The sequence below is a fragment of the Lipophrys pholis genome, assembly GCF_963383615.2.
Source record: "Lipophrys pholis genome assembly, chromosome: 1".
NCBI lineage: Eukaryota > Metazoa > Chordata > Actinopteri > Blenniiformes > Blenniidae > Lipophrys > Lipophrys pholis.
The window spans coordinates 47586777-47729224 of record NC_137635.1 but is presented as its reverse complement, the minus strand read 5'-3'; the positions used below and the strand labels follow the sequence as shown (position 1 = coordinate 47729224).

General features: G+C 41.3%; 9 protein-coding genes across 15 annotated transcripts; 6 read left to right on the top strand and 3 right to left on the bottom strand.

Annotated features, from left to right (window-relative positions):
• Positions 1-35308: 35308 nt before the first annotated feature.
• On the top strand, positions 35309-39193 carry cdcp2 (CUB domain containing protein 2; the record flags this gene model as incomplete). The annotated part of the gene is made up of 6 exons (XM_080480126.1): positions 35309-35375; positions 35617-35964; positions 36867-37208; positions 38087-38440; positions 38567-38745; positions 38846-39193. 6 exons carry the CDS (start codon positions 35309-35311, stop codon positions 39149-39151), a joined length of 1596 nt encoding a protein of 531 aa, XP_080336252.1. The 3' UTR covers positions 39152-39193.
• Positions 39194-39304: 111 nt separating this feature from the next.
• Positions 39305-42213, bottom strand: tceanc2 (transcription elongation factor A (SII) N-terminal and central domain containing 2). Its single transcript, XM_080480135.1, has 4 exons — positions 41813-42213; positions 41577-41718; positions 39749-39942; positions 39305-39627 (listed from the first exon to the last, which is right to left on the bottom strand). Exons 1-4 carry the CDS (start codon positions 41909-41911, stop codon positions 39439-39441), a joined length of 624 nt encoding a protein of 207 aa, XP_080336261.1. The 5' UTR covers positions 41912-42213; the 3' UTR covers positions 39305-39438.
• Positions 42214-43555: 1342 nt separating this feature from the next.
• Positions 43556-48729, top strand: tmem59 (transmembrane protein 59). The gene is made up of 8 exons (XM_080469618.1): positions 43556-43891; positions 44092-44197; positions 44383-44477; positions 44552-44704; positions 44783-44855; positions 46191-46314; positions 46444-46561; positions 46822-48729. The coding sequence occupies exons 1-8, from the start codon at positions 43736-43738 to the stop codon at positions 46972-46974; spliced, it is 978 nt and encodes a 325-aa protein (XP_080325744.1). The 5' UTR covers positions 43556-43735; the 3' UTR covers positions 46975-48729.
• Positions 48704-51300, bottom strand: lrrc42 (leucine rich repeat containing 42). The gene is made up of 7 exons (XM_080469603.1): positions 50598-51300; positions 50368-50499; positions 50162-50280; positions 49986-50071; positions 49794-49907; positions 49626-49710; positions 48704-49548 (listed from the first exon to the last, which is right to left on the bottom strand). Exons 1-7 carry the CDS (start codon positions 50984-50986, stop codon positions 49277-49279), a joined length of 1197 nt encoding a protein of 398 aa, XP_080325729.1. The 5' UTR covers positions 50987-51300; the 3' UTR covers positions 48704-49276.
• yipf1 (Yip1 domain family, member 1) lies at positions 50667-55440 on the top strand. Of its 2 annotated transcripts, none has more exons than XM_080469631.1 (10): positions 50667-50846; positions 51836-51921; positions 52057-52208; positions 52295-52375; positions 52462-52549; positions 52638-52754; positions 52839-53005; positions 53524-53706; positions 54356-54447; positions 54706-55440. In XM_080469631.1, exons 2-9 carry the CDS (start codon positions 51888-51890, stop codon positions 54425-54427), a joined length of 894 nt encoding a protein of 297 aa, XP_080325757.1. In that variant the 5' UTR covers positions 50667-50846; positions 51836-51887; the 3' UTR covers positions 54428-54447; positions 54706-55440. The 2 variants fall into 2 exon arrangements, with proteins under 2 accessions (XP_080325757.1, XP_080325756.1); XM_080469630.1 differs by lacking the exon at positions 50667-50846 and adding an exon at positions 51513-51584.
• Positions 55441-57044: 1604 nt separating this feature from the next.
• On the top strand, positions 57045-57803 carry LOC308113920 (uncharacterized protein; the record flags this gene model as incomplete). Its single annotated transcript, XM_080470487.1, has 1 exon — positions 57045-57803. The coding sequence occupies one exon, from the start codon at positions 57045-57047 to the stop codon at positions 57801-57803; it is 759 nt and encodes a 252-aa protein (XP_080326613.1).
• A 324-nt stretch (positions 57804-58127) lies between these two features.
• Positions 58128-65410, top strand: ndc1 (NDC1 transmembrane nucleoporin). The gene is made up of 18 exons (XM_080477262.1): positions 58128-58236; positions 59391-59511; positions 59589-59690; positions 60098-60272; positions 60367-60493; positions 60705-60813; positions 60920-60971; positions 61057-61189; positions 61398-61490; positions 61576-61657; positions 61764-61925; positions 62047-62307; positions 62844-62956; positions 63080-63130; positions 63512-63575; positions 63661-63761; positions 64589-64749; positions 64828-65410. The coding sequence occupies exons 1-18, from the start codon at positions 58138-58140 to the stop codon at positions 64889-64891; spliced, it is 2070 nt and encodes a 689-aa protein (XP_080333388.1). The 5' UTR covers positions 58128-58137; the 3' UTR covers positions 64892-65410.
• A 3316-nt stretch (positions 65411-68726) lies between these two features.
• dcaf8 (DDB1 and CUL4 associated factor 8) lies at positions 68727-76319 on the bottom strand. Of its 3 annotated transcripts, XM_080481202.1 has the most exons (13): positions 76093-76319; positions 75534-75609; positions 75347-75442; positions 74157-74812; positions 73606-73746; positions 73426-73520; positions 73095-73205; positions 72880-73010; positions 71177-71284; positions 70934-71064; positions 70627-70746; positions 69733-69849; positions 68727-69651 (listed from the first exon to the last, which is right to left on the bottom strand). In XM_080481202.1, the coding sequence occupies exons 2-13, from the start codon at positions 75568-75570 to the stop codon at positions 69547-69549; spliced, it is 1848 nt and encodes a 615-aa protein (XP_080337328.1). In that variant the 5' UTR covers positions 75571-75609; positions 76093-76319; the 3' UTR covers positions 68727-69546. The 3 variants fall into 3 exon arrangements, with proteins under 3 accessions (XP_080337328.1, XP_080337326.1, XP_080337327.1); XM_080481200.1 differs by having other exon boundaries at positions 69408-69849; XM_080481201.1 differs by lacking the exon at positions 76093-76319 and adding an exon at positions 75715-75774 and having other exon boundaries at positions 69408-69849.
• A 2593-nt stretch (positions 76320-78912) lies between these two features.
• LOC308116497 (guanine nucleotide exchange factor VAV3-like) lies at positions 78913-133430 on the top strand. Of its 4 annotated transcripts, none has more exons than XM_080474746.1 (27): positions 78913-79312; positions 82965-83081; positions 89617-89675; positions 91065-91130; positions 91711-91828; positions 93073-93162; positions 93695-93763; positions 94210-94313; positions 94802-94901; positions 95565-95660; positions 98166-98234; positions 99287-99373; positions 100978-101063; positions 102230-102362; positions 105279-105388; positions 107116-107217; positions 107708-107799; positions 108349-108371; positions 110518-110542; positions 114213-114343; positions 117730-117795; positions 118554-118588; positions 118727-118843; positions 122679-122766; positions 123147-123276; positions 130640-130788; positions 131978-133430. In XM_080474746.1, the coding sequence occupies exons 1-27, from the start codon at positions 79109-79111 to the stop codon at positions 132017-132019; spliced, it is 2508 nt and encodes an 835-aa protein (XP_080330872.1). In that variant the 5' UTR covers positions 78913-79108; the 3' UTR covers positions 132020-133430. The 4 variants fall into 4 exon arrangements, 2 of the variants coding, with proteins under 2 accessions (XP_080330872.1, XP_080330871.1); XM_080474745.1 differs by having other exon boundaries at positions 78949-79312; positions 93070-93162; XR_013935774.1 differs by having other exon boundaries at positions 78989-79312; positions 118735-118843; positions 131978-133216.
• The last annotated feature ends 9018 nt before the right edge of the window (positions 133431-142448 follow it).

Below are 142448 nucleotides of genomic sequence, written 5' to 3'. Positions count from 1 at the left end.
TTAGTTTTGGTACGAGTCTTTCTAAGCGTTTTGCCAGGATTTTACATAATATTTTCATGTCACATCCCATAAGACTGATCCCCCGATATGATGAGCACTCGGTTTGAGGTTTATTAGGTTTTAATATTAGAGTGATTGTAGCTAATCTTAAGGATTCTGGGAGACTTCTGGTTTCATATGATTCTTTAAACATGTTAAGCAGTGGTTGGGCTAACTTGTTTTTAAACACCTTGTAAAATTCAATAGGTAGCCCATTAGGGCCTGGGGTACAAGTCTCTTGTACTTTCTATGACGTCCTCTATCATTCATAGTTGTTCTGAGTTGCAGGCCCATGCATGAGAAAAGGCAGACATGTGAAAGCGTGCACACTCAGTGTGAGAACACAGCACATGCTGCCAAGCATAACTAAACTATGCATGCTGTCTCACTTAAGTGTCTCTGTGCTCATTCAGCCGAGCTGATCCCAGCTGATTCTGGCCACGTTTACATAACAACGTTTCAAGGCATCGTTTTTGCATTTTTGTTCCAGAAAAGTTTTGCGTTTACATGGCAAAGTTTTGCAAATGATGTTGGTTTACACGGTAGACATGCCGAAAACAATGTCATGTTGGGCCACTCGTGGGTGCAGTCAGCTTTTGTAATGAAACCACACGCACGCAACAATATGCTATAAACATTGCAAGATGGGCCAAACTGGTATACTTGGTAATCAATCCAGAGTCAAAGATTAAAGATTTAGGTTACTCATGCACCTTACAGCCCTTCTGCTGTGTGAAGGCCACAAAAACTGTATCTTTATTACCAGATTGTAAATTTGTGACCGAGCGCAACAAACATCCTGAAAATTAGGACGGCTCCTTCAACAAAAACAACCACCTGTAAGTCTTTTAAATAAATAATATATCAATTGATATCTGCTCCACAGGTGCTTAAAATGACCATCATCCTACTACAAAATGCGATAACATTGAGAATCGGCTTAAGAAGGACAAGGATGACGGACTGCATGTGCCTCGTCTGCAGCCAGTTGGTCATGTCCAGGATAATTTAATGCCACCATACTGCAGCCATGGCAGTGGCTGTATGAACATGTCATTAGTTTGGTGGTTGTAGAGAAAAATCCTATAAAGTGTAATGTTAAAAATGAGTTAGAGATCGAGACAATCCATCCTGAGGGGAACAGGACTGGAGTTTTATTACAGTCCATCCATTATTTGTTGAATCATGTCACCAGAAATATCCACCACAGAAAGGTACAGATTCAGATGCATCCTTTGAGCCGCACAAATAAATATCACGGCTTTTTCTCCACGGACCGCTGAAAGCCCACGGGGGAGTGGACTGTCCATGAATGACAGTTTCAAGTGAAAAGACATTGGTTTTTTTTTTGGCCTTTTCAAGTCAGACAAGCGTCAGTTTTTCACCAGCAACATTTGCGAAAAACGACATCCATTTTCATCCGCTGAAAACGATGTAGTGGATGCTATTTGTTTTTCTAATTAAACCACACATGCATGCAGCAGAGAGCAATACGCTATAAACATTAACAATCGTGGGTAAACGAACATTCACATTCTTCGACCAACCTGGATTGGTATTATGTTGACTGTAAACTATAAAACTACCAAGTCCCAGGAGAAAATGGACATTGTTATTGGTCATCTACTCGCACGTGAGCAGAAGAACTATTCACTACAGCTGTGGTGCATTTGCACTGTGGTGCATTTTCCCCAGTTTACATGGAGACAGCGTTTTAAGAAAGTTCAGTTTTCAGTTTCTCCGAGCGCCACTGACACCCAAAATGCAACAAAAGGTGTTAAAATGTCACGTAAACGTGGTCTTAAAACATGATTGGTTTTCTCTCAGTTGTGGATGACACAAAGTAGCTTGTTTCAGGTGGAGGGGGATTGTCCCAAGTAAACCAGAATAATTTATTTATTCATTGTTAATGTGTCTTATAGATGAGTATCTGTGGTTCAAACAGACATTTATTGATGCAAATTCCTACATTATTACTTTTGTACAATGTTGCATGAACTATTTTGCTCCCGTCTTTGACAAGTGCTACATAAATAAAGCCAAACACGAGTCAGTCATCCTTAAATATCTCATTTTCTTTTCGGTAATAGTTAGAGGTGCCATCAGTTCTACTAGTGATCTCAATTCAATATGTCTACAATACACCTATTCATCATACTGCAGATGTGTAATAATGCTATTCTTCGCAACAGTCTGTGCGCCGTCAGCAGAGTTGTTCCTTCAGTGAACTATGAAAGAAAACCCACCAGGGTTTAAACCAAGTCTGCAACAACCAATCAAAATGAAAAAATCATCAATAAAAGTGCTGCCAATGGTGTTTATATTAATTGTGTTTTGCAATTAGTTTGCAGCTTAAATCGTGAAGCATGTCAGCAAAGCAGCTGAGTCTGTATTTTTAAACGAAGAATACAAGAGAGACATGAAATAAATAAAAAAAAATTGAAAACTTCTGAAGCAGATTTCATTAAGAAAATGTAGGAAGAGCATTATTAGCAAGTTTTGCTAAAACACCAAGAATGTCAGAATAGAAAGTCTCATGTGAGAAGAAGAGAAGCTCTCACAGCTCAGAAAGTTACTGTAATATTCCACCGACTCTCATTTTCAGATGACAAAACGCAACATTAGCTTCTCTGGTGGCTCGTCCCATCCTGATGTTTTCTCATGATCCGGCTCGGCGAGCACGACGCATTTGTTAAACCAACGCTAGCTGGTAAACCTCGATGAAGACTGTGTGCACATTCACGCCAAACATCATTACAAATGATCGACTGGTTCTGCAAAAAGAACAAAATTAAAAAAGTGTTTTCTTTATCCGAGTTTGAAAAACATTCATCATTGGGCAAAATTATGGAAAAGCGCCACCAGCAAAGGGCTTTATGAGATATATGGAATTTAATGAAAATAAGTAATTGTAAGTCTCCAATTTTAATAAAAATGCTTGCATTTGATATTTTTGCTTTGAAATAAATGGAAACTTGCATGCGGGCTGCAACGTGTGAGAACAGAAGCAGCATGATGTCTGATCTATGTGAACAATAGGAGCAACTTGATTTGATTGATTGTTACCTTCACCAATGAAAGTTGGGTGACCAACGAAGTAGGCCTTCATGTTTTCATCTGCGTGTATTATTTATTGGGTTGCATGTATTTTACCAAATTTTCGCAAAAACTACTGAACTGAATTGGATGAAATTTCTAGGGAGGATTTGTCATCGTCCATTAGATTTTGGGACGTTACCGGCTAACCATTTCCAAATAAATCGCCAAAAACAGTGAAAAAATGCCCCATACAAAGCAGATGAGAGAAGCACCTCAAGGAGGAGATCAAATGATATCAGCGTTTGTTGCCATGGAGACGCTCACCGCTCAATGTTACACACAGTGATGTTGCTACCTGACCTACCTAGTGAGCATCGACATGAGCCGTTAGCTCATGTCGATGCTAGCGGGGCTAACTCGGTGCTGCAAACAAATGTGGCGCTGGGGAAGGTCTGCGCTCTACCGAGTGTAGTTCTAGTTGAAATATTTGTCAGTTGCAGATTGAGTTTAAAAATAACTATTTGTGAGCAGAAACGACCACAATTGGTGCAACATCAGATCGTGTTTGTGACTGTTTCTTACTGCGATGAGACGCAGCTAAATACTCAGTCATGTTTTGCTCATGTCACGGTCTGTAGGAATCCACATACGGATGCAAATCATATGACAGCGCTTGCTTTCAGGTAAACAAAAGCTCTTTGTGGAGAATATTGTCGCTGCACCGTGATTAAAGGCAGACAGCGTTGAATTTTTCACGGCGGCTTCAAAATGAACTTGTTTTGTGGGTGGCTTTGATGTAAAGTTGCCGTTTCAACCAGAGGTGGCTCAGTTGACAGGCAGCAGTCACACAAAGACGAAAACAGCCCAAAGTTGAGGCGGGAGGAATATGCCCCCCTCTCTGTCTTTCCCTCTGTCTCTCTACAAGCTGGCAGAGTGGTAATGATTAGCTCTCTCGCAGTATTCTCCTAAGGCAAGTGATTACGACATGCTCTGCAAACTATGACACCTCTTACCTGGAGCCCAAACAAAGACAGCATCCCAAAATATTTCCAATGTGACTTGAGTTGCTGTTTTTATCCTCTCCCCTGCAAGAGTTTGTGTTTATTATTCAGGCTGAGGACTTGGGGTGGAAATTGGTTTTGCTAATGAAAATTACTTCCCGCAAAAACAAATGACCTGTAAATGCCAGTGACAAACAGTCCTGTACCCGTGTTTTTGTGTGTGTGTGTGTATTTTTCTTGCATTTGCATTGGATTTTGTCGAGCTGGCTTTTTGAGTTGTTTGAAAGCTGTCGAGTATGAATCATTTTCCCTGAGTTTCATTCTCTTTTGCCCCTTGCCCATGTTGTGAGTGGCGCTAAGCCGGCATGAGAGGAATAACCTGAAATGGAGGAACACTTCAATGTCGCCCTTTCCTCCTCTCCTCCACGAGTGATTATACAATTGATTTTTATTTTTTTTTTCCCAACCAGTAGTTCCTGCTATAGGAGCAGTAATAACAATTTATCTTGCCTCCTTGTTCCATTACAGCAGAGCTGCAGTGAAACCAGAGGAAAAGTGCTGTGTTTTATGATTTATGGAGGCTATTTGACCTGTGCTTATTAGAGGGATCCACACAACATGATGCAGACTTAGGAAATAGACTATGGGCTTTGCTCTGTGATGGCAATGTGAACAAGATGGAATGAGTGTCCCTGATGATTGAAAAACACACGAGATACAATGTAAATAGTTGTCATATACACGCATACATACCCACCAGCCACTTCATTAGGTGCACCCTGGTTGGATCTGTTTTTCCTTCAGAACAGTTTGAATTCATGGTGGAACCGAATCAAACGTTCCTTTGATATGTTGGGTTCATCTAGACCTGATAGCATCACGCAGTTGGCTGGATATAAATGATGTAAAGTCCCGTTCTACCAGGTCTCAAAAGGTGCTTTAGTAGATTGGGATCTGCCGACTGTGGAGGCCATTGGAATGTCATGATCAAAAAAACAGTTTGAGATTGTTTGAGGTTTTGTGACATGGCGCACTTTCCTGCTGGAGTATCTATCAAAGGATGGTCAAGAAAGGATGGACGTGGTCAGCAGCAGTACTCAGGAAGGCTGTGGATTTAAGTTGATATGAAGGAGTCTAAAGTGTGCAAAGAAAATCTCCTTGACACCTGAACTGTTGAGAGAAGGCGGGATGGATTCCCGGCCATCTAAATGTAGCGACGGAAACTGATAAGACCAGGCAATGATCCTTTTGTTCTCAGGCCCCATAGACACGACGTTTCAAGTGAAAGCTTTCGTTTCAGAAAGGTTTCATGAATAACATCAGTTTGCATGAAAACCGTAGAAATGCCAGAAGTTATGTCGTTAGTATGACCGCTCACGAGTTTGTGATTTTTTTTGTAATGAAACTACACACACACACGTGCAGAGAGCAATACGCTATAAACATTAACAATGGGAGTATTCATACGGACAGCTGACCAAATTAGATTATTATACAACCAAGTCCCAGAAGAATATATAAACTGCGAGTTAGGACACTCTGGAGGCTGACGTTGTTGTTATTTTATATCTACATTGCACAACTGCAAAGGAACTATTTACTACTGCGCTGTGTTGCAGTCCAAGATGGTTTCCTCTATATTTTGGTTGTAACAGGTGGTTATTTAAGTTATTGCTGCCTTTTGATCTTCTACTATTCCGCTCTTCTAATTTTAACCCAAAGAACTGCCACTCACTGGATATTTTCTGTTTTGGGGGGCCATTCTGTAAATCTTAGAGCCGTTTGTGTAAAAATCCAAGTAGATCAGCAGATTCTGAAAGAGTCACACCAACCCTGTCCAGGACCAACAACAGAGATTACTTAAAATCATCCTTCTTCACCGTTCTCATGCCGAGTTTGAACTTCTGCAGCTCATATTTGCCATGTCCACATAATTAAATACATAAGGTTTCTACAATGGGATTGTCTCACTAGCTATGTGTCTGTCTCATAAAGTTGATGGTGAGTGTACTGCACATCCATACGTGTAACTTACAAATAAATAAATGTCATTCTATACAGTTTTTACATGTTCACCTGCAAGCTGCAGGTCCCATAGCACAATCCCACCTGATTGGCAATCACCTGGCATGAATAAGCGGACAAGTGTGTGAGTAATAAGCCAGATCATCCTGTATCCTTACCCTGATCCGACTTTTTTGTTGAAGCGACACTCAAAGGAAACGGCCGTGGCTCTTGTCAGCCCGCGGTCATTCCTCATTGACTGGCATTTATGGAGCCGTTTAAGCATAGCAGCCTACCGCCTCCCTCCACCAAACCTAAACCTCTCTCCTGTGGCTAGTGATAATATTTAACTGCTGACCTTATCTCCGCTCCCCCACATCTCCTCTCCACCAGTAAACGCGGAGCATGTTAATGTCTGACATAGCTCTACATGTAGCATGCTAATCCGACTGTGGCCCAGCTGATTAAAGATGAATATCGGCGTGGAGGTAAACACGGGCCTGCCCCAGGCGGCGAGGACAACATCTGCAGTGCCATGGAAACGGCTACATCTCATCCAGCATACAATAATATAGATCTTGGGAGCCAGATGAAACAATTCAAGAACCGAACTTAACCAGGAAACATTTTAGACATATTTTACAGTATATAAAACACTAAACTCTCCTTGCCACCAGAGTGAAATCGATATAATAACAAATGCTAGTAATGAAGTTACTGCAGTGAAAGAGCTCACATGGATTACGCAAGAAGAATAGAAAAGTAGCAATCGAGAAGCCTCCTTTAGACAACGTTTCAAGTGAAAACGCATCGTTTTTGTGTTTTCGTTTCAGAAACGTTTCACGTTTGAATGACAACATTTTGAAAATGATATGCATTTACAAGAAAACCAAAACACTGGAAACAATAGTGATCATGCAAACAACAATACATTATGTAAACACTAACAAAGGGAGTACACAACTTTCTAGTAGACAGAAAACTAAGCTGGATTGTTATCACGCTGACTGTCAACTATAAAACTACCAAGTCCCAGGAGAACATGGACTGGGAGTCATGAGACTCTGGAGGAAACGTTGATGTTATTGTCCCATCTACTGAGCATGTGCAGAAACTATTTACTACGACAGTACAATGGCAGCAATTATGTAGAGTCACAGCGTTTTCAAAAAGTTGCTTTTTCAGGGACTCCGACCACCGTTGTCATATAAACGGACACCCGAAACGCAAACGAAGGTTTTGTGTTTTCACTAAGAAATGTTATGGTCATGTAGTTGTAAATGTGACAGTCACCACAAATTATTCCCCCTTTCACTTGAATCCCACTGGGACACGTCTGAGAATGCGAAAACAGCCAATAAAACACAACGCAGCTAAAAACACTCAAAATATGATGGCTGTATGTGTAAATAAAATAAATGATTTGTATATGCTATACATAATTAATACAGAAGGTTTTATGGCCGAATTAAAAGTGTGAAGGTTTTTATTGAAGTAACAGCACCCCGAGGCAGAATAAAATCTTTTACTACAGTACATTATCATTTTATGTTGCCATGGATTCAAATATTTTCTGTCCAAGTGAAATATCTCAGATAATTGCACTTACATATTCTGTGGAGAAGCGTGTGTGCCAAGAGATGTGGGTGCGCATCTTGTTTGGTGGATAAACAATAATTTATTAATTTGCCCTCATGGATATTAAAAGGCCCTTTAATTGTTCCAGTTGAAAACTCCTTTGATACAGTATTTCACATTTAAGAGATAAATGTTTATGAGCTTTATACAATTGCAAACAGCTTAATCGACTGGAAGCTTTTTGTTTTTAATGATAATGTTATGCACGTTTAAGCAGCGGCATGTTCGTTTTCAGTCTTTTCCACATCGCGTCCCTGGGTTTCTTTACATGCCGTTACAAACGTGTGCTTCGGCCGACAGAGACAGACCGTGTGCTGCCTCCAGCTGATCGATAGAGGATCACATGAGAGCTGTGCCCTTTCTCTGTCGGCAGCATTGTCACCATTAGCCGGACGAGAAACACAATGTTGTGGGAAGAGGAGGGGGAAAAAAATCACTAATAGTGAAAGACAAACTGCAGAAATTGCCTTTAAAAACAAAGACTTGGAAGTAGAAAAATTAACAATCCTGCTAAAGTGATGGTTTACTTTATAAATATCATCAGAAGTCGTCATTATCTCTGTAGTGCCAGAAGGGAAAGCACAGTGCTGTGCATCGTATCGGGTTTAGTTCTCTCCTCAGACAAGCCACGGGCTGGCGAGACAGGAAAAACCACAGTCTTACTCATGTTGACTACTAATGGGACCCAGAGAGCTGCTTTCTATCACCAGTATGTACATCTTATTCATACTGTCCTCCTCCAGCATAAAACACAAACAGAAAGTCAAAATGAAGGGAAAAAGGTTCATACACTGCATGCAATAACGCCGACCTTGTCTCAGTGCATCTTATATTTGCATGCATACGTAACAGAGGGCGTCAAGCTTAGGCTAGAATAAAAAATGCATGCTTGCACAGACGGCAAGATATCTTCACTCAAAATCATTTTCCCCCCCCAAATACCATCATGACTAGTTTACTCATCTTCCATTCAAGGGCAAAACATTTTGACTGACATCTCAAAGCGAGCACACATGCGGCAGTTTGGGATTGCTTCCAAGAGAACGTGTGAAACAAATGAAAAAAGGTTCTTCACCACCATTTACCATTGCTGATTTGGATAAAGCCAACTGGAAAACATCAAATGACCCTATAGTGATAAAATCCACACTTGATAATGAGAGCTTTCATTTGAATGAAAATTTGAATTAATTTGAATATAGGAAATAGTCTGAAACAAAACAGTGTTTTGCATTTTCTCATGAGCTGGAGGGACTCAGGTGCATAATACACAGCTAATTTGAATCCTCTGCAACTTTTTTAATAAACCTGATAAAATGTCTGACCCATGCTCATCACAACAGATACAGCAGCAGGTGGAATGTTTAATTTAGATGCTAGAGGTTTGACTGTGTGGAACACAGACTGTTCGGTAGATTATTTCTTTGATGCAAGAATCCCTCTGATGCCGTTGCGAAGCCTGTTTATTTATTTATTTCATTTTTATTTTATTTATTTATTTTTTTAAATGGTGCCACATCTGTAAGCAGCACACATGACGTACATACATCCCAAATCATCTACACCAGGGGTGTCAAACATGAGGCTTGTGGGGCAAAACCAGCCCACGAAACACTCTAATCCGGCCAAACCACCTAGCAAATGATTTAAATTTCAAAGGAGACCTTTATATTTTTACACATTTCTTAAGAGGAGCGGCACAACACAACACCGAGACCCAAACTGAGGTATCAGTGACGCTGTCATGAAAGCCACCAACCTAGCATTAGCCTCAAAGCCATGCTGTCAGGGTGAGTTACACTTCACTGTATTTTGTCTGCTTTTGATTGAAGTCTGAAGAATGAAAACATACAGGTTATTTAACAATTTATTCATTTAACAAACAATGGCTTCGGTAGTGTGTAAGAACCACAGCATTACTCTCTTCAACCATGTTTAAACAACAAAGTTTCAAGTGAAAATGAAAATGAATCATTTTTGTATTTTCTTTTCAGAACTGTTTTGCATTTAGACGGCAACTTTTTCAAAACGATATTCGTTTACACGGCAATGGCAGAAACGCTGAAAGAGAGAGCTACTGGTGAGTGCGGTTTGTTTTTGTCATAAAACCGCACAAACGTGCAGCAAAGAACAACACACTATAAACATTAACAACGGCCAGTAAACGGACATTCCAGTGGACAGACGACCAAGTTAGATTTCACGGTGACTGTCAACTATAAAACCACCAAGTCCCTGGAGAGTATGGACTGGAAGTCATGACACTCAAGGCAAACATTGTTCTTATTGTTCATTTACATACACATAAGCAGAAGAACTATTTACTCTGGTCGTGGTGCACGTAGATGGAGCCTGAGCATTTTTAGAAAGTTTGGGTTCCCCCCCCCCCCCCCCTCCCCCCCTGTTTTCATGGAGATGGAGCGTTTTCAAAAAGTCACCTTTTCAGCGGCTTCAACCACCGTTATCGTGTAAACGGACACCCCAAACACCGCAAAAGAAAACAGCTCTGTGGACACCAGTGTTGGTATCTTGGAAAATTAAGTCCCAAGGTGTGGCGATACAGGATTGCCACTGTTTGGGATGCATGCAAATTTCAACGTGAAGACATGAGATTCACAGATGCACGTTCCCGACAAATGTGAAATCATTTAATATAGACATAGTCTGGCCTTACAGGTTTAAGATTTATCACCGAGAAGTTTTCTACAATGAATAATCTACCAAACAGTTTCCTTACTTTTGCAAGAAAAGAACCCAAATCTTATCCAGTATAAATTGGGCCCAATGAGCCTGAACTTTTAATGAGTGAAATTAATCAAACTTCAAACCGACACATAAACAAAAGGTAGATTATTAACGTCCACTCTATTATACAATTACTTGTTCGCAACGTTTTATTATCACTCCATCAGCCACATGACAGTCGAACAACTTTTGTAATTTTTCACACTAAGGAACAGTGAGGTGTGCAGTGTATTTAATCTTACTGCAGTGTCATGGTCACTGCACAGTAATCAACGTCTGGATGTAAATACCACAGAGTCGACTAACATCAGCGCCCTTTCCTTTTCGGCCTGTTTAACTGGAGCTACCTGCAGAGATGAGGAGTCTTATGTTGCATATTAATGCAATACGGGGTGCATATTAATTACAGCGAACTGGATTGCCTGTTGCCAAGATATGAATGCAGCACTCAAAGGCATACCAAGTGAGTGACATTAGGAAGAGGCCCTTTGTAATTAAACTCCAAGTTTACTTGATGAAGTTTTTTTTTTCTTTTCTTCCTCCTCTGGGTTTTTGTGTCTTTGCATTTGTCTCATCTTAATTCAGGTCCAAATACTTCTTGAGGCGACAGCTGCTACTGTAGTTTGAATTGCAGTTCTGTTGCAAAGCCCACACTGAAGGTTTTTGATACACTAATGTTATCACCTCGCTAGAAACATCGGAGCACAGATTTAAAGGCAAATGTCATTGAAAGTGACAGATTTTTCTTTAACTCATTGTTCAGGACTTAATGGTGGACACATTAATGTCCTGTTAATCTAATCCGTCTAAAGAAACAGGACCCCTCTTTGCCTGCATTCCTACTTCTCTCACGTCTGACTGGGTTTTGTTACAGAGGAGAAATATTCCTCCCACATCCATAACATCATGCTGACGTTAAACTGTTTCTTCTACCACCTTGATGAGTCATGCATGATTTAGGCCACGTTTACGCAACGTTTCAAGTGAAAAAGCATTGTTTCAGAAAAGTTTCATGTGTACAGCATTTTGAAAACATTGTCTAAAGTTTAAACGGAAATGGCAGAAACGAGGTAGTTGGCATGCCAGGCCACTAGTGGGTGCCGTTGGTTGTTTTGTAATGTAACCTCACACATGCGCACAGAGAACAATAGGCTATAAACATTAACAATGGAAGTGCACGGACATTCATATGGAGAGATGACCAAGTTGGATTGTTATTACAGTGACTGTCAAGAATAAAACTACCAAGTCCGAGGAGAATATAGGACTGGGAGTCATGACACGACGGAGGAAACATTGTCGTCTACTGAGCATGTGCAGGAGACGTTTATCTGCAGTTGCAGCATTTCAGAAAGGTTTTGTTTTTCCCCGTTTCCACAGAAACAGTTGCTAAAAGCACAAAGGGAGTTGTCCGTTTCCACTTGAAAACATTGTCGTTTAAATCGGGGCTTTAGTTTTGTCAGATCATACCAGGTTATGTTTTCTGTCCATTAAATGCAGTTTGGCAACTTCAAAGTTGCCCGTCATGTGTCTTTTCACCAGAAGTACATCTGCTGTACAGCCACAACCGCTTGTAAGAGATAGACGTAGGTATGTGGTCTTTGTAAATCGTCTTCAATTGGATTAGATCTGCGTAGTCACCAAGTCCAACACACTTATGGAGGATAATCAAAACATGCAGGATGCAGCTCACCACAATTCAAAGTGTGGTGCTAATGGTCTGAATCCAACCTTTTTCATACACTTTTTTTTTTTTTTTTTTTTAACCCCCAAATGATCCATTTTACATGATTGAAATGATCCAAAGTGTTGGGTAAACACTCATTTTTTTCTGGATGCAGTATAATTGAATCTGTTTAAAATAAATAGCATTTTATGGGGGTGACTTTGGTGCTGTCACCGAGCCTATAAAACTGTACTTTTAGCGTCCCCTCCAATATGAGTTCTCCATTAATCTAAAAACAGCCACCCTCCAGATACCAGCTGGCATCTGGAACAGGCCCTTCTGTTGGTGCTGGCAACCAAACAGTGGGCTTTTGCTGTTAATTAGCCTCTCCACCACGAGGGCATCCACAGCATAGCATTTTCACACACAGAGCAACAGATCGCACTCGTCCGTTTTTTATTTTCTACTTTTAAATCTTCGCTTGCCACACACGTACTGGAACACGTCAAATACCGATATCTCCAGCCTCAGTCTGAGGGAATGGAAATAGGAGCAACATATTAGCATAAATCAGGATTTCTATGCATAACTGTCACTTCAAAGATAATCAAACAAATTAGAAAAACTCCCCAAGTGTTTACAAATGTTGTTATGAGTCACACGTAATCCACTCGGCTCTTATTTGTTTTTCCACCAGTCAAGAGCATTTTATATGTTTATGTCTCCTGGAAAAAAGGTGTTGATGCGCGACAGCAGCTGCAAAAGCACCGAGAGCAACAAGGGGACAGAGAAAAAAGGCAAAAACAGACAAAAGTCTAGACAAGGTAATGGATATGGGCAGAAGCCAATAATCAATAATGTACTCCAACTGCCAAGTGATCATTATTAGCTCCTACAAATACACCTCAGACACAGTGAGGCTTTATCCAGAGTGTATGAGGATATAGTTGGAGAATGGGTTAAGAAGAAAAAAAAAAGACATTTTTATCACAGTGTTTAATTGTTTAAATATTTGAATTTGAAGCTTCAATTTTAATACCGTAACAGTATCAATGTAATATAGTATTTCAGCTAGTGCAGACTTGAATGTCAAGTATAATGGAAAATCTTAGCAAAGTATAATGGAATATATTAGCAACATCAAATGTTATTAGAACCATTGCACAAGTGTGTCCCGAGAAAATAAAATGGAAAAGTTAATTTTTCCCTTAATTCAATCCAGTGAACTGGCATGATTTAGACTTTAAACTAATTCAAAGCTTCTTGTCGAAATCATTCTCAGCTTATAATTCAAAGAGTGTCAAACATATGGCCTATGGGCCAAATCAGCCCACAAGAGACTCTAATATGGCCCACCAAACTGAGCAAAATGTAAAAAGTAAAAAAAGAGAAACAGATTTTTGTACTCTGGATTGTGTTTTTGGGACATTTCACTGTGTTTTGCATCAAAAGTACCAATACATTTGGCCTGACATTGAGACTGTATATCTTTGACAAATAAAAACCCAATTACTATGAAAAATTACTAGACATTTTTATCATGGATACTCTGCGCCACAACAAAGAAAAACTTTAAATTTAAAGGTTATTATGGCATTATTTTACCAATCTGGCCCACTCAAGGTGAAACTTGGCTGTATGTGGTCCTGGAAATAAAAATCTGTGATAAGTCATCAAAATGAATGAATAGATACAATTTCTAAAAATAATTGTATATTTAACAAAATTTTTCCTATTTCAATGTGCAGCAACCAAAATGATCACAATCAAAATGTTTTAAATCCTTCAAACGTGTCTGTTTAAATGTTATGAACATATGTGAAATACATTTATGTATTTTCACATATGTAATATAAGAATTCTAGGCTGTCGTAGCTTGGAAAAAAGAAAAGAAAACTAGAAAACTTCCACTGAGCTTTCTAGCTGGAAATAACTGGTGATCTCCAACACTTCAATCAATCACGGTTACCTCTGTGCCCAGTTGGTCTGATAGAGCTGCTCACTCCACTCAACTGCTGGCATCTTGGTGTGACATGTGTGATTTTAACTGCAGATCTCTCTGTGACGTCCCTCCAGGCCGACGCTGTCGTCAACTCGCCCAATTAAACGTTTACTGTATATGAATATGAAGAACTAAAACACCCCCCCTCAACACTGTAAACTAATCACATCATATCAAAGAGCCCTGGGCCTCATCAGGCAGCTATAAAGTTTAATAAAGCACAATGAAATGCGATTTTACCGTGATGCCATTCATTTCCATAAGCCCTGCCTTTTACTAGCCTCCCGCGTTGCCTCTGTGTCTCGGAGGGATTGTAGGAACTGGGACTCACGCAGGAGCTGAACACTTTTAACAGCTCCGTTCTTCATTTAGCGTCATTAGAAATTCAATTCCCAGCAAATGACTTTTCTTGAATTTCACAGCAGCCTCTTAAGATGTTCCTGCGTGACCCACTTTTGTCTCAGGCAGCCTTTTAACTCACTGGCTTCAAAACATATGTGCATATTCCTCCACCGCTCAATCCGAGTCCTTGGATTCTTGAGCAAGTGTTGGTTTTTTCGGGGATGATTCGCGAGGACTGTCGGGGTCACCACTGGGGAAACCAATCGAGTTGCTTGAAAACTCCCTCAATGATTCAGGAATTGTGAAGCAGCTGGATATAGTCAGCCCGCAATGTCATCTGGAACCTGTGAGACTGCGCCATGCTCTAGGAAAAGAACATTTTCACCCTGAAGCCAAACCTCTCTACCTCTTCCACTGTTATGGTCTATTTTTTCTTTTTTAAATAAAGACATTAACATAATAGTGTAAGTTTCAGCTGTCACCAGCTTTTTCTACATAAATCCCTCTCGGTTTCTCCCGATTGCTCACTTTATTTACACGCATCATACATCAACAGCTACACATGTTGAGATTATGTTTGGTAATATGCCCCATCTGTTACCCCCCCCAAAAAAAAAAAAAGGCTGTTGATGAAAACAGCTGATGTGTCTCTGTTCCCTTTTGGAGATACCTGCAACGCGAGCGCAGCTGACACTTGGAAGTTACAGCGTGAAATGAACATGCTGACTTTTCTGTCTGTGCAAACAAGGCTTAATAAAGATGATGGGCTATAAATCTGGTGCTCCACCTTTTTCAATTTGCTGCATCACTGAGCATCCCGGGGAAATCCCCCCCCCCCCCCATAAAGTGACATCACGTGTGTGTTAATACGACACATATGAAATATGTATCAGGAGTGATTTCACATGGGGGAATTGGTGATACTCACCAAAAACCAATTAAAGCACATCTGAAAAGAGGATTATAGACTATCAGCCAAGACGGAGGTTGACCAGTAGGACCCCGGGGAAAGATCAGACACTGGGACATTAAGTGAGTGATGTTTCCAATAGAAATCGCACTATTCAGGTCAATTACACTCTTACCCTTTGAAAGTTGAGGTCTAATGGAGCTAATGAATGCGCCACAATTGAGTTTATGAAGCGTATATGCTTGAAGTGAAGTCCACTACCCCCGAGTTGATCTTAAACATCAGTTGTGATGGTCCCGCCTCTGACAGGTGGTCCCATGTTGCGGTTTCCCACCACGACATCCACCCCCCCCCTTCCATCCATCCCCGTCCTCTAGTGACCCTCAATGCCGTCAGTCACTGTGACAAAGGTGACACAAGGTGCAGATCCTGCCATGACAGAAAGGGCAGCGTGGATGTCTTTTAATAGCTGCTACCAAGTTCAGACAGGCAGAAAGAGATGCACCAATTTACCTCCTCTGGAGTCGAGTGCACGCAGTTGGATACTGGATTACAGTCTGATCGGCACGCACACACAGGTCAGTTATGAGAACAAGGTGCCCTCCTGAGGAAATAGGACAAATAGTTTGGATTTAATGAGCAAGGGTATTTTAAACAAAAAAACAAAAAGAAAAAAAAATAAGTTCTACAAAAACTGGGATAAAAGTGCAACAAAAAAGGCAAAAGATATTCACTCTTTTCATTAGGCTCTCTCACGCTTTGTATTGACTAATATAATTATTAGAACATTTTTCAGGGTTTAATCATCATTTGTAAAGACAATCACAATGATAAATCTGTTGCCTTGATAAAGTATTCAACAAAATCTCTTTACTGTAACATCTCTATTCTGAAATCCTCAAAATACAACAGTTCAACTCAAGAAGTAAAACACACACGATGCAATTCAAAGTGATAAATGATTCAGTTATAATGGGTTTGATATCAAACAAAAGTACCTGAGAATAAAAGAAAAATTATAATAATTACTTAACACTATCCAAAGTGAATGAACAGAAAAATCCCTATTCGAGGCAAAACAGCATAAATTCATAATGATTATCACTCATCAAGGTTTGAGGGCCGAGTTTGCACGTTCTCCATGTGCGTGCATCATTATTTTTCCCTCCGGTTTCTTCCCACAGTCTAAAACAAAAGGCATTTGAGGTTATTTTGTGGCTGTAAATGTACTGCGGGTCTGAATGCGTCTGTGTGTGCGCTGTGATGGATTGTCGACCCGTCCAGGCCGGACCCTGCCTTGGCCCACAGTCAGCTGGATCGGCTCCAGCGCCCTGCGACCCCAAATTGGATTAAGCTGTACGGAAGATGGATGAGTTTCTTCATATAATCCCAAACAGACTGCAAGTTGGTGAGATCATGAATCTGTGGGAGCTGCTGAATTACTTATTTGTCTTTAAACCCAAGATAGATGATTAAGATGATTATACTGTGCTGCATTGTGAATCTGGAACTAATCACATGTTTTATAGTTGCATGAAGGAATATTAGCATTTTGTTCAGACATGCCTTAAACTCTTGCACAGTACTGGATGTTTTATATAAACTTTACTAATGTTAATTCATTATCTGTAGCTCACAAGCTAAAAAATACTACATTTACTGCTCAATCTGTCAGTTATCTGTGATTGATCATGTCATTTCTTATTTATGGACAAATGGGAGCCACACTGATAAATTTAAACTGGTCAACAAGTGCAAGTGGGGACAAATCAGGGAAATTCAAATTTCATCCCTCAGGTGTGACAGCTCCGAGGCCTCAGGACCTGCTTTCATTTAGATGTTCTTGTTTTTTTCAAACTTCCCTTTCCTGCTCCATTTTCAATAGAAGCAGTTTTATCTGTTGTTCAAATGTTAAACCAGCCACAGTACTTACTCAACTTATACCTCTACCACCTTCTTGCAGGTTAGCCATTATGGTTTTCCTTTGTGCAACTGAGTTCAATTTCAACAACAGAGTAATGCTGAGTAACCTTCATCATCTGTTTCTAGGCACATCGATCCAGCATCCCAGGAGACTGAATGAGCTCATCAACAATGGCAGTCATCCACACCAGCCAAAGCTAACGGAATGCAAGTGGTCAAATGCAACCGGCATCTCCGCGTACTGACAACCAAGCTGAACGACTTCCCTAACTCATCCCTAGTCTTCGTACAGGTACTTGCTCATTTGAGCTCAATGGCATTGAAGAGCAACTGCATAATACGGCGACACCCTAAAAAAAACCATGATGGTGGCTCCAACCACTTTCCCCGTCACACTGAGAACCCCTTGCAACAGATCCTCTACTGGGACCTGCTGCTACACCTGACAGAGGAGAACACCAGTCAAACTAATATCACCCGCAAAACAATTCAAAGCTACATGCTCATCTCGAAAATCCAAATGGAATGGTCAGTTAATCAGTAATGTGTGTAGTGAATGGATGTGTGAGAAAACAAAGTAGCTCGACCCAAAACCAAACCACACAGAACCCCAAAACGCCCACTAAAGCACCGGTACGTATAGGTGAGCCGTCAACCCAGGTGGCAGCCATCATGGCCAATGAGCCACTCGAGCGATCAACTAAACACGTGCAGGTCCTGAGGCCTCGGCGCTGTCACAAAGAGATGACATGCGACAACATGGACAATGACAATGTTTTCCTCCGTAATGTGTCATGACTCCCAATCTATATTCTCCTGGGACTTGGTAGTTTTATAGTTGACAGTCGCCGTAATAACAATCCAACTTGGTCGTCTGTCCATACGAATGTCTGTATACTCCCATTGATAATGTTTATATCGTATTGTTCTCTGCAAACATTTCATTACAAAAACAACCAACAGAACCCACAAGTGGTCCAACATGAAAACTATATAATTTTCAGCGCTTCTTTTATTTCTGTTTAAACATTTTCAAAATGTCGCCATGCAAACGTGAACGTTTTCTGAATCAAAAATACAATCAGTTGGAACATTGTGGTGAAAACGGGGCTTTAATCACATCATAATGGAGGAAACTTGAATGAATCTGCCTCTTATGAAGAAATGCTATCAAGGCTCTTAGAAGATATTGCATTAACAAGAAACAGATGGGCAGATGAACACCCTCAAAACTTTCCTAATCTAAAAGCACCTAAAGCTCTCACAGAGAAAAAGCCAGAAAAATACAAGCCTATGATGTAACAAACATAAAAACCATTTCAATTTCTCTGTAATTGTGTTTTGTTGCTACTTAGAGACCCGGCAGCCTGAAGTACCAAGTAAAAACAGAAAGAGTTCAATCCAGTGAAGGAGGACTGTGAACATGCTGAATCTTTCACAATCTTCCCCAGAAGAAATACCGCCCTGCTTTGAGGAAATGTGAAAATGGCTGATGTGACGGAAAGCTCCTGAATAGAGACGGTGCAAGTCTGCACCACAAAACAAAATGGTCTCCCCAGAGTCACACCAGAGACAACAGCAATCACTGCCTGCTCTTGTTCCTCCTATCGTCACACTCCACTGCCACTGTAGAAAATGTGCTGTGGGCTGTAATGGATGTCTTTCAGCACTGTGTCGGCGCTAATTGAAACAGAATCTGTTGGTAAATAGGTCCATTTGGTCCGGCCGGGCTTTTAACTTCATTTAATGCACAGAGCTCAACATACAGTCTGTGACTCAATTTAGAAGTTCAGTTGCTCCAATTATTTCCAGTGAAGACTTGAGATGTGTCCTCACTTTTCCTCCTTGTACATTGTCGGAGGAGATGGAGACAATGGCAAAAAGTTGTGATGCATTTTCACCAAATGTACAGATAAGACAGTTTAAGAAGAAATTCACAGAACTCAAATGTGCTTTTAAATCAAAGATGTCTGCCCAATCTCATCGAGAAGTGCCAGAAGAAACTTTACATTTTAACTTTAGATTTTTCCTTTGTATATGTGATTAAAATGTCTATTTTCATAAGAACAATTACAATAGAAAATTACTTCAATCTCAACATAAAACCAATTTTAATGAAATCTTCTAGTGCAAAACAAATTGAAATGTCCCCCCAATTTTTTTCCCCACAGCTGTTGCATTCTCCATGTTTTTACAAGGAGACCTCAATTAAACATACTGGATGGATGGATGGATGGATGGATGGATGGATGGATGGATGGAGCAGGGCTGTCAAACATTTTACTACTTTAACTTTAACTTGCACCGGACCAGAAAAACAGAGTCGTAATAACCTTTAAAATGAAACTTTTCCTTGTTGTGGCATAGAGTATGTGTCATAAAAATTTATATTTTTACAAAAACAAATTACAACAATCTTAACATAAAGCCAACGCTAATGATACTTACTGTAAAATACACTGAAATATAAAACAATAAAAAAATAAAAAGCTGTTGCATTACGAGTGTTTTTACAAACCGACACCGACAGCATCACTTTGAGGCTGATGCTAGTTTGCAAGCTTATATGGCAGCATCACCAATATCTCGGTGTCGGTGTTACAGCTATATAAATCTATAATAAAAACTTAAAAATCCGTTTCTTTTTCTTTGCGGGCTGATTTTGGCCCATGGCCCTTATTATGTTTGACACTCCAGCTTTAGCGGATTTATGGGCAAAACAAGAACGATGTAGCAATATGTAATAAGTAAAATGTAAATAGAACAATACTGTATGTAATCTGCAAACGATGCAAAGGCTCAATGGCCCTCAGTCAGTTGCACCGATCAACTTACCAAGTTGTACCTTTTAAAGTTTTCACAAATTGTGAAGTAAACACGTTTCTAGATGAAGACAAGTCATACCGTAGTGCAGCAGCTCATTACTAAAATGTGATAATGCTAAGCAATAAGTGTTGCCCTCGAGAGCTATACTCTATTACGTATTTAAAAAAAAACAAAAAAAAAAGCACTGCAATGAATAAATATAAATGGTGTCATGTATAAAAGATCATTTGTGCATTATTTACCATTAATGATAGTTCATTTCAGAGTTCCAATGTTAGTTGTGCACAAATAACAAATCCAACGGATTTTTATGAATATTTTATAGCAGCTGAGCTGCGTTTATTATTCATGTTTATTGTAATGACATCTTGACACAAAAGTGCGGCCGAAGCATGTGAAGTTTTCAAGGTTTCGTGAGGTCAAACTAAAAGCTTTGTTTCTGTGTAGGAAAATCAACTACTGCCGACCGTGAGCAGAAAGATCGGCCATAAACTGAAGAGAATAACGGGATACCTCATTAGGTACACTTGTGAAAGTCTAATGTGACCCAGTACAACAGCGCTGCCATAAATTCAGCGTCTACAAAAGGTAATAGTATTCAGTTTTGCTTGAGATCGTTTGGAATTCAATTCAACTAGATGCTTGTGATAGAGAATTTAGTGGATTACAAAAGGTTTCCAACACCTTAATAAAATGGTCCGGCTTGTGCCACCAGGTGTAATCTTTGTCAAAATAGTCATTTCAATTTTACTAATTGGAGATTTACTCTGCTTTAATACAATTTTGTCTTACAGTGTTACAAGTACAGCAAATTTACACTTTGTCTTTAAGCTGCTCGTCAGACATTCAGATTTTGCTCCTCAGATGAATCAAAAGATAAAACCCTGAAAACACAACTACGTTCAAGCTCAGGGTTTTGGACCCAGAAAGCTCAAACCTCTGAGCTCCACCACCCCTTCGCTTAGTTACAAAACCTCTTTATTTTGTTTGTGTTATAACTGCAGCGAGCCGAGGACGTCAACCTCTAACCTCCAGTGACAGACCCTTCTGGGATGATATGGGAAACTATACATGAGAAAAATGGCAGGTGTCAATGCAAACAGCCGTGAGATTCTTATTTTCACTATTGTCATATTTGGTCCGATTCCCCTTCCCTTCTTGCACATTTTAGCCACAAAGGACCAGCTGAGAAATCACGAGCAACACCAAGAACCTCCACAAAAGCAGCCCTGGTGCAAAGTTGATGAAATGGTTATACAATATAGTGAAACACCTTCCACACATAGGCTGAAGCACATTTCCATATTCCATTTCTTTAGACAAAACACATTTGAATGAGGATGGGACATGTGGGGGCACAAGATGTAGAGCAGCGAATGGAATAATCTGAGCTGGGTGACCATACAACCTTTCGAAAATAATAAGGTGACTGGAGACGTAGGTAGACAGGGAGCGAGATTGGCAAGATTTTATCACGGGAGAGTAAAGGCATATTAATCATAGTGTGGGCACACATGAGCACAACGGTAAGGGAAGAACTCGCCAAAGGTTAATGTGTGGAAACGGGTGTAATAATGTGCGGCATTGGAATACTAAAACGGAGCGTTGAATATGCAGCATAGCAATCGCCACACTTTGTCACATGTCACTGTACATAAGGCGGGAGAGCAAATAAGGGGGAAAAAAAAATAAAAATGTACCACCATCTGCCAAACGGCATGGATTTAACAATAAAACAGAACTGTTTGTGTGTGGGAAGCTCAGCTGGTTAAAGCTGTCACTTCGGATCTGACTCAGCCTTCCCTGTGTGTCATACCCTTTCACTCATTTTTCCCAGTCAAAAATATAATCTTGTACCCACTGCTCAGGCCGATAATCCCAAACCTGCCAGGACGCGGAGGGAAGGCAAAGTAATAACTATTTTCAGTTCCACATCTGACTCATTTATGACCTTGATAATGACAACCGAGGGAAGGAAACGGAGGAAAGAAACAAAGGCTGGCACGGATAAATCCAAACTTGACTGATTCTGCTCGGCTTCTTTTTGACAGTCCAGTGGGCAACGAGCTTTACATCTCTGTTTCAAATGCAAAATCAAAGCGACTGTGTACTCATCAGCAGGCTACAGAGGCAGCGATCTCCCTCATTGTCTCGCGGCGCGCATGTCTTGGCAGCTGGCCCCGGCACTCATGGTGCCATTACTTCCCACTAATGAATGCAGACAAGAATTCAAAGGCCATATTGAAAAGTAGCGACATAACTCAAGCATTCACTTTTCAAGACACGCAACTCTGCTGACAGGACCAAAGAGACTGAAAGCCCCGAGACGAGTCAGAGAAATAGAAAAGATCACATGGAAAAAGTATGTTTTCATCGTTGGGGGAAACCATATCGGTGTCTGATCTCATAAACTATCCAATTTATGCCTTTCAGAGAATTTCATTTTAACCGCGCCTGCTCCGCGATCTTCATTTGATCAAGGATGTTTAACAGGCGTTTGATTCCGTCAGATCAGTGAGTTTTCAGGTTACTGGTTCTCATTTCATTTGGGAAAATAAAAGGGAAATTCTTACACTTTTATGACGCCTCAGATCGCTCATAAGTGGAATCATAAGATGACTGGACGGTCGCAGCACCGAAATCCTGCCAGTCAGGCCGGTCTGCAGCATTTGAACAGACAGTAGAGCTAAAAATGATCACTTAGCAGCTCTGAATCATCTGAATCGGGGGCCAGCCTGGGGCCAGAAATGCTCAGCATGAAAGGATTCGCTTTTATAAAAAATTCATTAATTAAAAAGGAGGAATACATTTTTTTTTTTAAATCACACTATTTTAACAGTTATGTTTCCAAATCCATTCTTACACTCCGATGTGGCACGTTTTGCAAACAAAATTTCAGAAATCATTTTAAGGCTTTTTGCTGAGCTCACTATCGCCGTAAATCTGAGCCGCACACGACATCAGCAAAGCAATTTCCCTTTTCTGTGATGAAAAGGTGTTGCAATGAGCATGGCGCCGCTTCACAACACTCCCACCCTTCCAACGCAGTGCTGGGCAACATCAATCAGGACTGTGGGTACTAATGGAGCTTCAGTGGTCATCAGAGAAGGGCAGCCCACTGATAGATGAGGGAACAAGGCACAAACAACACTATGTGCACGCACGCACACACACACACACACACAGTCATCGGTCTGCAAAAGCAAGTAACGATAATGTCTTATGAGAGGCACTGGCAATCCACCCACAACACTTAGATTTACAAATATGGACAACAAAGGAGTAATAAAATGTGAGAAAGAGCAAGTAATGTCTACTTACAGTTTTACAATGCTGAAACATTACTGGCAATGTTTGGAGGAGACTATTTAATTAGACCCGCATTCATCACAGTAATTGGTCATCCTGCATCCCAGGAGTGGAACTGACCAGTAGCTGTTAACCTCACGTCTCTATCACTGCTTTTGTATCCCCCCCCCCCCCCAGCTATTAATATACTGGTGGGCATCGTTTTCAAATTACTCCGGGGAAGAATTTTCTTTGCTCCTCAATAAGGCATTGATTATCTCCACCTGTTTACTCATGCAGGAGGGATTATTTCTCAGGAGTACTTTGAATTTGTATCTCAGACAAACACACAAATTTTCTTTTACTGTGAGCACAAAGTGTCTCGTGAATCACACTTTGCCCGCCGAACACGGCTGCATCTATTAACAAGGAGGGGAAATGTCAGTGAATTGTGCTTTGTTTTTTTTCTTACTACCTTGTTTTGTTAAGCAATACGTAAACTGTGCTAATGGAGCACCTCCTCTATGCTCCTCACATGAAGAACCGGTGCTACAAAGATACTTTAACATATAATTCTGTGTTGAATGTAGAATGAGGGAAACACTGTGGGCATTGTGTCCGGAATGTACGTACATACAGCCGGTGCCCTGCTCAGACCGGAAGGTGACTGCTGGTACATCTGTCAAGAAGGACAGAGCAAATTCAGATCCAAAAAGCCCCCCCCCCCCCCCCCCCCCCAAAAAAAAAGGTCAGCCGGGACAAAGAGGGCCACAGACAGGCCCTTATAATTCAGAAAGTTATCACCATGTGATATTTTTATCATGTGCAGTAGAATAACACACGTTCAACACGTCACCTGTTAGAATATGTTTCACACAGCCTTTTGATTAAAAGCCAAAACATGTTGTTTGTAAAATGACACTTGGATTGGCAGGTATGAGTGTTTTCTAACACACATTTCTATTGCCAGCACCGCTAACTTGCCTGTGTCTTCCAAAAACTGCAAGAGGGGAACATTATGACAACCGGTGAGGGAAATAACCGTTAATGGATGTCGGTGGTCACAGATTAAATAAAACGCACTCGGAACAGACAGTAATGACCCATCCGACCTCCAGTCAAATGTTTTTTTGTGGCTCAGCACCTTTAAGTGCGTCCTTGAGAAAAGACTTAAAGTGCAACTCAGTCCACAAGTGGATGTTGTCATTTCTAGCCATCTTTTAAAAACTCGCACCTTATGAAAGACAGAAATTTCCGGAGATCACTCGCCCACATAAACAGAGACACTGACAAAAAATTCTGATATAAATTATAGTTGCCGTCGCTGCGTCTAAATATGTTTGCACTGCAAATTCCTTTCCCCATACAAATTAATCATTTCTATGCTTTGATTACTCATGTGAATATTCATGCAAGATCTTAGCAAGAGTGATCTTTTGATTTATTTGATGCCTTATGAGTCAGATGTTTAGTACCCAGTGAGTAAAGGGTACTAAAACAGCTTAATCAAGTGCTCTTGCTAAAGGCCATAATTGTACTCAGTTTGTATGCCAGGGTGCTCTTCTCTCCCCCCCCCCCCCCCCCCGAGCTCACGTCATCTGGAGTATTTACACTGCAGCATCACTATGTGAATGATTAATTAAAACGCTGTCACTTTCTGCCCAAACTGAGCCCGCCCTCGTGACAGCTCAGTCGGAATTGATTAGCAGAACTCTGCTTTTGATGTGGCGTGTTTATGTATCTGAAGTATAATAGACAAACATCTCTTATCATACTGATAAGGGTGCATCTTAAACTGGGCATTACTAAACAATTTGTACAATTACCAGAAGTAAATAGATTTCGGTTTGTGCGCATTTGCCGATGCAAATATATATTTCAAAAGCGTACCCATCCACATGTACATTATGGAGGGCTTTAGCCCCCTCTGGTCCTTGTATCCCGCCTTCTGCTTGTGTTTTCTTTCTTAAACCACAGGACACAGGAAGGGATAATGAGCTCCCATGCACAGCGGCTACATGGACAGTAGACCAGAGAGAGCGATCCAAGAATTTATGTAAACATCTCTCATATTGAGAGTGAATATCTTCATCTACCTCCCACTAAGTAGTACTTTCGGTTCAAATCCCTGTTTCTTGTACTTACTTTTTACTATTTTTTTCCAAACACTATACATGAACGCCGAACAAGACCGTATTTACTATGATAAAATAATACTGGTATCGTCAAGAAAAAACAATGCACCGATAACTGAAAGTCTAATTATACATTCTTCTTAAGAGTCTTTGTGGCAATGCCATTTATCCCAGTATTCCTCTACTTTCTCCTTCAGTGTGAATCTCAGAATCTTTGGTTTGTGAATGAAGTTTATAAAGTGTTTAAGAAGCTTCAGGGTGGGTGGGTCCCACTGCAGAAGACTTTTTGTGATTGTTTTTTTTTTTTACTTGCAATCATAATTATCCTCAAAAAGAGCTGAGTCTCTTCTAAACAAACCTTCAGGAGGTTTTCCAAAAGGTACATTGACACAGAAGAAAAATCCAGGGTATACACAAGCATTCTGAAATCAATTTTTCCACCTCCTTCCAGAATATTTTTAAATTCGGACCAAATGTATGAGAAAAAAAAAAAAAAAAAGAGTCTGCAGAAACCGTCCCGCACTCCCTCCAGCAAGACACCTGGGAACCACCTCATCTTGGTTTGTGGTAATTAAGAAAGAATTGGACAAGTTTCTTCCAGCAAAAAAACCCACCACAGTAAAGGACTTGTCCTTCAGGATTTATTTTTCCAAGTTTGAAGCCATGGCTTTTCTCGCAGCGCTTTCTAATGCAGTCTGATGAATTCTTAGTCGTGGACATAAAACTTTTGTAGAAAGGTTTTAAGCTTTGATTCATAAGCATCTTTAAATATTTGAAGTGTACTTGAATCTTCATTAACTCCACGAGTCTTCATCTCTTTTATAAAAACTTTACGGATCTGTAAATATCACTAAAAAAAAAAATCTTTGCCCACAGTCTATGAACAGATAGTCCGTCAACAACGAACGACATTTGTTGACATGTTGCAGCCGAGAAGCTTCAGTCTCCACGACACAATTTGATAGCAATAGTTTTTACTAAAAACATGAACCTATAGTGAAGTTCATCCAGATTTTGTGAAAAGATGTTCAATTCTCATAATATATTCATACTTATTTACACAAAAATATTTGGAATTCTCAAAAAACAAAAGTCAAATGCAATTCTACTCCTATTTTACTGGTGCGGCTCGCTTGATATCAAGTCGAGCTCCTGAAGAAAAGAAATGTTTCTCACGAAGATCCCCATGGGGAAAACATTACGCATTGAAAATGATGTGTATGGGGCGTGTGGTGCAACTTTAATGCTGATATAACCCCGTTTCACAGACATGTTTGGTTATAAAGCCTCAAAGAACGGCACAAACCTTTTTCTGAAGCCATCAATCAATCCCATATGCAGCTGCGGGCTGTCGTCTTTGCATTTCATGCAAAACAATTATTGTCTTGAATTAAAATCAATATGCAAAGAGCTCCTGCATAAAAGACACAAATGACACAGACTCGCTGTGCTGACCACTCACGTCCATGTTTAGAGGATAACTCCATTGTTTACTTCTGCAGTCATTCAGACAAGAAGGATGAAACGATTGTCACAATTTCTCACAGCTGTATAATCTTTCCTCCTATGAAGCCCTCTTGCAGTGTTGTGGCACCTGACAAGTCTTCATATCTAGCTGTGAGAAAAGCCTTCCTGGATGACATTTCATCATCTCTCTTCTACCTACCACAACACGCTGTGTTCAAGTGCCAAACGCATCAGCTATGCAGCAGACCTAACAGTTTAGCATATTAAAATCACATCAAGTCCCACACAGAAAGAAACAAGCTCCTCTGCAGCTTCTGAAGTAGGAACGATAAGCATAAAGTTTTCAGGAGTGTGGCGAGAACATAAACCAGAGAGGAGGATCTCAACGTGTTTGCTTGTAATAACGATGTGAATTATTCTTTTTTTTTTTTTCTTTTTCTGGTAAATGCAGCGTTGCTCCAGTGAAGTCAATAACTATGTGAAGGAGCTTCAGGCAAAACAGCAACCCAAACTGAAAACTCCGTAGGGCAGGGGTCTGCAACCTGCTGCTCTGGAGCCACATGTGGCTCTTCAGCTCCTCTGTAGCAGCTGCATAAAGCTTTCAGAAAATGTCGTGTAAATAAATGTTTGTTTTCATTTTTTATTTTTTTTATTTGCATTTTACACAGAATTTTTTTTTTTTTTTTTAAATGGTCGAAACTTTAGGCTAAACACAGCTAAATAAAGTAAAATCATGAAGTCAGCCTTAGTTTTCAGGAAAAGAAAAAAAAATAAGGGGAAAAATGAGAAAAACAAAAGAGGGAAAAGTAAAAATGGAAGAAAAAGAAAAAGAAAAAAAGGAAAAAAGAAAAAAAATGACAAGGAAAATAAATCAAATGAAAACAGAAAAATTTTAAAAAGACAAAAAGGAAAGAAAAGACAAAACTATCTAGTGTAGCTAAAACTGCTCTCACCATTGGGAAGCGTACAGCAGCTCCAAACAGCTAAAGAGGCTGAAATAACCAAAATGTATAAAACAGCTAAAGTGGGAATGTTCATGGAAGAAAACCTTGAAAAATGGCAAAAATAAATGAATAAATAAAATTGTACCTGTGACACTTCAATAATGCAACCTGATTTTTTGTACGCATAACCACTTTTTTTCGATGTATTTTCTTTATTTCAGATAATTAACATGTTTTGTGTCTCCAGATCATTTTTTGGGGTGGAAAATCGTGAAAATGGCTCTTTGGGCCAGAAAGGTTGCAGACCTCTACCATAGGGGAACAAAGTAAACAATATGAACAAGAGTTCAAGAAGATTTCAGGCACAACCCCGTTTTTCACCTTGTATTACCAGAACTGCTAGATCTGGTTAGTAGACTCCTCACAATGGTACAAAAGAGCAAAAAACATGCAAAATACTCACATATTTTAACGGAACAGTAAAAACCAGAGTGAAGAGCCTGAAGGTGAATGGACTCCAGGTTTATACTCACACAGTATCATCACCCAGCCAGCATGCTATCAACATCACCGAAGACACAGCCACAGCTGTAAAGACACACCAGATGAGCAAGGTGTCCGACAACGCCCCACAGACACCGACATTATTGAGTCGGTCGGGGATTACAGGAGGAGGCAGGAGACACAAAGACAGCTTGAATCCAAGTGCAGCACAAACCTACCTGCCAAGTCCCCTGGAAAACACAGCCCAGGAAAAGTGCTGCGATCCTGAAGGCAGTTTGGGAGGGGGGGGTCACAAGAGGTGAAAATCTGTACTGAAGTACTGTTAAATACACTGAACTGCAACTTCTAGTGCCCAAAAGACACTGAAAGAATTAGTTACATCTCAATCACAGACTATTCAGTATATAAGACATTCTAGTGGAGAGGAATAAGCATATTGGCTACAAATTCCTTTTTGCTTGCTGGACAGTTTTTCTTTTTTGTAATGATGTTCTTGTTTGCTGCTTTGTATAAATGCAACTGAAATAAATGAAATTAGAAATGCAGATCCAATGTCCAAAATTGGGGAATCCACAGTTGAGATTATAATTTTAAACTTGCACATGAGGTAGCTCTCTGTAAAATTACATTTGGGTCATAACATACGTCCAGACCACCGGATCCAAAGTTCAGGATTAAAAGTTCACACGCTTCCGTCATACGTCACCAGCATACAGTAAATTCTTACCTGAGCCAAACACGTGACTGAGATGAAGCCTCCTAATTTCTGCTCCAGCAGCATTATATCTCCACGCAGTCCTCACGAAGTGGCATTTCTTCACCATGAAAGCAGACAGACTCTCTAATGAAACGACGTTTCACAGTTAACAAATGCATTAAAAATAATAAGAAAAAAAAGTACCTGAAAGGTGCTGCAGCCAGAAAAGTGCTGAGAGAAGTCACCTGTTTGGGTGCATTTTCCTCCATTTGTTTCTAATGTTCACCAAACTGTTTTGAACCACTCCAAATAAAACTGTATTTGTATGTGTATTTTAAACATTCCTTATCGATAAACCTGCGACAGGTGATAATCACATCGGTACGGTCCACAAGGTGAAGCGTTCATGGATGGGAATTGGGAAAGTTTGCCGTTTGGGAACTTCACACGAAAACAGAAATCACATCACGTTTATCCTTAAAACAAGATTAAGTTTCATTTCATTTTTGAGTTAAGCAAGAATTTTCTGACATTGTGGTATTATGTTTGCAGGTCACTTCAACTTAAGTTTATTAGCCGCTGATATTATTTCCCAGCTAACTTTGAACGCACCATCACAACAGACACACCTGTGCATTTTAGGTTCGTAAATAATGTTTTTCTCTTTTTGAACCGTTGAAATAAACGCTTACTCTTAGAAATGTATTCAGTTTGACTTTGCTATACCAGATAAGGACAGCTGTTAAGGATTTGTTATGTCTTTAGAACAAATCACAGAAACTTTGAATAAAGTAAACATTAAGTGTGTCATATTTTCAGTAGTTCTCTATGTACATCACATTTATTTACTGCAAAAAAACAACAACAATTTGATAACAGCACTGTTCAAATGTATCAAAAAATTTTTAAAGTCTAGAGTTTGAACTAATTACACTAATCATACTTTATTGATCCCCTTGGGGAAATTTCCTTTTTCCATGTTAACCAATCTTATTTCTAGTCTCCGCTGGACAGCCACATGAGGGCATTAGAAGTATTCTGAAACTGTGTGGAGTTGGCCGGGATCAAGGGTTAAGCTCAGGGAGCCGCTTTGGCGTAACTATTAGATTGATATACTCCAGATATTGGTCGAAACAGTCCTATGTGACTCATTTACTCACCATTTTACAGCCTGTTAGGGAAGATTTTCTGTTCTGAATTCCTGTTTTATTTCACATTTTACTATTATTAATTCATATACACATCTCTTCATTGCATCAAACAAGACATACAGTATAACCGGATTCAATTTTCTATTCAATGTTTTTTCTAAAACGTTCCGATATAAACATAAAAAAAAACTACTATATATCTGAGGATATGTATCTTTTCCAAAGAATCAATTGATATGTTTATGGTAGCACTTGATTCATTCAATGCAACACTATAATTTATTATGGAAAACTGCAAACATGCATATCTCTGAGGTCATTTCTCAGTGAAGCAATTTTTCCCAATAAGCAATTGAATTAGTATAAATGACAGAAACTCGCAACAATAGAAAAAATGTCATTTCACTTGTGTAGCAGCACTTTGCCAGGAGAAGTCAATCCTTCATTTCTTTCTGTTCCTTAACCCAAATAACAAATTTCATTGCCCTCATAATTACAGAGTGAGGCTTAGCTCATTATGGTCCATAATCCAATCTGAGAGCTCTGCAAATTGGCAGTGAAATGACATATCAATATTGTCCTTATGAAGAAAGTGGAATTTTTCGCAGAAGCGCAGCAGTTCAGGTTTAAGAGGAGTCAATTGGGAGAACAAGCTGCAGTTGGGGCAGGTTCAATACAGCAGAGCAATGTTCTTGCCAATTTCGGGAATGCAAATGCTCCAAAGTTAGATCAGAAAAATTGTGTAACTGAGAAGAGTTTGTAATGAACCTGCTCTCACGTCCTTTCAACCAAGTCCAGTGTAAAAACAACAAACAACATAGCACTGCAGCATCAATCCAACTATAACTCAGAGTTATCCTGAGGCTTTATCTACAGAAAAACAGCATGCATTAAGAATTATTATAATTCCAATCATACTGACTCAGTACTGCATGCAGTAAAATGACATGTAAATGTTTTTGCTGAGCTGCAGGCTGTCAGAAACATTAACTTTCTCACATTCTGTGGCACATATAGAGCCCACTGCATTCACCCCATGTCGAGAGGTACTGAGAGGCTTCATTAGAGAGAGCACTTATTCTTATAGCTGCCTTGAACATAATATATCCAAACGTAGGGGGGGGGGAGAAAACATGATTCCAAAGCAGATTATCGCTCTCTTCTTTTTCTTTGTTCTTTGCAAAATCACACAGATATTTATACTCCTGTCATATGCAGTTTTGGTTAAAAGATGCCAGATGCCTGGCTTCTTTCCACTAAAACAACACACACACACACACACACACACACACACACACACACACACACACACACACACACACACACACACACACACACACACACACACACACACACACACACGAAACACTTATTACATTAGTGTCAATATGACATACATTTTGCACCACATTCTCTTTTTATCACTCCAGGTTAAAAAAAACAACAACGACAAAAACAATAACTACACTTTAAATGTTACAAATATCTATTAGCATTGTTTCTTTTTGAACAATTATCCAATTTACTTTATACATTTCCAAACTCGAATTACAAGATTGAGCTCAGGAAAATGAAACAACCGCCTGTTTTTTTTTTTTTTTTTTATTAGTTTGAAGTTCCACTTTTAAATTCACATCGCATGTCTTTCTATATTTTTTTTACTTGCTGATAGATGACTTAATTGCTCAAAACACACGATATCTTCCCGAAACACATTTAACGAGTGCCCAGTATCCACATCCTTGAACAATGACAAGCTTTCAGAGAGGACAGAATTAAAATTCAAAGGCAAGGCGGTTCATTTTTAGTTCCAGGGACCGCTGTGTGAAAAACACTTGACTGATTTTAATCACATTCTTATTTATTTCAGCTTGGAGCTTGGCATGGCGTTTTTTTTTATTCTTCTTCTATTTTTCTTTTTTTTTTTTTTTTTTTTCATGAACGCAGTGCTGATTTGAACCATGTTTCCATGGTGTAACAGCACCATCTAGCAGGGTTGTGCAGGCAGTCGTGATGCTCACCGAGGCCATTAGATACACCCTCTCTAAAAGCCCTGCCATCACAGCACTGCTGGAATAGCAAGCATTTATTTGCAGGATAGGCTTTTACCAAGAGTACTTTATCTCTCTGTCTGTTATGCACTCCATTGAGCCAGGATTATTGTCTACATATGTCTGCACTGTTCAGCTGTAAAACTGCCAAAACAGACGGCTTGAGTCACAGGATGTGATTGACAGTCGGTAATCTCTGTCTGAGAGGCGTTGAATCCTGATTCCCAGAAACAGAAAGTGTAAACAAAATTAGCATTGAAAAAAAAAAGAAAAAAGGAGCTTGTTTGAGAGAAGTGACCTTGGTTATCCCACAATGCAGCTGTCCATCTGTCTTCTCTCCTTAAATGACTTAAGGGTCACGGGAGGCTGCAGCTGAAAGACTGTATGTCAAACATAAAGTCTGTCGGCTAAAACCGGCCAGCAAGAGGCTCCAATCTGGTCAAAGCATCATAAAAAAAAAAAAAACTAAACTATTAATCTAATTTCTTAAGAGTAGCGAACACAACACCAAGACCCGAGCTGAGACATCGGTGATGCTGCCATGAAATATATAGCGAACCTGCAGTAGTCTCAAAGCCATGCTGTTGGGGTGAGTTTGTTAAAACACCCATAATGCAACAGCGAGAGGAGCCGTTTCATGGACAGTTCACTGTATTTTACACCAGCAGGTTTCATTACACGCTAGATTTAAAAAATAAATAAATAAATAAAAAAAAAGTGATGAAAACCAGGTTATTGTTGAAATACAAAGAAATGGCATCGGGGAAAGTGTTTTGGGGTTTGTTGTTTGTTGTTTTGTTTGGTTTTTGAAATAGAATGCTGATATAAGCGAGAGTGGCTATACAGGCCGCTCGGACATTATTGTCATTTTGATTTTTTTGTTATTTGCTGTTTGCTTTTCATTTTCAATGGAAAATGATTATTTAAGATAAAGGGGCAGAGTATACAAGTTTAATCTTCTTTCTGCTCCCTTTCATCCAGGAATTTGAAAACTTTTGTTCTGTAGTGTATTGAGTTGTTTTGTTTGTTTGTTTGTTTGTTTGTTTGTTTTTTACAATAAATGAAATAAACTAAACCAAATTAAAATTGGTTTCATGTTGAGATTGTAGTTTTGGTAGTAATTGTTTGGTTTTTGCCAAAATATCCACTTTTTTCATTACGTATACGCTGCACCACAACAAAGAAAATCTTTAAAGTTTAAATTTAAAAGTTATTATGGCTCTATTTTAACAGTCCAGCCCACTCAAGATGAAATTAGTGTATTTGACTCCCCAGATGGAAACCATGAATGGGGAGCCGGTCATCACAGGGAAAAAAACAGAGGGATTACCAAACCTCCATGCAATTTGGAGTCACCAGTTAACCTACTATAATTAATATTTTTGGATTCTTGGAAAAGGCTGAGGCACTAAGAGCACATCTTCCCACGATGAGGAAATAGTGCTGACCACAACACCTCCATGCATGCCCACACAGGGACAAATGTTCGTCATCAAGTGAAAGTAATGAATTCAAACACAAACAGGCGTCCGATCACCTAAAGCATCGGAAAGGATTGGATTTAATTCAGCCCAGCTGGTTTAAATGTGTTAGTTTGTTTTCCATTCTGAAAATTTGCATCAGGAGATCAATACAACTTACATACAGCTTAATACAACTGACCACTATACCCCTGGAACAAATATTCAGCATAAAGCCAAAGTAAATGCCAGCTTTCAGATAAAACGTAGTTAGTTCGAAGCCAGTTTAAACGTTCAGGTGAACTGAAAGTTGCAGGAGGCGATCAATGCAGCCTCACTGCTTGTGCATCCACTCAACCAGTAACTTGTTATATTGCTGATAGTTTAGCATTAGAGCTGGTAAAAGAGGAGCATCTAGCTCCATCCACAACAAAAAAACCTGGCCTTAAATCAACTTGTTGAATTAATCCAGATGCCGAACATCCAAACTCTAGACAGGTCAATCAAACCTGGATTCAGTCTACCTCTATGCTCCCCCACTACTGGAATATATTTGCAATCAAATGTTTTGCACAAAGTAAAATAAATAAAAAAATAAAATGACTCATACAAGCAGACACCTTCCCACATAAAATATTGAATCTAAATGAGCACAGCTGCAGTATTGTTGCAGAATAATGAGCACAGATCTTTATATCTCAGCTCTGTTTCACAAACTGTGCTTTATGCTACTCCACATTTATTTGACATGAAAAAGTAGGCGGCGTGCAAAGCATATGATTAATTTATCAGGTGTAATGTGAGCGACAGTTAAAACTGCACTCAGGCCGCCCACAGCATCACATACAGCATTATCCTCACGTGCAACTGTCCGGAAACTAACAGAAAGCCAGTATTATCATTCTTTACCTTTTTGTTTTATATAAATATATATATATATATTCAGGATCATTAAAATGCAAATGCATGCTTAAGCTGCTTTTATACACAAGCAATGTCTACTCTGTGCTCCCTGTTACTTTGTGATATCAACAGTTCTGGGATGTTTCCCTTTTTTAAATCCTTCTAATGAACTCATTTATATTGCTGACAAATGGGATCACCCTTCTCTCTCTTTTTGTTTTCCCTCCGTCTTTTTATCTACTTCACCCGCAGTAGCTGCTCAGTGCATACGTATTTGTGTGTGTGTGTTTGACCATCATTAAATATGTATAGCATCCCTCCAAACAGTGTCCTGACAAGCCACTCATGCTCATTGGATATCAGTCATTAAAATTTAGAGAAGAAGGGCAACGCGCGGACCTGGGTAGGCATCGGGTTCCTCATTCGGCCTGTGGATGAATTTTTCAAAGTCCTTCTTTTTTTTTTTTTTTTCACCTCCACAGGCTCTTGCTGTTGATGTCTCAAGGCTGTGCTGCCGTGTGTCTGCTGGTACTGCAGCTGAGGTGTGACAAAAGCAAGATCAACAATAACAACATGAGTCTCAGGGTGACGATACTGATTTATTTACTACTGCTCGTTGACAAGGCTGATTCCAAAAAAGGTGAGTTGCCATTTGTTATCTTGATGGAACAATGCTTAACTTTCATGGGAGTGCTTTATCTTGCAGGCGTTGTGAATATATATATGTATACACACAGAGAGCGTTGGGCCTCGATTTTTCAATGCCAGCCTGTAGCACATTCTCACAAAGCCCGAAAAATAGTCAAATGCATATGTAAGGTATGAACCACATCTTTTCCCAGATCTAAAGGTTTATTTATGTTTTTCTTCTTGATTATAAGGTGTCAAATGTGGAGGGATCCTCTCTGCTCCGTCTGGTAACATCTCCAGTCCAAACTTCCCGGGCCTTTATCCCTACAACATCCAATGCACCTGGCTGATCGTGGTGGCGGAGGGCTCGTCTGTCCTCCTCACCTTCCACCACTTTGAGCTGGAGTACCACGCCAGCTGCGCTTACGACCACATCAAGATCTACAACGGCATATCCGAGGACGAGGGGAACCTGCTCGGGACGTTTTGCGGTGACATCTCCCCGCCTCAGTTCACCTCCTCCTGGAATGTCATGTCCATCATCTTCCATTCAGACCGCCACGTGGCCTTCAGCGGCTTCAGCGTTGGCTACAGAAAAGGTAACTTTGTTATATTTAATGCAATATGAGAGAAATTGGTTGGCCAGCTGCCTTCTTGAGCGGATTTTCTCTCGCCCCGGGGGAGCACTGTAACTCGTTTCTTTAACTGAAGTTTATGACCTGAAAACCCACTCAGACGTTGTATTGAAGCAGGACTGAGAGTCATCCCAGCGTGTGACAATAATACCAGCGACTGCCTAATACTGCTTGGTCGCAATGTTTATTACAAAGGATAAGCAAAAGTTAATGAGACATTTCATCACCAAGCCTCACTCCAGCAGTTCTCACTCTGTCAAACACAAGGCCCGTGGGCCAAAACCACCCAGCAACAGGTTCCAATCCGGCGAAACCACCAAGCAAATTGTCCGTATTTCGAAGAAAACATAGATTTTTACAAATTTCCTAAGAGGAGAGGACACAACACAACACAAAATTGAGACCCGAGCTGAGATATCAGTGATGCTGCCATGAAAGATATCTAACTAGTATTTTCCTCAAAGCTGTCAGGGAGTCTGTAAAAAAAAAAAAAAAAAAAAATGCATAAAGCAACAGCTATCGTAAAAGGGTTTTTTTTACATTTCACTGCATTTTGCACCAGAATGTTTCATTAAAATTGGCTTTATGTTGAAACTGTAGAAATTTTCGTAAGTAATTCTTTGATTTTGTGAAAATATGAACATTTTCATGACATGTATGCGCCACAACAAGGAAAAGGTTCAATTGAAATGTTATTATGGCTCCAATTTACTGGCCTGGCCCACTCAAGATGAAATTAGGCTGAATATGGCCCTGAACTCAAAAGTGCTCGATACCACTGGACTATAGTACGTCTAACTGAGGCCTCCTCCTGTTCTACACACTGCCAACATCATGAAATCTTCGTGTCATTTCCATCTCTCCAGACATGTGTGGTGGGGTCCTGACGGGCCTGTCCGGTGTGATCTCCAGCCCAGGCTATCCTCAGGAGTACAGCAACAACGCCGACTGCTCCTGGGCCATCCACGTGTCGAACATGAGCGTGGTCACCCTGGCCTTCTTGGACTTCCAGCTGGAAAACAACGAGGGGTGCAATTTTGACTACGTGGCCGTGTTCGACGGCCCGACAGTCACCCACCGCCACCTCGGCAAATACTGCGGGGCCGACAAACCCCCCAACACAGTCACCACTTCTAACCAGCTTCTGGTCGTCTTCAAGTCCGACTTTAACATCGGAGGACGGGGGTTTAAGGCTTACTATTACTCAGGTAGGAAGGTTTGCTTTGGCTTTTACTGCTCCTGTCAAACTGAGAGAAAGTTACATTCAAACCAGCTCTATTCACTCACAAATTCAGAACAGAAAAACCTTGAAACTGGAGAATTCATTCAGAGTGAAGAGTTAAAGATTCGCAGAACAATCCAGAAATGCAGAAAAAATAACTACGCTTTTAGAGAATACGATTTAGGACTGGGTCCGTGTATTTAAAAAAGAAAAAAAAAAATCCATCATACCATGCTGTAGGTCTCACAAAAAGATGTAACAAATGCTTGAAAACATTTCAGCATGCCACAGAACATGAATGCGATCATCCTTGAGTGAGTTCTCAAAGCACAATAACATTCAGTTTGTTCACATTTTAAAAGCCTGTGAAAGGTTTGAAACGAAGGGTGTCAAACACACGGCCCCAGCCCACAAAATGAAATTCTGATGTGAGGAAATTATGACATTAATGATGTCAGGATCACTGCATAGATCTCGAAATGTGTCTCCATTAAAGATCAGTGATTCTGATCATAATACGAACTGGAACCTAAGTTGTGAGGCACATGGTGAACTGAGACAGAATACTGTTGAAATTCAAATTACAGGTTTGTCGTGTGTTTTATATATACAGATTATTAACTGGTCTGGCCCATTTGAGATCAAACTAGTGTGTCTGTGGCCCCTGAAGTGAAATGAGTTCAAAACAAATAGTTCACGGTTCTGAGAGTCCGTCGTCGTTTTTATTGAGAGTTGCAGGAGAAGATCAACACAACTGTACATCGACATGTGACTTGGGACACAGATCACTTTGTGGCTGGAGGAATGGCAACGGCTTGCTCGGCTCCGTTCAAGTCTAACAAAGTCTGTTCCGTCTTCATCCAGGTGAATGCCAACAAGTCCTGTCGGCTGTGAGCGGCAACTTCAGCAGCCCACATTTCCCCAACATCTACCCAAACAACATCAACTGCCACTGGAGCGTCACTCTGGCTGCCGGCTACCGCATCAAACTCTTCTTCCCCGTGATGGATCTGGAGGATCGCAACAGTCTGTCCGAGGAGTGCGACTACGACTCCGTAGCGGTCTACGACGGAGACAGCGAGGCGGACGCCATGCTGGGTCGCTTCTGTGGGCGCGAGCATCCTCCGTCTCTCATCTCCAGGGGCAACAGGTTGCTGGTGGTTCTCAGCACGGACAGAGACGAGGCTCACCGGGGATTCACCGCCTCGTATCTTGGAGGTAATGAACTCGGAACGGCAGGTTTAACACGTTCTGCTCTTTCTATCAAGTACAAGGTTTGCCCTTTCTTTAAAAAAAAAAAAAAAGTGTAAACTTGTCTTTTTTTCCTTCCTTCCTGAATTCAAGTGGTGCCTGTAAATGTTAGCTGCACAAGGTCAGAGTTTACTATTCTGATACCCCAGCAGTCTCTACCTCAGCTGGAGCGTGAAAGCATCTACCTGGGAAACCCATCCTGCATAGCACAGCTGACGCCCACGGCATATAAAATACTCGCTCAGTTCGTCAACTGCGGAACTGCCAGCCAGGTGAGTGGTCTTACTTACTCGTGCAGTGTAATAATGATTCAACGATTGCATCCTGCTCCGGGTAAAGATTTTCTTTTTTTGGGGGGGGGGATGTGGGCAGAAACACAGGAACATCACCATGCTTGTAAACAAACTCTACATCGATTTCTCCGACGGGAAGCAGCAGAATCTGCAGGAATATAAGGTGCAGTGCGATGCCCTGCGGAAGATCGCATCAGTGTCCATCATCTCTGCCGAGGAGCGTCGTCTGGAGGAGCAGGCCCAGCAGACTGACAACAGCAATAAAGGCGACGTCGGGGAGCGCCACGCCGAGCCGCATGACTTGAGCGATATTGTATTCATCAGCATTTGTGTGCTGGCTGTCATTCTCATGCTGATAGCTATTGTTTGGCTGGTGCTTCTTTAGTGATATATATATATATATACATACTACATTATACACCTAAAAGCAGAATAAAAAAACTCCAAAGATGTTATGATTTAAATCTAAAAATATTCACTTCACTCAAATTATTAAAAAAAAAAAAAATCTAAATCATACAGTTATATTACAAAAGGAATCGTTAAAAACAGCGGGAAGATACTGATGTGCCACAAAGTGTCAAAGTATTTTTCTACCTTTGTTTTTTTTTCTTCTAGAAAAACATGAAATATTGTGCCTCAAAAGAAATGGAATAAAAAAAACGTTTTCAGTCATTTCTTGTATTTGGAAACCAGCTGGTTTACTGTCATTGAGCCGTCTTTAACCTGCGTCCTGACGTCGGGGTTGTGTTTGAAGGCAAAGACCAGCGCTCTGACGGTCCGTCTGTACGAGCTGCTGACCAACCGGGAGCTCCGATGAAACACTTCCCTCTCAATGTTGTCGATGAGGCCAGAATCCTCCTGGAGATCACACAAAAGAAAAGGGACATTAACATTAAAAAAAAAACAAAAAAAACCCAACAACAGTGAAGGTAGTGAACTGAACACACGACACTGAACTTCACGTCTCTGCTCTTCTCACCTTGACCTCCAGCGCTTCAGACATTAGTTTTCTGGCGTTGATCCTGAGTCCTTCAGATTGTTTGTCTGAGCGCACTTCAATAGCCGGCTTATTGGAATTCTCCTCGATGAATGTCCTCCAGTCAGTGTACACTTTCGCTGCCATTGAGCTCACCTGAGGGTCCAGATGCTTTCGCATTTTGTTGACAGTGTGACCTTAGGAGAGACGAGGGGTTCTCATTACGTTACTTGAAGTCATTTGAATATTGTTAGTTTGATGACTAGTCTGGCATTTATGAGATAAATACAGCTTTGATAGCAGTTTGCGCTTGTGAGTTATAATGCTGCCATAACAATGCAGTGCCAGGCCCTGAATGACTATGTGAGTTTGAATTGATTTGCCTCTGCAATGTGTGCTACTGGAAATAACATCAAAACTTTTTATGACTTCACAATGTGCGGTTATAGTTTCCACATCAATAGTGCATTAGTCTACACAGTGATATACAGAGGCAGGAGGGAAGGATGTGAGCTCGTTTTCTGCAAGAATTGCTCGTAAAACGCATCAAAGTCGCTATAGATCACGTAACGCACTTAAACCGATGCCACACAAACAATTAGAATATCTTCCAATTATCTACATTCATGTCTTTACTGAGCTGTTTAACATTCACAGTGCAAACAGATAAAGTAAGTGAATCCTCGAGAAAAGCTACCGGGGGTCAGCTGTTAACAAATCAATGTACTCATTAGATTTGAGCAAAGTGTGCAGTATTTGACAAAGGCTTGAAGTTTTTGTTTGGGGAAAAATTGCTCACAAATGGATGATTTTGCACCGTGGACACTCCCATTGGAAGAGGGCATCGAGCCAAGTTGACTCCACTGGCGCGATGCCTGATCCTCACTTTAAACAGTGGCGGACATGGCAGACATGGCAGGACACGACCGAAGACGATGATTTATTGCAGTACAGCAACAAATAAAGTAGATGCAACAGTGGAGGAATGACGTCGACGAAAAAAAATTAAACACCTTTGTTATTGCTGGGAAGTATGGCAGCTGGAGCGTCAGTATGAGTCAGTCAAGATATGGATTTATATATTAATGTCATTTCAAAGAGAAATTCTACTTATAGAGAAAAAAAGCCTCCATCCTCTATATTGCTTTAGTCAACTTGGCATGGCAGGGTGCAGGAGTCGTTACTTCTAACAAAGTGTGTGTACAAGACGCAGAACTGTAACTGGAGATACAAATACATGTGTTCCAGTAGTTTTCACGGTAAACATTTGTGGATGACATTACATGTGTAGAAGGGTTAGGAATGGCCGGGTTAAATTACCAGAGGGCCTTTCTGTGTGGGGTTTGCAAGTTATTTACCTTGTTTGCATGACATCAGTTGAGGATTGCACAGCGGGGGAGTGGTTAAAAGTCTGTTTTGAAAGCGAGTCCCTGGTTTAAACTTGGGGCTCTTTCTGTGTGGCGTTTGCATGTGAAGCAGTGGTGACTGAGGTCAGAGAAGTGGATTTGGGCTCAGGACATCACAAGTTCAAATCCGACAGCGGACATGTTACCATTGAGCAAGACTCTTGACCCCCATCAGCTACCCGGAGCGTCCCAATGTGGCTGCTCACCTAGAAATATGACGGGTCAAAGCGGAAATAAAAAAGATTTTCCCCAAAAGGGATGAATAAAGTGTGTTTTCTTTAGCTGTCCAAATTCTACAGTTATGCCAACAGCTTGGATGGAGGAACAGGTGTTTTTGCCATACTGCACTCTGATACATCTGCACAGAAATGAAAGGAAAAAGCTCAAACACAATGTCTTCGCACCCACCGGCTTCTTGTGTTTACCTATTTTAGTGGACTTGAGCACTTCTCTGGATGGGATCTTCTTACTCAGCTCAGTCAGGGCAGTCAGGAGGTTTGCTGGGCTTTGTCCTTCCAGCTCCAGCATGGATTTATACCGCTTTATGTCCTCAATCACGACCACCCTCTTGAATAATGACACACATTCATTAAAAACACTGCCAATGTTTACTCATTACGTTCATTCATTAAAAAATAAAAAAGAACATATGGTAGCTCACCCGTAAGGATTCAATCGTGGCTTGTTTGTAAACCTTTTCGTCACTCTTCGGTTTTTTAAATGTTTCTCCTTTGGGAAGCTTCACTACAAACTTGTCCATACTCGGATAAAAAGATTGATTCTGCTGAATAAAAACTGTTTCCAAAAACTTCACTTCAGCTCGGATGTAAACACTGCTAGCAGCTAGCAGCTAACAGCTAAAAACAAACCCTGACAAACACCTCCCGCATTTCTAACTCGGCTTAGTTGAACATTGAGAGCCTAACGCAAACCATTCTTCCGCCCCTACGATATAAGAGTTGTCTTGTTCATGGCATTTGTGACTAATCGAGTGTTTAGTGAAGCCAATAGCTGCTCGATAGCCCCTCGATGGTACAGAATGATGCTGCCTTCAGGGACAGTGGGAACAAAAATTACCGTACATCGTCTACAATCAATTGAGGGCAAAACATGTGGAAAGAGTGAATGGACAAAAAGAACTAAGATCTAAAAATAATATCATGTAATTCACCCTATTTTGGAGTTTAATTCTTGTGCCTGCCCGAGTGGTGTGGTGCAAGCTATCCAAGGCAGCCATTTATTTTTATTTTTGCAGTTTTTTCTTCAGTAACTAGTCCCTTTTGGGGAGCACGGATATAAAAAGCACCTCAAAACGTAAGGAAGGTTCAGGAATATGTTGCTATGTCTTTTGTTAAGAATTCAGCGAACCGTTTTCGAATAAATAAAAAAAAAAAACTGAAAAAAGTGTCCCAAATAAAGTGGATGGGAGAGGCACCTCATGGTGGAGAGCAAAGGGGATAAAAGAAGATCAGTGCCTGTTGCCAGGGAGACGCAGAGAAAGAATAAGAGGCAGGCACAAAATTTTCTCTGGACCTTTCTAGTTTCACTATAGAATAAATAGAATACACTAAATTAAGTACAGAAAAGATTTGTTGACATTGTGGCTCTTGATGATGGAATATTCTATTGCTTTCTTCTTCTTCTTCTTCTTCTTCTTCTTCTTCTTCTTCTTCTTCTTCTTCTTTTGGGTTTAACAACAATTTGCATCCATAAAGTTGCATTACCGCCATTTGCTAGTTCTATCTATCTACATTATTTCCAACCGCTCTCATCGTCCCTGATGACTGTTTCTCTCTATGGGTACATCCGAATAGTCCCTCCTATCTACTTTCCTATCTATTTTTCTTTAACCCCGGAAGTTTTTAAGTGACGGCCATGATAAGGTTCAATGCTTCCTTTAGAACCTCCTTTAGCCTAGGATACACTGATGCAGCCTTTACTAAAGGAGACCAGAACATGCTGCCCCACAATTCCTTGCAGCAACAATATTTAAAGGGGCCTGCTCATCCGAGAAACTCACGATGACGCAAAGCAGATCACGTTAAGTTACCAATGCAATAATATCCCTTGAACAACTTTAAATAATCAAAAACGACTGACATCACCAACCTGTGCCGCCATCGCATTATTATTACGTCACCTAGTGAAAGTGCAGTCCGATGATCACAACAACTTGATCGCCTTTCCCTAACGCCTTTAGGAAGCCTCTTACCACCTTTCCTTAACCCCGAAGTAGATAGGAAAGTAGAAATGAGGGACTATCCGAATGTACCCTTCTTTTTATCAGCAGCTTTTTCGACCCTGATGACTGTTTCCCTTCTTCTTCTTCACTTGGGTTCAACGGCAGTTGGCATCTGTGAAATTGCACTACTGCCATCTCCTGGTTACAGCTGGTCCATACTATGCCCACGACTCAAAGAAAGAAAGAAAGAAAGAAAGAAAGAAAAGTTCCCTGGAGGAATGTTGTGGACGTACGTGAACGTCACAGGGACAAATCTCGCGCGAACGCAAAATCTTGCGAGAGCGCCTGAGCTTTCAGAGGAGGAAGACGAGCGTGTTGTTTGTTTAGGCTTTAGAAGAGAAAATGGGGACTTTTTCCTCCCTTGCGCTTACTTTTGGCTTCTGCCTCTTGCTGGTTGGGACGTTCGCTTCGTCTGATGTGTTCGACAGCGTCCTGGGAAACACGGGGTCTTGCCACAAGTCCTGTGAGATGACATACAGCCTGCACACATATCCTCGGGTGAGTAGTTTTAATCTCTGCGGACGTTAGCTTGTTTTATTTCAGACGTTGTTTTTCTTTGTATTATTCACCTCTGCCACAAATGATCATATTTAAAGGAATTCTATTTGATGAAGACAGATTGTGTTTTAAAGTGCGTATTTATTAATGTATTTTGTTTCCGTGGAGACGTTCAACTGGTCGTGTGTTTTGCGCTACAGGAGGAGGAACTGTACGCCTGTCAGAGAGGCTGTCGTCTCTTCTCCATTTGTCAGTTTGTTCGTGAGAGCACCGCTCTGAATGAGACCAAATCCGAGTGTGAATCAAGTAAGATACCCCTCTCCTAAGCGTTTTGTAACCGATTTAATCCAGCAGGGCGAGGCTCGTCATCACGTAACAACAACCTGCCATATACCCCTAAACAGCCTCCACTGTGCAGCCTCCACTGAACCCCGTGACTCCTCAGTTTGGCTTTCTCTGACCTGTAATTTACCACTTATAAACTCCCGCAGCCTGCCACGAAGCCTACACCCAGTCTGAGGAGCAGTATGCATGTAACCTTGGCTGCCAGAACCAGCTGCCCTTTGCAGAGAAGAGGCATGAGCAGGTATGCATCGAACCCCTGTGGTATGGTTTAAATGCCCAGGGGACCACATTTTGAAGTGTTTTCTGTGCTTCCAGCTGGAGGCCATGGTGCCCAGGATCCACCTCCTCTACCCTCTCACTCTGGTCCGAGGCTTCTGGGACGACATGATGAGCCAGGCCCACAGCTTCATCACGTCCACGTGGACTTTCTACCTTCAGGTGGATGACGGCAAAGTTGTCGTCTTCCAGGTGCGATTTGTTCAGACGTCTGCTTTTATTCATTACCGTTCAACACATGGAACCAACATTTTGTTTTCTGTTTAACAGTCTGAACCACAACTCAAGTTTTTCTCCCAGTTTGAGCTGGAAAAAGATGTTCAAGGCGATCCACAGGGCAGCTGTAAGTTTGACTGAAAAGTCTCATATTTATTTTTCATGTTTCATCGTCAACAAATTCAAAATCAACTGTATGTTGACTGATGGCATAAAGCAGCGGCGTCAAACACATTCTAGTTCAGAGGCCACATTCGGCCCAATTTCAACCTATATTTATTATATAAATAGTGCCATAATAACCTTTTTAGTTTTAAACTTAGAAATTGTTCTTTAAGGTAACACAGGCTATATGTAATGGAAATGTCTATTTTCACAGCAAAGCAAAACACTTACTAATAACTGAAATTGATGTCAGGAAATGACTATAATCTCAACATAAAGACAGTTTTAATGATACATTCTGATGCAGAATACAGTGAAATGTCCAAAACACTTCTACTTCCAACCGTTTCCTTGGTGGTTTGGTGGGATTGGAGCCTCTTGCAGGTTGGTTTTGGCCGACGGGCCTAATGTTTGACACCCCTGACATAAAAGAGAAGTTTAACCCCCTTTCAGATGTCTCACAGCACCAACACAGTTTATTCTAATGTGCCGTATTATTAGCGTCTGCTCAGGTTTATGATGAGCTATGAAAAAGAGTTGTCAATGCGACGCTAAAACATGTCGGGCAGGGGCACCCAGGACGGCGATCACAGCGTCATGCTAAATATCTGTCCAAAGTAAAGTTGTTTAACTCTTTATCTGGCATTTGGCCATATTTAGTTACTTGTCTGTATGTGTTTTTGTGAAATAACTACTGTAAATGAGGAAAAATATACCTTTTTCTAAACAGGTGTTTCCATAATTTCTCATGAACATCATATATTTTGGCCCCTTTAATTCAACAGGCTGTCTTATTTCCATTTAGCACCTTATACTGAGCAATCTATAGAATGTTCTTCAAAATAGAAATGGTGAAATGTATGATTTCAGTCACCTTTAAGCCACTTTGAAAGTAATTTGATCATATAACTTGATGCATTTTCATACTGTCTTTAAAGTTTTGACAGGGAGAAATGCCCCAAATGTGAGTCACCTTTTTATGTGGTTAAAATGACAACCGCACATTTTTATCAGTCCAACTTGAAAGACATTGAGAGCTTTAGTGGAAGTTTACATTAAAAATATCAAAAAATGTGTGCAGTGATGGAGAAAATCTGAATCGCAAACACTGTTTTTTTTGTTGTTTTTTTTACTGTCTGGCAATAAATGTTTGGGCGTGAATGAGATTTTGAATCTTTTTGTAGCATCTTTTAAGAAGGCAAAGAGTTAAAATACAATCGGGTCACAATTCAGTTATGGAAATGAACCAATGGAACTTCTGTTCACGTTGTAATCCCTGATTTTTGTTTTTATGAAGTCCCAGTTCTGAACAGTCCAGTCTACAAGGAATACCATCGCTCGTTTATCCAGGAGAGGGACAGAGACATGGTCAGAGCCCGCGGCTATGGCGACGAATACACCTTCTTCGGCTGTCTCTCCAGGTTCGTTCGAGGCTGAATAATGTTCGTGTCGTCCTACACGACGTTCAGCTGTGTAGCTCGCTGAGGCTCCCAACGGTCCAGGCCTCAAGGATCTGCCATCGGTTTTGACATTTTCACTTTTCGTTCCAGGAACCCCTGGCTGACCGGGTGGATCCTCACCACCACGCTGGTCCTGTCTGTGCTGGTTCTGATCTGGATCTGCTGCGCCACTGTGGCCACTGCTGTGGACCAGTATGTACCTGCAGAGGTATGTTGGCTGAATTGAATGATCTAGGTTTTGTAGGTCTTGTTTTATTGTTTATAGGCCTCGAGAATTCCTGGAAAAAAAACAGCTGGTGAGCTTGATGTGAATAAAGGTCAAACAGCCTTGTCCCAGTTTAATGTGTTTAGTGCTTCTTGCACAAGATCACAAACAAATCTCCACAACTCCAGGCTGGCAAACTACAATATCTTCATGATCGAAATATTTTTAGCAAGAACATTCACATTTTCCTTTTTTTCTTTTAGAAATTGAGCATCTATGGCGACAGCGACTACGTGAAAGAAGAGAAACCGAGTCTGAACACACCGTCCTCGCTGCTCATCCTCGGCTCCAAAGCGCCAGACGAAGAGGCCGGACCGCTCCCTGCCAAAGTCAACCTGGGCCTGTCTGACATGTAGAATCTAAAGCTGTAGCACAGAAAGGGGGTTTTCCACCTTTTGGGTAATCTCGGTTGTTTTCTTTTTTTTTCTTCTTCTTCACCCTATGAAGACCGGTGCAGCTTTGTGGTCTTAACAGGAGTAACTACTTGCAATACTGGCTGATGTTTCAAAGTTGGAGTGATGGGAGCTTTTTAATCTGTATATTGGTATAATTCAGGCATTAGATAACAGTAAGGACTTTGGATTCCGTGTGTGTGTGCGCGTGTATGTATGTGTGTGTGTGTGTGTGCGTGTGTGCATTAGCGTCCAGTTGGTGTGTTTCTCATGTTGAATGTTTTAAATGAAGTGATCCGGGTCTCACCTCCACACTCGAGTTTCCGGCGCATCGTGCTGGTTGTTGCAGACTCACCCCGTTTTGTTCTCATGTTTCTACTCGCAGCGATATCTTGATACTGAATTTTAAAAGTACTGCTTTCAGACCGAATCGACAGCAACGGTACACTTAGGGAGTTGATCTTGCTTCTGTTATCTGCTGTTTTACTGACTTAATTAAATAAAAATGGAAGAAAAAAAAACAACAACCTTGATTCATGATTATTTTAGTGAATGTTAAACCACTAAGTAAACACTTAAATTATTTCGATATATTTCAAGACCGACTATAAATCTTGAAACTGCTAGGAGCTTGTCAGTCACATCGTGGCACTGACGCAAAAACAACCTCACGTGTTCCAGACGCGAACGAAAAGGAGAACCAAAACAAACAGGCGTCCTCAAGCTCTACTGAAGGGAGCAGACAAAACAGACGCTATTTTTTTTAAGCGGAAGGACTAATCGGAGCCTGCGGCAGTTGTTGCCATCCAGAAACATGTGAAACGAACCCGGCAAATTGTGATTCCTAGTTCAAATGTTGTTTTAATCACCTGCAAGACGAATGATTCTGGAAGCTGTTTCACAGGCCGCGTATGTGGAGAAGAGCCCCGCGTTTCCCCATGTTGCAGCGAGCACAGCGTTTCCTTTCAGTTCGCTTGATTTCACCTTTTTCTCCACTCCATTGTGCTTCAACGGTTCCTGGATGACTGCGGCGAGTGGTGATAGCTTCCCGTGTTCTTTTATCACGGCTGTAATGAGGTTGAGTCGCTCAACCGTACAATAAACTGGTCTCATGCTGGAATGTGAAAACAAACAAAGCGTTTTGACCGTGAAAGTCCTTCAGAGTTACCACGTGAAAGAGACACGTGAACCCTATTTAAACAATTCAACATTTACCTAAATAGCTGTCTTAGATGTAAGTTTACTGTGTCGAAATGTTATGTGCATTTGATGGAGGTCCGCGCACTCCCACAATTCGCCCTTGGTGATGTAACCTGGAAGTCCCTGGTTGTAGAGTGGAGAGGAGGAGCAGACCTCTGCGGCCTGCTCATCCTCCCCGTGTTCGCTTCCACTGACTTAACGAAACCAGGATCAGCCGGCAGCTGAGCTGTGGATAATCGCTGTCTGTGGCTTTTTCATGAAGAAACATAAGCGGATGCTTAAGCAACTCGTGCAAATCCCCAACAGGCAGTGAGCAATGAAGCAAAAAATTTTTTTTAAATTACATTTGTATAGAATCTCACGCGCCGTCCTCTGCGTGGAGTTTGCAAGTTCTCCTTGTGCGTGGGTTAACTCTAGCTGGTTTTAATGCAAGTGTGTGTGTGTGTGTGTGTGTAGCTGCGTTCCTGTAAATGCGAAATGAAAACATAAGTTTAATAAAAACATTCAAGATGTTTAATTAAAATAACAAAAACTTTGGAACATTAATAGTCAACCATCTTCTATACCGCTTCATCTTGTTTGGAATAACAGGACAGACAATCTTCAAGTCACCAATCAAACTTGTGTACATGTTACTGGAGGAAACACGCACATGAAGAACTCCACCAGCCGAGCCTCAGCCGCATGGGTTTTCTCTGGGGTACACCGATTTCCTCCCGCAGTGAACAAAAACCATGTATTTAATTCTCACTGATGACTCTAAAAAGCCTGCAGACATGAATGTGTCCCCGTGTGACCTAGTTTTCCCCCCCGATGGAGCGAAGACTCTTGAGTTAAAATACAGCTCTCGAAGATGGTAGGATGGATTTTCAAAGTTCAAAATGACGAGCAAGAAATACGAAACTTTATTAATAAAAACTTAATCACACAACTCAAAAGCATAGGGACTCGGAAACTCTTGCAGTCCACAGGGTGACTGACCATTAAATGATCCACTGGGTGTTGAGGGAATCGCCTCGCTAATTCTGCTCTTTCGCTGTTGAAGAATGCTGCACCGGCGCATTCTTCAATAGCTGTTCAACAAGTCAATGTCCTCGGCAGTGAGGGGAGGCGACGGCGAGTGTTTCTGAGGTCTCTGATGTGTGCTCTCCTGTGATTGACGCTTCCTCTTGTTGAGGTTTGGGGCGGGACTCGGCGCATGGCAATCTGTCGTGGAGGGCGTCGCTCTGGCATCGTCGGGTTTGTAGAAATGCAGCTTCTCCGTGTTCGTCTCATCCGCATTCTCGCAAACGAGAGGCGCTGCATTTAGAGCTTCTCTGACAAATTTCTGCCTTCCAACTGGAAAGAGACACATTAAAATGTTGAATTATGTTTTGCAAAGATGCAACGATCAAGGGAGACTCAAGGAAGCTCACAGAAGCGAAGCGCTGACGCTCTCGACTCCTCAATTTTCTTCTGTTTTGCCATTTGAGAGCCGTTGGTTTCCCACTGACTCACGACCTGAACAAGGGTGACACGTTGGCTTATGACACCTCCTTTTTCAAAGTAAATAACGACCGCGATCAGCCCTGGAAAATATTTACCTGCTCAGCCCAGCCCTCTGTTTTGCATACTGAATGATTGAAAGAGTCGAGTGGTGTCTCGGAGTGAATCAGGCCCAGCTCGTTCCATATTGTTGTTTTCAAACCTGTGCCAATCTGGAAGGGTAGAAAACATCATAATGTCGGGATCACAATGAGATACAGACAAACGCTATACTCACTTTACTGTCTTACCTTCAGATTAGTACCAGATACATCGAGCTTGATGAGTTTTGGGATACATTTGAGATATCTGAGCGCTTTTTCTGAGATAGGGTTGTCTGTATAATGAGAAGGATTATTATTTAAAAAAAATTAAAAATACAAACACTTTAAATATGATGGATCACATTTATATTGTGGTAACTAACAAGAAATATCTAGGAGTTGAAGACAGTCCAGTCCCTTGTGCATCATCCGGATGGGCGTGGTCAATCGTTGCAGGCCAGCGTCTGACAGACTGTTTCCACCAATGAAGAGCTGAATCAGGCTATAAAAGAAGACAAACCCTGGAGTTACTACTGACATCTTTTCTTAAATCTCCTCTAATCACCATTGAGGTTGCGATGCACGTTACTTTGCCAGTGAACTGGATGTGAGATGCTGGAAGAGCTCGTGATTGTCACCAAGTCTGCAGCCAAACAAATCAAGAGTTCTTAAACTCTGGAAAGTTTTTATTTCATCTATCCTCTCATGCAAAAGTGGGAACCTGCGGAAATGAAAAAGAAACAAAAAAAACAAAAGGCTGTCAAGGGCAAACAATTCAGAGATCTTGGCAGACACAGGAGCAGAGTGTTACCAACCGACCTATTCCGTAGACAGAGTGATCCAAGCACCATTTCCCCATATGCCTCAGTGAACAGCTGCAGGGCCTTTGCAGAGATGTCTGGCTTTAAAAACACACGTTTCTCCTCCACTGCTGCAAAAAGCCTGTCTCCTATTTGTTCAGGGAAACCAATCAAAGAGTCCACGTGATGGATGTTGTCAGCTACGAACAGCAGAGTGATGTCGAAGAGAGACTTGGTGGTGTATCTGAGACTTCCCTCCTCGTTGTAGGTAAATATGAAATGTTCTTTCTTCAACACAAACGGATTGGTCCTCCTGCAGGATGACACTTGCTTTGGCTGAGCTAAGACTATGCCATTGACGCGGCGAAGGTTGCCCTTTTCCCGGACATAGATTGTGCTGCTGTCCATAGTTCACGCTGTGAAGTGGTCCAAACACCAGAAACAACAAACTGAAATGCAGCTGAACATTTAAGACATGAACACTGAAGGAGCTCACAGGCTAACAAACGAATGACACTGTCGACTCAGTCAAAATCTCCCAAACAAACACATTTTCCTGACCACAAGTCAATCTAATGTATCATTCCCCATCTTTCTTCAACGTATTCCACACTTTAGGCATATTATTTTGCCAATCTTGTGTTTTTTAAGTATTTTAATTCTACCGAAGCTACTTTGCAGCAACAGGAAGTTACCGGTTTACTTTGTAACTTCAAAATAAGGGAGTACTAAAACAGATGCCGTTATTCACGATGACAACACACGCAATATACATCCTTAATTGCGCTTTATTTTTTTGACTTTTATTTCAATAGTTTTATTCCAAAAATGTATAAGTACAACCCGCCCTCTTTTTGAATGTAATTGACGATTGTGAATCGGAAGGGGAATTTCTTTCTATTATTTTGAAAGCGGACGTCGACCGGAAAACGTCTTGTTTATTCTGTTATTTCCGGTTTGACGTCATTCAGAGTCGAAAGTTTGGATGTTTTTAAAGAGAAAACTGGTAAAAATGTAGCATTAGATGCAACAGTTCCAGCCTTTTTCTACTTTATTCAAGACGTTAAATGATATCGTTGCCATTTTCTGACTCTTGTAATGGCAAATAGTTGAATTTGAGGGGTTTTATGATGAGCTGTAAAATTGGTAGCTAACCTAGCAAAATTCAATCCGTGTGTTTTCACTTATTCACCACAATGTAGGACATGTTTAAATAAGCTATCATATTTTAAAAAGGGTGTTTTATGTCCTTCACAGCTTCATGAGACAAACATAAACGGATTCGTCTTTATTGAGTGAATCCACATCGATGGCGTCAACGCAGGATCCTTTTGAATTTCGAGGTCAGTCTCCTCTGCAGGCTGTCACTAACCAGTCCCAACCCTGACCTCTGACCCCTAACCTATCAGGAAACTCAATTGGAAGCGCAAGGTGATAATCAAACACATTTAATATGTTCTTCCTCTCCAATAAATTAGAATTTGACGAAGCTGGAAGCTTGTTGGAAAGCGACCGAGATGCAGTCACCATCAGCATTGATGACGAAGTTCTGAAGCCTCAGATGCAAAAAGCTGCCGGAGGTTTCGGAGAAGACGATGAAGATCCCCCGAGTGCAGACGACAAGGAAGAGGTCAGGCCAGTTATCAGAACCTCCTGCTGTTGTTTTCATCAGCATCAAATATGTACTGATTGATTGATTTTTATTCTTCTTTAAAGCTTCTCTCCGGGCAAACAAAAAATGCTCCTTTCTGGACGTTCGAGTACTACCAAAAGTTCTTCGACATCGAGACCCACAATGTAATACATTGTCAATCCAATTTGATACAGAAACATACTGCATTGTATGAATAACTGATGCCACGTTTACCTACATCTCTTTTTAGGTGAAGGAACGGATTATCGGGTCGGTGCTGCCATGGCCTGGAAAGAACTTCATTCACGTCTACCTTCGTAGAAATCCGGACCTTTATGGTTTGAACTTGTTGTTTATTTATTTATTGAAAAGAAACTAAATGGGCAAACAAAGTAAAATTGTTATTCACAATTTTTGTGCACACAGGGCCGTTCTGGATTTGCACTACTCTTGTGTTTGCTGTCGCAATAAGTGGAAACATCTCCAAGTTTTTATCGAATTTAGGCAAACCGGACTACAAGTACACTCCAGAGTTTCAAAAAGGTAAGAGCCATGACACTTGGATAATTCTTTGAACCGAAGATGAAATGGAAAGTCGAATTCTCTCTTGTCTTTGTGGTACTACAGTGACGATCGCTGCCACTGCGATCTTCACCTACGCTTGGCTGGTGCCTCTCGCACTTTGGGGTTTGCTGCTGTGGAGAAACAACAAGATCATGAGCTTGGTGACTTATTCCTTCATGGAGATCATCTGCGTTTATGGATATTCCCTTTCAGTTTACATCCCTGCAGTGGTAAGATTTATTATTTATTTTTTTTGGGGGGGGGGTGGGGGGGTGGTATTCCAGATGCGCATTACAGCTTCAAATATGAATAAAAACCCACATTGTCAGAGAACAGAAACGGTAGCAACTTCTCGTTTCCCCCCAGATGACATCCCCTCCTCCCACCAATCCATGACCCATTTATCTTATTTGTTCACATATGGAATTTGTCTCTATATAACTGCGTTTTTATTTATTTTTTGGTTTACTTTGTGTTTTTTGAACCATATGGCACCAAAAAATATGGCATGAGGACAAAGAAATGTCCTCATGCTGCCAATAAAGTGTTTCTGATTCTGATTATACAGTGAATAGTTCAGATTATATTGATGTATAAAATGTCGGATTAGTTTTAAATCACTACTTTGTCTTTTTTTATCCTAAAAATTAACACAGCTGTTGTCGTTATGAAAAAAAAAAAATGAAAATGGTGAAATAATATGCATTTATTCTGTGATTTTCTTATTTCGCCCCATTCCTTGCGTCAGGTTCTGTGGATCATTCCCTATGAGTGGTTGAGGTGGTCCTCCATCCTGGTGGCGCTCTGCCTCTCCGGCTCCGTTCTGATGATCACGTTCTGGCCCGCGGTCCGAGACGACCATCCCAAAGTCATGATCGCCATCTTGTTAGGCATCGAGCTCCTCAACATCCTGCTCGCCGTCGGCTGTAAGGTAACTGTTGCCGCCGCCCGCTGTGCCGTTTCACACAACTTAATTACCAATCTGAGAGAAGTGGAACATAAATCTGTGGGCGGAGGGAAAAGGATCCGACATTCGTTCAACCTCGCGTGCTACATCTCCGTTAATCCACTTCGTTCGTGCTGCCCGTCCGACGCGGTGTCGATAACAACGATGGACTCACTCTCATTTGTACTGAGTGATCTCAGCATTGCCAAACTCTGACCTGGCTTGTATATGCCAATCACTGACCACATTATATTACATGGCCATTTTTTGCGCGCCTCTCCTTGTGTGTTTATGGGAAACTAACACACGAGAGAGTATCAAGTTAACATTCCACCTCCACCCGAGGAAACTATGGCACCAGTGTGAGGTCAGGCCGTTGGTGCACGTCTCAATGTGAATACTCTCAGTTCTGGGTATCGTATGTCGCGTCACATTCATGTAATTGGTCTGCAAAGAAAAGCTCCGTCTGACGACTGACGAAGACGGATGGATCGCAGGAATACTGTAATCTCTGAACATTTTCTGGACGCTTACTCCCAGACGGTCGAGCCGCAGTTCGTGATCGATAGTTTTTCCGAACATTTCCCCGCACTCTCACTTTTGTTGCCGCTTCACTGTTTATTTGTGTTTTCAGACGTACTTCTTTAGCAGACCGGAAGCCCTTCCGCCCGTGAAGAAGGTGATGAATGCTACCAGTCCAGCATGAACGCTTCTTATTGTCTGAAGGTAAAACAACAGTGACACGAAAGCTTTTTAAGCCATGAATCTGTTGTTCAAACTTACCAATAACCCAAAGCATGTTACTTCTCTTATATTTGCTCTGAAATGTGTGAAGCTGCGGGGTCCTTGTTGACCTATTTTAGCTCCTCTTGCTGAAGCGTCTGTCATTTTGTCCCTCTAAAAGTGAAACATCCGACACCGGACTTCCTGACCATAATTTCATTTCACAAGTATTCTTCTTTTCTTTTTCCTTCTAAACTGCAGGTTCTCCTGTTGCCTTATTAGCGGGAATTGGATTTCCGCGCAGGTGAAGTCACGGGGCGTCTGGATTTCACCTACACTCGGGAGATTCTGGCTTCACACATTTAGACCTTGCGTGTCTTGGTGGTTCAGCTGCGTGACCTCTGAAAAGGAACACTGGTACCGAGTATGTTATTTCTAATGGGATGGGTTCTGAGCTTCCTTCAAGATAAATGGTGTCTGGTGTTACAAAGTGCACATGATCTCTCCCAGTATGGCAGTTTAAACTTTAGAGCTCTGATGTTAAAATATTTACATAAGCAGTTTGTGCATTAATGGGAGCGGCATCAATGGCATTTTGTTTAATGCATTTTTTATATCTGTATAATTGGAACAGCCTCGTTCAGAGATTAGATATATAATTCACACGTTCAGTGCCCTCAAGTAATGCCAAAGGCCTCGCCTACATTTTTTAAGTGATTATGTAAATATTTCTTGTCATTTTTTTTTTAATGATAAAGTACATTTGATACAGTTTATTGAAATTATTATTCTTTTCTTGGTGAGAGTGTTTCTTTAAAGTTTATTGCAGGACTTGTTCATGAAGTAATTCCTTTATCATTACTGAATTAAATTTTTAATTGTTGGGATTAAGTTACAGTTCATACCCTAACCCTAACCCACAGGCACAAATCAAGTTTGGTTCATCCGTTGTTTTATCGTTGTAAGCAAAACATAAATAAATGGTTCAACATTGAATTTTTGGATCTGTGCTGTTTTTTTCTGTTTGTTCATATCAGTTTTTTTCATAAATACTAGAAATATAATCTTCTAGATAACTGAAATGTCTAAATAGATATATAAATGATGTGTCTTTTGACTAAAATGCATTGAAATCTTCATAATAGAATATATCTATATTGCATCAGGATAAGATAGGGAATGACTGGTGATTTTATGCAAAAATATTCCATGAAGCATGTGTTTCAGAGATGCTCATATGTACTTTATTTTCATCTACAATGTTGTTCATGTACAGTTCCAAAAGATAAAAAAATAATAAAATTGTTTGCCCATTGCAATGTAGGTCATTCCTTCAAGTCCAACGCTCCTGGAAAGTTCCCTTGTCTACATTTCCACTGTGGGAGAGTTCATAGTAAACTCTTCTAACAAAGTTTGTTCTTCTAACAAAGATAAAAGAGCAAAAGCTCTTCTCTCCTGGAGGAATCCAAAGTCCAGAACTTTTTGGGGTGTATTCCCAACTCGCATAGTTTTGCTTTACAGGGTATCTTAGCATGAAACAGGTCTGTCGAAGATTTTATGACCATTTACTAAAAATATTGGACTCTATGACAGTCCCAAAGGGTTACCCTCCTCCTTTACACAATTAGAATAATTATTAAATGTTGTTATAAGACTCAGTACTGTACATATAGGATTGTGTAACCTTGAACAGAAATCCACTGAAATGTGAGTTTCTCAACCCATTAATTACATAAAATTGGTATAAAAAGGATTCATACCAATTTTTTAAAGTGTATAAAACACAAAAAAAGTCTCAAATTACTTAAGAATTTCTTTATCTTAAATATTCAAATATATAATTATGTGCCTTTTCAAAAGGAGTTATTTCAGATATCATTAAGTAGTACAACCTCAAGTCACCCTAGCTGCCACACGTGTAGACAACGTGACTCCTCTGTCAGCCCCTGACAAGATTAAAAGGCTGCCCGTCCATTTCAACAGTTGGATATTTTAAATATTTAGATTGTAACTAAGAGGTAGAACTTCAACTTTTCAGAGAGAGCGGTGGAACTCCAAACGTAAACATTTGGCCGCTGCCAGACTTTTTCCAGCTCATCCATCTAAGCTGTCGTGTGCTTGAGCAAACTGACAGACTCCACGGTGTCACTGTGAGGATGGAAAATGTTACTTATGTGTGCAACGCTGACCACAGACAGACGTGCGGCGTGTGGTCAGAACCTCACACACCCGCGCTTGGACTTTGCGTTTGATATTTCCATCGATGAGCACGGAGGCAAACTTTTGACATTAATTAACAAAAAGGAAGAAGAAAAAAATTGTGTCACTTGAAACTGTGTCAAAGGGATGGTGGCGCCCTAATTAATGGTCATTCTAGCCCCAGCTTTGTGTTACACTGGAGCTGCCTGTCAAACATAACCCTGTTAGAAGAATGCCACCTGCCTCAGTTGCAGGCACGCAGGCTGCTGCAGGTTACTCGTGGATTCATTGTTCCAACACCGATGGATATGTCACTGGTCTTCGGCTAATTTTTTTCCCCAATTGGGAATGCTTCACTAATTTTTCGTCCCACTGTGGCTTGGACGCATTTCCCCCCGAGGATGGCCACCTCAAGTGGCAAGAGTGAAAAGGGGTCCAAATTCGAGACACTCAGACTTTTGGAGAAGTGCAGAAAGGAAAGAGACGACGCTGTGCACAGAGAAAGTGTTCTCAGGGAGAAACTCAGACAGTACGAGTCAAGGATGCGCTCAACTGAAGCCGTGAAACAAAAATTAAAGACCTTGACCATGGACAACAAGGAGCTGAGGAAACAAGTGAAGGTTCTCCGTACTGATATTGGACTTGAATGCAGCCCGAAGTTCAACGGGAAGACCACCAAGGACATAATCAATGACCTGCACGAAAAAGATCGTGAGTGTTGTTCTCTGGTGGAGAAAACCGGGAAACTGAGTCTGACCATCGATGAGCTGACGTCCGAGTTGGCAAATACGGTCACCTCCAAAACACTTTTGGAGGATCAAGTCCAGTCATTGCAGCAAAACCTCAAGGACATGACGAATAATCAGCGACGCCTGCTTAAGTTGTGGGAGGACAAGAAAACCCAAAGAGAGCAACTCGCCCTCCCTGCAATTACCCAGAAACCCGGACAGAAACCGGTCGTCCACAAATCAGTTCAGACTGAAATGTCTGTCAGCTCTACCCAAATGCTTCCGCTCAATGCATTTGAAACCAAGTCATTTTCAAGGGACAATGACAAAAAGACTGTTTTGGATAAACACAGTTTCCCCACTTATGGAAATGGCTATCATCATGACAAGAAAGCTTTTATGCACGATGAAACTAAAGGAGTTCAAAACTGACAGCCACTGACACTGTCCCGAGAACAGAAAGTGGAAACAGAGGATATCATTATTTGACTTTGATACGTCTTGAATTGAAAGTAATATGAGATACTATTTTTCAAAGCTGATTAATGGCTTGTCTATGTGCCTTGTGTAATTTGGTTTGTTATGATGTTACTGTCACAATTCCATGATTAAGATGTGAGACACGTTTTTAGGTAGGTTCAAAGTACAACATTTTGAGATCATGAACTTTTAGTACACGTTACGTCAAATCCTTGAAATAAATCAAAACAGGCAATAAATGCTGGCCGCAGGCACCGAGTTGGACACCTTTCGAGCGGTCCTTTGAATGCATGTGGCGCGATATGAGAAAGTGAGTTTCAGCTCTGAGTGGATTATCTTCAAAAACATGCTTTCCACACAGCAGAGCTGCTGGTTTATCCGCAAGGTAGGTGGATTTATTCTACGTTTTCCCTGTGTGTGTCATTACTTATATGGATTATGTCGTTTAAGCAAAGCTTGCCAACTGTGTCAGTCCACGTTAGCAGTGCAGCTAACCCGTGTATTGGATTAAATTGATTCTATGTTAACTGGTGACCTATTTCCTTTAGCGTCCCGAAATGAGCCGATGGGAAAAGGAGACTGACAAAAGATACAACGCTTTTAATGTTATTGCAAATGTGGTTATACGGTGTTCATCAGTGCAGCTTCGGATTTCTGTGGAATTATTAACGTATGCCGTTACTAACGGCAACAAGCGACGCTTAAGGAAGTCGGTCACCAGTTAACAGGGAATCCCGTTAATCCGAAACACCAGCTCTGTGTAGCTGTTCGTTGTTTATACATTTTCAGAGCAATTTTAAAAGTATTTCCAGAGCTACAAGTGATATATTGTATATTCTAAATATAGAACGAATACAATGATCTCTTTAACTTTGAAGTTAATCAGAAGCATGTTAAAACGCAACAAAAATAAAAACAATAATTACTTCAGATGGTTTTGTATGGCGTGTTGATATAAAAATATGTTCAACATCCATTTGTTTAAATATGCTCGAACATAACAAGTAGGCTCTACCATAACAGAATAATCATATACGTGTGACAATTACTCTATGAACTTGAGTAACCTCTGCAAAGTTTACATTTTAAGATTTGAAGGGCTTCACAATTTACATACCCTGTAGAAAAATAAACCTCAGCAGGAGCTCTAGGAAAGTGACCCTTCTATCTCGACATCAGTCTATCTAAAATGGAATAGAAAATACTCTTGTCCTGCACTTCGGAAGTATGACTCTGTCTAGTAGATCCTGAAGAGGTCACCAAGAAAAACGGACCCCTCATCCAGCAACACCACATAATACGCCCACTGTCCTCTTTCTAATTGAGGGCGACATGACTTTCTGGAAATTGTCACCATAACTTTTAACGACCAAAAATTTTTAAAATGATGAGTCAAAAAAAATAAATACAAAGAATTTAATCTATGGGCAATATTACATTGTTATTTCAGATGGTTTTTGCAGAAAGATACAAGGTGATGCACTGAGAAGGGTGTCGCACCTGTAAAGTGAACTGAATGTATTTGTCTGTTCTGTCCAGGTGGTCAGTTGGAGAGCTGCTGCCAGCATTGCCTGGTCTGTCTTGCTGTTGCCAGCAACCGCAGCAGTCTTTGTGATCTTCAGCAAGTTCAGCCTCTTCCACCCCATCCGGACGATATCAGGTGGGTCATCGTGGTCTCGATGATGCCGACCTTGGATTTTTTTTACAAATCTCACCGTGCGCCATTTCACCTTCCAGAATGCGTATCGCTCCTGACGAGCGCCAGCGCCATCTTCTCCCTGATCCTGCTGTGTGGAGTCGTCCTCATGATCGGCTTCCTGGATTTTGAGTATTACACAGGTGAGAGACACGACTTCGCTGAAGTAACTTTCAGTCAGTGTTTCACGACTAAACCTGGTTTTATAGAAAGGGTAATGCATCCTTGGACTCCAAGAAGCTCGACTGGAGAAAATAAATGGAAGAAATGGGCTTAACACGACGATACGGGACTATAAACAATGAGCAATCTCTTAACCTTTTAAGGCTTGTATGACATGAAGATATTTCATAAGTGGCATTGACGTTTGTCTTTATGCTTGTATGTGAATTTGTTTTTCTGGTAAAGATTGAAGTGGGAAAAACAAAAGTTACAACCTCAGCAGAGCTGTTGTGCAGATCAACATTAGATTTGTTGGAGAAAGTTGCCTTCCGGTTTGAAGCTCATTCGCCTTTTGGTCTACCTCTTCTCTCTCTTCTTGTGTCGTTAGTGATCCCGACTGTTGCGTGTTCAAGGATCGCGCTGTTGGGTCAGCTGCTCCACCCTCGGCAGCTGGTCCACTCCTCGGTCCACTGCGTCATGGGAGTAATCGTAGCCTGGTGTTGCGCCGTCATCATCGGGTTCAGATACGAGTCCCTCGGCTACCCGTGCGCACAGACTGATGGGTAAACCGCCGCCACTCGGGAGACGTCACTTTTGAGCGTCGCACACTCCACTGCCGCTCCTTAACCGCCGCATGCGTGTTGTCCTCTCCTCCAGGCCTCCTCAGATGTGTCTGAACGAGTATCAGCTCATCCTCTTGCTGGCAGGAGCCTTCGTTGGCTTTTCTCACAGCGTGCTGGGTGCGATGCACAACATGAACTATGTCTCTTTCCACACCGTTCAGGTAGGTGACGCAAGTTTCTAACTTTACCTGAAGATGACGATTTGTTTTCCGGCGTCAAACAATCTAAATCAGTCTTTGCATGCCTGGTAATCTATTTCCAATTTTTCTTAAAGAAAATAAGCAGAACCCAATGGAAATAAGTCCACATAGTCTGAAATGATAAACAAAAAACAATCTACTTTGAGTTTATGCTTCATTTATTTTTCCGCAGCAATACAAATACCTTCGCTTCAAAGGTTCCCTTCCTCTGGTTGTGAAGTGTAGCGCCACTCAAGCACTTTACTCTGTCAGGAACTACATTGTTGTGTATTTCTTCTTGGGTGAGTTGTATTTGGTTAATAATTTGTGAATAACGCCTCAGTGCCTCCATCTAAAAAAAAAAAAAGACCTGGTAAACATATCCAATATGTCGTCTGATTCAAACAGGATACATTCCAAGAGTGTGGATCTGTAAAACCTTCAACCTTCATATGAACAGGTACAGATGGACTTCATGTCTTTTCTCAGCGTTGTTCAGTTTTCTGCTTTGCGTGACACTGGATATTTGTGATCTCCGCCTGCAGCTCTGTCCACACTCTGGACAGCATAGCCGGACTTCTGGACCTCTCTCTGCTCTACCACCTCTGGCTCAGTGCCACCTTCTTCCTCTTCATGTGGTACATGACGCTGCTGCTCTTCAGGATCTTCGTCACAGAGGTGTGCTTGTTTTAACGTCTCTACCGAGCCGGAGGTTACCGGTCGGCCCGGTATGAATGCGACTCAAGTCGGCTGAAATGACCGAGCGTTGTTTTAATTATTTATGGACACTAGGGGGCAGCAGTGCCAAGGTTTAGAATATCCACCGATCTGAAGAAGCACTTAACCTGACAACAATCTGCTGTGAATCGTCTCCTTTCCTCTGCAGGTGTACAGTTTTCCTGTGCAGTCGTCTTTCACCGAGGACTCCTTCCAGTGTTTACCCAGAGTTCTCACTGACAACCAGCCAATGATATTAAAGGTTGCTTCGACTCGTGTGTGTGCAATCAGATTTTCTCTTCCTTTTTGAGTTGGGATCTTATTTGGGTGTCTTTCTTTTCTTTCAGTTTCTGGCTCTGCAGGATTTGGCTCTGTTGTCTCAACACTCCCCTGTGAGACGCTGTGAAGTCTTCAGTCTGAGTCAGCCGGGTCGGTTACGAGTCCTCAGTTTCTTGTTTTTTTTTTTTTTTAAATGTATTATCTGTACATTTAGCTCATAACAGAGCTGATATGTTTTCCATCTTGTCCTTTTCAGGAGGTCACCCTCACAACTGGAACGCCATCAGTAAAGAGTGCCTGTCGCTCCTGGCTGATCTGACCCAGAGGCTCGTGGCTTACCACGATACGGTGGCGACGAACGGCCGAGCCAAATCGATGTCGAGTGGCAGCGAGAGGAGGACTTCATCTGAGACATCGGGTAGATCTTTTTTTTATTTATTTATTTTTATTAATAAACAGTGAGAACGAGCACTAAGAAACCCATCTATACATACTTAAATACATCTAAATAAATTTTCTTACGTCTTGAATCCTTGTAGGAAGCTCGGGGACAGACGGTTTCATGACTCCAAAGCCGACGTTCCCTCTGAAGACCCCGGCCTCGGTGTTCGCCCGCTCCTTCGTGGGAAGCCCACAGAGCCCCCTGACGGCCCCGTTCACCCCCGACCTGGACAGCCCGTTTGCTTCTCCCGCTCTGCGCCGCCTCACGGCCCAGGTGGACCAGTGCTCGCCGTGGTACGGCACCGTGCAGAGCCCCCACGTCATGAGGAGAGGACCCAAACTCTGGTCCACCTCCACAGGTGAGGATAAAAAAAAAACCTGTATTTAATGATTAAGCTGGGCATGTCTGCTGACATCGTTTAAATTTTGAGTTCAACGATTAAATTTGTTGTAAAACTTGTGAACTTATGTTAAAAAATATATTTTTTTTTAAAGGCATTCATGGAGGGTCGTGAAGCCCTCTTTAAGAGCTCTATTATTTTATGTTTTATAAATAAGTCGAGTCGGCATTTGATTAATGGACGTCACAAAACTACTCATTTTAAGCGTCGACATTGAGGGAAATGAAAAGCGTGAGCCAAGAGATTTACATAGAACACGGCTTCATTGAAACAATGGACACCATTAGAGCCGAATGCATCTTTTGTGATAGAAAAACTGTCGACTGACCGTTTTTAGAGCAGCGAGCTGAGACGACATTAGACCATCAAACCCAAAGAGTTCTCCTGTAATTGTGCGGGCTCTGGTGAAAGGTAGGGGGCGTCGCTGAGGTTTCAGAAGCCTTAATAATCTTCTGAAACTTTCTCTCGGGTACTAAACCTTCGTTCTGGTCCAGATTCGCAGGTGAACGGCAGCCTCCCCCCGTCCCCAGCAGCCGTTCCCAGTCTGAAGCAGCCTCCGTCCAAGCCCAGTTTTCTGGCTCAGTTCCTCCACAACCGAAAAGAACAGGTAATAAAACTAAAGGAGTTTTGTGCCGTTTCATCCCGGAGCAGATTAACATCTTGTTAAAATCCTTTTGTTTGTTTTTTTTCCTTTCCCAATTTAACCCCCCCACTTCATCGTCCCGTCCAGGTTAAAAGTTTCCTGGCGAAGCGGGTGCTGATAATGTACTTGTTTACTAAGGTAAGGATGCGCCGCATGCTCTCTCTTCCTCATGTGGCGGCGTCGCGACTAATTCACCTCCCGGCCCTTCGCCGCCATTACTAATGTAGCTGCTTTCCACCCGTCTCTCGGTTACACCGACTCCTGCTGTGATCACCTCAGAAGCTCCGGTTTGGGAGTCATGTGACACGCGCGCTGACGGATCCGCCCGTGTTTTTGTACGAATCAAAAAAAAGTGTAGTTTGTCCCGTTCACACCTTCCTCCGTTTTATGTAAAAACTAGTTTGGTTCGTCGCGCTTCCTCTCATCACTCTGCATGTTGAAATGTCGCCTCACAAATTGCCCAATCTGCTTCTTGTTGGTGGGGGAAAAAAAACAAAAACCAACTCGCGTGTCCCACAGCTTCCAGAAGCTTCCAGTCAGGCTCTGTTCGCCGACAGCCAGGCTCACATCTGGGCTCTAGAAGGTAAAGCCACTTCCTGCTCTCGTCTGATGTGTAACTCGTCACGTCTGACGCAAACATGTTGACGAATCTCTCCGTCCGAACCAAGGGCTGTCCTACCTGGTTCATGCCTCCTTCTCAGAAGACCAGTTCGGCGTCGTGCAGACGACGTTACCCAGCATCCTCAGCTGCATGTTGGTTCTGCAGGAGGTGAGTACGGGGAGTGTATTGAATTTAAATGGAAAATTGTGTTTGAATATTATTATAGAAATGTGAATAAAAACATTCAGGATATTGCCTCTCTCCACTTTAGATTTTTCTCCCCAAAATTTAAGTTATTGCTTAAATGTTGAGGGGGAAAAAAGGAGGCTCATTTGTGGAATATATTTCCAATAGATTGAATTGAATCTTAAAATCTAAATTTGATTAATCCCATCCTCTGTAAAGTTACGTTTCAAGTTTCACAAAATGTTCTTGTTTCCACGGCAACCTTTTGAAAACAATGTCCGTTTACATGTAAATGGCAGAAACGCTAAAAACGATGTTTTCATGTTGGGCCACTAGTGGGTGCTGTTGGTTGGGGGTTATTGTGGAAAACGGACCATCAAAACGCAACGAAAGTTTTCTGTTCTCACTTGAAGTCGTCGTGTAAACGGGGCCTGTTCGCTGTCGGGTTTTCTTCCTTTTAGTCTTTTTTTGCATTTCAGGTTCCGTCATTTGTATTTGTGAAATCTAAATTAAATAAATGAACAAAGCAGTTGAAACGAAGAAATGGTAAAGAAATGTGTCGGGTGTCTGCTGGTTTGACTACATAAAAGTTTAGAATTTCATCTTTTAACTGGCACCAATGATACATTTTCTGCAAAATAGGTACATTTACATTCAAATTGTGTATTTGTCTAGAAAATGAGATGACGGTGTGAAGTTGGTCATGTACATATTAAATAGTCAACATATTGTACCTTTTTTTTTAAAAATAAATATATCAGTGTTCACTGTAGCAGACTACCAGTTGTCTTCCTCTTCCTCTTCCTCAGGCTGTCGACCGACACTTCAAGCTGCCTCACGCTTCCAGCAAGCCGGCCCGGTCGAGCAGCAGCATGAGCGACTCCACCCACAAGACGCTGCGCTTCGCCCTCAGGGCCACGCTGAAGACCGCCATCTACAGGATCACCACCACGTTCGGCGATCATTTAAAGTAAGAACCGGACGCGATTGGACCGGACAAGACGGAACCTCGAAGCCTGAGTTTAACGTCTGTCTCCTTCCCTCGCAGTGCCGTTCAGATGTCGGCAGAACATCGGAAGAGACTGCAGCAGTTTCTGGAATACAAGGAATGACGAGCACAATGCGACTGTGGCTCCTGTGCCTTAGGACTCTTATCAGTGTGTGTTTGTGTGTGTGTGTGACTGCAGCAAGCGAAAGTCCAGGACGGCGCCTCTTTTAATATTTATGTCTGCAGACTGTATTTAATACGTTAGATCTCAGAGGCCGGAGCGGGAAGTCGGACTGACTGGACCCAACCGGAGTCCAAAACACTTTTGATTTGTACAAGAATAAGTTAAAACTCTGAATAATTTGATTGGAATGAGCAGAAAAGGGGCTGTTTGGTGCTTTTTTCCTCCAGGTTTTATATTGTAGCTGCTGTTTTGGTAAGAATGTTGTGCGATCCGAGATCTTTTCCGTCGGTCTGGTTTTGTTGTAAACACCAGAACCGACCCTCCGCTCTGCGCTTCAGTCGGGTTTACAGACGAGTCACCTGTGTTTTGAAATGTCAGATTGTCGGCGCCCATCCGGTGCCTGAAAGTGTAAATGGTTTGTCACTGCCAGCACGAGTGTGCGTTCACTCAAAGACCTGTAAATAAATAAAAAAAAAAACTGCAAACAGAATGTGTTTCATGAAATACTTGAAATGTCATTTACCTCATCAGTGTCTATACTCCCTGTAACTTCAAGTCTTTGTACAGACACCTGTTTGTTACGCATGCACAACGACTTAACCAATCAGCCAATCACATGGCAGCAACTCTGTATTTAGGCTGCTGACATTCAGGCCACGTTTACGCGTAGCTTGGTATTTGAAACAACAAACGCTATTTCTGTGTTTTGGCCGTGCATTTACACATCACCGCAGCTACGACTCGCCACAAACGATGATTCCTGAAAACTCCGGCCACAGTGGAGATCTAGATAAACTTTAGGGCGGATATTTCCGTCACAGTTCATGACGCTGTGTTTTTTTTCCCCCAAGAATTCCGATGGGCTATCATGGCTTCATACTTCTTGCTACACTGCCCCCTGCAGGTTTGGAGTGCTCAGACTGGTCTGAGTTTTCTCACACCGTCATCTCTAAGCTTTAGCTCAGGGGTCGGCGACGAACTTTCCCAAAATCCCACGTGACGAAATAGCACGACTATTGAGGGTTGAAACATAGATTGACTTGAGTTTTGCTCATTAAATCTGCACTGAGAAGGGAGTGTCGTCATGACAACAGACGCTGATCTCCATGAGATGCCTCTCTGTCGCTTTGCATTGGAAATATTGTTCCGCAGTGTTTTGGGATTGATTCGGAAACGGTTAGCCGTTAACGTCCCAAAATCGAATCAATTGATACTTGGATGATGACAAATCATCCCTGAAAAAGTTATGCAATTCAAGGGAGTAGTTTTTCAGAAAAGTTGGTAAAATGCATATGAACCAATAAATACGTACACGCAGATGAATTTATAGCCTTTTGTAGTCAAAAGTTAAAAATGGCCAGTAACATGTTCTGCACGTTTTGATATGCTTTTTGTGGTGCGGGACTGGTTTCACGGCAAAAACGATGCTCAGCTCTAGTTTGGAGAAATGGTTCAGAAATGAGAAAATATCCAGAGAGTGGATGTTGACGAATCTTTCAGACCTTAAGACTGCTTTCTCTCTTGTCATTTAACTTCCATACTGCTTGAACTCGTGGGACTCTGGAGGCCATTCCGGGAATTTATTCTGCATTAATTTAAAAGAAAACCGGCGATTAAAGATTTTACTTCAGTGTGCATGTTTTTAAACGTTTGCTGCACCTCTTTAACCTTCGCCACGATGTGACTGTAAACACAACTTACCCATTTAAAAACTTTCTTTGAATGTAATTCAGGTTTTTATCACCGTTAGATTGAATTTTAACACTCAAACACAATTTTTGTGCCTTTCAAACTAGTGCTCTGCTTTTATATGATCTGCTTTTATGAACCCAAACCTGTTAAGCTGCATTTATTTGGTAGCCATTTCTATTCTTTTAACAAACAATATTACTGTTTTTATTGATCAAACTGTCATTTTAATAATACTTTTTGTTTCCAAGTATGGACACTCCACCTCTGGTCCAGGATACGACTGTACAATCCCTTCCTCCAATTAATTATTCCCATCATTCATAATTAATACATTTTTTTCTGTAGATGCGCTCAACTACTCAGACTAGTCCACCCTGTCATAAGAAAAACTCGATTAAAGTCTTTAAACCGTGCTGAACTGTAGTTTTGAAAAAAATGAACGGTGGGAAGTTGATTACTGCACGGATTTAGAAAGCTCTGAAAAACAAGATCTCAGGGACAACGTCAACAAGAAAATACTTTAGTACTGTGCTACGTTTTGCCCTCTTTTAAGACTGATCTGAGCGACTGAGCCTTGACAAGAAAACTTCAAACACCCAAAAGAGACGATAAAACCACATGGAGAGCACTGTCTTTTTGTTTATTGCACAAATCGTACATATTTTCCAACTGAACTGGTAGAATGCGATATTAGGCAGTGGAGGAAGAGAAATCATTCATCGAAAGCCGTATCGTGTGTACAAGATGCCAAAAAATATAGCTGCTGGATTTGGATGTCAAATTATGGATTAAGACCGAGGAAGAAAGAAGTTTTTTTTCGGAGATAAAACAAAACAAAAATCTTTAATACTTTCAAGTGACAGCGGGATGCGATCGAAGGAAAAACCAATCAAAAACAGTCATGATGAGACTTTTTTCATCTGGATTTTAAAAGTACTTTATCCTCATATAGAATATAAACCTCTGCTTCGATACCAATCAAATGTTTTGACATCTTTGTTTTTGTTTTGTTTTTTTTAAGTCAAACAGCATTTGCTAAAGTTGTTTTTTTCCTCTTAATTTTTTTTTATTTTTTTTTTTACATTTTAATATATATTTATATATGTACATATAAATTCAACTAACTACAGTTCTCATAGAAAATGAGAAAAGCCGGACTTTATCGCTCTCACACAACAAATGACTGGCAAGCATATTGTCCCCCCCCCCCTCCTCGTGGCTCACCGGGCTGCTAAAGTCCCACCGACCTGGTTCGAGTGTCAGAGTAAAAGTTGCCTTTCGTTTTGTTTTTTTCCCCCCACTTGTTCGCCAAAAATGGAAGAGGGTGAACTGATAGCATTCAAGGCCGTGTAAGTTCCTACTAAACATGAAGCTACAACCAAGCAGACATGCAAAGGGAGGAGGTAGCGAGCGAGCGAGCCCGGCCAGGCGGAGGACGACTGTCGGATTAAATCGTTAAACTTCATGAGGATTTAGAAAAGTTACGTGATCAGCTGCCCTCTATTCCCACCTGTATAAAGGGCCATCGTTGTACGGATTCAACGGGACTAGATACAGCGTGTCTGGATCTCGTTGAGCAGTAAACCAGGCTCGCCGTTACGCCCGGTTTTCCTCCCCGACTCAAAACAAACCAGAGATGCTCTTTGAAGGAACCACAGGAACAAGTGAAGCCCTTTAAACGCTCCAATCTCAGCTGGCTCATCGGCAGTGTTTCAACTGATCCAGGCCTGTTCCCCCCCTCCCCAACAGCACCCAAACGTCAGTCCTCCTTTTCTGTACACGTGTCGGCTACGATTTCCTGTCAAAGATGAGTTTCCCCCCCCAATATAGAGTAGAGGAGGAAGAGGAAAAGGCTGGCGGAAGCAAAGAAAATCCTCCCTCCCCACCCGCCAACCGATCTGAAGAAAAAGAAAAACCACTGGATTCTCCAACGACACAACAGCTCTTCCTCCCACACTCACAATCTTAGTGCACATTTTGTCTGTGTCTCACACTAAAGCTTCCCTGAATCGGAGTGCACTCAGCAGTGACGGGAGAGGCTGACGGACGCAGGAGGAGAGGAAGGATTAGATGGCAGCATGTCGGAAAAAAGACACAGCATGTCGCGATTTAGTAGTTTCCATTGGGGGCAAACATGAAAAATACTAGCTGATCAAGCCAGCAACCACCCAAAAATAATAATATTGATTAAAAGGAAAAGGAAAAAAACAACAAAAAAAAACCAACTAGTGAGGCTGGGGTGACGCATTGGGGCACTCCTTGCTCAAAAGAGAGTCACATTTGAGGGGATGGTTCAAGGGTCTGAGCCTGTCTTCATCAGCACAGAAAGCTTGAGAGGAGGAGTTACTGTGAGAGAGAGAGAGAGAGAGAGAGAGAGAGAGAGAGAGAGAGAAAGAGCGAGAGATCGTGTGCTGGTGATGTAGAGCTTACTACAGGGAACTCAAATTTGGAGGTACTTGTTGCCAAACACACGCAGTACATCGTCCTGGGTCTAGGCAGAGTATATAGATGAAGAACAAGCCGAGTGGTTTACAGGGATGTCAGCACTCACTAGGCCTCTTCAAACAAATCATAATAATAACTAAAAAAAAAAAATCGGGATTCTGGTTGTGGGTGCAAAGTCTATAGTTGCCTTTCGAACACTGCTGGGAAACCAGACATAAAGCATCTGTCGCTCTGCAGCAACAGTGTTTCAATAAGAGAGTGTGTGTCTGTCTGTATGTATGTTTGTGTGTAGAAAAGAAAAGAAAAATCATCTGCGTCTCCTCAGTGTTTGAGTGTGCCAGTGTGTCAATAGTGCTTGCCTATGTGCATCAATTCAAGGGCAATAAAGAGTTTGTGTGTGTTTCTGTAGGCGTCTGCATGAACGTGTGCAAGTATTTGAACGTGCGCGTGCGCGCGGCTCAGGACGACATGCACTGGACGTGATCTGGACCTCCTTCCTCTTCATCCGAGGAATCTGGAGAGCTCCAGGACTCGTCTGTGTCCGCGTCGGCGCCCTCGCGGGCCTGGATGGGGAGGGAGGAGAGGGAGAGGTGAGACTCTGCGGACCGGCGGGGGGCGCCGTCTTGTCCGGCGGGGGAGTTCACCCTCGGGGGCCGTCGGTTCCTCATGTGTCTCATCAGGAACCACAGCAGCTGGGTGTCGTACTGGTCTCCGTGACGCACGCTGTCCTCGTCGCGTTCCCGCTTGTTCTTCTTCATCACCTTGAGGAGCACAGCGACACCGCGATCAGGAGGAAGCCTCAAACATCTCATACAGGAACAACTTAAATTGCACCTCACTTGAACATAGAAAGTCACAATATTAAGTCATCTTAAAGCACATTCTTTTCTTCTTGAATCAGTACCTAATTTTATTTTTCTCACAGTATTCCAAAAAAGTACAAGGACAGCCATCAAAAAGAGCAATACTATGATGTCTGCATATATTATAAGGGATGAGAATATTCAAACTCTAAAAAGTTTCAGTCAACAACCAATAATGTAATGAAATATTCAAGTTGAATGTAAAGAGCTAACCGCAAAGACAAGAAATGACACTTATTCTGCTCATTTCATCCTTTAAACACGTTCAGTTTTGCAGCATTTGAATGAGAACTGATGTTTGGTAACGATGTGGTTAATTCATCTTTTTCTTTGTATCACAATTAAGTCACAAGAAAGGCAGGCAGTTTGTCCTGCAGGCCTCCAGTGGCTCATATCTGCACTATTAAAACTTATTTTTGACAGGCAAACAGAACAAAACCCGCAAAAATTCTTTTATTTTATTTATGCATTACTACAATATTGACTCAGGATTTTTTTCTTTATTAAATTGTTGACAAAATGTTAAGATTATGACTCGACTACTTAATGTTAAGTTATGACTTTATTGGCATGATTACATTCATGGTTCTTACATGTAATACAGGGATACCATGCAGAGAGATTATATGTAAAAGGAAAGTAAGGAAAAAAATAGAACCAGCCGGGACTGGATACCTCTTTGAGCCCCTTCAGTCCTGTGGGGGTCTCGGCTGTGGGGGCCCACAGTTTGATGTCGTGGTCCAGCCCACTGGTGGCCATGCCAGGCAGGTGGGGATGCGGCTCCAGACAGTTCACCTGTGGAAGTCACAAGGATTAGTAATGAAGTCAGTGAGGAGGAGGTCATAAATCCAATACATAACACAAAGAGAAGCGTTTTAATCAGACAAGTATTTTCAAACTGACTGAAGAGAAACGGTGATTTACGGCTCGATATCCACTGCAGCCGGGAGACGTTCTTTATTAGCGCCAATAAAAGACTCACCACTCCTCCTCGGTCTCCCTCCATGAACTGGACGATGCGAGCGGAATACTTGTCCCACAGGTAAATGTGTCCGCAGTCGCTGCCGCTGACCACAAACTCGCTGCACGGGCCGTAGAAGTTCACCCCCTTCACTGTGAGGGACGGGGACGAACCGCGATGTTGGTCAACGTCAAACACCTGTTTGTTGACTCTTTAAACTGTGAGCGGAGGCAAAAGCTGCTACTGGAGCGCCGGATGGTCTACCTGTGGCATTATTGCGGTGTCCCTTGTATCTCCTGCGATAGTCCGCTCCGTCGCTGTGGTTGGAGTCAAACAGGTAGATGTCTTCGTCGTTGTAGCTGGCCAGGAGCTCTGGTGAGACGGACACACCAGACAGCATTTCATTTGGTGACGGAAGCAGAAGCTGGCTGGAGTTGTGGACATCATATATATGTATAGATAGACTAGAACGAATATACAGTGTTTAAAATGCTGCTTCTGAACCAGTTTATGGATGAGTTGCTATAGGAGGAGCAGGCAGAATTGAACCCAAGACTTGGGCTGGACGATTAATCAATATATGCAGTTTGAAAAACACACACAAAGAAAACTCACAACTTCCCGACCGTTAATCCACCATACAGATATACACATGGCTTTCATCTCTGTCTGTTTTTAACCAACCGAACCATTTGTGTATACGGCCTCCATTAACAAACAAACCGGAGAGCGGGTCTAGTCAGTCCAGTTAAATCATTTCTGTGCCGTTTCTTTGACATTAACAAAACAAAAATGCCAACGCAAAGATATTTGATGGATTTGCTGCAGATGAGAAGAAATGTAACACATTTTCATCTGAATTTTTAAAAAAAAAAAACACCGCCAGATTTAGTTAGACCTTGCTTAGTGTTTGGTGGTTTTAAAGCTAAATTGAAGTCGGTGGCGTCTGCAGTCGCACTCTGGTGCAGCATGAATGTGATGTGAAAGCAAGAACAGCAGACTGCAGACCAAATGAACCGTTTGAGCAGCGAATGCTCCTGTAGTCTGAATAACAATTCAGGTGATTCATTATTAGAGATATAAGATAACTAACAACTATAAATGCGCAGCTAGACACAAATGAAAATAGTGACGGGTATGACGTGTTCAATGAACTTTAATCACTCTGCATAACGACCATGTGACTGATGTTTCCCATTATCTTCTCAAGTTGTTGTGGCAACACAACGCCCCACCCTGTTCGTCCACTGTGCCAAGTTAACACGTCGAATAATTATTGTATGTTTTTGAGTGCTATTTATTTACTAAGTGTAACTTCTTTCAAAGTCAGGAGTGTTTATCTGAAGCCTTTTATCCATTTATGTTTGCGTCTCTAACTGATATTTGCACTGAAAATTGTCACTGTGAATACATTTGTATTGTGAAATAGCATGTAAACATTACTATACGTGAATATCAAACAAAAAAAAATTATAATTTAAAGTAAAAGTTCACACTGCAATGCATTTGAGATCTATAGATGGACTTTTTTTTTAAAATTATATTCCATTTCAAATTGCGATCTGTAAGAAACATTGAGACACTGTCGCCCATAAATACTCGGCTGGGAGGGAGCTGTGACTCAATCTGACCACACCGATGTTCTGCACAGACGAGGGCACAATGAGGAAATTCATTCAGTGAGAGAAAAACGAGTTTAACTTGAGTGTCGATGGTGTTGCACGGCGGTTGCATCAGGCAGATAGGAGTGGGGAACTTTGCGAAATTTTACGACGATAAATCAAACCAGCATCAAGTGGAGCGCTCATTATTTTCAATGGATGTTTCTAAAAGAGATTACTAACAGAATGATGATAGTATAGAAGGATAATCACAAGATGGCGGAGCTTGCAGGGAAATGCTGTCAAGTTCTGTTTCTGTACAACAAATTCAAATGTTTTCATTAAAACTGGTGTGGGGAGTCTTACCTGTGCCGTCGTGACTGTACACCAGACATGTTATGTTGGTTTTAGACTCGCTGGATACCAGATGTGAGGGACAGAACTTTTTCAGCACACCGTTGTTATCATTTTCATTAATCTTTCTCTGGTCGTAGATCCTAAAGAAATACATACGGCCAATGAATTAAGTGACAGTCACCGTCACGCGATCTCATTGGCGTTACGGAATGTCCGGCCCTCACCTCACGTACTGATCTCGCCCCCCAACAGCAAAGTGGTGAGTCTTTGCTGGGTTGACAAAGATGGTGTAGAGCCCAACTTTTTTATCACCCTCTTTCACAACCACTAGTTTACTGCGGAGACACACGGGGAAGGCAAGAATTAGCTACAGCAGTGCCTCAAAGGGCACGAGGATCAATGGATAACAAAATGAAAACACGTTCACATTATAATATTGTAAATGAGGGTTTACATAGTGAAAATCAAACCAAACAAGTGTCATTATGTGTTGCTCCCTGATGTGTTAAATGTTACTATCAACCTCTGGTAACATTAAACTTCTTAGTTTCTTACTTGGCAGGGCGGTCTAAGCGGAGGTCGATACCAAAAACCACGGCATCCTCTCCAGCTGACAGAAAGGAACAAGGAGAATCTGGCTCAAGGGCCAGCTGGAAAACAGAAGCCACACACACTGATGACACGGTGAACTTCCCGATTATGACAAAAAAGAGCTGCCCGAGATGCGGAGCTCACCTTGTGTGCTGCGCCTTTATGCTGTGCTACCCGCTTTGTGTTCTTGCAGCGCTGCGTGGCCGAAAGCTCGGCCACCCTGATCTGACCGTCGCGGGCGCACATGGCCAGCGTGGAGTCTCCGCTGTGAGGCAGGAACTTTGCCTGCGTCAAGTGAAACAGTATCATTTGATTGGGCACTTTCATGCTCCCGCCAAGGTGTTTTCAAAATTTAGTCTAGATTAAAGAGTGAAGGTCATCATTACACTGCAGTTTTGTTTATTTTTACCAGTTAACACATTTTGCATATGTTTTATTTTGACAAAGACGGTAAAAAAAAAACAGCTCTCCAAGATGTAAAATGCTTATTTGTTATTTCAAATTACAGAAAATAAATGGATTGTTAAAACATAATATAGATTTTTTAGGGATTGTTATCTATTAAAATTAAGGAAAAACAACCAAACATCAAGTGAGTCAAATTCTCAAAAATGTTGCTTTCTTTGGGGGGTATCATAAATGTTTTTGTTTTAACGTTTATTCTGAGAAAATACCCTGAATCGCAATCAGCCCACCTGAAAGACGTTGCTCTTGTGCCCGCTGTCAAACTCCAGCTCTGCACGCCGTACGGCCCAGTCCCAGATCACCACTCGCAGGTCGTCACTGCCCGACGCCAGGCGTGTGCCTGAAGGGTTGAAGTGCAATGTGTTGACGCAGCCCGTATGCTTCTCCAGGCGGCCTTGGAGCTCCAGCCTCTGCACGAGACCCCGGGCTCCACAAACGCGCCTCACAAACTGGCGCGAGTCCCTGCCGAGCTCCCTGGAACGCAGCGAAGGTACCGCCCGCCACACAGGGCCACGCAAGTCACGGAGCTCCGCTCCCAACCACGCCTCCATGGCCTCGGTGTCGTCGTCGTCGTCGTCATCATCTTTTGGTTCTTCGTCTTCATCCTCATCGTCGTCGTCGTCGTCGTCTGAGCTGGAGGAGTGGTTAGTGCCAACGCCAGGCCTGTTCCTCTTTCTCGCTGCTCTTTTTCCACTCTCCTTTTCCTTGACCCTCTCTCGCCTCCCCCCTTCGCTCTCCCGCTCCCCATCCTCAGTCAAAGAGTAGAGGCTGCTACCATCCATGCTGTCCGTGTCCTCATCCTCGTCTCCTTCTCTGTTAGCCCCGGCCTTTCCTTCCACACCTGGCATGGGTTTATCTCCTGACGCCTCTGCAGTTTCTTTGGGAGCTACAGAAATAGAGAAGGCCAGAGTAGGGTTAGGGTAACTCTTTCTCACTGGGAGTCTCAACAAAAGGTCCACACTTGGCTGCAAAAAAATCTCAAACTGATTATCAAATCTAATGAAAAAGCTAAAACAATGCCACGAGAACACACTATATTTGATGAATTTAAGGCAAGAACAAGTTATGCATGATGGGTCACAGCAATGCTGAATCTATACATTTTTGAAGCCCCACAGTTGCACAGTGGTTCAAATATCGGCTGGGCCTGTCTGTGTGGAATTTGCATATTTTCCCTGTGTGTGAGCAAGTTCCCTCCACATACTCCCCAAAACATGCAAGTGAGTTAATTGATGACCTAAATTGCTCTCAGGTGTGAATATGAGTGTGTGTGGTTGTTTGTCTCTCTGTGTTTGCCCTGTGGTGGACTGGCGACATGTCCAGCATGTACCCTCACCCATAATAAGATTGGATTGGTTCCACAACCACGTGCAAATGTAAGATTGATACATCAGATTTCTTGTGGGAGTTGTTGATTTACCATCTTGAGAGGACGATTGTGTCTGTCCCTCTCTGCTTCCAGAGGCATCGCCCTCCTTGTGCCGACCTTCTCCAGGCTCCTTTTCATCTGAAGCACCTGGTTGAACCAAAACGTTTACCAGTTTTACTCCCAGCTCTCGTTATGGCCAGCACAAGTAGTCAGCTATTTTCTAACGCAGATCCTTCACCGTTAAGCGCAGTAGATTTGCCGTCAGCCTCAGCCATCCTGTCTCCTGTTGTCCTGCGTCGACCCGAGGTGTGAACCTTTCAGTGTCCAACACAAAAACAAAAGTTATCAAACCGTGAAACGATGGGAGCAAGAGCTGATCCTGTGTGCTTGTATCACAGCTGCCGTGGGGCACAAGTTACCTGTTAGCCTGCTGGCTCGCAAACGGCACAAACTGACACGATTTTACATGCAAATTCGCAATTGTACGGTAACGGTGTGCACAAAACTACTCCGCTTTCCGGGTGCCACGCAGGCCCGAGCAATACCTCTGTGATGTTTACGAGTGTATTGTCCTGTCAAACTGCGACAGCTGCAACTGTTGTTTACAAGCAGCTAATGCTAACTAGCATGCGCGCGGCTAACAAACAGGCAAACTGAGAGCAGCGTGAAAATGCAGCTGTCAGTTCGAGGGACCAAACGACGGCTGTCAGTCCTGCTAAGAAAGCAAACACCACGGCTGGTCTGATTTCAATACGAGCCAGCAGCGGCTCGGTGGCTAACTAGCATGCTAACGTTACCTCTGCTCGAAGGCCCGACCAGGCGTCCTAATCTTCACTGCAGATTTATTTTGCCCACCTCGATGCTCGGCACGCTGGCTAAGAGCCTCGACACGGAGTTCTCTGGCGGAGAACACACGGCATGAGGGAGGCGTGCATCTAAAAGTGGGGTAATAAAGCAAGCTAGCTGCACAATGTTGCTGCTCTGTTTATGTTTTGACGGCTCAGCTTCTTTTTTTTTTATTTCTGAAACCATTTCCGGTGTCGTACTGATTTCGATCTCCACCACCGGAAGTAGAAAAAATAAATGAATAAATAATAATAATATTAATAATGATAATAATGATGATGATACAGTAAAAATGCTGATGTAGTGTCGCCCTAAAATCTATTGGCAAGTGTCCCCTGAGGACAGGTTATGAGGTAAAAATGGAAGATATCACAGTTTTGGGCCCTGGCTTACGAAAACTTACAAATTTCTTGGACATAGGTGAAAGGTGTTAAACCTGTTACAAATGTGAAAACAATGTAGGGGCACTATGGAGCCATGTTACCAGACGCATGCACAATAACCATGAAATATAGAACGGTTCACCACTTCTGACTTATGTGCAAATTTTCACAAAGGTTTGAAGACGTTTGGGCCGTCAAAAATGCAGCAGTTCGCGCTGTACAAGCAGAAGGTAAAACATTTTTATAAAAATAATAGTAATAATCTCTTGCATTCCAATAGGGTCTGTCCAGCTCTGCATGGGCTATTACAATTTTCTGATGTGTCATTACAAAATAAAATCACTTTGAAAGTTGGATTATAACCAAAGACTCAGCATGATATCGCCTGATTTCAAATTGAATTGTTTCCCAAATTACTAGTCATTATGAAGTCATTCTAAATCACAGTGATAGTAGACCATCCCAAGATGTCACTCAGTTAATATTAGGATGTTCTGATGTGTGATTTCAATATAAAAGGCATTTTGAAATTGGAATATGACCAAACACTCAATATCGACTGATTTCAATTTGGGCTGATTCCCAAATTCCTAGTTATCATCACTCAGTTAATAGTGTGGAATTCTGGTGAATATAACCCTAACCCTAACTATTACCTCTGTTTTTTCTGGGTTTAGTTGTAAAAAGTTCTGACGCATCATCTCATTAATTTCCAGTTTGACCTGTCAAGATTTTTACAAGGTGTAAACTCATTCACAACACTAAATTCATTCTCAGAAACCAAAGTTCAGCTTCAATGAGCTCAAAAGCCCGATCAAAGGACACATCTGTCTCCCCCTCCCTTTGGTTCAAACATTATGCATGGGATCCATTTGTTTCCTTCCTGTGTTTATCCCACTGGCTTATTTGTGGCGATTTAAATAATTCCTGTGACAGAAGGATGTCCTTCTTGCCGCCTCAGTTGAATCCCTTGATTCTTTTGGATCCAGTTATAGCTTATTTATGATTGTCTTGAACCATAGAGATCTGAGCTTGTCAGCATACATACCACAAAGAGCTGAGATTACAGTTGTAATCCACATGGAATGTGAACTGTGACTGTGAGGCACACATGGTCTCATTGAAAACAAGCCACACGTGAATAATAAGAAAAATGCTGAGATATCAACAACGTCCGTCAACAACTTTAATAATTTGCAGTTCAAGTACCAAGCAGCGGTGTCACATCTTCGCAGACTGCAGCTTCCATAAAGTGAGGATTTGTTGAAACACTCAAAATCAGGATTATGATGATGATTATCTAATGAGTTTGTACAGTGAACAAGCCAAGCACATTTACCTTGATGATTTATTAGTTGCAGATAGAAGCCTGCGGTAATATAAACTGGAGCTTTCTGTAACTGAAAAATATAGCATATACCACTATAAATCAGCATCACATTAATAAAGACCAAAATTGACCAGCATCAACTAACACCAGACCAATAAGTGCAGACAAGCACAAATAAGCACGGCCCACCAATCCATCAACACAAGAGCAGCATGGACAAGCATAAAACACTTAATGGCATCAGATCAGCCTGAGCATGAGACCAATATTGATCACTTTAAGTCGGCATAGATCCTCAAAAAAACGGTATAGTTTAGCATCAGAGCAGCATTAAATCAGTATGTACTCCCTTAAACAAGCATTTATCAGCAGTAACCCAGCATAAACCAGCACCAGACCAGCATAAACCCCCATAAACAAGCATAGATTCTCATCAAACCACCAAAGGCCAGCATCAGGTCAGTGTGTACCGATTAAAAAAGCATGTGTAAGCAGTAATCCTGCACAGAGCAATATAAAACTAGCATGAAACCTCATAAACAAGCATATTGGCAGCTTTAAACCAAGGATCTATAACAATAATACAGCATAAACCATCCTTAGACCAGACATCAACCAGCATCAGAGCATCTTGGACAAGCAAACCCCTGATTAAACAGCAGTAAAAAGCATAGACTAGCGGCTTGAAACCAGAATCAGACCAGATCACTTTACCAAACATTTGTCAACAGTAATCCAGCATAAACCGCAGCACCAGATCACTTTAAACAACACAGAGTGACCAGTGTATATCTGCATTGGACCAGGAAGGCAACCAGTTTAGACAAGCAGGAAAAATCCTAGAAGATGAGAGTAGATATACCTAAAGACAAGCATGGATCAGAAAAGAAACATTCGGATAAAGTTAATTTGTAGAAAGCAGATATGAAGATAGTGGATAAATGAATCAGTTAATTTGCACAAAATATGTTTCCTATTATATTTTCCATTCATTTGATGATAAAAAAAAAAAAAAAAGATTTTCTCATGAAACAAAGAGCAAAAGGAAGAGGAAGCTCACACAGACAGTGGTTTTCAGATCATCCAGCCCCCCTGTCCTGTGTTTAAGCTGCAGCGGCGCGCTGCGTCCTCCTGAGGCGACGGCGCAGGAGAGCCCGGAGGACGGAGAGCGGAGCGCACGGCTCGGCGCGCAGCAGCCCTCCACTATGCCGCGCGCGCACTCGAAACACGGACGAAGTTTGTGAATCCGCTGACATGGAGTACTGGAGGCAGTGCGCGATGTGGCTGATCGGCTGCAAGGTTCTGCCGGAGAACCACCGGGTGACCGCCGACACGGCGCAGGTGTTCGACCTGGCGCAAACCCTGCGGGACGGGGTGCTGCTGTGCCAGCTGCTCAACAACCTGAGGGCGCACACCATCAACCTGAAGGAGATCAACCTCAGGCCCCAGATGTCACAGGTGAGTGACACCTCTGGATGGGGAACCAACCGGTGCGGCTGCTCCAGTTACTGTATTTTCCCGCAGTCAGTTTAGATGATTATATTTCTAGAGAGAAATGCTCTTCTGCTCCGTTTGAAGCTACTTTCACCCAAAGCTTGGCAGAACTTTTAAAGAAATGAACTTACAAGACTAACATAAGCAGGTCATATTCACGTGATAAAGCCAACTCGACCTGTGTTGAAATCTTCCCTTTTGTGTCAATCTTGAATATCAGATATTTCATTTCTCTCTCAACTATTAAAGTCATGAATCTGTAATCACAGCCAGTGAATGTTTGTTGGCACCACGTCAAGCTGAAAAACATCACTGTAAACACAACTCCCGAGTGACCTGCATATGTCCCCACAACTCTATTTTCTCTAATGTCAAATCTTCAATACGCAAGACCACTGAAAGCTCAAGTCTGTAAAAAAAAACAACCCTGCAGAACTCGACCTTTTCTGACTCATACAGTAATTCTTCCTGCTGCCACAGGAGAGGCCTGATAAAATCCCAACTTTGATCCACCCATTGTCGAGGAAACTTGTACATTTTGTGCTCTAACTTGTCATCTGACTGAATCTGAAGCCACACAACAGGCGTTAGGAGGCTTTCGGGGTTTGTACAGCCACTGGCACGACACATTTTTATTAAGTTTATTCATATTTCTCTTGAGGAAGAGAGAGAAGACATTTATAAAAAGCCAGGGGTTCATTTGAGGTCCAATAAAAGATGCTTCAGAAGGGACAATCCAGTAAAATCAGTTTTCAATAGCTAATATAAACATTTTCTTAATTATTTTTATTCGTCTTCCTTTTTAGACATGGCAGATTTCTGTTCACCCGGTGATCTTCAACTAAATTGCAAGTGATTTGACCTTTTATTCTCGTAGTGAAAAGCATCATGGCAGAGTTCATCAATATATTTTAAAAGACCTGATGTGAAGCAAAAACGAAATCATCTTGTCCGTATAATTTGTCAATAGATTCTGTATTTTATTCAGGGATGAAGATGACCAATATGTTAAAATTGAATCATCGCAAATTCATAGAAGCATTTTGACTGAAACAAATAATTTAACTCAGTCACCTTCTCATTCTTCTTTTAGTGGGAAAAAAAAAAAAGAAAAGGCGTAGGTTGCACTCTGTCTTGCCAACTACTGTGCTCTGCAAGTGCCCTGTCGGTGCACAGCCACTGTTTTTTTAAATTAATTTTCTTTATATATATATTCTTGATCCACGGTGAAAGCAAACCCGGGGCGTAATGTGCCGAACAATGGGCAGTCGTAGCCTGCAGCTGTAGGCCATCTGAGTGCGGTCAAGAAAGGCATGTGTGTCAGTGGGCTCCAGACTCCAAATGGCACTTTCAATATGCTCTGCTGACCTCCGAGCTTAGAAAAAGGAAACAAGGGCACGGAGGTAATGGACGACAGGACATGAGTGCAGTGTACTGTGAGGGAAATGTGCCCAGAAGTGCTATTTTTATCGTACTGTGTGTCAGGCTGTGGTGTAAGTGACAATAAAATGCATGGAGGTTACAAAATATGAAGAAGCGACGACGACCTTTACATTTAACTTCCTCATGATCGTAACTCTAATGGACACTTCCAGGAGCGTATGCTCTTCTCCAGTGGAGCTAACTTCACGTTGTTTACTCAGTCAGCCCTGGAAGTGGAGAGGGCGCGCTGGAGCTGTTTGAGGCCGCTGGTGCTGCAGAGCCGTCACGTTTGTGCACTTCCTCTGCAGACGCACGAGGCCCCGGGGCGGGGGGGCGGTGGAGTGATTACAGGCGTCTCTATGATGAGCTGGTGTGATAAAAAAGAGACTATCTCTTCCAAAAAATCTTGTTTCTACCGTGTTTTCACTATTTTGCAGTTTCAAGATTTTGAAAAAAAAAAAAAAAAAAAGCTAATTTGCACAGTTTACATCTCATATCCTGTGTGAATACTTGACCGAGTCAGTGGGTGGGTCGTGGAAGAGTCTCCTCGATGATCCGTTTTCTTGAGCGCTGAACTTTAAACCAAGACCACCGTCTTTTATGAAAGCTGTTTGGCTTCTAGATCTCAACTGAGACACACTCCAGACCGTAATGTGAAGTGACACCAGCCGAGGAGAGAGTTGGTGGTTTCAATTCACACTGTCAACCTTTCAGGTTTCACTTTCTGTCGGCAGAATCTGTCGCTGAATTTTTAGACTCACGACTTTGACTACTGTCCCATTATTACATTGTACAAGCCTGTATCTGCTGAACTATATGCAAGCAGCCTGGACTGGATTCAGTGTGTGTGCATGTGAGCGTCACGCTGCACCCATCCTGCATGATCGATCATGCTGACTCGACATACTGGTTTACAACACAATACTAACTACTTATCATCATTAACTTGGTGCGTTCATTTATTAGGAATAAGGTTTTGACAAACTTTCAAAAACTGCCTTTTCATGCTTGCAATGCAAACTCAGAAATTGAACCGGAAGAAATGAAATATGCTGCAAAAGGAAAAGTGTCTGCCATAAATGATCATGTTTTATTATTAATACAATACTTGTGTGTAGCTTTCACTTGTGATTTTGTGATCACACCTACATTGGCCAGATCAATGAGAGTTCCAGGGAAATGAAAATGCTGTTGGCCCATCAGCCTAATTACAGCTTTATCCAACCGTGGATTTACACCGGAGCCAGGTTCAGCTAAGGAGACACCCTGGACGGGTTGCAAGTCCATCGCAGGGCAAAACAAATAGCCTATAATTCATGTTTTAGAACACAAAGAAAAATACACACACACACCCAGGGAGAACATGCTGAATCAATGCATCACTGCCCGAAGTAAAACATCCACATTCAAGAATCAAGAAATTGTATTTATCCCCCCCCCCCGGGGGCAATTTAAAAGCAGCGCACACTGAGTGGATCTTGTGAAGACAACCATAAAAACTTAAGAAACACCATAAGTATAGAAAAAAGACCCATAAACAACAACAAAAAATATCACAAATACAATAAATACCAATCGAGAAAGGGCTTTGTGGTGCAGCACCTTGGTAGAGAGAGAGAGAGAGAGAGAGAGAGAGAGAGCAGGTAGAGCTCAGTTTTGGATTTTTTTTCAGTCTAGTAATAGTTTTTCATAATACCTGTGTCATTCTGCAAAACTTTTCCAAAAGCCTGTTTATTCGAGGCCTGAATTCACAGGTCATGAGTTCAAACAGTCCAGGAATTTACAATAAACATGTGTTTATGAAACACAAACCGATGAGTTGTGACTTGAAGTTGAACAACAAAACCATCGGGGTGGTCATTTAAAATAAACACGGGGTTCAACAAACACACAAAAACCATCGCGCTCCCGTCCACAACTGCAACCGGCATTCAAACCCAGTGCCGTCCCGCTTTGAGGCGAGAGGGCTTGCCGCTGCACCGCCGCGCTGCCATGCCGAGTTTGTGTGACTTGTAAAAGCTAAATGTAACCGCGCTGAAGCAAAATACTTTTCATTTTATAATTCAGCTAAGCGGGACTGTTTTTTTAAACCAAAATTTTAAAGCACAAATTACAGAACACACGCCGCTTTAACTGCCGCGCTAAAAAGAAACGTGGCGACGAGACGCCTGATCCCTTTTTGCTCTTTCTGCAGTTCCTGTGCTTGAAGAACATCCGGACCTTCCTGATATCTTGCTGCGACGTGTTCGGCCTGAAGAAAAGTGACCTATTCGATGCCTTCGATCTGTTCGACGTGCGAGACTTTGGCAAGGTAACACGCAAACCCACAGACGCCGAACAGCTCGGCAACATGTTGAAACTCTTTAATTGTATAGGAAGGTGTGTGAAGCGTGTGGGATCTAACAAAGCTCTACTTTAAAACGTCAAATCGAAAAAAACAAGTTTTTTTTTCCCCCTGTTGATTAAAGCCCGTCGATTCTTTGGCCTTGGATGCAAAAGTTTTCAAAACTCGCCTTCGTTTTTTCATGCTAAATTGAAATAGTTTGCTTTTTTTTTTTTGCCAAATTACCACAGACATCATTTCTACCCGCCATGGCCTCGAGGTTAAAGAGGCGGAGTTTGGATTTTAGAAGTTCCCAGGTTCGATTCCAACGGCTCACTTGTCACCACTGTGGCTCCCTGAGCGTGACCCTTGACCCCAATCAGCTCCCTGGAACGCTGTAATGCGGCCGCACCTCGGCACCTTAGAAATAGTATTGGTCAATGAGGAAAGGGAATTTCGCCAAGGAGATTAATAAAGTATGAAATAGATTAGTTAGTGGTTAATATAAACCGAAGAGCCCTAAAGAGTAAGACAAGCTTATACATTTGCTCATTGCTTGTGATCCAGTATTATTGATGAAATAATAAAATCACTTTCAGAGTGTGAAACGCATCAAAATGACACTTATATCAGAATTAATAGCTAAAAAATTTCTAATAAAACGAAAAATACAAATAAAATAAAACTTCATGCAACGCATTTCCAGCTGGATGTTACTGATGATTCAACTATTGAAAGTGTTATTTGCAAATAATTCTCAGATTCTGACTTTATAGAGTTTTTGCATCATGCAGCATACGGTACAATATTCCAGTATTGGACATTTTCACATTTTAAAGCAAATAAGATTTACTTGGTCAAAGCAAAGTGTTTGTGTCATTCAGAGAATTCCTTGAACTCCTCCTCAAGCCAAACATCTCTCAGTGTAAAGCAAAACTCTTTAATCGTGCATGCGGCGATTGATATTCACTTGATTGGAAGAAATGTAAAGAAATAGGGAATGCACCATGTATGATCACTAGTTTGATAAAGAGTTTGTAATGATGGATCACCTTTGTCCGGAGCAGCATGAAACTAAAGTACAAGCTCGTTTTCCTATAAAACTACTGACAAGTACATTAGGCATTATATTATGAAGACCTTTGAGACACAGTGTCATCTGGAGGGTGCGCGTGCGTGCGTGCGTGCGTGCGTGCGTGCGTGCGTGCGTGCGTGTAAAAGCATGTGCTATTTGTCCACCCAATGGAAAGTCTTGCATTTCTATGGTGTGTGTTCTGAGAGCATTGGTTGGCTTCTTTCTATTGGTGTGTTATTGTGAAAGCTGGTTTCAGCGTGTGTGTGTGTGTGTGTGTGTGTGTGTTACCAGGTCAGTGGGTTTACTGTGTTCTCTGCCTACTTTGTGGAGTGTCGCTCGCAGCGCTGGAGCCTGATTTAACTGTGTTGAACCACAAGAGCCACATCACCTCAGTGTGGAGCTTATCCACAGTGAAATACAGAATATATTGTCTATTTTATCACGTTTCATCATTAGATGACTGTTGCAGTGTGTCTGTGCTGGATGTATCTGCTACCCAGCTACAGCGCTGATGTCTCAGAGTTCAAATAGTGAAACAAAAAGCACAATCGATGCATTAATTTATTCAAAACATTGTATCACAACACTGAATTCAGTCAGTTCAGATCTTGTTCTTCACTCTTAAATGACTAATTGACAGACGTGGCTACACTTATGCTCATATGTTCTTAATAACTCATAAAATAACAAATTATATACATACATTTTTGACTGCTAATGAAAATAGTTAATTTCTGCTTTTTATTTCAACCACTTCAGTTACCTTTTCTGCTCTTGATTCACCTAAAATCAGCTTTTATTTGAATTATTTAATTGATATTTGATAATTACTGTTCTTTCTTTCTTCTTAAGATTGTCGGCCGTCTAAAACTCCAATATATTTGTTTTATTCGACGTGTACATAGTTTTATTCTTCCTCATCTGGTCGTGTACGGCACTCATCTGTTATTTGTTTAAACCAGGGATGTCAAACACATTTTAGTTTGGGACCACATGCGGCCCAATCTCATCCTGAGCAGTCAAAGAGTGACATAACAATCTTTGAATTTGAACTTATATATAGTATACTATAGTATATAGAGTATAGTACATGATGAAAATGTCCATATTTCCACAAAACCAAATAATTACCAAGGGAAAATGACTAAAATCTTAACATGAAGCCAATTCTGATGATACGTTGTGGTGCAAAATACAGTGAAATATCCAGAAAACTTGTCCAATAGCTGTTGCATTATGGGTGTTTTTACAAACTCTCCATGACAGCGTCTCTGGTCGGAGCTCAGTGTTTCTTTTAAGAAATCTGTTAAAAGAATATCCATGTTTTTGGATAAATATTTGTTCTCGAATGAGAATAAATGATCTTTAGTCACTATTAGTTGCTCAGCAGGTCTTTGATGTCATACAGGATTACAGCATTCACTCTCTCGTGGAGGAAACAGGGAGGTCATAAATGTTAAAGAACTGTGAGTGAGTCTGTGTGGAGCTTTGCGTGCAGTTTCTCCCACACAGACTCTCTTTTCTTTCAGTCCAGTGTGTTGTACTCCAAAGAAGCTTCCAGTTAATCTGTCTGCTGATAATCCCACAGGGGAGGTGCTGCCCGCAAATATGTACAGTACATGGATCCTGGCCCGGCTGCGTAATCTCAGTCATGTTAAAGGGGCTGTCCATCCGACGAAACAAGCTTCCGGAGGAGGAAGATTGCATCATTAGTCAGAAATACATCATTCAGCAGTCGGGTTTGGATCGACTCCAACGGGAGCTGTGCGGCCGAACAAGAACTGCTCAATCCCTCCCGTAGTTTTTTTTTTTTTCCAGAAACATCCAGAGGCGAACATCTCAAATCTCAGCCAGTCTAATCCACCCGGCGCTCGGTTTGTGCCAACTCTGCCCATAGACTGAGCACTAGTCCGCTGAATATCTAATGAGAGCTTCCTAACCTACATTCCCCTCTTGAGTTACTACAGGCTGCGGCCATGTGCAGGAGGCAGAAGGAGGAACGCAGGCAGTGTAGGTCTTTACATGCTTCTTCAGACAAAGTACCAGCACACTTGTTTGCATCATATACAACAAACTTCTGGTGAACACACAGTATTCTTTATTGCCGTCTACTTTTACATCTCAGTTTGAGATTTGGGGATTTTATTCCCTCTTTGGTTGATTTGCACAGACTCGCCTGTGGGGAATCCGGGAAAGGGAGAAACCAGATCGACTGTCTCCTTTTCACTCTATGCTTTTACTTTTGATAGTATTTATCATGCATGTTTTTTCATCCATATACTAAACATTACTGTGGCCCTTAGGATTTCTGCAATATGACCTGACAATATTTGCCAACATGTCTACTATGAATAGGGTGGCTTGGATTATCACTATGCTTAATTATTTCTTTTTAAATAAATTTGAAGTAGTTTACCTCAATGTCTTACCTCTGTTTTTATTTTTATTTTTTATAATTCTCTTTTTAACCTTTTAAATGTCTTACTCTGGCCTTAACTGTCGATGTAAGAAGTCAAGTCAAGTCCTTTAGTTAACACACACAACAATTGTACATAGTATAATGTACAGTGAAATGCTTTGAGTGCATGCTCCGCACCGAAACAACAGTTTTTAGAGGATATAAGAAAAAAAAAATTGGAATCTAGAAAAGTGCAAATTTAGAACACAAATAGCACACTATATTACAATATTAATAATAATAAAGACAATTAAGGCACACAGAAGATTAATGATAAATAGCTAGAAATAGATAAAAATAGGTGGACCAGTATTAATAGTGCAAGTACACAATATATACAAGGCAAATTGTCAGGTCCATTAATTCTAGGTAGAAGGTATAATAATGTGTCCATCTATTATATATTGAAAGATGCAGAAGCATCACTCATTGTACATTTTTTGGACAATTCCATGAGCACGATACTAAAATAAAACCAGCTACCCTAGTCATAACAATTAAAGTCAGAATAATAACTGAACAGTAGAGCTTTAGCTTCAATCAGCACAGAACAAGGAGAAAAAACCCAACTTCACAATAAAGTACTTGTGTGCAAACTGGAGGATGTTGTAGGTACTGTAAGGCCACATTTAGAAATAGCAGCTTCATTGCCATTCGAATTAAAATAATTCTACATTAATGTTAACAGAAGTATCAATGAAAGAAGTAGAAATGCCGAGTCTGAAAATGAGTTTCTGCATCTTATAGAAATGTTCAGTTCCTGTCTTATCTATGATCTATGACGAGTTATTATGAGAAACCAAACAGATAAACTGTATATGAGCAGTTTATTCGTTGCGGTGTGTGTCTTTACAGATAAACTGAAGCCCCCTATTCAAGCACAGAGCAGTATCCAAAACACCCTCCACTTTGCAGAGTTTCCTGTGTTTCTAAATATGTAGATGTACATAAAAGCTGCTTCAATTTGTCTTAACTTCCTTAAGGACGACCTAATTTGAGTTGATTTTCTGTGTTAATACTAAATACCAAAGCTTATTGTCTACATCACCTACATCCTTGTGCTTTACATGAAATCAAAGCTCAGACCTTCCAGTTTCTGGCGACATGTACAGGAAGTGTGTGATGTGCATAAAGTGAAAAATATGAACACCTCTGGAATACTGGTTTAGGAAAAATACACCATCCTCAAGGGGTAAATAGAGCTTGACCAATGTTTTTTTTTTTTTTTTTTGTTCTGTGCTAATTGTGCCAAATGTCGGCTGTTTTCTTTTCATTTTCAAGCCAAACTCTTGACATAATATTCAATGATTTTCCCTCCCGCGTCGACATAATGTTCTCTGCATTGTGACAATGATAACTTGGTACCAGCCCAGATTTAAGGCCTCCTAAACTTATGACATATAGCATTTTAAAGCTCTGTTAAACCCCCACAGCTTGTTTTTGTAAACACAGACCACGCTCGGAGGTTGAACTTCAGTTTAGTCTGTGGTTTTTGCCCCTCGAGTCACATTTTCATGAAGGAAACCAGGTGTGGGAACGACTTTCTGAAACGCTTCTTGAAACTAACAAACCATGGAATAATATTAACGATACGTTTTATTCGAAAAACACTTCGTATGTGTAAAATTTGTTTTAATATGGTTTGTTCTGATTAAAGTTTTTTTTCTTCAATCTGCATTATCAAGCCACAATCCATTTCTGCTTTATGTCAACATCTCTTCAAAAGGATCATCAAATATTCCTTTCTGTTTCCTTTAAAACATTTTTTTGTAAAAAAAAACATGTAACGATGGAATAATTTTTGCCTTTGTAACATTGTCAAACACAGCTGGGTTTAGCCAAAGCCACAGCAACTATTCACACAGGAAGTGGAGGTGCACTGCAGAGACCCCGGAGGGGTGTGTGTGTGTGTGTGTGTTTGTGTGTGTGTGTGTGTGTGTGTGTGTGTGTGTGTGTGTGTGTGTGTGTGTGTGTGTGTGTGTGTGTGTGTGTGTGTCATTATTCTAAAAAATAATAATAATAATAACAGAACAAATATGTGATTTACCAGAAACTCCTTCAAACCAAACAGAGGAATCATGATATTGAAAAAGTAAATACTTTAAAGTTTAAATTTAAATGTAACCATGACACTATTCCACCAGTCAGCTTCGTTGGGCTGTTTGTGGCCCCTAAATAAAATGGACTTGACGTCCCTGGTTTAGACGCTCAGTGGACGACGAGGGACACTATCGAAACATTATTAGTGCGTTTTGATTTACTGCTTGAAATCAGTACTTTTATTCAGTTTTGTGATATTTTGTCGCAGTCCAAAGCGGTGAATCGCAGGTTGAATTTGCAGCTTATAAGTGAGAGTGCAGCTCGACTCGTCAAACCACAACGAAGCATACATGGTGCGATGTAGGGTTCTGTTCGAAACGTCGTTTCCTGCAGACTGAGCTGTTTGTGTGGTTCAGCGCGCTTCTCTTACACTCATATGTCCCGACTTAAAATAAGTACTGATAAGGTGTTTGTGTGCATGCCGCACATTTTATTACAAGGAAAGTAATAGGGGAGAAATGCTTTGCACAGAACGTCAGCTAACAGCATAGTTCAGTTCACTCTAATGCTGTCTAGTGAACATTATCGCCTGCTGGCGGATTTCATATCGGTACGGAGTAGAGTTGCTTCATTCACACTGTAAATCAAAGGCATTTTAGTTGAAACAGCCCAATTTCATCTTGAGTGGTAAAAAGAATTGTGCTTTAATGAAGTTTAAATTCAAACTTTCAAGTTTTTTCTTTGTTGTGACGCGTGAGTATATGTGACGATTCTGGTGCAAAATACAGTGAAACATACCCCCCCCCCCCCCCCCCCCCACACACACACACACACACACACACACACACACACACACACACACACACACAAAAAAACTTTAATCTGTAAATCCGTATGACAACAATGCATACGGGTCAGAATTTAGATTTGAATTCACTTTGTTTCTCCAGGTTATGGACACTCTATCCAAGCTCTCATACACTGCAGCTGCTCAGCAAAAAGGACTCAAGTAAGTCACCTTTAAGGAATTCTTAAAAAGCATAAACTATAACTGCTTGTACGGAATGTGCTTTCAAATTCACTTCCTTCTTGTCTTTGGCCTGCATCGCTCAACAATACAGCCACAACTATAGTTACTTCCTCCTTCTTTATTGCTAAATTGCTGAGAATTAAAATTAAGTCAGCAAAAAAATAAAAAATAGTACTTTAAAGATTAAGTGCGAGAGAGATTAATTCAAATATGCTGAGCTGATTTATAAAATGGGATTTTAAGTGAAACGCTTCAATTAAGCACACCAAATATTTGTGTGAAAGAATGTGTGGGAGATCATAACCTGATGAGATTATTATAAGAAGCTATTATGTTGTGGTTGTTTGTTAAGAATAGCTTTGATGTTTGTTGTAGTTATTTTAATTAAAATCTTATTTCATCCCACAGACATTATCAATACAAGAAAAACACACTTCTTGACAATGAACCTGCTTCCTTGTGTGTGTTGACTTGACGCGGTGTGATCATATGTTACCTGATAATTACTTTATTTAATCTCAAGCGACACTTGCTGTTGAAGCGCTGTTCTAAAACACACCAAATACTCCATCTAAAATATATATTTATTGTTTAAAATTCTGCGTATTATCAACGATTGAAACTTTTAAAACAGTTGCATGACATTTTAAATAAGATGATTTAAAAGATTTTACTAAGTTATGCTACAAATATGCTTTTCTGCACTTTTACATGCACTTTATTAACTCATGTACTGTTACTATACTTAAGAAAACATATAACAGATTGTCAGTATTTCTTCTGTGTATATCAAGGTAAAATTAAAGTCCCCCCCAAAAAAATGGATGCCTCATTTGGGCTGACAGGCAGCAAAGAAATACTTAATTGTATTAAAGAAACTAATCTAAATTTGCAAACACTTACCATAAAATGAAAAAGGTTGAAGCTCAATGTTCGTTCTTATTATTTCTGTAGACTCTATCAAAATGAAATGAGTGAAAATGTCAGTATGTCAAATAAAAAGGTGATAGCTTGTGATTATTATTTTACATAATAATGGAACTCTATTTTATGTTGGCTTGTACTTCCCATGTGTCAAAATAAAATCCACAAAACTCTAAAATTAAACTTTATATATTTTAATGTCATTCCTAACTGAAAACTGTTTTTAAATACACAATATATCCACATTTTGAAATGCGAGCTATCCAAACAACATATTACCTATTTGCATTATTTCCCATATAAAAAGGCATATATTTTGGATCGCGAAAACATTTTGTATATATCAGAAGTTCTCTCCCTCCCTTTAGCCACACAGCAGAAGTCCCTTCATAGCAATTTCCCTGTTAAACACAAACCCTCACGCCGCTTCCCTGTCATTTCTAGGCCATTCCCAACCGAGGAGAGCCTGAAAGACGAAGACGTGTACAACAACCTGCAGGACTTGATTGAGTATGTATGAGGCTCGTCTCCACGGGCCCGTTACCGCTGTTGATAGACGTGATTATTTGGCTCGGTGGCAGAACCAGCTCTGCTCATCATCCAGGCTCTCCAGGGGTCTGGACACCCACATGTTTTTGGTAAAAGCCTTCGCTCCGGCTCTCACTTACCAGCAGAGGAAACCAATGAGTAATTCTGCATGTTTTTTTTTTTTGTTTTTGCTGAGCGCACGCATTACACCCACATGAAAGATGGACGCTGTTGACAGTGATTGATAGAGGAGAGTACGTGAAATCATTGAACAGTGAATTATTGCAAAATCTTTATTCACACACATATGTAGTAATCATCAATGAGGAGATGAATGTTTGTTTATTTGCACGCAGTTGAATCATACAGAACTTGTGTTGCTGCTCATTCCCCTCTGCACAATGTTCACACACAGGAGTTTAAGACGGCACTTGTGAATTCACTTGTCTCCATTTACAAGTGCAAGTTCTGACAGTTTAAAACATCCAGAGGTGTGAATCTGTGCTTGTGTGCTTGTGTGTGTGTGTGTGTGTGGGTGTGTGTGTGTGTGTGTGTGAGACAGTGAGAACGTCCTGGAAGATGAAGACGACTTGTACGCCGACGTCTACGGGCTGCAGGAAGACCACGGTGGCGGGGAGATCTATGAAGACCTCATGAGGACCGAACTGCTGCCCCCGATGGTACCGCGATGAGTCAGACACACACACACACACACACACACACACACACACACACACACTGCACAGCAGCGTCGTGGTTAACATTCTCGACTCATACCGTGAAGTTTTGCATCCTGGGTGGAGTTTGTCCACAGTCCAAAACCAGGAGTTAGAGGCCACCCGGTGACTCTACATGTATGAATGTGTGTGAGACTGGTGTTTTCTCTGTGTGTTTGCCCTCTGATGGACCCTAGCAAACTTTTCAAGAACCATTTTATCATTTATTTAAAGTTATCTATTCATGATGATGCACTTTTTGTCTTTTTTTATAGCAGAATTCCACATTCTAGATGCCCAGTCTGTCTCTATTTTTGGACGATTAAAACAATTCTCCACAAGCTTTTTCATTGATAATTGATTTTGACCAACATAATTGCCATCTGCACATTTAAATAGCAATGTTACACTCCTAATGGGTTTTGTATTGTTAAAATGTAGTTAGATAAAGCGTCTAACGTATTTAACATAATCAAAACAAGGAACATTATTGTTATATCGACGATAATGGTAATCTTTTGTGTAGTTTTCTATTTGTGTTTGCCCTCACAAACTTTTCTAAGACTATTTTATCCCTATATATCGTATTGTCTATTCATGACGGTGCAATTATTGTCTATTTTAAAGAACAATTTTACATTTTAAATGCTAAATTCATCTCCATTTTTTGGAAAATTTAAAAAAATGAACGCGCTAAAGATTATGAATGTTTATAAAACAAGGCAATTAAGGCAAGGCGACTTCATTTGTATAAAGTATCTCAGCGACAAGGAAGTTCAAAGTGCGTCACATTAACAAACATCATTACGCAGCAAAGATTGAAAAATTTTTTGGGTGACATTCTTAATTGTATATTGATTTAGATCCAGTCCATTGCTTCATTTAGTTGTTCAAAACGTCGCCGGCACGTCGGACACGCCGCCCCCTTGGTGATTTTCCCGTGAGATATTTTGTTGATGTATCTTGGAGCCACGGCTGTGATCCTCATTTCAAACCGTTCATCCGTCCATCAGCCTCCTGCTGCACTTTGAAATACGTCCGATGCACACAGGAAGAATGAGAAATGGTTTGAATATGTAGTTTTAAACAACCTTCTTGCTTGCAGATGGACAAAAGTGATGAGAAATGAATGGGAAAACTCTTTTGGGAGCAAACGGCATACGTTGAAAAAAAAAAAGTCTTTCTGAGCGTGTTTCTCCTCCCAGAAGCAGGCGGAGGTGGACGTCCGAAGCTGCTGCCTTACAGAAATCAAACAGACGGAGGAGAAATACACGGAGACCCTGGAGTCCATCGAGAAGGTAATGAACCTCCCCGACGCTCCCCTGCGCCCTAAAATCATCACTTCTGCTCTACAAATATTGGCTGTCTGTGTAAATATGGCGCATTTTCAAATAGCTTCAGCGAAATACTTCGCACTGTTGGTTCAGAGTTTTGCAAAGAAAACTTTTGAGATATGGACAAAAGAGACACCGGGGATAAGGAGAGCAAAGACGCAGACGTCATTGTCCCACGACAGTGTCCTCCAGCTCCTCTGAAAGTTTCACTTTTCTCTCATTTTACAGACATTTGAAGGGAATTTCCAGGTTAGAAATTTCCACATTTAGTTTCACTATTGACCCACAATGAAACATCCGACATGATCATTTCAGTAGTTTCAATATTAGTGATAGCTCGGAGCAGAATATAAAAGTTGTTATTAATTCGATCCAGACTTGTATAAAACTACAGATACAAGCAAAAAAATTAAAAATAATAGAAAATCTATCTATAGTAATTTGACTTTACATATATAGCCATATATATTTCATTTGTATTTTGTTCTTTCCTCAGTATTTCCTGAATCCACTGAAGAAATTCTTCTCTGCAGCGGAAATCGACAAAGTGTTCGTCAACATACCGGTGAGTTCTCGTAGCTTTCGATCCAGAAAATGTACATTTCTGTTCTTTAACCCGTTTATCATCCGCTTCATCAACAACAATGCAAACCGGTGGTATGAAATTGTACTTTTTAGATAGATGAAGCAAGATTTGCAGAAATAGAAATGCACAGAAATGTAATTTTTCCTTCCTCCAGTTCTACAAGTTTTAATTTCCTTTTTTTGTATTTCATCAATTGAGACAGAATTTTTGTGTAACTCTGGTCCAAGAAAAAAAACAAAAAACTCATAGAAAATATTGTTTCTTTGCTGTTTTCTCTTTTCTGGAAAGAAATAAAGAGTCCTTTAAAGGAAAACAATCAAACCATGCATGACATGTAGTTTTGAGAAATACTTTGCCAACATTGGTTGGTTGAATTTGTTGAGCGGGAAGTTAAAGGGTTAAATTTACTGTCCTCTGTGATCCAGGATCTGGTTAAAGTTCACAAGAGCCTGATGGTCGATGTGCAGGACTCCATCCTCAACAGAAACGCCTTAAATCTCTACCAGATTTTCATCAGCTACAAAGAGAGGTATCACAAGACTCGTCGATGCATCAACGAGCGGATTTTGGGGTTTTTGGGGTCTTTCAGTTTAATTGATCACTCTGCATGACTTTGCCCTGTTTGTTGTAGTTTACTTTCACAGCACTCACTATCTATACACATGGCACGCTCTCTCTTCGGAGGCAGATATAAATGTACATATTTTAGTCTGCATTTGAATTGTATCACAAGCTTTTATGTCTCCGCGATTTCAAAGAACCCCGCGACTAAATGTTGTTTACATTTTCTGCTTTGTGAGGAATATCAGAGTGGAGGGAGTATTTCCTTTGCATGTAATTACCATAACTGAGACGCTTTCTCCTCTAAATAATCTTTTATCAGCAAAACCTTTTGACACCGTCGCTGTTGCTTGTTCGTAGCGGTTTCAATGTTCTGAACCTGTGCGTTCACTCACACACGTTACCAGCTACCGCGCCGCTCCCTCTCTCTCTCTCGTCCTGTGCCTTCTCCTGCAGGCTGCTCATTTATGGGATCTACTGCAGCCGGGTGGAAATCGCCATCGCCGTTTTAGACCTCATCTGTAAAGAGAAGGAGGACGTTCGCCTCAAGCTGGAGGTGAGCCAGGAACAGGTCGTCAGTGACTCCTAGTGTGTTCTGATCTACACGAACCCCACGCCAGGATGTCTATTTAAGTCATTTATGCATCATTCAGTGTTTACGTTACAAAACAGTCCTGGACCATCAAGGTATGGACTCCACTAGGTACCGAGACTTGACTTTCCCGCCTCAGTATGAACACGTGCATCAATCGGCCTTCGTCCCCATTATGAGTTCACCTCTTTTCTGACTCAGTCGTGTAGCGATCACATCTTTTGTTAAACACTCACAAATCTTTACACTAATTTTACCGGCAGGTTTAAAGATTAAATGTCCACTTGTTGGCAAAATACATTCCACTTACCAAACAAGGGCCATAACGAAGAGATGTTAAGTGTTATTCCCTTTGTCTGTCACTGATCATAATGTTATGGCTGGTCTTTAACTAGCTGAGATTATTCCAGACATAAGTTTAAAATAAACTACGTAGAGCTATTGACAATACACTAATTAGATGTTTCCGAACAGAATAGGATGCATTTGTTGAATTTGTTGTGCCATGAACCCGTTAATTCACACTAATATAGAACATAGCGAACCTGGTGTTTATCGCTCTCTACACACAGAGAGGGTGTAAAACTGCACACTGACTTGTTCAAGTTATTTTCCATATTTTTCCAGGAGTGTTCCAAAAGGGCTAACAACGGGAAGTTCACACTGAGGGACCTGCTGGTGGTCCCGATGCAGAGAGTCCTGAAGTACCACCTTCTTCTACAGGTAAAGATCTTTACAGATTCTCAGCTGGTTCAGTCTGTATTGTGATAATCGTCTGATTTACTGAACACCCGATTTAAAGTTGCTGATTTAGATGTCAGATCAGCCTTGTCTGGATGCTTGTTTTCATCAATCTTATTTTAATTTTGTGGTTTACAATCACATTTTCAGCAGCTGAGGTGAAACATTTTCGTGTTTTGAGGGTCATTTCCAAATTAACGGCTGAAATTTGAAATTTATCCAAGATTCCCACAATCCCATTTTATTGTAATTGTTTCAATTAGACGTTTTATATTTTCAATAATTAGTCTGATGGCTCAATAGGCTGGAAAGTGCAGAAAGTGACCACTAGAGGGCGACACTCTCCACATATTAACTCTAGATATGTGACTTTTTTTTCCCCATCTCTTTATAAGCGTCACACTAAACAAGTCTTGATATTTAACATGATAATTGAGGTGTTGCATTTAATGTTGACATGAGAGAAACATTGTGTCTAGTCTTTTTACAAACACCCCTAATTACATTTACCAGGGTTTCTAAAGGGAACAACACCAAACCTCAGGACAAGTAAACCTTTCTATTAGAATCTTTGATTAGATTTTTGGGCAAAATTGATAAATAATTTGAGTTTATGGAGATATTTTGCAGGGTAGTTGTGTGTGAAATGATCCCTTACTCACTGTCTTCCATCCAAATTCCTTTAATTCGAGAGTGGCTGCTGACAAACTGTGTGACACTGTCTCCTGCGGATAGTCTGAAGCAGAGGTCAGACTCTCGCTGGCAGGGCAGACGAGGACAATGCCCCGAGAGCTGTTTTAAGTCACTGTGGAGGGTAAGGGCCTCCACGGTAAGCGGCGCCGGTCCTGGGAATTCTCGTTCGCTCCCCCGAGGAGAAACCATGTGACGGAGGCAGGAAGAGGAAGGAGGGAAGAAGTGAAGAGGCAGAAATGAAGCGAGACAGGACGCGGCTCAGTGGGAAAACAGCACCGTGGCCTTTGTGACCCCCACGGAGGGAGTTCAAAGAATAGTTAATCTATTCATTTTGTAATGTTATAAGAGAGAGGTAATCACACGTTAAATGATCCCACCCACCTTTTGACGGCTTAAGATTTAATCATAGCATTAGAATGAGAACGTTACATGTGCTTGATAAGCTTGTGGGTTTAAAGTGATAAATTCTTACAACTGTATAGCAACCGAGAGCCAGTTTTATGATATAATAATACTTGTTGTGCAGATGAATTCGTGTGATGAGGTAGCTTATTTCACGTCTCTGAAGGTTTTAATTCAAAAATAATCTATAAGCGTAACTTAACACGTCGGTTCCCATAAGCTACACTCCTAACAATAACATCCATGTGTGGATTGGATCAGTATAGATGTGACGAGGTGTTAGGAAGATGATGCAGAAAGCTTTCATTGTTTCCTTTGCCTTGAACAAACACCTGGGCTTAACGATACAATTTCATCAGTCCAATCTGAGCCACGGGCCGGGATTTAAAGATAGTAGAAATATTGTATTTGAAGGTGCAGTCGAGCTTTAAGTAATGCCACTTTTGTGCACTGGGTGGCAGCAGTGAGTTCCTCACAGTTCCTCTGAGTTCCTGCGGTTTGCCAAGAACTCAATCTCTCGCCTCCAGTTTTCTTTTTCTAACTCAACTCAGAATATGAGGCCTTGTTTCTGGATACTTGCCAAACCGAGATATTCGCTGCGAGCGCCGGAGCGGAGTTAGCTGTATGCTAGCAGGCGGCTAACGGCAGCTTCCTTGCTGCAGCCCTGATGAATACCCCCTCCTCTCCCAGGAAACTGACGGCTCAATGCGGGACCTCCAGTGTGTCCACGACAGAGAAAATGTCTTACCTCTCGATCCCAAAATGTAATGGATTGGTTTTTGGATGATGACAAATCATCCCTGAAAAGTTCATGCAATTCGGGTCAATAGTTTTTGTGAAAAATTTGTGAAATACATACATACAAACCAATAAAAAAATAAATACACACAGTCAGTAACATAACCTTTGCCCAACTTTCATTGGCGAAGGTAACAACAGCACCCACTCACTGCCCAATATGAAAACTGCTTTGTTTTAGCATTTCTGCCATATCCGCATAAACGGACATTGTTTTCAAAACTTTGCCACGCAAACGCAAAAGTTTTCCAAAACAAAATTGCAAAAACGATGCGTTTTCACTTCAAATCCGCTTCTTCTGCTCTCATATTGAATGAGAGGAAGAGCTGTAGTGTGACTCACTGCACCGTCTTGTGGCACAAAGTGGTATTACACGACGGGCCCTGCTTTTGGCTCGCTCGTAATCTTGGGTAGAGTTCTGTGCTTTTCTCTGCTAAAATAATTTCCTTCTGCACATCTAATTAGCAATTATCCCCTGAAGGGTAGTTGAGTAGATTAAGTGTCTCTTTTGTTTTCTTATTATCAACTTAAAAGAGTTCAATCCCTTATTCTGACCAACATGCCTGAGAAATGTCTGCTTTCATTGTCCAACAGGAGCTCGTCAAACACACTCATGATCCTGCTGACAAGAGTAACCTGAAGATTGCTCTGGATGCCATGAAGGTAAGTGTTGCGCTTTTCGTAAATTGATAGTGGTCACGGTGATTTCCCCAAAAGTGGCTGATTTAGCGGAAATTCCAATCTGTCCCTTCTAGTCAGCCACGAGAGTGTGACGTTTGAAAAGAACACGACCCACAAAGTCATGAATGATTCATTCTTGACCACTTTGAAGGGGGACGAGTTGGTAAAGCTTTACCTTCACACGCGTTAGAGTGCTGAGTGCCCTTCTTTCTAATTCTGAAGCGATGTGAGATTGATCGGCAGCAGATCTGTGCACGTATCGCCTAAAACACATCAAAACATTTTTTTTCTAAAAACATGCAGGGCATAATCTAGACCACAGGTCTGCAAGCTTTATGAACACGAGAGCTGTTTTTATCACTTTCCACTTAAATAAAATTCATCTGGAGCAACGTGAGATACTTGTTAAAACATGCTTTTAGCTTTTCTGCACATCAAAAAAACCAGATTCGGTGTTGCGTTCATGAGGTTTTATAATAACAGTTTCCAATGAAAAGCATTTGTCAAAATATTCTAGCTATTTTCGCTTATGTTCCCAGTTTTAGGATGTATTTTTATGAGCTATTTCAGTGAATGGAGCTGGACTGCTGTAGGTATATTTATTTATATAAATATATATAATATAATTTTTTTTTCTAACGTTACTTATGGATTATAGACATAGAGATATAGATTAACACAGGTTAAAAAAACCACAAGTAATGTATATGTTGCCTTTGTCGCATTTTAGCAGTCTCTCTCCTTTTACAGTGTTAATACTCTACTCTTTTCTTTTTTTTTTTTTTTTTTTTTTTTTTTTTTAGCTTAACTGTGTCTTGGCTCCAACTTCCTGTTGAAGCATCTGATACAACAGTTGTCATTATCCTCTCGTCGAGTGCTCAGCCTGCCAGAAAATGAGTGTATTTTCAGTGGGAGTGTTACACAAAATGTACAGCACATGATCTTGTCTTTACAAACAAGCGGCTGAACTAACCCAACTGACTGTGTTCTTTGTGTGGGTGTGTGTGTGTGTGTGTGTGGGTGTGTGTGTGTAGGACTTGGCTCAGTATGTCAACGAGGTGAAGAGAGATAATGAGACTCTGAGGGAGATCGACCAGTACCAAAGGTCTATCGAAAACCTGGTAAACCAAAAATCATCTTCTCCGACCATCAGCAGCTGTTTAGTGGAAAGTCTGTGAGAACGTAAGGTCGTTTCCTTCTAGTAAACGGTCAACTCTTAAGTTTTCAGCTAAGTTGTTGTCTGAGGAATCCTGGTAAACAAACACACAAACAAACAAACAAACAAACAAACAAACAAACAAACAAACAAACAAACAAACAAACAAACAAACAGCACATTTAAGACATTCCTCAGCTTTTTGTTTGCCTTCATTAAATTGTGACTCTAAAAGGTTGTATATGATGAGGCATGGACAAAACACTAAAATGGACTGAAATTGTCATTATTTTTCATAACTTTAAAGTAATTTTTGGCCCAGACCACCTCTAGAAAAACAACTAACAATCTTCAAAGAACAGATACTGTTGTTTTAGCCACTTTTTTTATAACAGCTTATGTCAACAATATGACTCAAGCCAATTTATTCAGCCGAAATCTCAGAATGACATTCATGTTCGATATTACTTGTAGGATTTGTTGGGTTTCTCTCTGTAAAAAGCACCTCGAAATCACTGTGTTGTATTTGGTGCTATAGAAATAAAGTTGAATTGAACTGAATATCAGACATTTGGTATTTGATTCAGTTTTATGAAATACTTGAAAGACATTATTTAATATAAGAGTGTGTCTTAGGCCTTGTTTCCAAGTGAAAACATGAGACTGTTGTAGTGTTTTGGGCATTTGTTTACACGACGGCAGCGTGTCTGGAAACGGCGGAAAACATGTCTGAAATGCTGCTACTGTGTAAGCGCACCACGACCATAGTAAATAGTTCTTCTGCACGTGCTCAGTAGATGGATAATAATAAGAACTCACCGTGATAACAATCCAACATGGTCGTCTTGTCGTGTAGACAGGGTCTTACGTTGAAGCTATCTCCAATTTAACATCATTCCTCCGTCAGCCCTCATGATTATCTCTAATCTTACGAATCTTAGCTGTGGATGCTGCAGTAGCAATGTTCCATTGTGAACAATGAACAGTACACAGCGACATATATACTGTATATGTGAAATATATGGGACATACAACATGTTGAACGTGTTTTCACAATTGCGTTACTAGTAAAAGAGGCTTGATCCAGTGGCCATGGAGAAAATGAGCATGTGAAGCGTTGCAAAGCTCCAGCTTATCACAGATCATCTTTTTGCCGTCTCAGGTTAATTAAAAGAGTCAACTGTTAGTAAAAGAGTCGAAGGTTTCACTCCGGTATGGACAAACTCACCTAAACGGTTTTAATTCACTGCATATTACTGAGAATAAAAACAAGATTTTCTGAAAATACAAAACAGATTTCTGCGCTGCGGTGATAGAAATTATTGATCATTACGCCACTTCATGCTCTCCAAATCCTCACGTTTAATCTTCATCTTCTTTTCAACAACTTAAGTGGACTGATGACAGAAGATGTGGGTGATGCCATTTCAGCATGAAAAAGGTTGACGTGACCAGATGTGAGGCTCATGAGTTGTCACGGCTCGGGATTGATGAGATAATTACATTGTAAAAACATGCTTTCAGAATATATCCCCACGTGTCTCTGCTCGCTCGTGTTTTTTGTTGCAGAATCAGCCTCTGATCGTCTTCGGGCGGCCAAAGGGAGACGGCGAAGTCCGCATGATCACCAGTTTTGACAAGAGGAAGCAAGACAGGTTGTTCTTATTTCATTGTTTTGTCCTATAAGAGAATTTAAAAACTGAATTTCTTTTTTTTTTTTTTTTTTTTTTTTTTTTTATGAACGTACTTCTCGGTGAGCTTATAGGTACGTTAAGAATACAGTTATAGCTAATAACGTGGTGAAATTTAATGCTTAAATGTGTATCAATGAAGCGATACGACTCTATCTCAGGGATGACAAACATAAGCCAAATAGGCCAAAATTGGCCCACGAGAGGTTCTAATCCGGCCAAACCACCAAGCAAATTGGAAAAATTTCAAAGAAAGCATTGAGTCTTAAAAATATATATTTTTAAGCGTTTTGAGGTCATTTTATACAGCTTGTCAGCACTTTCACATGGGTCTCCTTTATCCAAAAATAGTTGTGTTCAAAGTTTATTTCCCCAAACCCAGCTTTTCCTTGATTGTCATCCATTTGAATATTAAATCACATGAGCTGCATTCAGAATCTGCTGTGTCTGTGTGAGCTGGACTGGCTCCGCCCACACATGCCCATCTTTGGAAGGGGAGGAAGTACTTCCTCTCGTGGTGCCATGTGCCAGAGCAGAGCTGCCTAATTGTGGGATTAGTCAAAGGGAGGGCCTACCTTAATTGGGATTGGCTAAACCCCCAGTGACACTATGTAGGGTTTGATTTCTGATTCTCTGGTTGGAGCAACACACTTTTTAAAAACCTGAAACAGGCCAGGGAGAGAGAGGACAGACTTTCTTCACTTCTGGGGCGTCATTCCCAGGTATGGGGACGATTACTACTGTTGGAAAATCGTTCCAAAGTGAATTTGATATAATATGACCCCTTTAAGAGAGTGCCATAAATGCTGTCAGGGTGAGTATGTAAAAACATGCATCATGCAACAGCTTACAGGAGAAGTTCTTTTTGGACATTTAACTGTATTTTGCACCAGAAGGTTTCCATAAAATTGGCTTTGTGTTGAGATTGTAGTCATTTTCGGTTGTAATTTTTTAAAATTTAAATATAGACATGCTCATCACTTAGAATCTGTGCCATGACAAACAATAACTTTAAAGTTTGAATTCAAAAGTTGATATGGCTCTACTTTACCGATCCGGCCCACTCAAGATGAAACTGGATCAAAATGAGCCAAAATGTGTTTGACACACTTTCTCTATCTCCTTTGTAGACACATCTTTCTGTTTGACGTCGCCGTCATTGTTTGCAAACGACGAGGAGACAACTATGAGATGAAGGAGATACTCGACCTCAACTACTTCAAGATCACCAATAACCCCACGTCTGACCGGGAGGCGAAAAAGGTCAGTTTGATGAAAAAAAAAACCCAAAGTATTATAGAACCGATCTGGATGTGGAGATAACTTTTCTCTGCCTATACTCATGAATTAGTGTGTGAGACGTGTGTGCCAAGTCATCAGAGGCGTGTAGGACTTCATCTGATGCCACGTTGTTGGTCCTCTGTTGTTGGTATATACTTTGGCAAAGCTCACAGATTAATTTCTGTCCGTGTGGAATTTGCACGTTCTCCCTGCGTGTGTATTGGATGAATTGGCGACTGAAAATCGACAGTATGTGTGACTGTCTCTTTCTCCGCGCAACCTGTTGCAACCTTCCATATTTTCCCTCTTTCTGAACATCCCGGTCTGTACAGGCCTCTTTCTCTCCACTCCGTGCAGTTTATGCAGCGTGATGTTTCCCGCCTTCCGGGAGCGTTCACGGGCCGCCCTTCAGCGGCGGGGACTTGTTGATGTCTTGTTGATGTATGCCCGCAGATGGTGTCTTCTCACTCCGATGCCGTCTGCTAATGTGAATCTGACGGCTCGCCAGATTAGGCCGGTTCTGTGGGGGTTTTTTTTATCAAAGGGAATCCATTATCATCCTCATTTACTCTGTCGTGCAGCCGCGATGTGTGTGCGTGCGCGCTCATACGTGCAATAGCAATGATCAGTATTTACATGAATGGTCATTGTTTCGGCTCGCTTCTTACGAACATGCCCTTTACTTGCGGTTGTCACAATAACGTTTCTGAATTAATGTGTAATGACGTCCACAGAGGAGTTCTGCTTCACGCGCTCGGATGCGTCTTTTCTTGCTTTATTGTCACCTCTGCTCCGACGGAAACCTTCATCGGTCACGCACAGCTTTTTATCATTGGTGTAAAAAAACCCCAACAATACTACACAGACACAAGAATAAGAAGCCATTTTCACATCGGATGTGTACTTACACCCTCAAACTCACACCGCGGGACAGAGATGCTAATGTCAAATGATGAATGTGTGCAGTTCTCCAAGGCTACTTATAGCTATAGATCATCTCCTGCTAAATGAAACCGCAGAGTTTGAACGCGGTGCTACTGAGCACCCACACAGTCATCAATGATTTAACACCCAGCAGAGCTCTAAAACACTCAAGACTCTTCAGGGCCGGCCGATCACTGATGGGTAAACTTTACAGAGAGGTTTGGGAATTGATGGCGGGGCATTCAAAGAGTGCATCAGAAGAGCTATTTGGTTGACTGTAGTTCAAAACCGTTGCTTTCCTGGATGTGCGTCAATCTGAAAGTTCTGTCATTGATATCGTCACTGGAGTTCTCCTGCAGGTTACAGTATTCCCAAATAAAGCCGCGAGGCTGATTAACGGGCTCTGTCGTGGCGTTCCGACAGTTTTGGCCCCTCAGTCTGCGTCGGGCAGATCTCTTGTTAGAGTCCCTTCGCTGCTGCTCTTTTTATTTTTGATGCCGACAACGTCCAGCAGCGAGAACGCTGTGGTCGGCCTGCGTGTCGTCTGGCAGCGCCAGTGCTGGCGCCGTGCGCGGCACGCACGCACGCACGCACGCACGCACACACTTCAACGGGACGAACTGTTTCCATGATGTGGAGTTGAATATGTGAAAAACCAGAGTCACTCTAAAAAACTGAGACAATTTTGTGCCTTGCTCTGTGAATATTTAATTAATTAATTAATTTATTTATTTCCGAACATGTACAAAAGTATTTTAAAAAAGGAAACAAGAGAAAAAACTGAATTAAAAAAAAAAGAGAGAATCATCCAAATGAGTCATTCAGAGTTCACTTGACACGTGCCTTACGTGTTTGAAAAGTGTGTGTGTGTGGGGGGGGGGGGGGGGGGGGGGGGGGGGGTAGGAAGAAAAACTGTTAAAAAAATAGTAATAATAAAGAATCAGCAAGCAGAAAAATTTATCTAAGCGTTTGTCTTTGCATTAAGGTCTTTTTTCTGTGGATAAGTTGAATAAAGGATGGAGTTCTCGCCAGAAAAATCGAATTTATATTAAAGTCTAAATGAAATAAATGGCCATAGGATAGAAAAATAATTTGGCATTTTTTTGGAGTTATATATCTCTTTTATGTAAAGGAGATATTTAACAATATCAGGGTCAAACAAAAGGCCCAAAACGGGCCACATACCTCTACTTCTCCATCCTCTAATATTTTCTCCTAACATTTCTTTTAACTGCATAATTCTTTCGTTTCACGTCCTAATTTTCTTCGACCTCTTTTTCCCACCCCCTCCTTCTTTATTTTTACTTTTACTTCATTGCTCTAAAGTTCTTCTTCTTACGTCCTCTTTCAATTTCCCACCCCCTTATTGAATTTATTTTATATAATTTTCTCTTACGTTTTTCTTTTTTCAACCTCGACCTTCTTCATTTTTACTTCCTACTTCCTTCCTTTTCCTTTGATTTATCTTCATCCTTCCTCTTACTCAATTTCTTTTTCTATCATCTCTCTTCATCGTTTTCATTTCCTCTTCTTTCATTCCTCCTTCTCCGTTCTTCATATTTCCTCTTACCGCTTTGTTTTTACATACTCCTCCATTCTTTTTTCCATTTCTCCGTCTAGGTTCTTTTAACTTCCCCCTTCTTCTGTATTTTTTTTTTAACTTCCTCACAAACTGCCACATTTTACTTCCACTTAATCAATTTTCAAATTGTCTGTCTCCATTGACTTTTTACTTGCTTCTCCACCCTCCATAGTTTTCACCTCCTCCTCTTTCATTCCTCAAACTTTCTTCTTTCCTCTTGCCCCTCCTTTTCACTTCCTCCTACTTAAGTTTACAACTTCTTCTCCATCCTCCTGTTTTCTTCCTCCTTCTCCTGCAAACATTAATATGTAAATGTTCCTGCACAGGAGTCAGAAGAAAAAAAAACAACAACATTTGATTTCCACGTCTCTTCTTCTCCCCGAACCCATCAGTGGTGCTACGGCTTCTACGTGACACACCAGCAGGGGCACAGCGGCTTTGAACTCTTCTTCAAGACCAGGGAGCTGAAGAAGAAGTGGCTGGATCAGTTTGAAATGGCCATGTGAGTATAGGAACACATGACACATCTATGCGCCTACACCTTTTTACGTAAACTCTTCCTAAGAGCTGCTGAGACACTAAGAAGTCTTTCTTTCTTGATGGCTCTTCACATCAGAAACTTACAGGGTAAATCGTATACCTTTTGTATTATTTGTTTACAGTGGGGGTATATTTTGTCTTTATCTTTTGTTACGTCGATTCTAAAGAACACCGTCTCATTTCCAACATTTCACTTCGATTGACTGAACAAATGTGTGGTTGAAGTGTATCTGTATGGAAATAAAAAACTCTTGATATGTTTACTCCGGAGTTAAACAATGTCAATTTTTTCAGAGCTGAAACTTTATGAGTTGGAACACTTTCATCATTCATGTTTTTGACCCCTGCCCAAAGCATACTTGCAAAATTCCCCCACCCGAAAAAAAAACAAAAAACATTTTCCTACCGAGAAACTGTTTTGTAGCTAATACGAAGGTTTGTGTGTAAAAACAGCCACTCGTGGCTCCGTGCGTCAAATAATGGCACTGGAAGGAGCCCGATTCTCAATATCGAAATTGTACCAACGGAAAGAAGATGTGGGCTCCTGATGAATGACTCACTTACCAGAGCACTCAATTTAAGTGGCTTCTGAATGATGTGTTCAACACAACGAGGTGTTTGTGTCCGTCGTGTTTGTTCACGTTCCAGAGAGGCCGCCTCCCTCTGTAATGCACCGTTCCTCTTTGAACGCACGCGGATCAAAAATGCTTTCGTCGAAGATGTTGTGTGTTTCATTAAAGTGAAGAAACAAACTGCACGTTGTTTGTTGCGCAACAAAAAAAAATGAAAAGTCGTTGCCGCTGCTGCATAGGACATGTTGGGTTAGGTCATCACGTGATCCTATACCAGGGGTGTCAAACATGAGGCCTGTGGCCCGCGAAAGGCTCCGAATCCCGACAAACCACCAAGCAAATTGTAAAAATTTCAAAGAAAACATAGATTTTGTGACAAATAGTAGTGGACACGAGACAAACTGAGATATCGGTGATGCGACCATGAATGATATCAAATTAGCCTCAAAGCCATGCTTTCAGGGGGCGTTTGTAAAAACATGTGTAATACAACAACTATAGGAGAAGTTTTTTTTGGGGACATTTCACTGTATTTTGTACCAGAAAATTTAAATAAAATCGTCTTTTTCTTGAGATTTTGGTCATTTTTCGGAAAAGTTGTTTGGTTTTTGCAAAAATATTGACATTTTGGTCACGTCTGCTCTGCACCAAAACAACCAAAAACTTTAAAGGTTAAATTTAAAGGTTATTCTGACACTATTTTACCATTCTCACCCATTCATGGCCTGTTTAAATAGCAATGATTTCAAGTGAAAACACAAAACATTTGTGGTATTTTGGGTGTCTGTCTACACAACAGAGCCACCGAAAATTTGACTTTTAGAGTTGCCGTTCAAACGAGAAACTTTTCTGAAAAGAAAATGGAAAAAACGAAACGTTTTTCACTTGGAACGTTGTGTAAACAGGGCCTCAAGATGAAATTGGGCTGTATGTCGCCCCTGAACTAAAATGAGTCAAACACAACCATTAGTAAAATGAGCTCATTCACTCATGGTCCCTGAATGTTTTGGGCTGTGGCAAGACTGTTTTAGCATTCATGCACTTCTATGCACATTTTTGTCTCGTTAAGCTGGCCTTTCATTTAGCCACTCTGTCCCCATTTTTTCTCTCGTCTCAGATCAAATATCCGACCCGAGAAGTCAAACCACAACTCCCACCAGTTCAAGATGCACACCTTCGAGAGGATCACATCCTGCAGCTTCTGTCACCTCCTGCTGCGGTAACCACGACGACACCTTTTGGGGATGATTCTATATTTTGAATAATTATGTGGATGTCGTGAAAAGCTGAGGATTCAGTCTTACATCTCGAACGGGGTGAATTGTTAACGACACATTGTGATAGAAAACGTTCTTAGGAAAATACTCCGTCAGATGTCTTTCATATTCAGGAAGAACACACTGACATTTTAGTTTTCAGTCTTCTATCACCTTACCTCAGGCGCTCAATTTAAATCGCTTTTTTTTTTTTTTTTTTTTTAAATTTGAGCCCTCACCTAACTGAGAAAAGCTTCGTGGTGATTAATTAAAATAAATATTATTCAGCAGAAAAAAATGCAAAAAAGGATCACTTTTATCGTGTTTGGGAAAGCTGAAGGACACTGCCGGTGTCATTTCTCTTCTTGAGGGGAGCGACATGAGCTTGAAAATTCTAAATGTCAAGGCATCTGTTAAAGACGTGAAATCCACCCTGTGTTTTACGGTCTCCAGGGGCATCTTTAACCAGGGTTATCTCTGTCTGAAATGCGGCTTGGGAGCTCATAAGGAGTGTCTGGGTCGACTGGGAGTCTGTGGGAGGACAGGTAAGACGGCGAACAAACCAGTTGTTTCAATAAATGCAACAATCTCGACGACCTTTCGACTTGCACCGCCACTCGACCTCTGCTTGCCCGCGCAAAAGACCAAAATCTGAAAGGCAGATTGCCGTGGAATTCACAGAGCACATTCGTGCCCCTCAGAGGAGGAACTCTTCACAGTTTGGTCATCCTGTTAGATTTTCTCATTTTTTCATCCTCCAGTGTTAAGTATTGCCAAAAATGCACATCTGTAGCACCTCGATCGGAATGATTGTCACAGTCTGAGTTTCTCCTACATCGTCTTTGTGTCTCACTTCGGTGTCCTGCATCAAATCTGTTCTGCCGCTGCAGTTCGGGCACGTTAGCCCTTCTGCATTCCCCACCAGTTAAATCTAGACCCTGGCCTCTGAGAAGCCGAAGCGCTGCAGTCTTTATACATTCAGGGGAGTGACGAGGGGCCTGCAGAGGTTGACAGTTGAGGTTGCATGTCAGGAAGCCACCGCACGCTCATATTGTATTCCTCTCACTGTATCCGTTTCTCTCACCTGACTGCAGATCCTGTCAAGCCGCGACCCAAGGTAAGACCTGGACTCTTTGTCTTCTTTGACTCAAGACGCCTGAGCTAACATAATTAGCGAGGCATAACGCAGCAGATGTCGTTCTCCTTGCATGTGCACACTAAGCACACGTGGATGTATTTCTTTTTTTTTCAATTTTTATTTATGGATATGATCAAGAAGAAAGAATGTTCTTCACGTCAGCAGTTAAAAGAGTGTTTGTCCATAATAGGAATTAGTTTGACCAGTAAACAGTTTAACGTGGGATTGTATTTCACATTGAATAGTATATTAATTGCTCTTTATCATATCGTCAGGTCTCTGGATTCCTCCCACAGTCTTATCCACTCCTGTTATAGTAATTTGTGACTAAATTGCGAAGAAATGTTTTTCTGTCAGTGTCGATATCCTGCATTTGGCCACAGGAATAACTGTGTTTCCATGTTCCAGAACCATTAAATATTAAGTCTAAAAAGATAATGTTACCTTTTGAAAATGTTCCTGTACTCTCCCTTATCTTTATAAGACAGCTAATATTTTGTTTGTCATTTGTTTGTCTCCTCCTTAAGTGTGCCACACACAGATTTAATGAAGTCCAAGACAGCAGCAGGAGATCTGCTTGTGCTCTTTTTTTTTTTTTAATTTCTAAAATTTGTTTTTCATCCAAAATATTGATGGCAGACTATTTGTTTCATTGTTAAAACAAAACTGTAATGAAACACTATAAAATTCTAGCTCTCCCAGCTTTATAAGGCATCTGTTTCCCTGTTAAGTCTCCAATTTTAATTCCTAATTGTTCACAATAACTTCTGTAATGTCCCAGAAAAATTGAAAAATAGGATATTTTCTTAGCAGATATTCTTGTTTCTATAATTTACTGTGATTGCAGATACTGATTTACTCAATATTTATGCGTGTGCAAACTTAATATTGCACTCAAGCGTATGTGTAAGCTGATCAACATCGGAAAAATCACAAGCTTGTTCCAAAATAACTTACACGTCAGTCTCAAATATGCAATATCCTGCATCCTGCAACATACTATGAGGAGTTTGTTCGAGTGCAGCGGTTCTGAGAAAATGTTGAGCTCTTCAGGTAAAACCACCATGAAATATCTACTTCCATAGATATGGAAACAATTAGTTCTACACAGTGTGCAAAACAGCATTTTACACACAAACTCGTCTTATTTCATCTCAAGACTAACAGCTAATAATGATAATACTGATTTCAAATTAGGTCATATTACATATATCAGGTAAGATCTTTCCCACACATTCCACTGAACCAAGCCGGTTTACCAATTCGAGGAATCAATTTGCATGTTTTATTTACCACATGCATTGTGAAACGACACCGAGAAGCTATTTTTCTTTGTTTGTGATTGCATCTGCATTTATCACGTCTGAGGCGACGGTGTGAATTCGCTCAGGCTTTGGCAGAGATGGCTGCTGTTATTATGGTGAGAGGCAACAGTTATATTTGTGGAGCTATTATCAGCAGATGCTTTCCTGTTAGTTCTCCCTCTGAGGTCTCACCATCACGTCCAACCACCAAACTACTGAGCGTGACCAAGAAATACAAGAAAGTTTATGACTTTTAGGGGCTTAATATATATAACTAAATAACAAATTTTGTGGGACGAATGAATGTATGAATACACTCACATATTATGTTTGCACAACGTCATCATGTTTTTAAAAAATTTTTATTAGGGTTTTTATGTTTGGCATTGAATTGCTTTGAAGATGTGTAAAATGCTCATATTCACGAATCCATTCCGCAGTTCTTCAAGCTGTAACCTTTCACCAGGCCACCAAACACTCTCATGTGTTCTTTGCAAGAAACTTCCTCAGGTGCACTGTGAAACATCCATTGTTGGATTGTAAAAGTAAATCTTGATTAAATCGTTTTTTTGATGTAATTAGTCAATACAAATTGATGTATTTTTCACAGATGTGTCGTTCTGTGATCTCCGATGGCATTCTTATGCATTTACTTACAAGACTGCCCCCATAGAAACTAAAAGCCGTACATTTATCTTTTGCTTTCTATCTTGATCTGCAGATTTTAAGTCTTACAAATTATTGCATAAAACATTTATCAGGTCAGTCTGAACCTCTACCTGGATACTGTTCTCACTCCCTGTGTTTTTCTCTATTCACAGGACAACACAACGCCACCAGACCCAGGTCAGTATGGCTTGACCGCTCGGCCACTTTCTGTGAAACTGCTAAGGGCTTTACCTGGAACCCCTTTAAGCCCCTTTCATCTCAGCTCTGTAGCTAAACAGAAGCAGCAACGGGATGAAAAGGAGGCGGTTAGTCAGAGCTCGGAGAGAGACTGAGCACAGGGACACAGGTTTAAAGCTAAACCCTGTGTTTTGTCACAGGATTCCGTCGTTCTTGCTCACAGTTTATGTGTGTGTATGTATGTATGTATGTATGTATGTGTGTGTGTGTGTGTGTGTGTGTGTGTGTGTGTGTGTGTGTGTGTGTGTGTGTATATATATATATACTGTTTATATATATACATATACACACATACTGTATATGTGAATAATTGGATTCTGAAGGGATTCTTAACCACAGCACAAAAAAAGCTTCTCTCCTCGCTGCCTGCCCTGATGCCTAAACCCCAGACGACATTGAGATGAATGGAAGTGGGAAGAATCATTATGAGAAATGCTGGTAGAAAAGCCCTTCCAGCAGCCTATATGACTCGCCCTCAACTGCTGAGCTGTGCCTTTGTGATAAATCAATTTCCATAAGGGGCTTTATGAGAAAGACAGCCATGCTTATTGTTCTTATTAAAAACATGAATGTGAAGATTTTTCCATTCATCTGAGGTCGCAGCCAGCTAATAGTTTCCTCGGGCTGGTTTGCCGGGGAGCCGCGGCCGGAAGGGAGATCTGTCGGAGGGAGCCCGATGTGTGAGTCAGGGGAGAGTAAGTGGCTCTGTCTTTTAAGTTGGCAGGGGTGTTTAGTCTTAGCCTTAGCCCCGCGCTTGTGGCTGTATTCGTCTGCCGCGCTGAGGGAAGAGCGGTGCTGTGCTGTTCAGGAATCAAAGAGATGAATTCCCTGCGATGGCAGATTGCTGCTCTTTAGGATGGCACTATTGTTTAGTCCTCGATCAAAATGACTGCCGCGGAAGTCCACGTTTATGTGCATGTGGGATAGCTGACGGGGGAGGCGTGTGCTCAACAGAACTCAAATATTTGTCAACAACTGTCAAATGAAAATGTATTGACGAAGGACTTCAGAAACTTTAACCTAATCTAAATACATGTACTGTTCATGATGGGCACATATAGTAGTCAGTAGTGCTGTAAACTACTGCACTGTGGTGGAAACACCAGCAAATAATCTGTGAATCTGGTAAAACTACCCGGTAGAAAGTGATCATTGCAGAGGCAGGCGAATGTGTGAATCCTCAGCTCCATGTGGTTATTTTAGGGAAAGTTAACAATTTAAAGCAGGGGTGTCAAACATACAGCCCGCGGACTAGAACTGACACGCCAGACGAAATTTACCAGATGTGGAAAATTCTGTCATATAACTGCACTATATGCATTTGACCTCCAGGACTTAAGCTTTTTTTTCCATTTTCCATTGTGTGGTGAATCAATTCAGGTGATCAGGATTGTTACACAGATGTAGAAACATGTCTACATTAAAGATCATTTCTAGAATTAGACAAGTTCCAATGACTTCTAATATGAACTAGACTGCTGTTTTTGTTGTTGTTTCAGCTTCGTGTGGCTAAATGTTTTATGCATTTGAAGATACATAGTGGAAGAAAAATCCACTGTAACTCTAATTCTTATTTTTGTTCAAATCAGGTTTGTTTTGTGTTGTGAAAGGATAGTTCATTAAATGTATAATATATAAACAACTAGATGTGTTCTAGATATTTGTATATTATAATCAGACAGAGCTTTTTGTGGCTCTTGAAGTAAATTGTGTTTGAGGCACTTGGATTAAAAGGCGTTCATCTCTTGTATGTGTAGCTCAGATCATGACGACATTGTAAGTTTGTTTTATTCCTATCTAATTTAAAAAAAGGTAATTCTTAGTAAAAGAAAAACTAGGTAAGTCAACTTTTCGCTGTATCAGCAGCTTGTTTGTCACGTTCACTCATTCACACTTAAATATTGATGGCTGCCCTGCAAGGTGCGCGACCTCCATTAGGAGCGACTCAGGGTCCAGCGTTTGACTCAAGGATACGTTGACATATGACAATTAGTGGACCGCTCACTCTCCCAATCCAATCCAGGCAACGGTTTCTTGCCAAATACAACATTGGAAAACATCTCTGAGTTTGTTTTAGACAAAACTTCAAACGGGAACTTTACAAGCTGCCAGAGATCTTGCTTTTGCTGATGTCCAATATCGACTTTCCCTTTCGCCGTAACAAATTGGTTTAGCAGGTTGTTTTCAGATGCAAACATCGCGCTTTTTAAGAGTGACCAGAAATGTTTGTACTCCAAAAGTACATTAATGTTTCATACATATATGTATACTGCTGTTTTAGTGATAGTTTTATGTTCTACTGATTCATTTTTACTTTTGTGTTTTTCATAATTTCTGCCTGTTAGCAGCAATATTTTCTTTATTGTAAAATCTGTGTTCCTATATTTCAGCAGTGTTTATCATCTATTACTTACTTTACCAGTTCCAAAAAGGTTGGTAAATACAAAGGGGATATAGTGATAAATATGTTTTAATAACTACAATTTCTTCCTAAAAATACATTAGATATCTGTCTCTTCAAATCTGTTTTACATCTAGGAAAGGAAGGTAAGATTTTAGAAGGTTGAGAATTTTTGAAACATCGACGGTGAGAAGAAAGATGTGTCTTTAGTATCTTAAATATGGAACGAGCTAAATGAGGAGTTACACGCATGAAGTAGGTTGTTGCGCCTTAAAATGTTACATGATTCAGGGTTATTCTGTGAAATGATTCAACCATAAAGCATCCTTTGAAATTCAGTAATGTTTCTTTTATTTGTGGGATCAATGATATTTTTCATAATAATAATAATCAGCCTATTCCTTCTTTGGTTTTTGTGGGAAAATGTATTTTTTATGTAAAAATGTGCCTTCATGGAATCAGGGTAAAACATAATTTTTCTGAAATGCTGCTACAGTGCTGTAAATAGTTCTTTTGCAAACTAGATGAACAATAAGAACAATGTTTACCTCCTGTTGTGTCATAGCTCCCAGTCCATATTCTCCTGGGACGTGGTAGTTTTATTTTGACAGTCACCGTAATAACAATCCAACTTGGTCGTCCGTCCATCCGAATGCCCCTGTACTCCTATTGTTAATATTTAAAGCGTAGTGTCTGCACACGTGTGTGTGTGTGTGTGGTTTCATTACAAAAACAACCAACAGCACGCAGCAGTGGTCCAACATGAAAACTACATCATTGTCAGTGTGTGGACACAGTGTGCCCATGTTAACGGACGTCGCTTACAAAACGTTGCCATGTAAACTTGAAATCTTGTCATACAATCAGGACCTAAGTGGGTATAATAGGAGCATTTAAGAGAGGCAGACTCTCACGAAGAGCTTTACTAATATTCTAAGGCTTGAATCACAACATAAATTTGCACTGAAAGCTTTTAAAAGACCAGAACTGTTTCTGCCTGTCTCGTCATTGGAGGTCCAGTTCTGTTGCAGTGTAAAAATATTATGTTTAGCGTTTCATTTGAACGAATTCTTCCACCACTATCCCAACCTTCTTGGAACTGAAGTTTTAATAATCGAGGTCTTAGTGTCCTCCGCTCCTCTAACCGTGACTGTCAGAGAAATGTCTGGAATTCAGAGTGTGAATGTGTTTGTGCTCCCTGTCTGCTAGGTTTACCCAGGATGGTTGTGATCAGAGACTACAGTGGCATGCCCTGTCCCCCGTGTGGGCCCCCACTAAGCTTTCATGCGGGGGATGTCATTGAACTGATGTTTGCCGACCTGCACAGCTCCTGGTGGCAGGTGCGTGTCACTCAGCTCACCCTCGTTTTATCTTCAACATCTGTGACTCCATGAAAAAATAACACGTTGTGGCTGACTGGGTTGGCTCGCGGCGCACGCAATACCTGTGCAATGTCATGGGTTTGAATGTGTGCTCCATGTTAATGCTTCTCTTCGATGCTGAATGGAGCACTACGCGACCGAGAACAGGGAGAGATTTCTCATTCAATTCATCCTCTTCCCGACTGTCACCTTTTCATAAATCACTATATGAGTCGAGGTTGTTTATCACATTCTGTGTTGTGTCGGCCGAGCCTGCAAATTTGACAACATGATGATGTCGACTGCGATTCGGAACATGAGTTGAAGGTCTCCATGAACTCTACTGGACCCGGTTACATTACAAATGGTGTGGGGTGGGGGGTGGGGGGGGGGGGGTGGTATCTGTCTCTTCTAAAGATTGAATCAGAGCCTGCAACAGATGATCTAACCAATTAGTGGCTTCGGTTGATTAATTGAGTGCCATGGTAAAACAATAAAACAGCAGAAACTCAGGCCTCGGGAGGATGTTTTAATGGCGGCGTACAACCCCGTGTACTGACACACTTAGCAACCGTCTCATGAGGTCAGCCAGCGGTTGAGACTGTTTGACCTTATCTATTTTTGAAAGGAGAGCGATTTATCTGGGGTCTTCCGGCGGCCTCCCTAGCTGTTTCCCGCTCCGCTTTACGGCGGGATTAAAGCCTCATCCGCCTTCTGGTGCTGCTCCAATCGCACTGCAGTCTTGTGCCAATGGCACGGCTGGGAGTAGGCAGTTAGCCCGATTTCCTGTGCTCCATGTTTCTCTCTGTTGTGACAGAGCACAAGGTGGAGGGTGAGGACACGACTGCCGGGAGACTTCTTGTAAGCTGGCGGAGGGGCGACCAGAATGTCACGCCACGGACCCGACGGCACTGCGCGCTTTGCTGCCATGGCGACCGTGCATGCCGGAGGGGGATAATCAGAGGAATTATGTGCTAACGCACAGTTGTGTGTGTTCACGTCCTGTGCATACTGCAATTAGCTTAACTTACAAGCCATCCTTTTGGCTTCACAACCGCGGGTGGCACTGTGGAGCCGCGCTTTGATGACGCAACGCTCCCGTCTGGGAGTTTACAGCTTTCATGTTTTTGATGTGTTCAGTGGAAGCGGAGAAGAGTAGCTACAAGAAACAGAGAAAAGATAAAGACAATCGATGTCCACCAAAAGAAACTCATTAACTGTTAAAAGAAAAGAATGTTATGTCCACACTTATTATTATTATTATGTCCTTCTGAATGTAACCCTGAATATTTGGTGGTTTAGGCCATTGCTCAGGTACTTACAGTGATGGTTATAAGGCCACGTTCCCAATCTCTAGTCTTGCACTGGCCTAATGTTTTTACCCCCAAAAAAACCAAAAAACCAACAACAATAAATCCTTTTGGTTCAAAACTCCACTGGAGTAACGAGCTAACACAGCTTTTTCAATGCCCCTGAACCTCCAGCACATGGGTGTCAAACATAAGGCCCGTGAGTCAAAACCGCCTCCGAAAAGGCCTGCCAAATCCCCGAGCAAATTCTAAAACATTTTTAATAAAACTTTGACTTTTTATAGGACACAACACAACATAGTGTTTGTGAAAAACATGCATGACGCAACAGCGATGAGAGAAGTGTTTTGGACACTTCACTGTATTTTTCACCAATAAAATTGGCTTAATGTTGAGACTGTAGCCATTTTCTGGAGTAAATGTTTGGTTTCGTGAAAACATAGACATTTTGTTTTGGCATACTCTGCGAACAAAGAAAATCTTTACATTTCAGTGTTATTATGGCACGGCTCATTTAAGATTTGGACTGCATGTGGCCCCTGAACTAAAATGTGTTTGACACCTCTTCTCTAGCAGAACTGGTTTAGTTTTTCCTGCCTTCATGAGTTGGATGAGCTCTATTAATTACACTCAGCTTTGAATAATTTTCCTGCATCGTTTCAGTGTAACAATAAATTTGGAAATTAGCCTTGGCTAGATATGGTAAATAGCAACACTTGCTTCAGCTCGTATCATATTTATTATCACTGGTTTTTTTTGACATATTGTGAAACAGACATAAAAATTGGAATTTCACTTGGTGTACCATGTTTTTCACATTTTCACAGCTGATGGCAGTGATGAGCTGTAAAATGTAGGATTCTGTAATGAAAGAGAATATAAAGATAAAACAATCTAACATTAAAGCTCAAATGCATGCAATGTAAGGCTTTGCTTTCCACTGGTTTTGTTCAGGTTTTCTGCTTACACACAATGCATTTTGAAGAGAAACACTGAATCTCAGCAAAAACCATGTTTGTTTACAATGAAAACTCTACAGGGTACCTTTAATCTTCAGCGTCCCCGGTGGCGCCAGAGGATGGAATTACAGAACATGGAGAATTCATATCCCCCGTTACCCAGAAGGCAATTATCCCCCATCCCACTGGCAGAACAATACAATCAATCACTGTAATTTCATTTGATCCTTTGGCTGCTGCCTGTTTATGCCAACAGAGTAATAAGTTTAATCTTTATCATACGCTCATCGAAGGCATAACAAATAGAGAAGGGCTCTCAAAAAAACCTTTGATGAAATGTTATTACACAGAATGAATCATAGAGATGGGTAAAGATTCGCCTTCCAATCTAGTTACTGCCCGGGCTTGCACGGTCCCCAAAAGCATTTCATACTCTAAATAAAGAGGAGTGAAAAGGAAAGCATAAACAGGCCAGCAAGCTGAATGGTGTGCTCCACATCCACCCCCCCCCCCCCCTTTTTTTGTTCTCAGATCCACTCAATGGACTTCAAATTGACCTCAAACATAGAGTTTAAGTCTGGGACATAGTCTGATTATTGTCTACGAGATCATTAAACATCAGAGAATTAAGCCTATGAAAAGAACTAGGGGCAGATCTATGAGAAAATCTACTAAATTGGTTTACCAAATTGGTTTAGTTAGCCAAAGAAGAAAGGTACATTTTGTTTGTTGAAAGAATTAATGATTTTCACATAAAGCCCATGGCTGCTTTGGACGGAGAGCTAAAATGGAATTGCTAGTCTTTAGCACGAGCCGGAGAGCTCACGCTGTCTGGATATTCAAAGACCAGAATAAGATCCATTATTTAGTGTTAAACGAGGCCCTTGTTTTGATGCAGTACAAATCTAACTGCCGGCAGAGTTTGAACCATAATTAACTTGGGCTGCAAATTAGATGCACTGCTTGTTGTGTGCTAATTGCCGAGGATTTATTGAAGCCGGGGTGGGAGGGGAAGAGCAAAGGGAGAGAAGGGGAGAGAAAACTGTAGTCGCTCCCAGACAAATATAATGCGATTAACAACCGTTTGCCATTGCAGGGCAAAATCCTGGCGACGAGCAAGATTGGCTTCTTTCCCAGCGACGCTGTGAGGCCTTGTCCGTGTGTAAGTGTGCAAACATTCCGTCATCGATAAGATGAATTTCAAGTCATTCAGTGGATAATGGCAAATATTGATGCTTTCAGTTTCTTTCTGTTTATTTTTTCACTGCAGAAGACTTAGGCTCCATTTACACAACAACGTTTCAAGTGAAAAACGCATAGTTTTTGTGTTTTTAATTCAGAAAAGCTTCACGTTTACGCGCAAACTTAACATGGAAATAGAAGAAACACGGAAAACAATGTAGTCAGCATGCGAGTTGGCGCTGTTGGTTGTTTTTTAGAATGAAACACGCGTTTCTCCAGAAAGTTCTGTTCTGTTAAACTTTATTTATCCCACAAGGGGTAGTTCATTAGTAGCTTCCTATTTACACCCAAGCATGCCTTCAGACAATAAAATAAATAGTCAATAAATAAATGATCAGTCTGTCAAGGAAACAATTAAACATGGGACATAGGGAGATGTCAGAACAACAAGATAAATCCAGAAAAGATAAAGCACATAAGATGAAAGTCTCGTTTTCACCCGTTTCCACGGCGACGGAGCCCGAGTGTTTTTGGAAAGTTCTTAGTTTTTCAAAATGTAGCGTTTTCACTGACTATGAGCTCCGTTATCATGTAAACAGACACCTACAATGAAAGTTTTGCATTTTCACTTGAACTCATCATGTCAACGGGCCTCGATTTGAGCTTGAATAATCACATGACATTCCTCCATCAACCTCCATCAAACCACTACGTGACCATCATTCTTTTGCATTCCAGGTCCCGAAACCCGTCGATTACTCCGGCCAGCTCTGGTAAGTTGGTGAAAACTAATGATTCCTGAGTATAACCACGAGTCATTCCTTGCTCCAGTATATTGATTGTATCGGCTCCCCTCATCCTGAAGTTCAGAACGATTAATTAAGTGTAGTAGTTGTTCACGAATGGTTCAGGTTTGCAGGGCCGATGGAGAGATACCAGGCCGAGGTGGAGCTCCTGGACCGGGGAAACAGTACCTATCTGGTTCGACACAGGACTAAAGAATGCACCGAATACGCCATCAGCATCAAGTAGGTTCAATCATTTCTTGCTTGTCATTTGTTTTTTTTTTCATTTTTTTGCCCACATCTACTGCAGTTTTCATTCACGAGCATTTACCAACAATGTCAGTATAAACAAAACACATTCATTGGCAGCAGTCTTGTGGGCGAAAACACCTTTTTTTTTTTTTTTTCGAGAGGCGAGAGACGAGAGACGAGTGGCAAGGAATAATTCAAACAAATAAAAAGCCCACATGCAAATAACAGTTTATTACAGCAGTGATATGAGAAAACAAACTGATCGTCAAATGGTGAAGTGGATGGAGCGCAGCAGAAGGAGACCACGCTGTGTCCCTCTCTCATGTTGTTGAAAAGCAAGAAGTTAGAGCGTCTGCAGAGTCACGAACAGCCTGCGACTGAAGAACAGTGAAGTTTGCCCGGTCCGATGACTCACAGTTTATACTTAAGTACAGATGGTGCGGGATGGAGCGCAGTTTAAAGGGTCATTCACCCAGATAGAAAGATGATGAAATAACTGTGTTGTTTAAATGCCTCTTTTTTTCTTTTCTTTTGAGTTTAAAACAAATTTATTTTATCTTTTCAAAGACCAAAAAATTACTTTTGATCCCTTTTTAAAGGAATTTGATCAAATTCCCGTTAGAGTAAAATTAAAAGTGTCCCACAACTTATCATATCAGTAACATATCCCTGTTATTTCATTAGAGGGCCACTTTAGCTATACAGAAAATGCTCATTTATTTGACAAAATGTGTCTTTTTTTTTTGTCTGTATTGTACATTAAGGGTCCGTTTTCACAACATTTTTAAGTGAAAACACAAAACTTCATCTGCACTTTGAGGGTTTGTTTGCACGACAACACAACTTTCTGAAAATGGCTTCCAAAGTAAAACTTTTTGAAAATGCTCGCGCTCCATTTCAATGTAGGCGGCGGAAACGCTGCTGTTGGTCATGCACATTACGACTTTAGTTTGTAGTGGGTGTTTTTAAATGTTGTTATATCGTTGTTTTAATTGTGGGTATAAACAAAAGTAACAAAAAAAACAAAACAAAGTAACCACATTGTATAATATTTTTTACATAAATTTAGGCCAGGCAATTATTATTATTTTTTTTTTTTTACAGCATTCAGGAAAAGCTTTTAGATTCTGTTATGGAAGATTAAGTACAAAAGTTAGAAGATATGAGCCACCACTGGTTAAAAGTTCATTTGAAGAGTTTCTATTCGTCTTAGTCAGATTACGCCGAGCAGTGCATTGAAATGGACAGGAGGCCGAGCTGGAGGCTGCAGAAATGCTGAAATTTTCATTGCGAGCTGTAAAGGATGGACAAGAATAAAAATGAACAGATTAGCAGGATGACGGGAGTTTAGAAATAAAACTGGAGAGGCCGGGTTAGGAAGGTTCGCACATGTGCGGAGGAGAGATAGAGATTGGACGATGATGAAGCCGCGAGGCCGACAGGAGAGAAGAAGAATCTGAATGGAGTGAAAAAAGGACATAAAGACAGTTGGTGGAGGATTCAGGGGAGATGGTGGCTGATTAAAATTACAAAAAGCAGAAGGAGGTTTTATGGTTCATGACATAACCTTCAGCCGGACCCTCGAAAAATATTCTTTATTTTATCACTGGAGCATAGTGATAGAGGCACCATTCCTGGAAGGAATTGTTTCTAAATTATTTTGCAGACACAATCCTCAGAACTTTCTATCACCAACATTCAATAGTTTACTATTTTTTTCCTCATTTAAACGAAGGGGAAGCAAATCTTACGTAAACATTGTTGCGGTTCATTTTAGTTTAAAAGTGCTTGATGCGGTTCGGGGGAAGGGGTGAAATTGGATGGTCTATCTTGCCATCTTTCTATTGTCTGTGTCTCTGACACATGTTCAAAAAGCGCCTGATAGCTTTGCGTCATGCTATTTGATAGTCCTTGGCTATCAGTCTTCGAGATGTCTTTCAGAAGGAGGCTGGCCACGCACTTTCTGTCGCAGATAAAACATACGTTGCTTAAGGCCCTCAGTAAATGACTGCTTTATCTGCAACTCCAGTGCCTCCATATTCTCCTTTTCAAATACGAGCTTGTCCATCTAACTACTGAATATGTGTCAGGCTACTTCAAAGCGTGCGCGAGCGCCGGCGAGTCCCCCTGACCTGGAACCACGGCTCCGTTAGATTACAACAATTGAGGGTGCACTCTGAAATAGTGTTTGGATGTTGAGACTATTTAGCCGGTGACACACCATTCCAGCCCATTTGGTTTTGTCGACTCACACCGTTCTCCTCATTCACTACTTTGATGTGCCGGGCCAGTTTCCCCCGACGCTCCGATCCTAATTGCCTGTCTCGATGCTTAAGATCATTATCAGGATGGCCATTTGAGATAATGGAGCTTTATGCAGCGAGCGCCTACTAATCAGCTGGAACTGTACGATGACAAACGCTACAAGTGGTCATTTTGTGTGTGCGCACGCCGACGTTTGTGTGGAGCCTATAGGACGGAAGAACGACGGTGTAGTCACCAAACAGGAGTCCTCTGTCTCGGTGTGTTACGCGCCTTATAACTCAGCTCACACCGCTGATGTATTCCTGACTGTATATTCATAATGTATCAGTGCATTCGCAGCGTGACTGTATTCCAGCCGCCCGTTGTACACCGCACGTGGAGATTTACAATGCCGATTTATCCGCAGCGTAACGCTTTCTCATCACCATATGGGAGCCGTGCTATATGGAGCTGTGCTTGAAGCTGGCCTCCAGCGCACCTCCACTTCTGCCTATAGCATGTGCGCACTGAACAGTACTCATGCATTTTCAAGGTTAGCCCGCGTACCTTTTCCCAGTGCATCGCCTGGGCCATGATTCTCACCTGGCATATGATAATATAATCGCTTAATTATTTAGCACCCCATAATTCAAGCTCCACTATTGTGCGTCACCATGCATTTTCAGTTGTAGTTTTCTAATAGCTGTGTCTATTTTTCCTGTCATGTCCTGTAGAAATACAGATTTCGTAACCAAATATGCAAATAAAAAGTCTGTCTGCCGGTTCTGCTACAAAGTCGTCTGAAATATATCACAAAATACGCAATCATTAGTAAAATCAAACCAATCTATTTGAATAAATTGACCACACAAAGACATGGAGACCAATTTTTGGGCAAATGTGGCAAAAATGTCAACAATTAACTCAATTAATGCACATGGGAGTTCATCAGACAAATCGTAATAAAAATAAGCATCTCAGAGAAGGGTTTCCTTTACTGAAAGCTGCAAGTTGTTGATAGATGTAAAAAATAAAAAAATTTAATTGTATTTTGCCATTGTAGCCATTTTCTGTCGTAATTGTTCGTTTTTTGTGAAAATATAGACATTTTCATCACTAATACTCTGCACCACGAGAAAGAAAAACTTTAGAGTTTAAATTCAAAGATTACTATGTCACTATTTTACCCGTCCATCTGACTCGAGGTGAAATTGGACCATATGTGACCCCTGCATTAAATTGTGTTTGACCTTCCCTGGTCTAGACACATTTGAAACCAGAAGACACCGACTCGTTTCAGGGAAAAGGAAAATCTGCCAGAGTTTTGCTAGAATACAGAATGAATTAAAAGTATAAAAGTGAAGAAGGGACTCTTCAGCCATTATTATTAGATGTTCCCCATGAATCGACTCCGATTTCACAGCAGGGGAAACCTGAAGGTTTCGTGTCGAACAAAGTTGCTTGGCTCAGCATGACAACTGTCAGCTCCGACAGACCTGCGTGACGGTTCACCACAGAGACCAAATTGATGGTGAAGCATGTATAGTTGATTAGCAGCCCATGTCTTATTCATTCTCCACAGGTTCAATGATAAAGTCAAGCACATTAAGATTCTGACCAAGGATGGAGGCTTTTACATCACTGAGGCTCGACTCTTCAAGACCGTGCTGGTAAAGGTTTTTAACTTGGTATCAATTTTTTTTTCAAACCACTGCAGCATTGATGAGTATAATCATTCCGACATTACGCAACTTGGCGCCGTACTTTGAATGAATGCAGTTTTCAAGCATGTAAAAATAACACTTTTCTTTTGTTTTTTTCATGCTGCAACCAGCTGCTTGCTCTCTTGTGTTAACCTATTTTCAGCACCTTCAGGAAATTACACTCTGCTCTCTCTCCTTGCTGTAGGAAAATTTCTTCAGTGCCAGATTATTTTTCATTATTGTATACAAGAAAGCACATCTCTGCATTCACAGCTGTGTGGTCGTTCTTCGGCTGGACTCGCCACTGTTAAATACATGTTTTCCTCTCGTGTGCTCGTTTTAAACAGGACTTGGTGGAGTACTACAAGCAGCATTCTCTGAAGGAGGGCTTCAGCAGTCTTGACACCACTCTGCAGGTCCCCTATAGGGAACTGTCCAATGGAAACATGCCCAGGGCCATTACCAAGGTTGGCAGTGGTGAGTCTTCCTTCCCTGACGCTCTCTGTCTGACAGGTGGAAACGTTACAAGTTCAAGTTGGATCTTGATCCGGTTGCAGTAGAAAGACGTTCTGAGCATTTGTTTTGACCGGTTTGGAGGACCACAGGGTTGTGCTTTTGCTACATCGGACCGAGTCAGATAAAGCAAGAGGAGTCCCCCCCACCCCCCACCCCTGGGATAGTTACCACTGCTTGCAAAGCCTGTCTATATGACAAGAAACATTCAGGAGTCTGTAGTTTCCCATGTTAGCACACAAGCAGCAATAAAACAAGCCGAAGCCAGAAACCATTTATTGGAATCTCAGCTTCTGCACAGTGTTTTGTAGAACAAGCAAGCCTCTGCACTATTCATCCTTACCTTGAGGAACTATAGAGAACTGTCCCAGCCTATGTTGCAAAATCATGCTGACAGAGCATTTGCTTAGTTATTAGATACTCAAGTCAAAACTGTGCTTCACTACCCGGGGCAGTCCTATCTTTGACGTCTGAGACATGCTGGAAATATTTAGCACAGCATAATGAGCTAACACGAATCCCTGTGGAAAGGTTTGGGCTGGAAGGCAGCAGCACATCTCCTTGGGAGGCATGCCTGTTCAGTTTTACTTCTACTTGATGCAATGATACATTTACATCAATATTAGATCTGTGTCTCATGTCTCTCCTCTCTTTATTATATCTGGATTATTTGTTATCAGATACAATAGTGCTTACTGCATGTTAGTAACATGTCAAACGTTAATCAGAACAATTGTATTTAAAGATGAATATGCACTAAACTAAACAAATCACCCTTCATCAATCCCCTTGGGGAAATTCGTTTTTCCACCTTAACCCATCTGCAGGGAGCTGGTGGGCGTCAAGGGTCATGCTCAGGGACCCACAGTGGTGACCTGTCTGTGGGATTCGAACTCGCAAACAAATCTGAATTCCTCTTCTCTAGGACAACACTTCCACAATAAGCCAATGGGTCTGGCTGCTGTGTAAGGTGAAATATCAATCGAATGGGAACAATTTGGGGTTTAGTGCCTTAATCAAGGACACTTCGACATGTCAACAAGGGGAGATGGGGACTCGAGCCTGCAATCTTCTACTCTGACCATCTGAGCCGCAGCCGTCCCAGACATGAAACCAAAATGATAGAATTGGACAGCACTGACTTTCTGTGCGATTGCGTTGTGTGAGGCACGACGCAAACAGGATTCATCTATTCAAAAATTCATATAAACTCACATGCGAGAAAGCCCTCCTCCAATCTTAATGAAGTATTGCTTATGAGCGGGACCATGGCTGGTACACGGCAGCATTATTGAACCCCACCTGTCTGATTGACAGACATAAATAAATGCATTGTCGTGCACGTCTTCAGGAAGTCCAGCCTCTGGCATCGTTACGAGTCAGATGGTCAGTCACTCTGAGGAAGCCTTCAAAGGATAAAACTGAAGGGGGGGGTCTTGAGGAAGAAGGAGATTAGAGGAAGTAGCGAGGAGGGAATGGAGTGTGCGAGGGAGAGAAAATGTGGATGGAATGAAATGGACAGACAGGGAAGCGAAGGGGAGACGGTAAACAGGGGAAGCAGGAGAGCGAACACAGTGAGCGACTGGAGGTGAGAAAGAGAATAGAATGAGATAGATGGCATTAACATGCAGTGTGCAACTGAGTATGCAACTGAGCTGAGTGATAATGTTACCACACGCTGGTAATAAGTGTTTATTTTACTCACATTGTGACAGCGTAGATAGGAATGTAGACAAACCAAGAAGGCTGTCCAACTCCCCATGATCAGACCCAGTCATATTCACACTATTTTTATTTATTCTGCGTGACAAAAATATGCATAAATGTGCCTATTTTCATACTGCACGTTGATAGGAATAACTATTTTAAAGAGACGCTGCAAGACAAAGGTGCAGAGTGAGAAAGGTGCAGAGAGAGCGAAAAACAAACGCAAGAGTGAGAAAGACAGTGAGTGAGAGAAATATAAAGGAGCCTCGGCAGCTCACTAGGCTTGCCATCGAGGTCCCAGTTAGGCCCCAGTGCCCCCAGGCAAGCACCGGGAGCCCGCTACTCCAAACGTCACACGCCGCACTCTGCTCGGCTCTGAGATGGCTTCACAATTTTCCTGACAGGACATGACATTTCACTTGGGCTGGCTGCAGAGAAAGCCGTGTGACAGCCGCCTGCTGACACACACCTGGGGGATACCCCTGGTCCGACCGAGGGACCGCCACTGTTTCCACAAAACTGGGAAAAGTTTGCAGAAATGATCTGCTCTAAAAGAGCAGGAAGCAGCTGGAGGTAAACTGTCTCAACTTAAAGGGAGATGTTCGTGTAAACAATCGCGGCTGCCGCATAGGCAGCCGTGGCAAGCCGACGAACGGTGGAACAAAGTCAAAGTTAGCCCTTTGAATCTGCTCAGATGTAAAATTCTGCTACATCCTTGTCCCTCTGCCTTCTTTGGCAGCGTCGGTCTCGCAGCGCATCATGCTTCAAAGTGTCTCTGCGAGAGGTGTGTTTTTGTGTATCGCTGCCATTCACTGTGTTGCCTTCTCTGAGAAAAAGCCTTGACAGACCTGCCATTGCCTCAGTGCATTCTGGGATAGATTATTATTGCCTTAAGTCGTCCACCCCCATAGACAGACTTAGTGTGGGCAACTGCGTTCTCCGTCTGGTAAACAGCCTCCGTGGAAAGACAGATGTCACACCAAAACAAAAAGAGGAAAACACCAAAAAGAAATGGTTTCAATCTCACAAATAGACACCTCATTGCAAAGAAAATAGAATGCGAGGCTGCACAAACAACCGCGCCGAGCAGAAACACTGAAATACCATATAAAAAAAACCAACAAACTCTGGAGTAATTTGCGTGCCAATAAAACCCAGTCAGCATTTTTAATTAGGTCTGAGTGAGCGCGTTTCATCATGCGTGGATGCTTGAGCTCGGAAATCATTTGCAATACTCTGATGCTCATTGTCTGTCAGGATAATTATTCGGCTGTTAAGTATTGATGTCATTGGGATATACAAATCTAATGAATTATATTATTGTGTGTAAGTGGGTACATTCTTTAACTGCGATCTGAAAGCATTTATAAGAGAAATTGTGAAACCACACCAACATACACAGCCTGATCACATTGAACTGCCTGAACTTTAGCAGTTCATAAAGTGCACCCAGCTAAAAGCAGGAGGTTTAATACAGCAGTCCTGCTTTCATATAGGCTATAGTGTTTAGCACCAGCTGTAGAAGACACTCTGTGAGAGAGCAATAAATGTCTGCGTGCGCTCTGGTCAGCCAATTGACATGTATTGGCCTCTGCCTGTAAAGAAGAAGAAGAAGGCAGGCGGCCATATTGTTGTGTTGACAGGAAAGGTTTTCTCAGCGTGGGGGTCCGCTGGCTCAGATGTGATTTCACCGGGGACCAGAAGCTGTTGACTCTGCAGCGCCCGAGCCCCAGACGTTACCTTGTCAGGGCAGCGTGCCGAGCTCATACTTACCCACATGCTGCTTGCTTCGGCTCACCAGGGAAGAAACTAAAAATGTTGGTATTGATGCTTTTTGTGCTTTGTAACTCCAGGGAAGTAGTCAAAGCTTCACAGTTCAGCAAAAGCAATGAGGACAACTTAAGTTCCATGCAGCAAAATGTGTTTATTTGGAGTCTCTTAACAGAGTTGCCACAAAAAAAGAGTCTAATACATAAACACCGGGTGATCCTGCTTATGCTTTTTTTTAAGATGTGCTATCTCCTGAAAACCTTTGTTGAGCTTTAATTCATAAATACAACCAAGCAACTCACCAAGCAGCCAACTAACCAAGCAACCAACTGACCAAGCAACCAACTTACCAAGCAACCAACTTACCAAGCAACTAACCAAGCAACCAATCCAACCAAGCAGCCCATTTACATTACATTAAACATTAGATTGCCATCCATCCATCCATCCATCCATCCATCCATCCATCCATCCATCCATCCATCCATCCATCCATCCATCCATCCATCCATCCATCGAAGATTAATAAAAGTTATAGAAAAAATAGATGATAATTTGCAGGAAAAAATTGGTAGAAATTTAAGCAAATGTTTAATAATCCTTAGATAAAAGGCTGATAAAATATGATACATAAAAACAAAAATCAAGCAAATGAATAGACTCCTTCTGCATCCTGCTCCCTTCGCTGGTCAGCACAGCCAATGATCGGCCTCCATCTCACCATCCTCCCTTCCTCCTCCACTGTTACACCAACCATCTCCATGTCCTCCTTTACTGCATCAAGGAATCTTTCCTCTTATCCTCCTGCTTGGCAGCCTCATAGCCAAGCCGAGCCGTACATCATAGCAGGTCTCATTACTGTGTTGTAAATCTCCAATTTTACTTCTACAGCCGTCCTTCTGTCACAGTTCAGCCCTGGCATTCATCTCTTCCCACACCATCCTACCCGCATGCTCTTTTTCTCCTCTTTTGTACACTGTCCTTTGGATGGATGACCCAAGGTGCTTGAACTTGTCACTACCTTCTGTCTTCACATTTCCACGTGCCTCCCTCTCATTATACAGCACTGCAGCGAGACAAACAAAGGTAGCTTTTATGTTTGTATTTGAAAATGTTCATTTTGTCCACTCATTTCAGATCCTCTAGGACAATTTTCCAGACAAAATGATAGAATAACTGTAATTTTAATTTGCCTTTAGGATGCTTGAAACATACTGATATTATATATATATAATACTAATTAATGAAGATACCGTTTGTGATGTCAGTCTGTGAAGTCTCTGATGCATTTTGGAGTTGGAATTAAAGCACTGGATCAATTGAGGCGTCATCGAGGCGGTTGCAATGGGGCCATGGCAATATTTGATGGGGGAATAGAAATGTTCAGTCAAATTCAGCGCTGAAACACAACAAAATCTTTGGGAAACTATTTCCACAGTGTACTGCCACCTGACATTTGTCTAAAATGTCATTGCATGGTATGTCTGTGAATCCTGCCGAATTGGGCTTTAGCTTGAGGCATGAACAAAAAAAATAACAAGTATTCCCCAAAATATTACAAATAAAGACTTTAAGGTATCCAGACTCACAGGTGTGTTATTACCTACTGAATTGCCCTGACTTGCCGTGTCCTGCGCTGCATAAAACTGCACCAGGTGAAATGAAAATATGTTTGGTGTTTGTCGTTTCGTCCTCATCTCGCCGGATCTGCTTTTATTCCTTGACTTTGACAACTTTTCCCTTTCGCGCTCTCTCTCTCTCTCTCTCTCTCTCTCTCTCTCTCTCTCTCTCTCTCTCTCTCTCTCTCTCTCTCTCTCTCTCTCTCTCTCTCTCTCTCTCTCTCTCTCTCTCCTTTACCCTCTCGCAAAATTCTATCTGTCAAACTTGTGTTTACTTTGCCTATGTTCTTTCTTTGCTCCCAATACGGCCCGAACCCCCCACCACTTGCTCGGCTCCTCTGTAGTTCCTCCTGGCGGCTGCAGCTTTGTTCCTCCCTCCTCCTCGCCTTTCTGGTCAGGTACAGGTAGAGCTTATTTTCTCGCTTTGTCTCTCCTTTGCTGCACATTTCCAGGTTTCCAAATATAAACTGTCTTTTTTTTTGTTGTTGTTGTTGTTTTTTTTTGCCTCTAATAAATAATGTAGTCTAATGATCCCACTTATATGTCGTATTGCAGATTGCATGAGTTGCCATGTGGGAAAACCTATTCACATAAGCCTGTAATTAAAATTCTGAGATATTATGAATTTCTGCCAGCGACATTTCCCATTTAGTGAACATAACTGTAAGAATTCCAACAAAACCATAGCAACAATCGTCACAGCGACCCATCGCTGGCATTTTGATTATATAAAATCCAGAAAAACACCATCAGTTCACCTAATTAACAAGGGGACTTTAGTTTGTGTGGCTTCATTTAATGAACCATAACAAATATGTTGCAGGGAGAAAGAAAAAAAACTTTTAATTTTGGCTCAGTGTCTATTAAAACTTGGCATACAGGGTAAAAGCTCCCGAGCTGTAATCACATGGTGTGTGTGTATACAACATATTTTGTTTTGTATTGCAACGGACTGCTGGTTTGTGCATGAGAATATCCTGCACATACGTGCACGTGTGGGTCGATCTGTGTGTGTGTGTTAGTATGACGTGTCCGTCTTTGCTGGCAGGCGTGCTTCTTTCATCCCGCGTATCGTGGCGGCCATGTCATCTGTAGTTCCACAGATAAGGCAAACAAACGCCGGTGTTCACCTGTGATACGAGCCCTCCACCTGCGTACTCGGGACTGACCTTGTGTCGCCCGATAAGTGAGGATGCACCGCGTGAGCCGAGTTCAACATACACTTTTAATAAGATCGACACATGACCGTGATAACCCGTGACCTCTCGCACGAGCGAACCTTGTGTGTTCTCTCATTTCTGTCTCTTTGCTTTCACGTGTGGTGGGAAGCCCTGAGTCTACGCTTTCTATTGCCTTACCATACCTTTACTTTGGAGAGACAGAATATAAGAAATTTATTGAAAACCTTGTAAAAAAAAGGATGAATGCCAATAATATACCTGTGCACTTCGAAGGGTTTTTGTTTCTTAAATTATAGTTGCTGATTCAACAGAAATGTCTTTCAAATCAAATGCTGAAAGACAAACTTAATTTATATTTCAATATTCTAACTGATTCTGCAGTAAAAAGCACTTTAGATTGAGGATGGACAACTTTGATCAATGTCATTGCCATGGAGCCCATTTGTTATTCAACCCTGAAGAATATAGCTCTTGATTTCATGAAATGAACATGTTTTTTTTTCACATTTAAATATAATTAGTTATATAGTGCTTACACAATAATTATAAATCAGGATAAATTGACATTCTTCACCTCATCACTTCTCAAAGCAATAGTTCAATTATTTTTAATAACGGGTTCATAGACTGCAATTAAACTTCCAATGATCTGTCACATTGATCAATTCCCACACGCCAGAAAAGACCAAAAGATGCCATGCAACGTGCAAGAACACCTCTGTGAGAAAAATGGGGTCTGGTCTCCTGTCCATGGAGGTGAGGATGTGGATTGAACCCAGACACTTCATATCGAGTGTTATTAGAAGTTGAAGCTTCAGTGTGATTCTCGTCCTTTTCAACCTCAAAAACAATCAGATTTAATGTTCATTTGGGAAGGACGCGTCCTGATTTAATGTGATATTTCCTGCACAATCTGTAATTTAATATAACGCAGTTCATGCACATTCTTATCTTGAGAGTTCATTCTCCATTCTCTAGTATCCTTTCGCTATCTGTTACATTCTGTAAAAATAATTCTCCATCATAAGATCTGGTCTCGCTCCCTCTCAGTCTTCTCTCCTAGAGTTGTGGGGATCGCAGTGGCACGATACGACTTTTGCTCCAGAGATACGCGGGAGCTCTCTCTGCTGCAAGGAGACATTATCAAGATCTACATCAAGATGTCAGACGGCTGGTGGAAGGGAGAGGTCGACGGTCGGGTAGGTCCACGACGAATGCCCACACTGCTTTTTACAACTGGAGTGAATATGATTTTAGTCTCTGAACCTCATTAATATTTCAGTGTGCGTCCGAGTTTAAAATGATTAAAAGATGAATAATAGCTGCCTTGTTCGGACAGAAATCAAAACATTTTAATTATGTTTTACGAACTGACACGGTCTATTATAACAATACAGATCAGAGTAGAACAGAATACTTTAATAATCCCAGAGGGGTTTTTTTTTGCTCCGTTGCTCCACACAGAATAAATAAAATAGAAGTTAATATACCAATAAGAATAAAAATTAAATAAGTTATATCAAACATTGATAAATACAAGGCTAAGCGGTGACTAGTATAAGCATAGAGGAATGAAATTAGTGGATTAATACAACAAATATTATGAACAAAGAGGATTTGTATTGTCTTATGGGGTCAATCCATTAACACCTTGAAGTGAAATGAAAAGAAACTTTACTCCCACTGGTCTGAATTGGTGTGCTGTTGCCAAGATGAATGTATTCATTTGAACTAGATCAGAGGTGTAAAACTCATTTTAGTTCAGCGGTCACATGCAGCCTGTGAACTGGTAAAATAGTGCCATTAATAGCCTTTGAATTTTAAATTTAAAGTGTTTGCCTTTTGTGGCGTTGAGTAAAAGTTTTGAAAATGTTTTTGCAGAATGCATATATTGAGTACAATCTCACACATAAAACTAATTTTAATGATACTTCCTGGTGCAAAATTCACTTACATGTCTAAAAAAATCCCTTTGAACGATTTGACAAACTCACTTTGTGTCCGCTACTCTTAACAAAACGGTCAAAAAGTCGATGGTTTCATTGGAATTCTTACAATTTGGTCATTTCTCGGGTCGGGTGGGAGCCTCGTGCAAGCCGGTTTTGGTTCACGGGCCTTACGTTTGACACCCCTGAGTTAGATTAAACTCAGGTCACACCTGGTTTGGACTGCGCCAAACAGAGTTTGGTGTGATTGCACTGTTAGAGGATCTCTTTACGAGTTTTCATGCTGGTCTCGGTCCAAGATGCACGCCTGTGCAGGTGGATTAAAGATTTACTAAAGTATGCACTTCACACGTAATTCAGTTTTGACTCTGGTTTGGACTTTAAAGTCGGTCCACATGTGTGAACACAGTGTGAAAATGTTTTTTCTTCTGCTGTCTCTCAGGTGGGCTGGTTTCCCTCGACCTACGTGGACGAGGAGGACTGACGTCCCTTGTTGAGCAAAGTCAACTCGGCCTACGTCCAAAGCCGCCCACCCAAAATGAGTGCCGTGCCGCTCTGCCCCTCTCGGCGCTCTCAGCCACGTCTCTTCAATAAAAGGTGTAAAGGGGAGCCGGCGGTGCCCTCCAAAACCTTCGACTGCCCTCTGACAGGTTCTGACACAGAGGACATGTCAAATCACAGATTCCAGGAGCGTCATGCCATATCTGGCCTCTCTGCGGCCCTTTCTGCCCCTGAGTCCCACCGGCAAGAACATGTGCTGTACCCAGATAACCCCCCCTCCCGCCTCTCACCTTCTCTTATAATTGATGACTCCATCGGCCGACGTGAGACTTGCCCTCACTGTCATCCTGTTTCGATACCGGGAAGGCTCAGTCCAGCCAACTGGAACACAGATCCCGCTGACAGAGCGCCACCAGGTACTCCACCAAATTGAAATGCAGATGCTGAGGAGCTTCGGCTGTTGCTGGAACACTGTCGCCCTCCCGGCCCTTCAGCCGTCTGCGTTCAGCTTTTATATTTAACAATTCAAATCACTGGAAAGATATGACTTTCTTATCTGGAACTGCCTGCGCTCAGTGCGTCTTTGGATGGAAAGTTTTCAGGAATAAGGAAGGAGCGATCCTCGATTCACATGTCATGTGTATGTCACTGACGTGTGAAGGACTTTCAAAGTTGTGGAAATAATCCACATCTGGGTGAAAGTAGGTAATATTGTGAATGTTCATTGTGTTATTGTGAAAGAAATACATCTTTTATAAATCCGTGTCTCTTAAAAGTTGTTGCTGTTCTACTTTAATTTCCTATAAGCCAGAGTTTATGTGAATATTTACCTGAATTTTAATTGCAGCTCGAGTAACACTTGATAAATGCACTGCAAAAAAGGATATCCCAAATATAAGATATAAACACTAAATTTAAAAAGAAAATGACTTAAAACTACCTATCTGTCCATGCAATCTAGATTGAAGATTATAGAGTAAAATCACAAACTGGAAATTCCAAAATAACTTTGAAAATAAGCCAAGTCATCTATCATGTCTAAAATATGTTTTTTTTAATCTTTGCAATAGACAAATAATTTGCAGTGCATCTTTATCCTGCAAAGCAATAGAAACGGAAACACGTTTGTCTCTTTGCAGGATGACGAGGTTGATGTGAGATTACAACCTATACCTAAGTGAAAACCCATCGTTTTTGCGTTTTCATTTCAGAAAGGTTTTGCGTTTGAATGGCAACGTTTTGAAAACAATGTCCGTTTACATGGAGATGGCAGAAACAATGAAAACGATGTCGTTTTTATATCCGGCCTCTAGTGGGTGCTGTTGTTGCTTTTTGGAATGAAGAGTATACACACATGCAGCAAACAACTATTTGCTATAAACATTAACAACGGGAGTACATATTCTTTGTCCAGAATTTTCCAAAAGTCACACCTTAGGAGCCACTTAAAAAAAAAAATTGCCTTTTGGTTAATTTGTTAATGTTTCTGCTTCTAACTTCTGATAAGCACATCTCAAAAAAACACAACGTTCCTCAAACCTGTGCATTACGTCTGAGCTCATAAAACTAAATGCTGCATAATAAAAGGAGGTGGCACGGTTGTGAAGTGGTTCGCTCTGGACGGAATTGCTTTTCAATGGTGTCACACGGTCTCGTCAATGGTGCTAGAGGAAATTTAATGTCCAGTCCTTTTTTTTTTTTCTTTTTTTTTTTGCTTTGTTTCAGGCATATGAAGTCATCAAAGAGAAATTTATGCACAAAAGGAATAACAAAGCCACAATAAGTTTGGAGGATTTTGTAATCCGAGCTATAGGTTTATACTTCCGTGTGAGCCCCTTCATCTTTTTCATCAAGCGCAGTGGCAACCAGAGAGCCCTTTTACATTCCACAGATTTTGTGTTTACCTCACCTCTTTCTGGTTTCAGAATGAATGATTCAAGGGTGATGTAACCGGCGCTCACTGTCGAGCAAGGTAGCACAAGGGCGTTAAGTGATGCTGTTTTCCTTCAAACGTTCACACCCCGCTAACCATGTGTGTGACATCAATATTTAATAAAAGCTCACTCTTTGTATTGTACTTTTGAAATTTGATAAGCTATTTTCCCCTCTTCAGACAAATCTTACACTGCGGGAACAGAGGCAATGCGGTTGCATCACAAATCAGCGCCGTGTCTGTGACACGCTGGTGGAGGTGCAGTGAAAAACCGGCAGCGCTCGAGTAATGGCTAAATAAATAAACTAGAGAGGAGAGATCAGGTCAATGCACTGAAAAATATTCATTTTCATTCTGAAATTGCCATAGCGTAATAAAAAAAAAAAGGATTTTCAGCAAAATTACATTGTCTAAGCACTTTTTGTTTTTACAATACAATATAATTCATTTTGAAAAATTCGAGACCAATAGAGAAACACTGCTGTCAAGTGTGATCGGTCTGTAGGCGCTGTGTGCAGATTATGTGGTTTTCTTTAATCCTTTGATCCAAACGGCAATTTCAATTAATATGGTTTGTAAAAATATAAGCCATACCGTACACTACGCTTCTATTCTTAATGGTAAATAATGTCAGAGATCAGGGCTGACAAACACACTTTAGTTCAGGGGCCACATAAAGTCCATTTTATTTTGAGAGAACCGGACCGGTAGTGGTATGATGAGTCTTACTTTGTTGTGGGACATACGCAATGAAATTGAAAAGTCTTTAATCCACAAAAACCAAACAATTATACAAAAATAACTACAGTTTTTACAATTTCCTTGGTGGTTTGGCAGATGAATTGGAGCCTCATGAGGGCCGGGGTTGGCCCACGGGCCCTATGTTTGACACAATACAGTGGTAAGCACTCTTGCCTCCCAGTGAGCATATCTCAAGTTGTCTGACGCAGAGACGACGATGTAGTTAGTATGCCGGGCCACAGGAGGGCGCTGTTGCTTGAAACTACACAGACGTGTGTGCAGAGAACAATACACTATAAACGTGAAGAAAATGGAGAGCAGCGGACATCCGCAAGGACTGATGACGCATCGGATGCTATCAGGGGTGAGTCTCAACTATTGAACTATTGATTTGGACTATAAAACTAGAATACGGATCGCAGTCATAACACTACGGGGCCGCCATGTTTGTTTACAACTGGGTGAGCAGGAGGGAGGGGGAGAGATGCGCACGCGCAGTAACAGGCTCTGTGGCCCCCAGCAATCTCTGCAGGAGGTTATGAGCGACCGTGAAAGAATCTTTCCACCTTGGGAGCCGGTTCACACAACTATGTTTTCAAGTGAAAATGCAGAACTTTCGATTCAATTTAGGGGTCCATTTATGTGACAATGGTGCTCGGAGCCACTGTGCCATGTTTAGCATGTAGCATTGCTGGTGTCTGAACAAACAAAACTCTCGAGATACTGGTATCTGTGTGTTTTGTGCAGCCCATACAAGCGCTCATAAATCATACGACATTATGAAATGCGACAGAGCTAATGTGACAGACTGGAGTCAGATGAGCAGCATGTTTCAGTCGTGGTGCATGCTGAAATATGGTTTTACAGGAAATCAAAAGTTGGAGCTGTTTAACAACATTTCACTGGTGAACAGTTGGCTGCTTAATTCTTTAAACAAATGCAAGATACGAGTTATGGGTTTATGCCAGAAGATAGTACGGTAAGCAGGCTAAGATCAGCTGCTGTGTACACACGAGATGCTGTACGCCTGAGTCGTGGCGGGAAGTGACGGCTGCAATAATGTGCAAACGTTCAAGTGACAAAATTTGATAGTATCGAGATAAACCATTTTGTGCACGTGCAAAATTTCCCACGTCACTGTCTTACGCAACACGTTCTACAATCATTTCATCAAATTTTGCGCAGCAAGTTCACATTGTTGTGTCGATTGCCTTCTTTGTTCGGAGCTTGTCTTAACATGCACAAATCTGGCACTGAAGTGTCTGTACGAGAGTGTTTATGTATTTCCCGCACTTTTATTAATTCATTACAGTTCAGACACAATTCCATGTCAAATATAAGAGTGCATTTGCAGGCTGGCGCCTCACAGTGTTGGCATTCTTGTAATGTAAACACTCCCTCAGGCTTTCTTTTCCCCCAACCGCTCTGCAGCCTCTCTAATGACCAAACCGAGCAGAGGGAGGGCTCCGCTGCGCTCACCGTAACCCCTTCCGTCTCAAAGAGGCAGAAAGAATGGCTCGCTAATACTCTTCCTCTCCTTAATCTGCCTGTTCCTGTCTTAGTCAGAGATGAAAGGCGACGACGGAGGAGTTGGACAACAGCCAAAGAGAGAGAAATGGACGTACGAGGTTGCACAGAGTAGATAAAGTGCACGGGGAGAGAGGATGACGAGGCGAGTGGAGGTATGTTTGTGCATCTAAGGCAGGGACAAAAGGCAGACGGAGAGGGGTTAAAAAATAAATAAAATAGACGAGGCCCTGCATCATCTTTATCTGTCTTGAATGATCTCCTTAACCCCAGTCTTTGCCAGTCAGCCCCTCTGGATCTCTATATGGGGTTAAACAGGGATTTAACAAAAGCTGGAGCTGCCCTCAAATACGGTGAGCTCTCAGTTTCCTCTCAAAAGGGCTCGACTCTCCGGAAGACTTTATCTGTGAGATTTACATTCAACTGCTGACTTGTGACCATCAACCCTTCTTACAAAATCATAATTCCACAGCTATAGACTTTTTGTGTATTCAGACAAGATACATAAAAGGCTGGCGTGCAAGGGAAGAGAGGACGATAGGAAATATATATCCTGGGGTGTTACAAAAGCAACAAAGGCTGCTGACATTTACTTTGATATAATACCACAGAATCAGAGTTTAATGTACAACCAGACCAATAAAAGAAGGACAGTGCTGACAGTGATTATCCATCTATCCGTTTTCTGAACCACTGAGGGTTGCAGAGGTGTGTGTCCAGTCCCAGGTTACATACTGGACACACAGGTACAGGTTTAGAGTCATCAACTGGTCTCAGGTCCTGTTTACACGACGGCATTTAGTGAAAACTCATAGTTTTTGCATTATCGTTGAGGAAGAGTTTCACGTTTGCAAGGCACCTTTCTGAAAACAATTTCTATTTACACGGAAATGGCAGAGACACTGAAAAGGATGTCGTTTTCAAAGCATATATATATATATATATATATATATATATATGCTTGAATTAAATCCCAATTATTTGCTTAAACACTATTCAGAAACCTAAGCCATATTGCACAGTGCTGTGACTCCAATGTAAAATAGACTTGGAGAGATGAGTGAGTTAATTTTAGAACATTTTTATTACCTTAGAAAGTCAGACAAGTTCAGTCATAATTCAACCTTAGTCGTTCCTTCTCCAATCAACACTTGCATTACAGCAGGAAAATATAGACAATTGTACAGAGTTTTGACAATTATGATGAAATTATGGTAAGTGGGAATGTCGGGTTAAAGATAGGGAATCTTGAGTGCTCACAGAGCTTAAACCACATCGTCTCTCCTCCCGGCTCTAATTCTCATGCCTCATATGTTCCTCCTAATGTTTTTCACACTAAAATTGTTAATAGCTGATGGGATTTCCATAAAACTTTCTCATATGCATGCTTTCAATTGGAATATTATAAGACTTTATATATAGTTTGAAACGGTTACACATATAGTTTTTGAGTCAGGCCAGTTAAACTTCAAAATTGAATTTCTAAATTAACATTTCTTCTCTAAAATCAAAAGGAAGATGAAATAAGGCAGATTTTTCTGCTGCTGTTCATCAGGTTTAATCTCTGTGTCACCCCTCCAGGGAAAAGAAACCCACAATTCTGACACTCTGAAAACCGAGGGTCCAATTGTTGTGGTGGAAAGAAAGCCAGGTGGAAGGAGTAACCCTTCTTGAACATTTTCTGGAATTATCTGTGTTGATGAGGGAAATGCTAGTATTATTAGGTCTGAACAATTGGTATGACAGGATTACAAGAGTTGGAAGGATGAGTGAGATGATAGAAAGATGCATAAACTTGATCATTACAGGATAGCAGCATGATGAGAAAAAGCAAGAGGAAAACATCCAGGGGTGTCAAACATAACTTTTGGGGAAAATTCCATGTATTTTGTAGCAGAAATTTTCATTAAAATTTTCTTTACGTGGACCTTGTTGCGATTTTTGTTATTAATTGTTTGGTGTTTGTAAAAAATTTTGACATCTTCATCATGTATACTCTGCAACGGAACAAAGAAAAACAAGTGTAATTTTAAGGGTTATTATGGCACTATGTTACCGGTCCAGCCTCGTTAAATTTGGGCCTGAACTAAAATGTGGTTGACACCCCTGAATTAAGACGTAATAGGTGTAACCACATCTTAATAATGTGAGGGAATGCTCTTACGAGTCATTCTTGGAGGAGTGGTATGAATCTGTGCGATCTGAGGTATTTTGAAAAAAAAAAAATAAAAATGAAGAAAGCAAAAAACACACTCACCATTGGCGCGCTCAGCCTGGATGGTGCTGTTAAGTCTCCGCGAGGACTTTGTCAGTGCTACCCAGCAATTAAGATCTCACAGATCAAAGCTCTCTAAATGAGCTAATCCTTAGAGAACTGCTGCTTTCTCCTTCTCTCTCTCTCTCTCTCTCTCTCTCTCTCTCTCTCTCTCTCTCTCTCTCTCTCTCTATCTCTCTATCGCTCCCTCACCCCAGTTACTTCCTCTTGACTCATGGCTCCATGTGCCGACTGCGCTTTGATGCTTGACAGCAGTGGGTCCTCTAAATGTAAAATGGTGAATAAATGTGCATTAATGGCTAACACTTTCATATCCTTAATGCCAATTTGCACAGACTCCGGGAGCGTGTTTTCAAGGGTCTGAAGACGTAATTGGCGATCATGAATCGTTCGCCGCTCAATCTGATGACCGCGTGCGGCGCGGCCGAGTGCCGAAGCCGAACACAAACTTATGGAGATCCTATCAGCAATAGAGGCCTTTAGTACAACGCTCGATTGTGAGCGATATTAATACATCTCAGCCCGCGTCGGCGCTCATGATGCAACAAGCCCCTTCTGAGGGCGGCGAGCTGGAACCGGCGCCGGCGCCGGCGTGAAAGCGAGCGACAGCTTTGAGGTCAATAGTTGTTCAAAGGAGCGTGACGCTGCTCGCTGCTTAGCGGGTTGGTCATTATCATAGGGAAAGCGGAGCATCTGCCCGTGACTCCCGGGGACAGGTTTAACGAGGTGCTGCTGCTTGTCATGGGGGCAGCTTTGGCAGGGCCTGCCTGTCTCTCACCTCGCTCGCCTTCCTCCAGGTCTGTGTGTTTACAGCTGCCTCCTTCCATCAGGGAGCCATTGTTTCATGACAGCCTTTTGTGACAGAGGCTTTGGTCGTCCTGTTTTATTTCTCCCCTACTGTAACTTGATTGCCCTTTAGTTTTTTTTTTTTTTTTTTTTTTTTGTCTCCACACTGTGTGTCTCTCTTACTCCCATCAGTGTGTCATTCTTACTGTCTGTTTAACTGTCCAACTGTTGCTTTGCACCCGTTATTGTCTTTGGGATTTTGTGCCACAGCCACTACCTTCGCCTTACTTTCCTCCAGTCCACAGATTAACTGGCGGCACAGTCAACAACGTTTTGTCACAAATGTGGAACAAATGTTTTTTTGTTAAAATAGTCAACCTCGATTTTACCTGGCCGCAATTTCAGGGCCCATTTACATGACAGTGTTTCAAGGAAAAAGTCAGTTTTTTTTTTTTTGTTTGTTTCAGAAAAGTTTCCCGTTTACACGGGTACCTTCTAAAAACAACGTCCGTTGACACGCAAGCGGCAGAAACACCGCAAATGATGTAGTTAGCATGTTGGTGCTGTTTTTTTCTTTTTGTGTTTAAAGTGCACTCACATGCGTGCAGAGAACAATATGAATAAAATAATATAAAAAAAGAATATAAACATTAAGAATGGTGAGCTCACGACATTTGTGTGAGCAGACAATGAAGTTGGATTGTACTACGAGTGACTATAAAACGACCAAGTCCCAGGAGACTATGGACTTGGAGGCATGACACTGCGGAGCGTGTGCAGAAGAAGTATTTCCTCCAGCCGTGGCGCGCATCACCAGTAGCGGCGTTTCCACCGTCAATAAGGAGACGGGCGCTGGTTTTCAGAAAATGTCACTTTCGCTCATTGACACTGCAACAGAGTCCCGGCATTTTCAAAAAGTTACGCCTTGGGAGCCGTTTCCAAAAAGTTGTCCTTTCATTGGCTCAGAGCACAGTTGCCGCGTAAACAGACCCCAAAAATGCTATTAATTAATTAATTAATTTTGCGGTTTCACTTCAAAATTGTTGCCGTGGAAACGGCGCCTCAGTCTCAACTTATGTTTGTGCGCAGCTCAGATGGTTTACCAAAACGGAGGGAATATAGAGGTCATCCTTTTGTACATCAGTTTATCCCTTTGAAAAAGTAACTTTGTGTGGATTATCCCGATGAACCAGGCATCACTTCCAGAAAATACTATTTTCTGTTTGAACTTTAAAAGAAAAAAAAAAAAAAAAAAAAAAGGTATCACAGGCTGCACTTATTGTCCTCTTTTCTTGCTTTGATGCGTGACAGCTCTTCACAAAAGAAGGAATCGTATCAGATTTCTCCATTGTCCAACGAAGCACATCCCGCCAGCTGTGCCGTTACCGTTTCTCTCCTCACATCCGGTGTGTGCTGCAGGTGTCACATTTGTGAGAGTGGAGGTACAGATCTAACCACGTGTATAAGACAATGGGTCATCTGTGGACGTTGAGGATTTTAAGAACATAATAACCTCCTAATCAGCAGTGTGGGCTTCTCAAAGCCGCGCTTACAGCATAAAACAACCTTCGTTTTCTTTTTATCAGCTTATAACTGCAGCTTGCAATTGAATTCAGAACAGGTGGTAATCTTTCACACGTTCAGCAGGTATGTTATTTTGCTTTTCCCAGTCAGAGGTGTTTATGAGGAAACTCAGGGTCCAACGGGGAAAATAAAAAAAATGAAACAAAAGCACATAAACCCCCTCGCAGCACGTGAGAAAACGAGCCATTTCTTCTAACCACCGGGAACTCTGGGACAAACTGTGAATAGTATCTTTTATTTATGGACAGTGTCGGTGTGATACATAAATAATTTCTCCTGCGCGGTGTGCCGGGATGAGGACGGTCCACGGTGCCAATCCCAGCCACAGCTGATTTCCAATCTAGGTGTGGCACTGGAGGGTGGGAGTGCTGGATTTGGCACCGGAAAGGAAGAGAGAAAAAAGAAGAGAGTTGTGACTGTGTGTGACACTGGATAGGATTACCATCTGCTGCTGAAGAGCGGATTGCCACCCTAGATTGTATTGAAATGAGGGGAACATCAGATTGGTTTGCGGTCGTGACGAGCAAGCAGAATAAAATTTGGAAGCTTTCGTTTACCTCCAGAATATAAATCTGCCCGGCTTAACCCTTCATCCAGCACGTGGTTACCTCTTCTCTGCAATGATCATGATAAGTTCAAGACAACTCCTAAGCGCATGTTAATTGTGTTGGAATTGAACATTATTGCTGTGACTTTTCTGCTTTATAAGATATATGATCAGGTAAAATAATTACATGCTTTAAGAGCTTTGACCCTGAATACATGCAATCAAATCGATTTATTGTTGAAATCATGTCACCTCCGGGATGATAGGTGGCGCTATGCACACTTTCAGCTTCCTAGTATTTAACATTTACAGTTAATCTGTAATGTAATGGTGTAAAGCCAAACTTTAGTCCATGAGGTTGTTCACAAGATGTTCTTTCATTTGCAATGTTGTGATTGAGTTTGATATTACTCTCGAAATATACACAGGTCCATATTGGAAATACAGGGTAATTATATTTTTGGGCATTCTTCATTTATCTGACTTAAAGTCGGCTTGGTCTTGAAGTTGGTTTTCCATTGGAAGGTGTGGCGTCCGTATGAGTATGAAGCAGACTTCAACATGACACTGAGTATCGAATCTAATCAAATTAGATGAGGGAAAGACACAAGAGAAACATGAATAGTTTGGATATTGTCACCTTTTATTTCTTCATCAGCGATTCATAATCCGTGTTTGCACATGATTGCCTGCATGTGCTGTTCAAATAAAAGTCGCACAAATGTGTGTGATTGTGCACATTGTGTCACATTTTTACACGCCGTTCATCCAGGTGAAAATATGTTGTGGAGCACAACATTTCAAGTGAAAACGCGTGCTTTTCGCGTTTTTCGTTTCAGAAAAGCTTCATGTTAACACTGCAACGGCATAAACGCTAAATCAATGTAGTCTAGAACAAGTGGATACTACGACCGTGGTGCGCATGGGGCAGTGGCAGCACTTCTGCTGTCTACTTGGGACGGAGCCCGAGTGTCTCCACAAAGTTTCACCTGTATACACAAGCGTTTTCGAAAAGTTTC

Bases quoted from the DNA above. Each gene is read 5' to 3' on its own strand.
- lrrc42 (XM_080469603.1), bottom strand. From the start codon at position 50,986: ATGGACAGCAGCACAATCTATGTCCGGGAAAAGGGCAACCTTCGCCGC. The intron at 50,281-50,367 runs GTAACGTGCATC...CTTCTTTTATAG, and splicing joins ACATCCAGTTCACTGGCAAA to CCTGATTCAGCTCTTCATTG. The intron at 49,711-49,793 runs GTAAATATTTTC...ACCCTTGTTCAG, and splicing joins CAGAGGGCTGGGCTGAGCAG to GTCGTGAGTCAGTGGGAAAC.
- yipf1 (XM_080469631.1), top strand. From the start codon at position 51,888: ATGGCGTCAACGCAGGATCCTTTTGAATTTCGAG. The intron at 51,922-52,056 runs GTCAGTCTCCTC...CCAATAAATTAG, and splicing joins GGATCCTTTTGAATTTCGAG to AATTTGACGAAGCTGGAAGC. The intron at 52,209-52,294 runs GTCAGGCCAGTT...TCTTCTTTAAAG, and splicing joins GTGCAGACGACAAGGAAGAG to CTTCTCTCCGGGCAAACAAA.
- dcaf8 (XM_080481200.1), bottom strand. From the start codon at position 75,570: ATGGCTGAGGCTGACGGCAAATCTACTGCGCTTAACG. The intron at 74,813-75,346 runs GTAAATCAACAA...CTATTTCTGTAG, and splicing joins ACAATCGTCCTCTCAAGATG to CTCCCAAAGAAACTGCAGAG. The intron at 73,206-73,425 runs GTAAGAAACTAA...GTGTCTCCGCAG, and splicing joins CGCTTAGACCGCCCTGCCAA to TAAACTAGTGGTTGTGAAAG.
- LOC308116497 (XM_080474745.1), top strand. From the start codon at position 79,109: ATGGAGTACTGGAGGCAGTGCGCGATGTGGCTGATCGGCTGCAAGGTT. The intron at 89,676-91,064 runs GTAAGTCACCTT...TGTCATTTCTAG, and splicing joins GCTCAGCAAAAAGGACTCAA to GCCATTCCCAACCGAGGAGA. The intron at 105,389-107,115 runs GTGAGTATAGGA...CTCTCGTCTCAG, and splicing joins GATCAGTTTGAAATGGCCAT to ATCAAATATCCGACCCGAGA.
- tceanc2 (XM_080480135.1), bottom strand. From the start codon at position 41,911: ATGGACAAGTTTGTAGTGAAGCTTCCCAAAGGAGAAACATTTAAAAAA. The intron at 41,719-41,812 runs GTGAGCTACCAT...TCATTATTCAAG, and splicing joins CCACGATTGAATCCTTACGG to AGGGTGGTCGTGATTGAGGA. The intron at 39,628-39,748 runs GTGAGAAGAGCA...TGTGATCTCCAG, and splicing joins CTGAAGCGCTGGAGGTCAAG to GAGGATTCTGGCCTCATCGA.
- ndc1 (XM_080477262.1), top strand. From the start codon at position 58,138: ATGCATGTGGCGCGATATGAGAAAGTGAGTTTCAGCTCTGAGTGGATT. The intron at 61,491-61,575 runs GTTGCTTCGACT...CTTTTCTTTCAG, and splicing joins ACCAGCCAATGATATTAAAG to TTTCTGGCTCTGCAGGATTT. The intron at 61,926-62,046 runs GTAGATCTTTTT...GAATCCTTGTAG, and splicing joins GACTTCATCTGAGACATCGG to GAAGCTCGGGGACAGACGGT.
- tmem59 (XM_080469618.1), top strand. From the start codon at position 43,736: ATGGGGACTTTTTCCTCCCTTGCGCTTACTTTTGGCTTCTGCCTCTTG. The intron at 44,198-44,382 runs GTAAGATACCCC...AAACTCCCGCAG, and splicing joins CAAATCCGAGTGTGAATCAA to CCTGCCACGAAGCCTACACC. The intron at 44,856-46,190 runs GTAAGTTTGACT...GTTTTTATGAAG, and splicing joins AGGCGATCCACAGGGCAGCT to TCCCAGTTCTGAACAGTCCA.